We start from the raw sequence: 144,179 nt of genomic DNA, 5'->3' as shown, positions 1-144,179 counted from the left end.
AGAGTAAAGAAACGAAATCTGTTTATAACGTGCGCCTATACCAAGACGCGCGGCCAGCGTTTAAAAGGTACTTTTAAACACTGCGACTCGCTGGTCGCAGATAATTAAAATTATTGCCGCAGCACTTGATAGCAAGAAGCTGCGAAACAGAAGAAAGAACAATTTATCATTTGTTAGGAAAATTCTAGAGTCTTTATAGTTAGTTGTACTTCTGGTCGCCGATATGTTAACATGTACTTCATTACCTTTGATGTTTGGTTGCCGACTTGTTAAGACATGTTGTGTAGCACCGCTACAAGTTATATTTCATTTAGTGTGAAAGACCACGTTATCACCAAGAAAAAAAACGCTTTTGTAAACCTTGTGACGATAAAAAATACTTACGCGCACGCCAGGACATTAAATTTTTACAAAATATCACACATACAAAAGCAGCGATTGTTGGACTGTTCCATGTATGAGAAAAACATAAAAATGTAAGTTTCGTATTCATTGTAAATTTGTTAACATTTATAGTTTCATGCCTTTGTTCTTTGAGAATATAGTGATGCTTCACTGTACAGAAAATCTATGCTTATTCTTTTCTTTAAATTAACCACAAATAATGTTTATGTTTAAATGAACTTTGTTACAGGTTCGCTCTTTATCGCGGTGTCTCGATTGTATTTGGGAGACCATTAATGTGTTCAATTTCCGATCTGACAACTTTTTTTACAAAATTTCACTGTTTTGCATTCATTTCCAATTTTTTTATTATTCAAATAGGTCCCTTAGGTAATTTCATTAAATAGTCTGATTGCGTGAAAGCAATCCGGGTTAAGAGGTCATTTGAGAAACAATTTTCGCGCAATCAATCTGTACGTCTCCTGAACGCAAATGAGAACCGACGCATCGGCGATCATTCATTAATTTTTCTCTCTTTCCAAGTCGTACCAAAAAACGGCCAAGGAGAACTGCCGTGAGTACGCAATCTAGTGTTAAAGGTTGCATTCTTTATCTTGTCGGCAAACATTGCCATAAATTATCATCATCAATGTTATATTTGGTTAAATGTGAAAAGCAAAACCTTTTAACGCTATGAACCAAATGCATTAGTCACAGAGGTTAACCTAGCAAGGGCAAGGAAAATCGTAGTGGCTTTCCAGTTAACAAAAAACCAGCATAACAAGAAATCTATTTCCATAAATGTAAAACTATCATTAAACCAGAATGTCTTTCGTTGGACCAGCACAACGATCAGGTGAAACTGAAAAGAAGGAAAGGAATATTTTCAGGAAAATCCTGGGACCAAAATGTAAGAATGGAAAATGGAAATTAAGAAGTAAGAAAGAATTTTACGGAAAAATATAGTGAATATCAGACACGATGAAGAAGAGAAGAGTTGCAATCTGTGGACACCTAAAAAGGCTTGATGAAAACAGGATAACAAAATGAATTATGAACTCCTTTGACATAAACCCCAAAATATCAATAGCCTGGATAAAAGAAGTTACAGCAGACCAGAGGGAAATGGAAATACCGGAGGAAGGAACAGGAGAAAGAGAAAAGTTCAGAGAAAAAGTAAAAGATTTCAAGAGCTTCCAGGAGGAAACAGAGAAAAACTCAGGTGCAATATGGTCAATAGAAAGAAGACAAAAACTTACTGAAAGAATGAAAAATTACTAGAGAGACAGAAAGGAGAAAAGAAAGAATACATGAATTATTTCATGTGGTCCTTAGTGGGCTAAACCAATAAAAAAAAGCAATGGAGGTAGTAAAAGCATGCATTTTTTCAGGTATATCACTTGTGTTGATATCGTTTTGTTTCTTTATTACATTCTCGTCGAATAGTGGTAATGTATCGCAGCATAAGGAAGAAATCTAGGAATAAGCTGACCAGCTCGAAGAAGAGTAAAAAATAACTAGGTAAGGTTACCAGATGAGATGCAAGAAGGGAAACAGAAAAACCAAGGCAAGAGGAAAGCGTGGATAGTATGAAAAAAAGTGGTTCGCTGTTGAATAGAAGGGACACAGCTGTGAGGGAAACTATGCTGCTGCCGACAGTAGTTAAAAAAAATCCTAAAGTGTGCATAGGGAGAACTCATAATACGAAAGTACGCGTGAAAGATGTATACCAAATGCTACGAGGCGGCGTTTGCGGTATTGCTCCAATGCTGTACACGATTTTGTGATCTTGATGGGCGGAAATTGGAATTTTTTATAGTTACGCTAGTGCACTTTGGTGCTCCGTTAGTGACTGACAGAAATTTAAATGGCTAACAGATGACACTTGTGAAGCGAAATACGCTTGCATGCACTTCTTGAAAAAGTAACACATTTTAAACGCGGTAGTACCTTTCGTCCTTCAGAGGTCTCTTTTGAGACAAAGAAGTTTTGTGCCTGCCTAAAGGTCAGTGGAACCTTGCCTCTTGTAATAAATGCCACATACCGCTCTCTTCCACTCTACAGTGAATCATAAGAGACACCCTTACATTTTTCATCACGGTGTTCTTGCTACTCTTTACCAGAATTGCAAAACAAGGCACACGATAATCCTGAGTGCAAAGCAAATGGAAGTTGACAGAAGTCTCAGATATCGCGAAATGCTTTCACGGAATTAAAAGCTCAGTTACGGTCGATATTCGCTGCAGAATAAATCAGTGACGAATGTTGAATACTACTGAGTTTAGGGAACGATACCGGTATAAAAAGTTTGTTCTTTACAACCCAGTTACGACTGCTGTCCTTCAGGAAGGATATTTGCAGGGAAGCGTAAAACGGCTTATACTACATCTTTATTCCACTTTCCAGCAGATGACATTAGTTCCAAATGGCCTACAAATTTTTTGAAAACCACATTTAACTTTTATTGTTGACTCGCTATTATTCTGTGTGCGTGAGAAAACTTGGTCTGCCGAAAATGAAGGTCTTCTAGTTGATGAGTAAGTATAATTTCTCTGGGCACGTATGTATTTGAGAAAAAACCGTTCACATAATTTCTCTGAATGTAATATTAATACAGTAATGCATAATACGTGTATTTGCATGCCCAGTATAGCCTCAGTGATTATTTGAGTACATAATTTTAGAAGGACATTAACTTTATGCATTTTTTTTTTTTTTTGGTCATCAGTCTACTGACTGGTTTGATGCGGTCCGCCACGAATTCCTTTCCTGTGCTAACCTCTTCATCTCAGAGTAGCACTTGCAACCTACGTCTTCAATAATTTGTTTGACGTATTCCAATCTCTGTCTTCCTCTGCAGTTTTTGCCCTCTACAGCTCCTTCTAGTACCATGGAAGTCATTCCCTCATGTCTTAGCAGATGTCCTATTATCCTGTCCCTTCTCCTTATCAGTGTTTTCCACATATTCCTTTCCTCTCCGATTCTGCGTAGAACCTCCTCATTCCTTACCTTATCAATCCACCTAATTTTCAACATTCGTCTATAGCACCACATCTCAAATGCTTCGATTCTCTTCTGTTCCGGTTTTCCCACAGTCCATGTTTCACTACCATACAATGCTGTACTCCAGACGTACATCCTCAGAAATTTCTTCCTCAAATGAAGGCCGGTATTTGATATTAGTAGACTTCTCTTGGCCAGAAATGCCTTTTTTGCAATAGCGAGTCTGCTTTTGATGTCCTCCTTGCTCCGTCCGTCACTGGTTATTTTACTGCCTAGGTAGCAGAATTCCTTAACTTCATTGACTTCGTCACCATCAATCCTGATGTTAAGTTTCTCGCTGTTCTCATTTCTACTACTTCTCATTACCTTCGTCTTTCTCCGATTTACTCTCAAACCATACTGTGTACTCATTAGACTGTTCATTCCGTTCAGCAGATCATTTAATTCTTCTTCACTTTCACTCAGGATGGCAATGTCATCAGTGAATCGTACCATTCATATCCTTTCACCTTGTATTTTAATTCCTCTCCTGAACCTTTCTTTTATTTCCATCATTGCTTCCTCGATGTACAGATTGAAGAGTAGGGTCGAAAGGCTACAGCCTTGTCTTACACTCTTCTTAATACGAGCACTTCGTTCTTGATCGTCCACTCTTATTATTCCCTCTTGGTTGTTGTACATATTGTAGATGACCCGTCTCTCCCTATAGCTAACCCCTACTTTTTTCAGAATCTCGAACAGCTTGCACCATTTTATATCGTCGAACGCTTTTTCCAGGTCGACAAATCCTATGAAAGTGTCTTGATTTTTCTTTAGCCGTGCTTCCATTATTAGCCGTAACGTCAGAATTGCCTCTCTCGTCCCTTTATTTTTCCAAAATTCAAACTGATCGTCACCTAGCGCATTCTCAATTTTCTTTTCCATTCTTCTGCATATTATTCTTGTAAGCAGCTTTGATGCATGACGTGAATAGTCGTTTTGTTGCCACTTCCCCCAATGATTCTGATGGAATGTTATCTATCCCTTCTGCCTTATTTGACCGTAAGTCCTCCAAAGCTCTTTTAAATTCCGATTCTAATACTGGATCCCCTATCTCTTCTAAATCGACTCCTGTTTCTTCATCTATCACATCAGACAAATCTTCACTCTCATAGAGGCTTTCAATATATTCTTTCCACCTATCTGCTCTCTCCTCTGCATTTAACAGTGGAATTCCCGTTGCACTCTTAATGTTACCACCGTTGCTTTTAATGTCACCAAAGGTTGTTTTGACTTTCCTGTGTGCTGAGTCTGTCCTTCCGAAAATCGTATCTTTTTCGATGTCTTCACATTTTTCCTGCAGCCGTCTTACCTTCCCCACACTTCCTATTTATTTCATTCCTCAGCGACTTGTATTTCTGTATTCCTGATTTTCCCGGAACATGTTTGTACTTCCTCCTTTCATCAATCAACTGAAGTATTTTTTCTGTTACCCATGGTTTCTTCGCAGCTACCTTCTTTGTACCTACGTTTTCCTTCCCAACTTCTGTGATGGCCCTTTTTAGAGATGTCCATTCCTCTTCAACTGTACTGCCTACTGCGCTACTCCTTATTGCTGTATCTATAGCGTTAGAGATCTTCAAACGTATCTCGTCATTTCTTAGTACTTCCGTATCCCACTTCTTTGCGTACTGATTCTTCCTGACTAATGTCTTGAACTTCAGCCTACTCTTCATCATTACTATATTGTGATCTGAGTCTATATCTGCTCCTGGGTACGCCTTACAATCCAGTATCTGATTTCGGAATCTCTGTCTGACCATGATGTAATCTAATTGAAATCTTCCCGTATCTCCCGGCCTTTTCCAAGTATACCTCCTCCTCTTGTGATTCTTGAACAGGGTATTCGCTATTACTAGCTGAAACTTGTTACAGAACTCAATTAGTCTTTCTCCTCTTTCATTTCTTGTCCAAAGCCCATATTCTCCTGTAACCTTTTCTTCTACTCCTTCCCCTACAACTGCATTCCAGTCGCCCATGACTATTAGATTTTCGTCCCCCTTTACATACTGCATTACCCTTTCAATATCCTCATACACTTTCTCTATCTGTTCATCTTCAGCTTGCGACGTCGGCATATATACCTGAACTATCGTCGTCGGTGTTGGTCTGCTGTCGATTCTGATTAGAACAAGCCGGTCGCTGAACTGTTCACAGTAATACACCCTCTGCCCTACCTTCCTATTCATAACGAATCCTACACCTGTTATACCATTTTCTGCTGCTGTTGATATTACCCGATACTCTTCTGACCAGAAATCCTTGTCATCCTTCCACTTCACTTCATTGACCCCTACTATATCTAGATTGAGCCTTTGCATTTCCCTTTTCAGATTTTCTAGTTTCCCTACTACGTTCAAGCTTCTGACAACTTTATGCATAGATGCATAGAAAAATCAGATGGGTCTTCTGCTACTTACCTTTTGCTGTAATATTTTTGTACTATATTTTAGCAACATAAGCATACTATTTTGATATAAGTCACTAAAATGCATATAACATGCTCTTAAGCACATTTATCATCATTCAGGACATATGAATTTACAGTGTACAGTTTGTTATATTCGGTGTCATGGGGCAAAGCAGTTTATTCGAGGCAAACCTATAAGATATACGTTATGTTTCTTATGTGGAAGGCCAAGTAATGGATATTTCCCAGGGTGCTGTTACATTGCTAGAAAAGTATGTTAACAATTGTCTTTGTTGCGGAGAAGACACTACATACGGCGACCACGTGTATGGATTGTATTCTGATAATCTGATTACTGCTTTTACCTTCTCTGTCTCTTGGATCTAAGAAATATTCCGGCCACAAGTACAGTAGCACCAAACCGAACTGATAAAGATTGTAATCTACAGAAGAGAGATGAACCGATAAAGGAACGTAGAGCAAGACCTGACTTCAGATCTGACAGTTCAGCCAGTATGTTAATGGCTCTGTGGAATGACAGTACCCATAAACTTTGATCTCTTAAATCCAACTCATCCAGAAACGTGATATTCACACCATCAGACAAGATGGAGAGTAATTCAAGAAGCAACAGTCATTTACTACTTCAAGTTTATGGGTAGAATTGACTGAGCTGAGCAAAATATTTCGCTATATAAACTATCTGTCTGGAGTAAGAAATGGCAGTTCCGCTTTATTGTACATTTTGTCGATTCAGCCAAGCACAACAAATTACAGCTCTAGAAAGAGGATGGTGGTATGTTAAACCATATAGCATTTCATCGAAGGATCGTCATGCAGTTCTGGAATCAAGCTGCCGTGTTGCTACGCAAAGAGAAAGGCTCTCTAAAATTTCAAGAAATTGTTCTAGATGAGACAAGCTAGAACATTATGTCACAAATTTACCACTAGATCCTGTTTTGAGAAAGAAAAAACATCACTGTCGCCATTATCAGAAAAACTATAAAACACAGTGCATTAAATGTAGTATACCACATCATGTTTCTTGTCTCATATTGTTCCATACAATATTGTTAGATAATATTGATTTGATGCTTACACTGTCACATTGTGTTAAGTGCATGTACTCATATATACAGCTGAAGATCTTCCTTATAGCGTAATTTTGAGGAACTGTGCAAACAAATAGTATAACTTTTGTTATAATTAAGCGATTAATTTCAATTTTCAGGAAGCTGCAGGTTAAAAATTCATCCATTTCTGAGATAATTTAGCAATATACATAATTGAAGACGGTAATGTTGTAACTTACAAGACTGAATATGTAAGAGATTCCATAAAACGCTCGCACTGGTGAACATGATTCTGATATAAATACTCCATTAAACATTCGACCCAACACAAATATTACACACATGTTTGAACTCATTGTAGATCCATGCGTATGTATGCATTTGTAACGACAGATCTACTACTAAAAGAGAGTGAAGAGAGCTGAACACTGGTGATTAACCTATCTATTCTAAGCAGACTATCTGCAACTGCGTCTATATGTGGCAAGTTAAAACCCTGCATTAGGAAGGAGGACAGAGGCATACTTCCAACATCTTACAGCCTGTATTTTCAGCTCATTGGGTTTCTTCCAAACCCGAAGTAGTTTTAAATCGACAAAACAAACGTACATTCTTATATACTGGCCTTTGGCCAGTAAAAGATAGGCGACAAAGTAGTATTACTGTAGGAATTTTCTACTATTTTACAGATTAAAGATACATTTCTTAAACATTTTCATTATTGCTTTTAAATTAATATATCTTTCGGAAGAGGGATATTTCCATATGTTTGGGAAATAACGAATCATACCTAATTGAATATCGTATGAAACCAATGTGCTAGATCGTATGTATCTTACATGTAACGAAAATGACATTTATATGTCTCCCAATATTATTCCATCACACACGCTGTAACGATTATTTCGTTCAAGCATTCACTGAAAATTACTAAGGAACCATTCATTATTAAATCTCATTCGTCTTAGAACTTGTAACATTATTGTTCAATTTAACTGTGTGGGAACGGGTTCTAGAGGGAATGTAGTCCTGTATTGTATTTGTCCATAATATTTCTCTTTACCGCATTTCGATACTTAATACTCGTCTTCTCTTCGGTTTTTTGCTCCTCTATAGAATTTAATCTTCATATCTGACGGTGGTAGTTTGATGTTTTTAAATGTATTCTTTTGATCTGTGAACTACTTCGTTGTATTTAATGTTAGCGTGTACTTTGCGCGTACAAATTACACGTTCTGGCACGTATTATCGTTTTCCATGGTGGCTTTCATAAAATCCATTACCATTCATTACTTTTATTGACTGTGGGCCTTATTTGCCTACCTTTGGCCAAGCTATTGAAAATACAGCTGCGAGTTCCTCATGAAAACCAGAAGTGCCACTGGGAAGCTAAATCAGTTGTTACACAACAATGCGGAACCTACTCTGCCATTAAAAGTGGTCTTCAAAACGTCAGTGAATATCCCGAAACACCTTGTGAAATTGCATTAACTGCTCCGCTCCAGCGAACGATTTGTAGGACAGTATAAAAAATAGGATGCTGTACATATCGTTGCGTTGATAACTTGGTGTATTACAATCAATTTAGCCAATGGTGCGGACCGCATAGCTCGTAGAGCAATCCTGAAACATCTAAACTGGATTTTCCAGTGTCGAAACAGCTCTCCTGTTGTCTCTAAAGATCTGATACGAGCGCCTCTCAGGGTGCAAACTTCGCATAAGGAACCGCCCTAAAACCCTGAAGCTAAACATTCGAGCAGCTGAGAGCACTAACTTTTCAGAAAATGAGAGCACATTCGGTCATCAGTGTGGGAGTATCACCTCATTGCCTGCTATAAAACCTCTGGCCTTCTAAATTCAGAGTGAATCCATTCCATCTGCTTCCTGGATACCGACGGAGGATCAGCATTATAAAGGTTCAGAGTGCTCTGTTGAATTGAACAAGTGTCTACATAATGCCACCAACTTGGAGTCCACTGCCACAAGTACTCGGCCAATCGGCTGTGGAGGGAACTTGTGATTAGCAAGCCACAGTCCTGACAACGGTGACTGACTGAGGATGCGGCCTGGGCTGATCTTCCATCGATGAAGAACTGATCTGCCTATCTGCGAGCTATACGCCTGGGGCACCAGGCGCCTGTGTCGCCGTATTAGGGCAGTACAGGAACTACTTTACCGGCTGTATGCTGGGACTGCCACTCGGGATGTCCTTCGCGTTGATGTTGGGTTTTCCGCCTTCACGCCATCTCGACAAAGGACCACAAGGGTAATCTGGGAATCAGCCTAAGCGTAGCTACATTCCTCGAGAGTCCTGAGGCTGCGACAGAGCGCCACAGCCACAATGATTGGACTGCGGAAACGCGTGGCAGCTGCCACCCCCCCCCCCCTCCCAACGCAACCCCCTCCCCTCTTTTACGGACCGTGGAACTGATCACAGACTACGCCGGGATCCGCGCACGGCAGGTACCTCGCCAAGCACTGAAGTGTCACCTCGCCCTTCCGAACGAGACGAGTCAATTCTAGACAGCGCCGGGAAGAACACGCACTGATTGTAAAACTCTCGCCAATAAATGATTGTTACTTGAATGGTGTTTATTTGGCGCCCCGGCGCTCCACAGGATCACTCGCCATAGATTTTCAACCGACTTCCAAATAACAACAAGCCTGGCTCTCGTCGTGACATTGGTATCAAGAGGTGGAGCTAACACGTAACATCAGTGTCGGCAGCGGACGTGGCACAATACATTCACGTCAGGAAGTGGCTCTCACTCTTTTCGTGGTGCCAACGAACTTGCAGCCCTACAAGTTGTGTGTCTGAGATACTACATCTACATCTACATTTATACTCCGCAAGCCACCCAACGGTGTGTGGCTGTCGCCGTCGACTAGCCACATCTGCAGATCAGCAGCCATCGGTATCTGCCATAATGCGGTGCGTTGGACACCGATTACTGCTGGCCTGTTTTCTTTCCCTTTTATTTTGCAGCCATGTTGAGTCGTAAGGACGTGCTTAGTAACATGAAAGTGACACTGTATAGGGCACAAGAGCCTGGTGACATATCATAGTTGAGAGGCAACTAGTTCTGTGAGTTATCAGGGCACGAGTTACTGTGCACTGAGGCAGTTTCAGTAACGTGTGAAGCTTGTAGATGATTAGACCAGGAAGCACGGCAGTGAACTGAGCCTCGCTGGGCTATGGCACGGAGGAAAGATTAGTATAATTACACTGCTCAGCAAAAGTTTGGAATACAATCGAAAAATGGAGTCTACAGTACTGTACCTCTCATTGACCTAGGCACTTCATGCATTATTCAGTTAGAGCCCATATACCGGACGGTGTTTACAAACGGCTTGCTTTGTGGCCGTTTCCCAGGTATGTAAACTTACCGCCGCCGCAGCGACACACTGCGAGCAGTCCAGTATCAACAATCGTTTCATTGAGTTTGTGTTCCGCACTGCAGTAACATGCCACGTAGACGCACACAGCACTTTGGTAGAGTAAGAATAGTGGCTTTAGTTACAGCAAGTCTTACGCTGCCTGTCGGTTACATGTCATTCAATGTGGTGTGGAGAAAGTACAGAGAGGTGGGAAATGTGGTCGATAAACACCGCAGTGGTCTTCCTCGTATGACAACACTAATGCTGAATCGTTTCCACCAACTGTTGGCTCGAAGGCGCCCAACGTGAACTGCCAGAAATATTTGAAATGATTTCTCCCAGACAACAGGGATTCGTATCTCAGACCAAATAGTGCGTAGAAGACTGCATCAGGGTCATCTTCATTCCAGAAGACCAATGAGAAGTTTTGCACTGAACCGGTAGAACCTCCGCAGTTAAGGAACCTGGGTCCTTGCACATAAGCACTGGACTATTGCAGAGTGTAGTAATGTCATTTTTGCTGACGAGTCCAGGATTAGTTTGCGACCGGACACTATATGTGTTAGGGTTTGGAGAAGAGCTAGACGGTACCGGGAAGACCGACACTTATAGGAAGTGGATCGGTTTGCGGGTGGAACTGTAATACTCTGGGCGGCAATAATGGTGGGACGGTGTACCCCTCGGATTTTCATGTAAGGCAATTTGACTGGTCCCCGATATCTGCAAGAGGTTCTACAGAATGTTTTAAGGCCCTACAGATTTGAAGTCGGTGACAACTTGATCCCATACCACACCCTACCCTAGCAGTGTCTTGGTATCTTCAAAGATGCAACATCAACCGAATGCACTGGCTAGCACAGCCCCAGACATGAATGCAGCGGGACTGTTGAATTCCTATTCCATCGTCCGAATTCACCTGACGATCTTCAGAATCTCTCAGAAACCACCATTGTGAAGTAGGACCTCACTGCCCAAGATAAGCTTGATGGTCTCATCCAGAGCATGCCTCGCACAGTGGAAGAACTCATCCGTGTGCGGGGAGGACAAACTCACTACTAAAGCATGCTAACCATCGTCATGAGATAGATTTTCACTCGTTTTGTTCCTAGATATGCACTTAGGAGAGAGCTTACTTTCTTCTGTAATGATTTTTTGTAACTAACGAAAATATTTATTGTTTTCAGAAGGTAATGTATTCATATTGTTAATAAGGTATTGAATAAATCACAAAGGGTGTACTATAAGAAGTCATAGTAGCTAACTCTGTGATATTCTTATCTTTTGTTGAGGTATGTGTGTTTGCTTCTCGATATTGTGTGGGTACGAAGGCATCCCACTTGTTCTGAAGTATTGTTCAAAATGGTGATTACACGACGCCCAGAAGCTCCTTCAGTAAATTTGAAATAAACCGTGGGAGTCTTAAAAAATCGTGTAGCTGCGTTACTCCACGGTGAAACAGAACGGGGACGGGCTAGCGAATAAAGGCAAGGATAACTAGAACTATTACGAGGAGCAACTGGGCTGATGCAAACGCAAGGAAGGGATACCAAGTTAATGTACCTATTCCATCTGCTGATCCTACGGCAACTAGTTTCATTCCACCTTTTTCTGGGAAAATATCTGAGGATGTGTCATCTTTCCTCGATAACGTTAAGAAAGCAGCTCGGTTAGGGAATTGGCCATGCGCAAGATGTCTTTCTATAGCTAAGTTACTGTCAAAAGGTGACGTTAGAACATATGTCTAAATCTAAATCGACACGGGAACTCAGAAAATCACACTTAAGTACCTGACAGAGGGTTTATCAAACCATCTACATAGTAATTATCTATTGTTCCACTCCCGACCATCTCGAGGAGAAAACGAACACCCGTATCTTTCCGTGTTAGCTCTGATTTCCCTTATTTTATTATGATGATCATTCTATCCTATGAAGGTCGGCGTCAACAAAATATTTTCGCATTCGGAGGAGAAAGTTGGTGATTGAAGATACGCCGCAACGAGAAACGCCTTTGTTTTAATGATATCGACCCCAAATTTTGTATCATGTCCGTGACACTGTCACCGCTATATCTCGATAATACAAAATGTGCTGCCCTTCTTTCTCACATACCATAAAACCATTGGTTAGGCGCAAACATTTAAGCAGCTGGCTGAAGAACTAACATAAAACTATCGTAGGAAAAATACTACTAGGTTTTTCATGTAAGAGTTCATGGAGTAAATGCAGAAACATAGCGAATGAGTAGAAGGATTCTATTACGGAATTCTTAAGCTGAATTCACAAACTTACGAATAGGCGCACAGTGCAGAGGAGGATAGAGTCGTCTTGCTGGTAGCAGAGAATAATGCCTTTTGACTATTTGTCAGGCGTGTTTCAGCGAATTTGTCGCGAAGGGTAAGACTGGAGAAGCCTAAGGATTTGTTCTCTAATATCAGAATTGCCACACAGTTGGATGAAATAGATTTTGCGATTCGGAAACAAAGTGATCGAGGTGGTTTCCCCTCAGATGTGAACAAACGGGCCACCTGAAGAAACATTGTCTCCAACCATAGTGCTTTGAATAACTGTCCTCATGTGGCCTCGAAAGCGGTCTTTGGTCTATCTTCTGGGACGCTGTCTAATTGGTAATATCCGCGGCTTAGATTCTTTGTAATGAAGTACTGACACTGTCCTAGATTGTCTACTGTTTGTGTAATAGTGGGGTTGGGATGCATATCCCTCACTATTATTGCCTACAAGTAGCCGTAATTGCAACAGAATCTGTAATGCATTTTTGTGTAACTCTTCCGTTATGGGTAGGAGACGTTTCGATAAGCGGTACGACTTTCTTTAAACCGGTGGGTTATTACCTGCATGTGTATTGTGCTGGATAAATGGTGTTGCTGGTGAAATACTATTCATGTTAAGTAAATCCATAAAGCATAGTAGCCTGCTAATTACTACCTTGCAAGTGACCCACTGTCTTGCGTAGCACTTCTGCATCGATGGTTTACTTCTGGCTCTGGTCATCGTATTACCTATCAATATCTTCTTCATCTAGTGCTTCTAATGTGGTAATCATTAAGCCGTTATCCAAGCTTACTGGAACCATAAGTTCACAGTTAATATTACTTATTCCCACTATGCTTCTGTACACGAAACAGTTGATTTTGTCGAATTCTTCCTTTCTCTCAGTGGCTGGAAATCAAAAACTAACTTCTCCTGTACCTGCTGGTATTTTATCGTGGGAACCAATCTTTACTGTAAGTGTTCGCAGTTCAGTAGTCAAAACTTTCATTGAGGAGTGTGATTTGCGGTATTACCTCGTTTGCAGTTACACCTCCCAGTAGAAACAAAGTCCGACTGAGTTTCATTGTATACTGCGATAGATTGAGTTCGTCGTGAGGTCAGTCGCGAAAATGTAGCCCAATAATTACCGACTAGCCTTCAGTCATACATGGAAGAATCCTGGAGATATTACGAGGTTTCGGATAGATTATATAATGGTAAGACAGAGATTTAGGAACCAGATTTTAAATTGTAAGACATTTCCATGGGCAAATGTGGACTCTGACCACAATATATTGGTTATGAACTGTAGATTAAAACTGAAGAAACTGCAAAATGGTGGGAATTTAAGGAGATGGGACCTGGATAAACTGAAAGAACCAGAGGTTGTACAGAGTTTCAAGGAGAGAATAAGGGAACAATTGACAGGAATGGGGGGAAAGAAATACAGTAGAAGAAGAATGGGTAGCTTTGATGAATGAAATAGTGAAGGCAGCAGAGGATCAAGTAGGTAAAGAGACGAGGGCTAGTAGATATCCTTGAGTAACAGCAGAAGTGATACTGAACTTAATTGATGAATGGAGAAAATACAAAAATGCAGTAAGTGCAGCAGGCAAAAACGAATACAAACGTCTCAAAAATGAGAACGACAGGAAGGGCAAAATGGCTAAGCAGGGATGGCTAGAGGACAAATGTAAGGATGTAGAGGCTTATCTCACGAGGGGAAAGATAGATACTGCCTACATGAAAATTACAGAGACCTTTGGAGAGAAGAGAACCACTTGTATCAATATCAAGAGCTCAGATGGAAACCCAGTTCTAAGCAAAGAAGGGAAAGCAGAAAGGTGGGAGGAGTATATAGAGGGTGTATACAGGGGCGATGTTCTTGAGGACAATATTATGAAAATGGAAGAGGAGGTAGATGAAGATGAAATGGGAGATATGACATTGCGTGAAGAGTTTGACAGAACACTGAGAGACCTAAGTCGAAACAAGGCCCCGGCAGTAGACAACATTCCATTAGAACTACTGACGGCCTTGGGAGAGCCAGTCCTGACAAAACTTTACCATCTGGTGAGCAAGATGTATGAGACAGGCGTAATTCCCTCAGACTCCCAGAAGAATACAATAATTCCAATTCCAAAGAAATCAGGTGTTAACAGATGTGAAAATTGCCGAACTATCAGCTTAATAAGTCATAGATGCAAAATACTAACGCGAATTCGTTACAGACGAATGGAAAAACTGGTAGAAGCCGACCTCGGGGAAGATCGGTTTGGATTCCGTAGAAATGTTGGAACACGTGAGGTAATACGGACCCTACGACTTATCTCAAAAGAAAGATTAAGGAAAGGCAAACCGACGTTTCTAGCATTTGAAAATGTTGACTGAAATACTCTGTTTCAAATTCTGAAGGTGGCAGGGGTAAAACACAGGGAGCGAAAGGCTGTTTACAATTTGTACAGAAACCAGATGGTAGTTAAATGAGAGGGCATGAAAGGGACGTAGTGGTAGGGAAGTGAGTGAGACAGGGTTGTAGCCTATCCCCGATGTTATTCAATCTGTACATTGAGAAGGCAGTAAAGGAAGCAAAAGAAAAGTTCGGAGTAGGTATTAAAATCCATGGAGAAGAAACAAAAACTTTGAGGTTCGCCGATGACATTGTAATTCTGTCAGAGACAGCAAAGGACTTGGAAGAGCAGTTGAACGTAATGGACAGTGTCTTGAAAGGAGGGTATAAGATGAACATCAACAAAAGCAAAACTACGATAATGGAATGTAGTCGAATTAAGTCGGGTGATGCTGAGGGAATTAGATTAGGAAATGAGACACTTAAAGTAGTAAAGGAGTTTTGCTACTGGGGAGCAAAATAACTGATGATGGTTGAAGTAGAGAGGATGTAAAATGTAGACTGGCAATGGCAAGGAATGCGTTTCTGAAGAAGAGAAATTTGTTAACATCGAGTATAGACTTAAGTGTCAGGAAATCGTTCATGAAAGTATTTGTATGGAGTTTAGTCATGTATGGAAGCGAAACGTGGACGATAAATGGTTTGGACAAGAAGAGAATAGAAGCTTTCGAAATGTGGTGCTACAGAAGAATGCTGAAGATTAGATGGGTAGATCATATAACTAATTGAGGAGGAATTGGGGCGAAGAGGAGCTTGTGGCACAGCTTGACTAGAAGAAAAGATCGGTTGGTAGGACGTGTTCTGAGGCATCAAGGGATCACAAATTTAGCATCGGAGGGCAGCGTGGAGGGTAAAAATCGTAGAAGGAGACCAAGAGATGAATACCCTAAGCAGATTCAGAAGGATGTAGGCTGCAGTAGGTACTGGGAGATGAAGAAGCTTGCACAGGATACAGTAGCATGGAGAGCTGCGTCAAACTAGTGTCAGAACTGAAGACCACAACAACAACAACAACAACCCTTCAGTCACGTACGGTAACACTTGCTCATGCTCAAGAAATTTGTCTAGTTCCGATCCTAAAACTGAGCAACGTTATACCTTACGACTCTATTTGTAACGCCGAGGCTCCATTCTCCTCCTGCCTAAGAGGTCTAGACTGACGTATGATATGTGTGGACCTGTATCCATCAGAAAAGTCTGTTCCTTGCCTCTCATAAAGCCTGACAAGCATAATTCCGTCTCTGCATCGACTTGTGCCGTGTTGCGTCCTATTGAGAATGCCTTCCGATAAGCTGAACCATTCCCGTTTGCGTTTAACGGTTGCTTCTGTTGACGTTGTTTTTCCTGATTTTGCTTTCGACATTCCTGTGTTTGGTGTTACTGCAGTTGTTCATAGTAGAGTATCTGTCAGACTGTGTGTGTCAACCGTCCTCACTTGTTTTGGCTACATTCGTTGGTTACGTCGTTGGTGATTCGTAGTCGTTACACGGACCGGATAATTCCACAAAATCGTATCCACTCGGTCCATACACCTTTCGATATTTTTCTGTATCACTCTCACATCGCCTCGCGTTATAGCATAAAAGCCTTCAAACCTTCGGCACAATAGCGTCTATCTTTGCTCGGGAAATTTTAGCACTGCGGATCTTATTTCTTTATTTAACGGATCGGGGCCACAAACAATCAAATGCACAAATCAATCTAATATCATAATTTAGGAATGTTCTTTTAGTTCATTATGTGACTTTTACGTGATATAACTTCGATATTATCGGTTGCTGGGCTGTTCATAGGACCTATAAAAATCTCAAAATCGGTCATGCAGGTTCAGAAAGAAGATTTCATTACGTCCAAAACTTGAAGCTGACGTCCGCCATCTTACAGAACCCCAAAACTTTAAGTTAACCGCATTTGTACTACTATGGTTCGCCCCGCTGTGATACCCGTGAAGTCACTGTGACGCGCCCGTGCGCTGTTTCGACTGTTGGGGATATCTATCGCCTTTAGTTCAAATGGTTCCAATGGCTCTGAGCACTATGGGACGGAGGTCATCAGTCCCCTAGACTTAGAACTACTTAAACCTAACTAACCCAAGGACATCACACACATCCATTCCCGAGGCAGGATTCGAACCTGCGACCGTAGCTGTCGCGCGGTTCCAGACTGTAGCGCCTAGAACCGCTTGGCCACCTCGGCCGGCTATTGACTTCAGTGGTCGTATCCCAAATAGTAAGTGGTGCTTTAATTGTGCGGAGACGTAGCTGTTTCATCAAAACTGCCAGCTCGTCTTGCTTACGGATGTACCAATTGATCTGATCGTAACCTAAAGGATTCGCATTTAATTCGTAAGTGGAGCCGTTCAAGCAAGATTTTCCTTTTTAAACATACACTATGGTTCAGCTGCTTACTTTTCCTGTAGTGATTTCATTTCTGTTATTTTAGTTAAGATTTCCTGTCAGTCATACTCGCAAAGCTCTCGGGGTAAACCCTGCGGGAAGGAAAGAATGGGAACGAACCAGCATTTTGGGAAAGAGGACATATTGCGAACATGAGTTTCGTCAGTGAGTGTAAGGGAAAATGCTATGCCGTTCATCTTTCCTACGACTCCTCCTTCCACCTCACTTGAAAAAGTTTGAGTCTTGCTGCTCAGCTTTCTTAGTATACCCGGCGTCTATTTGACCTCTCCTTTTTTCTTTTTCTTCTTTTGCTCGTGAAACGTTCTGCCTCGCGGCTGCAGCTAGATTTCTGCGACGGTGGCCGCGAGAGGGCGCGATCGGCAGTACGGCGGTCAGAGCGATCGATGCAGGGTAATCGGTTGGAGCAGCTGTGGCCGGACCGAGGCGGCAAGGGGAGTTACGACGCGACCGCCAGTACACAGAGGAGACGGCTCCATCGTTTTTCACAACCAAAGGGCTCAGGTGTTGGCGTCCGGTGCAAATGTATCGTACCCCCTGTACCCTCCCACCCTACTCGTGTTTCCACTACCTAGTGACCTTTAATTTTCGTTATTCGGTGAAGTGGTCGTCATGCTGTGATCCTGGACGTGAATTTTGATCCTGATTACAAAGTTAGTTAACGGCTTAGCTGATATTCCTGGATGAATACGCCTGTATAGCGTCGCCTTGCTGGCAGTTGTTACATCTATCAAATTAATCTGGAGGACCACTCGGTTCTATTGTGGACACTTCCCTGAGTCTTCGGGGTAATGCGTGTGTATCATCAACTCCACCTGTGGAATGTAGAAGTTGCTGCCCCCACTGAGTTGGCCTAAGTTGCGGGACCGTTTGGCTTAACCTTTGCGTCTGTTGGCCACCTCTTGAGTCGTTCTGGATTTCGGTTACAGCTCCATGGTGTTTTGATTCGACTCGGCCGCGTCCAGTTGCGGGCCTTGGTTTCGGCGCGTTGCCTTCGAGACCCTGGTAGCCTGGCATCTCCATATTGACTGTGATTTTACAGCGGCACCGTGCTGTTTTGCACCAGGCTTGAAGGCTTGTATTCCTCTCTCGTGCGTGTTTATCGAAACTACTTCTCAAACAGTGGTATGAAACCGGCCGTTAACAAACGCCTCAGTGTGTTCTAGTCTCGCCGGCGTGAGGCCAACGCCTTGTAGAAGACGACGCCGGTCTGACGGGTCGCAATGACGCCAGTACCTGCGGCAACCAAGGGACGGCGGAACAGCAGACAGCTCACCGAATAAAGAGTTAAGATTGTACCTTGACTGGGGCTCACAAAATTGTTTTTCTGTTTTTCTCAAATCAATAACGATTTAACATTTTTCCTGTTGATTAACTGAAAGAAGCTGTAAGATTTTATTAAGTATGGTGGCAATCGTACATAATTTAAGCTTGCTTTCAATATATATGTAGATGGTCCCTAAATTGGTTGTGTTCACTGAAATAATAGGAGCCCCTTTTTTTAAAGAAAAATGTTGTTGCTTTTAAATTGCAGAAAGGTGTAAATTTCATGGTTAACATTTCTCTTGAGAATTGGGTAATTGTCGACCCCTTCAAGACGCTCAGTTATAATGTGAGCTAGGTTGCTTGTTTTTATTTAAACAATATTTCTCAGAACCCAGGGAAATTTTTAATTCAAAAATATTGTATATCTGAAGATAGTGACTCTTCTCGAAAGAACAGATACAATTGATGACCGTGCAGCTTCTCTAGAATAAATAATAATTAATTGAAATCCCCAGCTGCCGACAGGTTTTGTTGATATACCTCAATGGGAACAGCTGAAAATGTGTGCGTGACCGGGACTCGAACAGTGGATCTCTTGCTTACCTGGCAGACGCTTTATCCAACTGAGCCACCTAGGACAGAAATATATGGCGCGACAGCAGAGACTTACCCATTGCACGCTTCCCGTGAGACCCACATTCCCAACTGTTCTCAATCTACGTACGTAATGTACCTACAAGATATTTGCCCACCCACTCATTACTAGCGCACACTAAAGTGACGATTCTCGTATGAGTTCGGGCAACCTGTGCGCATTCGCACAGACGAAGGTCAATGACTGGGTTGCCTCTAACTTTGTATTTGAAGATAGTAACTGTTCTCTAAAGAACAGATACAATTGATGACCGTGCAGCTTCTTTTATTTAGATAGAAACGAAGATACCACCACCACCACAGCAACAGCAGAAGGCTGCTGTAAGTATCGTCGATGTATCTGTTGCTATTCCAACTGACAATGAAGTGTCGTAAGTTTTCCGAGTGAGAAGATGTGTAAATTACAGTGGGACTAATGCACTGACAATCTAACAAAACAAGAACTCAATTCTGCATGGAGGTATTCTACTACGCAGTTCGATTTCTTTGACATTGCAATAATCACCCACTTTGTTGACGTGCACAGGATACGGTAGCATGCCTTGCTCGTTCCTCAATACACACGTTTAAGGGGTAGTAAAGAACACGAAAGTAAACTGTTTGCAAACGTGAACATTAAAATTAAAAATGTTGTGCATACGACTTGAAAGCTGAAAATGTAACGATGAAGCTCCAGTCTCATTTGCTATCGACACAAATACCGTTAAAGTGGAATTAAATGTATTACGAAACCACACTTTTCACATAACATCCTTCTCTTCTTAGTAATTCGAAATACATCAGCAAAACACAAGTTGCATTAACGAGGTCAAACATATAGCACTAAAACAAATACGCATTCAAGAACAGATAAACGTTCCAAATTGCCTTCCTAGCACTATGTTATTCATTTCCTGTTGTTTTGGTCTTCAGTCCGATGTGCAAGTCTCCTCATCTCCGAATAACTAATGCAACCTGCATCCTTCTGAATCTGTTTAGTGTATTCATCTCTTGGTCTCCTTCTGCGATTTTTAACCCCCAATGTCCTCCATTGATGTCTCAGAATGTGTCCTATCAACCTATATCTTCTTCTAGTCAGGTTGTGCCGCACATGACTTTTCTCGCCAATTATGCTCAGCACCTCCTCATCAGTTACCTGATTTACCCAGCACCACATTTCAAAACTTTCTATTCTCTGCTTGTCTAATCTGTTTATCGTCCATGATTCACTTCCATATGACTACACTCCAGTCAAATACTTTCAGAAAAGACTTCCACAAACTTAAATCTATATTCCATATTAATAAATTTTTCTTCAGAAACGCTGTTCTTGCCATTGCCTGGCTACACTTTATTTCCTCGTTACTTCATCCATCATCATTTATATTGCTGCCTAAATAGCTACACTCATCTACTACTTTAAGTCTCCCGTTTCATAATGTAATCCCTCAGTATCAAATGCTTTACTTCGATTACATTCTACTATCGTTATTTTGCTTTTGTTGATGATCATTTTACACCCACCTTTCAAGACAATATCCCATCCTATCCCATCCGTTCAGATTCTCTTACCAGTTTTTTCTGTCTCTGACTGAATTACAATGTCAGCGGCAAACCTCAGTTTTCATTTCTTCCCCCTAAATTTCAATTCCTACTCCTCATTTTTCTTTGGTTTCTTTTACTGTACAGAGCGAACAATATGGGGGATAAACTACAACCATGTGTCACTCTCCATTTCACGCCCCTTGACTAGTTTAACTGCCGTCTGGTTTTTGTACAAGTTGTAGTAAGCCTTTCCATCTCTGTATTTTACCCCTGACACCTTCAGAATTTCAATCAAGCGTATTCCAGTCAACATTGTCAAAACTTTCTCTAAGTCAATAAATGCTACACTGTGTGATCAGAGGTATCCGGACACCCCCAAAAACATACTTTTTTCATATTAGGTGCACTGTGCTGCCGCCTACTGCCAGGTACTCCATATCAGTGACCTCAGTAGTCATTGGGCATCGTGAGATAGCAGAATGGGGCGCTCCGCGGGACACAGGTACTTCTAACGTGGTCAGGCGACTGGATGTCACTTGTGTCATACGTCCGTACGCGAGATTTCCACACTCCTAAACAAACCGTAGGTCTACTGTTTCCAATGTGATAGTAAAGTGGAAACGTGAAGGGACACGTACAGCACAAAGCGTTCAGACCGACCTCGTCTGTTGACTGACAGAGACAGCCTACAGTTGAAGAAGGTCGTAATGTGTAATAGGTTGACATCTATCCAGACCATCACACAGGAATTCCAAACTGCATCAGGACCCACTGAAAGCACTATAACAGTTTGGCGGGAGGTGAGAAAACTTGGAGTTCATAGTCGAGCTGGTCCTCATAAGCCACACATAACGCCTGTAAATGCCAAACGAGCCTCGCTTGGTGTAAGAAGCGTAAACGTTGGACGATTGCTCAGTGGAAAAACGTTGTGTGAAGTGACAAATCCCGGTACACAATGTGGCGACCCGATGGTAGGGTGTGGGTATGCCAAATGCCCGGTGAACGTCATCTACTAGCGTGCGTAGTGCCAACAGAAAAATTCGGAAGCGGTGGTGTTATGGTGTAGTCATGTTTTTCATGGAGGGGGCTTGCAGCCCATGTTGTTTTGTGTGACGCTATCACATCACAGGCCTACATTAATGTTTTAAGCATCTCCTTGCTTTCCACTGTTGAAGAGCAATTCGGAGATGGCAATTGCATCTTTCAACACGACCGAGTACCTGTTCATAATGCGCGGCCTGTGGCGGAGTAGTTACACGACAGTAACACCCGTGTAATGGAGGGGCCTGCAGAGAATCCTGACCTGAATCCTGTAGAACACCTTTGGGATCTTTTGGAACGCCGACTTCGTGCCAGGCCTCACCGACCGACATCGATACCTCTCCTCAGTGCGGCACTCCGTGAAGAATGGGCTGCCATTTAGTTTTCCTGTAGGCGGTATGTACTTGCATCTTTCTCCTAGTGAAATATGCTTCTATATCCTTATATTTTTCCTCTAGGCATTTGTGAACAACTTCTTGTTTCTTCAGCTTATACAGATCATATTTGCTTAAGTTCCTACCTTCTTTTACATTTTCTTTGATTTTAATTTACAGTTCGTAACCAATAAATTGTGATCAGATTCGATATCTGCCCCTGGAAATGTCTTATAGTTTATAATCTAGTTCTGAAGTCTCTGTCTTAGCAATTCATAATCAGTCTGAAACCTTCTGAGGTCTCCAGATCTCCTCCACGAATACAACCTTATTTCATGATTCTGAAACCAATTGTTAGCGATGATTAAATTACACTCTGTGCAAAATTCTACCAGGCAACTTCCTCTTTCATTCCTTTCCCCCATTCCATATCCACGTACTATTTTTCCTTCTCTTCCTTTTCCAACTATAGAATTCCAGTCCCCCAACACAATTAGATTTTCGTCCCCGTTAATTATCTGAATAATTTCTTTTCTCTCATCATACATTTCTTCAATCTTTCCATCATCTGCGGAGCTAGTTGGCATATAAACTCGTACTTCTATGGGTGGTTCGGGTTTTGTGTCTATCTTGACTACGATAATGCGTTCACTATGAGAGCAGCTTACTATTTGATATTTTCTTATTCATTACTAAAACTACACCTGCATTATCCCTGTTTGATTTTGTATAGCATTTTTAACCCTGAATTCACTTGATCAAAAGTAATGTTTCCGCCCGCATCTCGTGGTCGTGCGGTAGCGTTCTCGCTTCCCACACCCGGGTTCCCGGGTTCGATTCCCGGCGGGGTCAGGGATTTTCTCTGCCTCGTGATGGCTGGGTGTTGTGTGCTGTCCTTAGGTTAGTTAGGTTTATGTAGTTCTAAGTTCTAGGGGACTAATGACCATGGATGTTAAGTCCCATAGTGCTCAGAGCCATTTGAGCCTAGTAATGTTTCCGCTGTCATCTAACCTCACTAATTCCCACTATATCTAACTTCAGCCTATCCATTTCGCTTTTAAAATTTTCTAACCTACGTGACCAGTTTAGAGGCCTAACATTCAAAGCTTCGATACGTAGAAACCTACTTTTGTTTTTCCTACCTGCGAAGTCCCCGTGTACAGATCCGAAGGGAAGACCATTTTACCTCCAGTTTATTTTACGCAAAAGGATGCCATCATCATTTAACCATACAGTAAAACTACATACCACGGAAAATGTTACAGCTGTAGTTTCCCTTTGCTTTCAGCCCTTCGCAGTACAAGCACATGAAGGCCGTTATAGTTCAAGTTACTAGACCAGATAAGTAAATTATACAGACTGTTGCCCTTGCAACTCCTGGAGAGGCTGCAGCCTCTCTTCAGGAACCACACGTTTGTCTGGCATCTCAACGGATACCCCTCCGATGTGGTTGCACCTGCAGTACGGCTATCTGTATTGCTGAGGCACGCAAGACATCCCACGAACGGCAAGGTCCATGGTTCATGTCTCATGTAAACACTGTAATTTTTAGTATTCAAAACAGCCGATGTTTGTACTCGACAGAGTCGTAAACGGTAGTCTGATAATGTTTTGGGCTATTGGAGATGGCGTCAGACCTCCCCCAATTCTGGCTTCAAAACAACGTTGAGTGTAAGACTGTAGTGTTATTTCTGTTCTTATCTCCAAGAAATCGGTAAAGATCACAACTGCTATTGTCAACTCTCTGACTAACACGTAACTTTAGAACATATTTCAAACGCATTTCACATGAAGGGGAAGGGTTTTTGTAACTAATATTTTTCATTAAGTAGTTGAAAGTTTACGTGTGAAACATCTTCATTTCACATTATGTATTTAGGGTATGGCTAATACAGACATATTATGAAATTAAATTACTATACATATCTACATATTGAGGTAGCGTTGCTCACGTCCGTAGGTTTAATCTTAAAATACCCTACACATGCCTCCTGGGTGGTGCTAATTTAGCAACAGTGATTACAGACAGCTAGATTATCCATAGGATCTCCTGCCAATGACATATCAACTAAATAGCAGAAATAGTTCATTTCACAAACGGCATAATACTGCACAAGAAGTTTCATTTCGTGTAGCTACCATTCTTAAAGATACTACATTGTTCGTTATAGTTCATCTCCTTGTAAGTATCATTTAAGCTTACAATTCAACTAAAATGCTTCCTTAGATCAATTCAGTACTTTCTTTACGTACACGCTTGTAAGTAATTCTCAACACAGTTCTGTACTTTCTCAATAACAACTCTCCGACAACATTTAATTGCACATCAGCCATATCTTACTACATATGAATACTGCTGTATGTAACTGCTGTATCCATGTCAAAGTGCAAGCATGAACTGGCTTCAATAAAACATATATAACATTTTCTCGTTAGATAAACAGAACATAAATTCGTATTTGAATAATAGTTGCAGCAGACGGCCACAATGCCGACTGTCTCTTCTCCTGGTGTGTGGCTGTCGTTTGAGTGACCATGATGCTCATCGTCTCAGCCTCCAACACTTGTGCTGGTAATTCCATCACCCAGCTAAAAACAAACACAGTATTTCGTAGCAGACAGTGTCTTATTACTACCATCACTTATGATGCACCATAGTGCGCTGCACCTGAGTAAATATCAGCACAGTATCCACCTTGGCTACATTTATAGCATTCATTTTGTTTTTTCGAATGATGCTGCCACTCTTTCACTGTAATTATTTTTATTTTCTTGGTTTACGATTTAGATTTCGGCCTTAGGCCATTTTCTTGTACAAAAACTAGAATAAACAATAGAAGTACAAATCACAAGAACAAGAGAAAGGGCAACCATGAGAAATGGTATATAAATAGCACGATTCTTTACATGTCGAAAGACATCAGAGTTCTATAAAATACATGTCCCTGACAGAGAAGCGTATCTAGTCGTGTAGCCCAGATCTGTCACTAGGAAAAGTGACAACATCTCAAAACGCCCACGTAAGTTACAAACTTTCATTTCTGGACTTTTGTAGCACAGCTGCTATACGAACTTGCTAACCAATAGAAAAGTATGCGACACACTATTGTCTCTGAACAATAACTGGAATGAACGTAGTTTCATCTATCTTCCAAAATTCGCCCGAGAGACCTCAAAGTCTGCACAACGTAATCTGTGGTGTATTATTGAGCAAGATAGCTGAAATATTTATTTTGCGCACACTAGTACATAACAGTGTTTACAGATATGACGTGGAGGCGCCACTATTAAGGTTCACTTGCAAACATCGTGAAGTGTATAATCGTAATACATTTGTAACAAACATGGAGTTTCTACCTTGTAATACAGTTAATTATGTAAAACATGGTGCGCTACACGGCAAGTAGTAATATAGTAATAAAGTATTTCCTCAAGCATAAAACAATAGTTGTTTGGTGATTAACAGTATTCATAGGTTCACTGGTTAAATCAGTAGCTTATTCTTTAAACTGGTAACATATGAAACAAACTGAATGATGAAGTAATTATAAACACTTTCTATGGATTTTCATTGTATGTATAAAGTCAGAGCTTAAGGCATCTAGTAATTGAACGATTTGTATTTTTTTTGGGGGGGGGGTGGAGTGGAGACAGATAATAAACTAATTAATATTGTACAATAATTTTATTTATTTTCTTATTGAGTTTTACCTTTTCTTAACGCACATGCAACTTGTGGCGTACATCTTAACGCAGCGCATGTTCAAGAAGTATCACAGTGGATGTTATAGAAAGGGGTAAACATATTTAATAGCACTGCAATAATTTTTGTAACATGGACTCTATACAGGAAGAAGTTTTATCAATATTTCTCAGATAGTGTGGATCTGAATCCAGTAACCTTATGAACTTTGGTTTCCCCCCCCCCCCCCCTTCCCTCTCGGACACCCATTTCTTCTGACTGCCCCTCCCCCTCAACTCCCCCCTTTTCCATGCCATCCACACCGCTCTCCAGCCCCATCCGGCTTGAAGAATGTGTCTTGTTCTCATGGTTCCACAGTTGCATCCGTATTCCTTCCCCATAACCACTGTTTCGTCGCCATTGGGATGTCGCTTCCAGAAATCCAGAAATGAAAGTGTGCAACTTATTTTGCGTTTTAGAGATGTTCTCACTTTTAGTAATGACGGATCTGGACTATATGAGCAGATACGCTTTTTTGACAAGGACTTATTTTTCGTAGCAGTCTTATGTGTTTTGACATGTAAATAAGGTAAATAATCATGGTTTTAATACACTATTTTTCATGGTTGCCATGTTCCTTGCTTACTCCAGTTTTTGTACTTGAAAATGGTGTAAGGCAGAATTCTAGATTGTATAACAATAAATAAAAATAATTGCAGTAAAATAGCGGCAGAATCATACAAAATAATTTACCACGTTTGTTGTTTCAGCTTGATACGTCCCCTTAGAAAACATTATCAATTGCTGTGCTGATAAACCTCTTACGTTACTTGATTTTCAAACAGCTGAGTAAAACTGAACGTACTCAGACATTTCTATCTTTACTTATTCTGATTATCACTAAACTGACACACAATATTTTTAGCCAAACGCAATCTGACTTTCAATAATCCCCACAAAAGTATGGTCCTGACTAACAATAACCTATACCTTTCAAGCTAAACAAAAAAATATTTATTGCATTCATTTTGCTCGCACTCTTTCCATATAACACCTTTACGCCAAGGTCTATAACACTTTACTTCTACAGAAAAACGTGATGGTCTGCACGTATTCTTGCAGCAATGTCGATCTCCTCTAACAGAGCAGCTGCCCCAAGAGCTGGAGCCAAATCCCCAAGACTTTCCATTCGTATCCTACGTGACGTCTTGACGGGGATTCCGAGCAGAAAATCATCTAAAGCCCTATGTACGGCTTCCCACAGCACTTCGACATTTCGTGTCAGCTAGCACGTCTGCGCATTGATCCTCCGGATCCTGTCTTTAAAGGTTACCACTAGGTTCTTATGCTTCTGCGTCAAGGTACTCAATTTTTCCCGGATAACATTGTGCTGTTTTATTTCTGATAACGTCGTCGTAAGCCGTCAGCTAGCTGCTGGAATGCTTTTGCCTTACTGAGAACTTCGTGGTACAACAGGTATATGTTTCCTTCTCCTGTCAATCGTAAATTAGCCAACCACTCATTGCGATGGTAGCCTTAACATTGTTAGTGAACGCTATTACGTCGTGTCTTGATATGACGGAAAAAGGCGCTATTAAGGTAGCTGCCAATGGATCGAGAGGACAATGGAAGGGTACACATACTGCTACCTAGGCTGCCTCAGACTCTGATTGCAATTGCTGAATCATAGCTCACAAACTCATAACAAATTTATTTGCCATACAAACAGATATGTATATTCTTGAACTCAATGTGCTAGAGTCGATGGATGTTCGTTCTTCTTTTATGTGATGCAAAAGAAGTATCTTAGAGTCTTACTACACACTCTTCCTTCTGTCCAGATGCACGTTGGATCGCCATGTTTGTAGCTGTAGGTCAGTTATGAATAACAATATTGCTGTTGCTTTAAAATGACTTACTATTGATTGAATATGAGCCCTAAATACCACTAACGGCATGTACAAGCCAATTACTTGTTTCAGCGGTTTAATTCTCGAGTAAAGCGAAAGTTTGGTGTCGTGACGATTACGCACCATTAGCGTGCTATCAAATCCATATTTGCGTTATTTCTCTTAGAACTTACAGTCTAAATTGTTTGTTATACGATTCTGATTATTCCTGCTGTGCACTGCGACATTTCATCGCACTGTACTGCATTTTAACTTGGTCAACCATCACCCAAATTATCGCTCTCCTATATCGGTCTCTGCCCCTGGTTTCATTATAAAACTCAGAATCAATTTCAGCGAGAACTTTGTTCAAATCCCACCTTTACTGCAAAACAACCTGTTCATTTCCACTCCCCCCTCCAGATTTTGTTGTTTACACCAACTCAGAACAATTGGTATTCTGAGGCACAGCGCCATCTAGCATTATATCCTTTTCATGAGCTTTACGGGACAAAAGATCACAAGCTGCTTAACATGCACCTCTTTTCCTGTTGTTGCTGGGGATTCAACATTGACAGTACCTGTGCCTGCTACGTCAAATCGTCATAATATCGCTCGTAGTATCAGAACGCGTATCTGTCACTTTGTGTATCTTATCACTGACGTTTATAACAACAACAGGTAAAAATAGAGAAACTGCATTCTCAACACATAAACAAGAGGTAGACACTAATTCATCTGGGGTATCAGTGCCCATTGGATCTCTGAAGAATCATGTGGCAAATACCTAAATCTTCTGCAAGTACTACAACAGAATGACATGATGTTGGTAGATGGAAACTTGTGCCCTGACAGGTTACAACATTCACACCAGAATTGGTGTTAAATACGAATTGCGTTCAATAAGTTATGCAACACACTTTTTTCTGATAGCACGTTGCTTTTGTTCAGAATTCTAATACACCATATTATGCCCCACTGTTGTGACTACAAAATCCTATTTTTCAACATAGTCTCCGATCAATGCGACAACCTTACGCCATCTTTCTGGCAGAGCCTGTATGCTTGCATGGTACCATTGCAGGGTTCTACATCGGTGCCAACGTTTTGCTGTGTCATTAACCTTTCCACTTTCCACGTACTTCTTCCCGCGGAGTGCATGCTTCAGTGGGCCTAAAAGATGGAAGCCTGAAGGTGCGATATGTGGGTTGTAGTGTCGATGAAGAACAGCAGTGCGGTGAGGTTTTCGGAAGCTCCTCTCGTTGGTGAGACCTTGCGTTGTCACGGAAGAGAAGTTCGTTTGCATCTTTGTGGCGACGTAAGACTGAAGTCTTTTCTTCGGTTTTCTGAGGGTAGCACAATACGCTTTATAGTTGATCGTTGCACCATGATACAGAACATCAAACGGAATAACAATTCCAGAGTCCCAGAAGAACTTCGCCATGATTATACCACCTGAGAGTGCGGAGGTGAACTACTTGTTTTGAGGAGAGATGGTGTGGCGCCTTCCGGTTCGAAGTGATGTGACGATGTTCGACAAAAAGATGTGATGGTAAGCTTCGTAAAGTGCAAGAAATTCCGCACACGAGGTATTTGTGCTCTTGTGTTAGGCGGCGAGGCATATAGAGAGAACACAATTTTAATTATCCCAACTGATGGCGAGTGCGTCATCACTCCATACAAAGATGTCCAGTCGTACAGCATAGTGTTCGTGATCCATCGATGATCCCGAATGAGAGGGTCCGCAAGTTCCAACATTGCAGGAGTCACAACTGTGTGCGGCCGGCCAGAGTGACGGAGATCGGACAGGTTTGCAGGACCTTGTCTCTATGATGACAATCGCCTCGCCCAAGGACTCACCGTGCTCTTTTTCACTGCCAGCCTCCGGCAGTGAACATCTGCTGCGCTCTGGTTTTCCGCCAAAAGTACCTCAATACCAGCTCTCCGCTTGGAACGACTCTCCGTAAAAGACATTATTTGAAAGGCTGAGTACAGCGCCGTCACCTATAGTAACTTCATGAAGCTATAGGAACTGAAGCGGCATTATTCCACTATGTCTCACAACAAACCCCACATCTTTTCAACCAAAATCTGCCGAGAAAAAAAAGTGTTGCAACACTTACTGAATGCCCCTTATAATTTTCCGTAACATTCCCTCAAAAACATAACAAATTGGCAGGCTCTTGTGGTTTGATGGCCCATACAGATACACATACACTCTAGAAATGCCATTTAGCAAGAAAAATTTAACTCATCACACAATATTATGCAAGTACTGCTCGACAATCGTCGATGTTCTAGACATAGCTCCACTGCCATCAAAACCCTGAGCTGACAGAAAATTATATGACTAATATTGTGATCTAGAGAGCGAGGGTCATATTGTGAACAGATTCTAAGCGTGGAGTGTGGGTTAGGGGTGACTGGTCCAGTTTCTGCAAGGAGGCGTCAGTGACTTCGTGCCCTGCAATAACATTTGTTCTGTAAGGTGCCAGGACATGGGCATTTACACGTTAGCTTACCAACATTAGTATTAATAATAAGCAGACTGGCAAGGGCATCAGACCATGACTCTATTGAATTATGATAAATATGAGGCACTCTCGAGCAGTACTCCCTGCATGTCCGCAGGACTGAGCCACTAACTTAAAGCGTTGATGAAAAGTGTCGGAAGTTGAGAATTGTGGAATGTAATGTCTGCAGCTGGCCGTAGTTCGCCGGGCCACTGTGGGCGCCAGGTAGCGGTCACCGGAAACGTGGGACAATACGGTGCTTTTGGGGTGTAGCCCGGCATCCGGAGCCACCTGTGCTGGGCAACACGTGGCAAAGACGGGAGTTTCGTTTGCCTAGGGGCGTTATGACCTACTCGATCATTGGGTAGATCTCAGTGGTGGGATTTCGGCGATGATAGAGCGTTCGACATTGGCCGAAACTATTCTTCCGCCGCGTTTTCGTACGCGTGGGAGGCGAGAGAATTGTGGAAGCACTTCGCCTTCAGCTATCGAGCGGTAAGGACCTGGAGACGGCGTCTTGGCCATCGTCTTCGAAGGGAGATATACGGTCTGTATCGTAGCATTGCACCAACACGTGTTCCGTGCAGAGTTCTGCGGTTAGAGATCTTTGTGTGCTCAGAAGCGAGATTTTCACCGACGCCTAACCACTTCCAACAACTTACCTAATATTCTCGATCTAGAAGTTATCCTTGCGAGGTGCCGAGTATTTACCAACGCAGCTGCCGGTAATAGGGGCGCATAATTGCAAATTGTTAATGTGCCATTCTCAGGAGTGTGTGGGTGGAGAAAGAGATTCACATTTTTTTTTTTTTGTAAATTTTGTCAGTTGTGGGGAATACCAAATTAAAATGCCAATATTACGATCGAATTATCGACTTCATTGTAGCTAGCATTTACCCTGTCCCAGTAAGCTTTACATGTACTCTAGTCACTGCACTGCTTTCCCAGACGGGAAGGAAAGAGGATTTGCAGTCTTCTATGTCAGCGACGGACTGATAAGCTTACAATTTCTCATGCTGAGTTAACACAGCTGTAACATGCCTTCAGAGCAGACATCGGATGCCAGGCGTGAGCGCATGCCGTGAAGTGTTGACGCTTCGCCAGCGAGCTGTGATTTTGCCTCACAGGTCAGTAAGTCAGGAACCCTGTGTTGTGTTGCCGACAGCGGGGGGATGAGAAGGCGTCACCCACCCAGACAATCTGCTGTAAAGTGCAGCTCCCACCGTAGTTCTCTTGAAGATGGCCACCTCACGCTCAGGTAAGGACAGAATGTTGGTTGTTATGAAGACCAGGCCCTGATAATCCATCATGGTTTGACCAAGGCTGCAGCAGAAGTTCACGAGTCAGCCATGGGGATACACGAATAACGTCGTTTAGTGGATTAGGGCTAGCGCCTTGCTGTTCTTCTCCCCGTCCGAAGTGTCCCAGTATATGCCAGTGGCAGACCACAGCTGTGGTATGCATCAGCTTGGCTGCATCTCGGTGTGGAAGACAGCATGCAGGTAGCAGGCAGACCACCGTCGATCAGCTTCGCCTCACTTACCTTATTCAAGCTTAGTAGACTCTCATCCTCTCTGCATCTATTGCCACAGACGGAATGGCAGCACAAGAAAATGAGTCTTTTGACCCCTAAAGTCTCGTTATTTAACGGCAAAGTCGTCCTTATGACATTTCGCTCTGGATGTATGAAGGCATTTTCCGCCGTGTATTGGCCCTGTCAGCTCCCATTGGCTCGCTGTGCCAAATCATAATTTATTCTCGATCGCCGAACTAGGGTATTTCCACCTACTTTTGACTACGCAGTAGCTTTCTGCCACTGAAACCACAAAATGTTACTTCACTCACTGTCATGTCCTAACGTCCGTTATATCACGGATATGTGTCATTGACATTCCAAATGGCATACAGGCCCAGAGCTAGTATCTGTGTTCTGAGCTCGCCTAGTAAAGCTTTAGAAAAATTTAAAAATGTACAAGAAAATTATTCTGCAGTTGAGCATTTCTTTGGTGTGTAGACTGAACATCCTTATATTACACCCTTCTTATGTGGAGCACTTCGTTCTTGGACTTCGTATCTTACAATTCCCTTTTAGTTCTTTGAAATATTGTATATTAGCCTTGTTCCCTATAGCTTAGTTCTGTTTTTCTCAGATTTCGAACATCTTGCATCAGTTTACATTGTCGAACGGTTTCTGCTGATTGACAAACCTTAAGAGCGTGTCTTGATATTTCTTCGGTATTTTCATCCATTATCAAGTGCAATGTCAGGACTGACTCTATTCCGCCTTTAGCTTTCCTAAAGTCAAACTGGCTGTCATGTGACAGATCCTCAACGTTCTTTCTCATTCTTCTGGATACTACTCTCGACAGCAGCTTCGATGTATGAGATGTTAACCCGACTGTGTAATATTTCTCGCACGTACCTGCATTGCTTTCTTCGGCATTGTGTGGATGTTTTTCCGAACGTCTGATGGCACGTTGCCAGCGTCAGACACCACCATACCGAATAGTCTTTTGGATGCAATTTCCACCAATGATTTTAGAAATTCTGGTGGTATGTTATCTATCCCTTCTGTCTTACTTGATGTAAAGTCTTCCAGACCTCTTTCAAATTCTGACTCTAATAATGGATCCTCTTTGTCTTTCGTTTAAGCTCCAGTTTCATTCTCTATCATGTAATCAGACAGGTCTTCCCCATCGTAGAAACCTTCATTGAATTCTTTCCAAATATTCGCTGTCTCGTCTGTGCTTAACAATCGAATTCTCTATGCACTCTTAAAGTTACCTACCTTGTTTTTAACTACGCCGAAGACTGTTTTCTACATGCTAAGTCCATCCTCCCGGCGATCATTTTTCTTTTGATTTCTTCACTTATTTTCCGCAATCATTTCGCCTTGTCTGCCTTATCCTTCCTATTTACTTCATTCGCAAGTCATTTATGTTGCTGTATTCCTCTCTTTCTCCGAAACTTTTTGTGCTTTCTTTTATTGTCGATCAATTTCTTAAGCAAAGTTTCTTCGCAGATACTTTTCTTATATCTATGTTTGTCTTTTAAGAGATGTCCACTCCTCTTCAAATCTAATGTCTACTCTGGTATTCCTTATCGCAGTAACCACATCCCTAGCGAACATCGGAAGCGTCCCACTATTCCTCAGTACTTCAGTACCCCACTTCCTTCCACACTCATTCTTGCCGATGATTTTGTTAACCTTCAATTTATTTTTCGTCGTTACTAAGCTGTGATAAGGGTCTGTAGCTTAACTTCGGTGCGCCACGGTATGACGAAGATGTAATGCAGCTAGAATGTCCCGGATTCTCCGGATCTTTTACGAGCATACCTCGTACTCCTATGATTCTTGGACGGAGCGTTTATTATTATCTTCTGAAATTTATTACATATCTTAGTTAGGATTTCTCCTCTCTCATTTCTACTGCCGAGCCCATATTTTACAGCTACCCTTTCTTCTATTACTTTCCTTTCAGCTATGTTTCAATTCCCCAAGACTATTACACAGTAGCTTACGCTCTACCCTACTTTCCTATTCGTAATGAATCCTGGTCCCATCACACCATTTTCTGCCGCTGTTGATATTCCTGATATTCGTCCGACCAGAAACCCTTATCTTCTTTCCATTTCACTTCACTGATATCCACTGCATTTACACTGAGCTTCAGGATTCCCCTATTCGGATTTTCTAACTCTCCTACTACGTTCAAACTTCTCACATTCAGTGCTCCGATTCGTAGTGCTATCCTGTTGTTGGCTATTCCATTCTAGTACCGATCTGAAAATTCACGGGAACAAAAAATTTTTCTTGGCCATCCAGTTTGAATGATGTGTTTTGTCAATTAAGAAGCATAAACTAGACTCAAAGATAGTGCTAAATATGTCCTGTAACTTTGAAGATAATGAGAATGAAATATGTAATAGCCAAGAGAATAAAGTTTTCAATGTGATAAGACTTAAAAATGATATATAAAATAGTGACACAGCGCCCGCTGTCATAAATTCACCACAACGGAGCGAACTGACGCCCTAAATATTTTAATATTGCGTATAGTACATGCATGAACTACTTCATATGTGATACTGAATACTCCAAACTTGTGTTCGTCTTTCAATTCCATCACCCAGTAGTGCAACGGGGTATTCTCCCCAGTTCTGTGCACATAAATACGAAACGCATAAAATAGCTAACTAATAGAATGATCATCTACCACAACAATAACTTCTTGTCGTGCAGATGACTGCAAACTTCTAGGAAGTAGCGTAACTACAGGTATCATGACAGCATCCAGTGCCCCAGCATTTGTAGTGCTACCTTATTCAGTTCCTGTATGCCAACCAGCATGCACAGACCTTCTGTCTGTTACCAATGTGCGTTAATCATGGCTCCGTAGCTGAAGTTTATGTTATCTGCGTGACCATGACTCCAGCAGAACAAGATGACAGCCAACCAGTCTATCAAGTTGAAATCGACTGTCAAAAAAAAAAAGGATGGGTTTTTCAGTAAAACAAAATCCTGAGACCTGAGTTCAACCAACATTACATTACAAAGGACCGAGGGGATACACCGTTGTGTGACGTCAGGATGGCTGTTGGGGACCTGTGAAGCGTCAACGGCGCTAATAACACATTATTAGGGTTCAGCTATTCATTCAAAATGTTCGCAAGTCGTCGTTCATCAGCACCAGCCCCGGCTCTTGTTCATTAAGCTGCGTCTTGGCTACTGACTGACGTCCGTCTAGTCAGCTCAGCGCTTGCGCGTCCAGGTGAAGAAGTCAGCGACCCTGGCGATGCGGCGAACTTGCCAGTGAAGAGGCATGGCTGTTTCGGGCTGTGAGTGTCCTAGGTTCCACTCCGAATTCTACGATGATCCTTGATGCCCCCTGCTGTGTACGTCGAGTCGGTATTCGTGTGATCGATTGATTTCGTCCCTACCCCTAGGTTTCAGCACCCTAAGACTACTGAATGTTGAACAGGAACGTGGAGGCCCTGTTGCTGTCATTCGAGTTGTACTCCAATACTGGTAGATCACTGTCATGTAGTACCGTGGGAAGAGAGTCAGTTTCTGCATCAGTAGGTGGTAGGTGGCGAGCAGCATGAGGTTCGTCCCTTTTAAGGCCCCTGTCTTGAGTACATCTTCGGCTAGTTCAAAGACTCTGCTAGAGCACCCAGGACATAGATTCACTGCAATATCGTAATCATAGAATAGAGCGCTATTACTGTCAATGCCGTCGATCCCATTAATGAAATTATGACGAGAGCTGGAGTGCTGGGGTATTTAGAGAGATTCGATTCGTAATGACCGAATATGTCCTCGTTATTCTGCTACGTTCACTTAACAACTGTTAAATGCTGCGTCGGTCTCTCGCAATGTTCTCTTAATGAAGAGAGGGAGTCTGTTAAGCATATCGCACGAGCTAATGTATATACTTGTCTCTCTTCCTCTGATTTCATCTAGCAGTCTCTTTTCTGCTGAATGTGTATCCTCACTCAGCAGATGATGTCGTAATGTATTGTCGACTTGTCCCCCTTACTGCGTGCTGGCTTTCGTCCTGCTTCCGCCTCGGTCTCTCACACAACTGAAATTTGACTGCAGCAATTTTTTTCTTAATCCCTATCTCTCATTATTCCGTGCCCTAACAATATTTTCAAATACATACCAAAACAAACTTTACGAATCCGTAAGGATATTTCCACTTGCAACGTCTAGTATTGGTTTCACAAGCATACGCAACGTCATTCTCACTATATACACTCCTGGAAATTGAAATAAGAACACCGTGAATTCATTGTCCCAGGAAGGGGAAACTTTATTGACACATTCCTGGGGTCAGATACATCACATGATCACACTGACAGAACCACAGGCACATAGACACAGGCAACAGAGCATGCACAATGTCGGCACTAGTACAGTGTATATCCACCTTTCGCAGCAACGCAGGCTGCTATTCTCCCATGGAGACGATCGTAGAGATGCTGGATGTAGTCCTGTGGAACGGCTTGCCATGCCATTTCCACCTGGCGCCTCAGTTGGACCAGCGTTCGTGCTGGACGTGCAGACCGCGTGAGACGACGCTTCATCCAGTTCCAAACATGCTCAATGGGGGACAGATCCGGAGATCTTGCTGGCCAGGGTAGTTGACTTACACCTTCTAGAGCACGTTGGGTGGCACGGGATACATGCGGACGTGCATTGTCCTGTTGGAACAGCAAGTTCCCTTGCCGGTCTAGGAATGGTAGAACGATGGGTTCGATGACGGTTTCGATGTACCGTGCACTATTTAGTGTCCCCTCGACGATCACCAGTGGTGTACGGCCAGTGTAGGAGATCGCTCCCCACACCATGATGCCGGGTGTTGGCCCTGTGTGCCTCGGTCGTATGCAGTCCTGATTGTGGCGCTCACCTGCACGGCGCCAAACACGCATACGACCATAATTGGCAGCAAGGCAGAAGCGACTCTCATCGCTGAAGACGACACGTCTCCATTCGTCCCTCCATTCACGCCTGTCGCGACACCACTGGAGGCGGGCTGCACGATGTTGGGGCGTGAGCGGAAGACGGCCTAACGGTGTGCGGGACCGTAGCCCAGCTTCATGGAGACGGTTGCGAATGGTCCTCGCCGATACCCCAGGAGCAACAGTGTCCCTAATTTGCTGGGAAGTGGCGGTGCGGTCCCCTACGGCACTGCGTAGGATCCTACGGTCTTGGCGTGCATCCGTGCGTCGCTGCGGTCCGGTCCCAGGTCGACGGGCACGTGCACCTTCCGCCGACCACTGGCGACAACATCGATGTACTGTGGAGACCTCACGCCCCACGTGTTGAGCAATTCGGCGGTACGTCCACCCGGCCTCCCGCATGCCCACTATACGCCCTCGCTCAAAGTCCGTCAACTGCACATACGGTTCACGTCCACGCTGTCGCGGCATGCTACCAGTGTTAAAGACTGCGATGGAGCTCCGTATGCCACGGCAAACTGGCTGACACTGACGGCGGCGGTGCACAAATGCTGCGCAGCTAGCGCCATTCGACGGCCAACACCGCGGTTCCTGGTGTGTCCGCTGTGCCGTGCGTGTGATCATTGCTTGTACAGCCCTCTCGCAGTGTCCGGAGCAAGTATGGTGGGTCTGACACACCGGTGTCAATGAGTTCTTTTTTCCATTTCCAGGAGTGTATAATAACAAATCAGTTACAACATTAATCTATATACTCCAGGAGAGGTAACGTGTGTCAGTTCATCATAGCGAGATGTGAATAAAGTAATATGTGATGCTATAAAAAGCTTCCAAGAAATTCCGAATTAGCAACTAACCTGCAGCAGTTGCAGTGCGTGGAAACATGCTATGAAATACTCACACACGGAATCATACTAGCAAACATTGCCAATTAACTTCATATGCAAAACTAATTTTCGTCAATGAATATAGATTGATGTATGTTTGCAGGTGGGGATTCTCTGCCGCTAAATAATTGTTAAAATTCATGGTGCAACCTTCAGCTGTCATTTATTGTTAATGGTCATTGATCGAAACTAGTAGCGAATCGTGCAAAATAAATGGCAGCTTAATATTTCACAATGAATTTTAACGAATATAAATTGGATTTATATCTCCAGATGTGTTGCGCATTAGTCTGTTCAACCCGTTGAATCACCGCCAGAGGAAAGCTAATTCCTTCTCAACACAGCATAGCCTCTCTCGAATGTAATTCTGCAACTCAGAACCGGAAACAGACTAGACTAAACTAGTAATAGTAATGGATAGCTTTCTTCAAACAAAAAAACCACATGGTTTCCAATCCGCGAACGGCTGCGGACGAAAGCAAACCCACAAGCCAAAAATTTGATACTGACTTAGTCCCTGTGCAAAAAGGTCGCGAAAGAGCTTGTACCGATACGTAAAAACTTGTTCCAGCAGGATCTCCTAGATTATAGAAAAAACTACAGCGATTCGCAGAAAAGGTAAAACACACTACAAGAAAATGGAAATACTGAAAAATAAGCAGATTTCAAGGGGTCATATTTCGGAGAGTGATATAAATCTTGTGAAAAGTTCGGAACGGTAAAGATTTATAGATGATGACTGTACAACCCATAAATCTCACTAGCAACAAAGACATCCGGCGGCGAAAGACTTCAGTGTATGAACATTTAACTTATACAATTGTTTTTTTTTTTTGTTTTTTTTTTTTTTTGGTCATCAGTCTACTGACTGGTTTGATGCGGCCCGCCACGAATTACTTTCCTGTGCTAACCTCTTCATCTCAGAGTAATACTTGCAACCTACGTCTTCAATAATTTGTTTGACGTATTCCAATCGCTGCCTTCCTCTGCAGTTTTTGCCCTCTACAGCTCCTTCTAGTACCATGGAAGTCATTCCCTCATGTCTTAGCAGATGTCCTATCATCCTGTCCCTTCTCCTTATCAGTGTTTTCCACATATTCCTTTCCTCTCCGATTCTGCGTAGAACCTCCTCATTCCTTACCTTATCAGTCCACCTAATTTTCAATATTCGTCTATAGCACCACATCTCAAATGCTTCGATTCTCTTCTGCTCCGGTTTTCCCACAGTCCATGTTTCACTACCATACAATGCTGTACTCCAGACGTACATCCTCAGAAATTTCTTCCTCATATTAAGGCCGGTATTTGATATATAATTACTTCTTTATTAATCCAGGAATTATTTCACAGTGATATAGAACTTTTCATTACAACATAGCGAAACTAAATAAAAGGGCTTGTGCGGTCATCAGTCCCCTAGAACGTAGAACTACTTAAATCTACTAACCTAAGGACATCACAAACATCCATTCCCGAGGCAGGATTCGAACCTGCGACCGTAGTGGTTGCGCGGTTCCAGACTGTAGCGCCTAGAACCGCTCGGTCACCCCGTCGGCGAAAGTAAATAGCTCCAGTATTCATATACACAGAATACAGTAATATGATTATGAAGATAGGACAAGTGGTTGACTGTATCTTTGCAGAAAGAATCATCCTGGTATGTGCATGAAATTATTTAGGAAAATCACGGAAAACATAAATTAGTTTAGACACATAGGGCGAACCAGAGCCTCCCAGATTTGAAGTTTAAACCAAATCTGTATGTACTAAAAACCGATCTACGTATGTATGTATGTATGTATGCATGTGTATAGGGTGTGCCAAACAAAACCGACAAGATTTAGAAGAAGAAAAAAACTAATGAATATGGGCTCTAAAATGCATAACTTAAAAGCGAAGGACACTTGTGCACCTTCGCTAGTGAGAAACACATCTCTTTTACTGAGCAAGTGATCATAGCTATTAAAGTATGCGCTTGAGAAGCCATGTTTGCTGGACAGTTTTTCTTTTTCTGGTTCATACTGCCTCCTCCAAAAATATGGATAGCAAAGAGTTTGATGTAGATGAAATATATTTAATAGTGTCGAAGACGAACAAACGCTCATAGCTCTCAAGGTATGAATTTTAGAGCCTCTGTTTCGTAAACAATTTTTACTTGTTTTCGTATAAAGAACCTGTGCCTAAAATTAGTTTGTGGTTTTTTCGGACATCCTGTATACGTATGTCTCACACCTTGTAAACCACAGGGCCAATTTCAACCAGACTTGGTACATATATCACTTACTGTCTGGAAACTATCAATACGTCGGTAAGAATCACCTACCTATCATAGGGATGGGGATGAAAAGCATTGTAGACCACGACGCTCGCATAGCCATATTTTAGCCAGCCAGTATTTGAGAACGAGAACACTTATTGACTTGCAACAAACTTAACACATAATTTCAAACTTTTTATGGCTTACAGCCCCCACAAAATAATGGAAAGAAAGAGGTTATCACTTACTACATTTCGGTGTTCATGTAGTAAAACTGCATTATGAAGCACGACATTTAAATTTATTACCTCTTTTCTACAAAGTCTACTCGTGGCTTACTTTTCTACAGTATTCACATATCCTACTGCATGTAGCAGCAAAATGTTATCGTTGTACGACACACAGTTCAGAAGATATGACGTAATAAAAACCGTAATGCGAGAGATACTGCAGCTCCATGTATGAAGTTTTGGTTTATTACTTCTTCACTACTACCTGTATTCGCAACACATATCACAGAAAGTATCCAGTTATGTCAGTAAATGTACCTACAAAAATTACCATTTTACGGCACATAATTCAGAAGATATTATGTGAAATACAGAAACGTGTGAAAAGCTGCCGCATCATGCATGTGTTTTAATTTTTACTTCTTTACTACTAACTCTATTCGCAACACATCTTGCATCCAATAGCCACATGTACCGTTGGATGTACCAGCGAAGTGATATCATTGTAAAGTACGTGGTTCATCTACATCTACATCTACATTGATACTCCGCAAGCCACCCAACGGTGTAGATACGAGGTCATAAACATTGAACTGCGTGAAAATGAAACAGCAGCGCGAAATTTGCTAGAGATACAGGTGAAATGTGTGTACAGACACGTGTGAAATATATTAAAAATATGTGACAGGTGCGTACGTGAGCAAAACCAGGGGCAGAAAGCTGATTTTAAACCCCTAAAATGATTCCAACCAAATTTGATTCACTCGTTGATTCCGATCTGGAAGGAAATACTTTGGTGCTAAGAACCACCAGCGTCCTCCAGCATGATAACGCGGACAGAGAAAGGGGATGGAGGAGAGAGTCAAAGGGGGTTGGAGCAAATAGACAGACGGGAGGAGAAAATGGAGAGAGAGTGTGGAAAGCAGGAGATGGTCAGAGAGCAGGGGAGGAGGAGAATTGACATTTTGGGGGGATGGAGCTGGTGAATGAGAGACGGGATGTAGGAGATAACCATAAAGGATAGAGGGAGTGAAGAAGGAAATGGAAAGATAGAGTGGAGAAGGTGTACTAATACAAGATTAGAATCAATACCGAGCAATGGCGGCTACTTCTCTAGTATCTTATAATAAAAACATAGTTTCACATTGCAACACTGCCCGCTGAAGCCTCCAGATCCACGAAGACGCGCTTCTCCAAGTCCTCTCTTCAGTACGTCCGGAAAAGTGAGTCAGCATTTCAGCATTCCGCCACCCTTCCCCCCCCCCCCCCCCATACCTCCACTCCCCTCCCACGATGAGTGAGACTTAGTGAAGTGTTGTGCTCAGGAGAATGACTAGACATTACTATTATGCACAAACGTTAATGACCCATTTGCTTCTGCAGGCAATTTAATGACTGCTTCAAGGCGATCCAAATGCTTTTTGTTTTGAGTAGTGGAAAAATTTTGCGTTTTTGGCAATAACTCTGAATCGGAAAAATAACCATCTTGTTCTTGGTGACCTCTTGTCTTATGTTGACGGGATTGCTCATAAAAGGTTCTTTCCTCTCGGTCCATCGGTAATCATTGTATAGCGATGTTCTAAGACGTTTGAGAAAGGGCAAGAAGGGAAAACGTCCACAGAAGTCGATACTCCGCCATAAATGAGCACGACTGCGTACAGTCTAGTATCTTATACTAGAAATACGACAGATTACAGACATTCCCCACCTGACGCAATCATCATACATAGCATAGTTTGCCTTCTTCCCCTTCTCCTATATGAAACTCGAGTTGAGGGCGCGAAGGTTCGATACAGTGATAAAGATTCAAGCGGAATCCCGCAGTGTACTAAACACACTAGCAAACAAAGTTCTCCAGGACGTATTTAAAAATTAACATAATCATTGGAATCATTGTGTCACTCCCAACGAAACTGTTTTGTAGGTAATGGCGCAGGATAAGATACCAGTTGGTAGTTAATGTTGTTGCTGTGATCTTCAATCTGAAGACTGGTTTGATGCTATTATATCCTGTGGAAACCTCTTCATCTCCAACTACTGCAACTTACATCCTTCTGAATCTGTTTAATGTATTCATCTCTTGTTTCCTCTCTGCAGTACAGTACAGTTGAAGAGGAATGGACATCTCCAGAAAGGGCATTCACAGAGGTTGGAAAGATGAAGATAGCTACAAAGAAGGTAACTGCGAAGAAACCATAGGTAACAGAAGAAATACATTAGTTGATCGATGAAAGAAGGAAGTCCAATAATGTGCAGGGAAATTCAGGAATACTGAACTACAAGTCGCTGAAGAATGAAATAACAGGAAGTGCAGGGATGCTAATATGAAATGGCTGTATGAAAAATGTGAAGAAATCGAAAAAGAAACGATTGTCAGAAGAACTGACTTAGCGTATAGGAAACTCAAAACGACCTTTGGTGTTAAAAGCAAGGGTGGTAACATTTAGTGTGCAACGGGAATTCCACTGTTAAATTTAGAGAATAGAGCGGATAGTCGGAAAGAGTTCACTGAAGGCCTGTGTGAGGGGGAAGATCTGTCTGATGTGACAGAAAAAGAAGCAGAAGTCGACTTAGGAGAAATAGGGAATCCCGTATTAGAATCAGAATTTAAGAGAGCTTTGGAAGACTTAAGAGCAAATACCTCAAAACGGATAGAATTTCTAATATCATTAGGGAAAGCGGCAACAAACAACTATTCACATTGGTGTGTATCTTTCAATAAGTGATCCCCCACATTTCTTTTCTCAGAGCATATTTGATGTTAAGAGTCAGAAATTGGTGACAATATACATCAACATGCCTTGTCCATGTCCTATATTCCTACGTAGTCTCCATCACGTTCTATGGCCGTACGACAACGTTTTGGAAGAGCATGTATTTCATGCTCCTAAACGCTTTTGGCCTGTAGGCATAGCCATGTTTCTCACTGCATGAATGAAACTCTCGTCATCTTCAAAATGTGTTCCCCGTAGAGAATATTTCAGCGGCACAAAGAAATGGTAGTCGAGAGTGCCTTATCTGCACTGTAGGGTGGATGAGGCAATGATATCCAACCCAATTTCTCCATGTGTTCCCGCGTTCGCAGACTTGTGTGTGGGCGTGCTTTATCGTGTTGGAGCAAGATTTCTGATGGAATCTTGTCCGATTGAACACGTCGGAAACGGTTCTAGGATTTATTCAGAGTCTTCACGTATGCCTCTATATTGACGGTTGACCCTCTTGGCAACACGTGCACGAGACTGACGCCATCACAATCCCAAAAGATTGACGCCATGACTTTTCCGGCAGAGGGGGTAGCCTTGAATTTCTTCTTTTGTCTTTTGTGCTGAATGAGGATGATGCCACTCTGTGGACTGCCTTTTCGTCCTCCCCCCTCCCCCCTTTTCGCCCCCCCCCCCCCCCGTAACGATCCGTGACAGAAAGACCTCTCCCTCAGTCTCAAAACGATCAATTAATTCAGATGAAATGACCGTTCTTTGAATCTTGTGGTCCACTGTGAGCATTCGTGGAACCCATCGTGAGCACCTCTTTGAATATCCGGCGGTTTCGATCATTGCAGACCCACATCCAATGCTGACCGACAACTATAAAGCTAGTTGTCGAGCGGCACGAATAATGGTATCCGCACATTCAGCATGTCTGGAGCAATGTCTGTGATAGGACGTCCCGAACCTGACTTACCAAGGCGCTCTGTTTCTGCATTTCCTGAGCCTATAGATCTCTTTAACCATCGCCCAACTGTACTCCTATTAACTGCAGATATTCCTCATTGACGTATCTACATGCCTAGACAACTTCAAATGTGTCTCCTCATTCCTTAATACTTCCGTATTCGACTTCTTTGCAAATTGATTCCTCTTGACTAATCTCTTAAACTTCACCCTACTCTTCATCGCTACTAAATAGCGATCTGAGTTTGTATCTGCTCCTGGGTAAGCTTTACATCCCAATATCTGATTTCGGAATCTCTGCCTGACCATGATGGAAACTAACTGAAATTTTCCTGTATTACCAGGCCTTTTCCAAGTATACTTCCCACTCTTGTGACTCTTGAATAAAGTATTTTCTATTACTTGCTCATATTTATTACAGAACTCTGCTAATCTCTCTTATCTCTCATTCCTTGCCTCAAACCCATATTCTCCTGTATCCTTTTCCTCTATAACTTCCCGTACGACTGCATTCCTGTTACCCATGACCATTATATTTTCATTTCCTTTTACGTACTGTATCAACCTTTCAGTATCCCCATATACTTTCTCTATCCCTTCATCTTCAGCTTGCGGCGTCAACATGTATACGTGAACTATCGTTGCGGTGTTGGTTTGCTGTCGATTCTGATCAGAACAACCCTATCACTGAGCTGTTCACAGTAACTCACTCTCTGCCCTACCTTCCTGTTCAAAACGAATCCTACTTCAGCAATTTTCTGCTGCTGTTGATATAACCCTATACTCTTCTGAGCAGATATCCTTGTCTTCTTTCCATTTCACTTAATTGACTCCTGGTATATTTAGATTTGGTCTTAACCTTTACTCTTTCAGATTTTCTAACTTCCCTACCATGATCAAGCTTCTGACATTCCACGACCCGACTCGTACAATGTTAACCTTTCGTTGATTATTGAATCTTTTTCTCAAGGTAACCTCCCCCTTGGCAGTCTCCTCCCAGAGATCCGAATGGGGGACTACTGAGGAATCTTTTGCAAATGAGGAGATCATCATGACACTTTTTCAGTTACAGGCTACATGTCCTGTAGATACACGTCATGTATCTTTAATGCAGTTGTTTCCGTTGCCATTTGCAACCTCAGGCCGTTGATGATTGCCTTCCTTCCGTCCTTAGGGGCAGTTTCCCAACTCTGTCTGCTCCTCTGCCCCCTTTCACAAGGCCGTTGGCAGAATGAAGGTGACTTGTTATGCCAGAAGTCTTCGGCCGCCAATGACGTGTATGGTGCAATAATGGTGTCACACTCTCGCTAAATTGCACATCGCCACCACTGTCGTGTCATCTACATATTACCCCTTGTTTTGACACTTCTACAATGGGGTGGGGGGGGAGGGTTACAGTGGCAACAACAGCGTTAAAATCACGATGTTTTCTTATGGGAGCCCAGAGGAAAGATTTCAAACACACCACCTCTCAGAATCGCAATGAAGAAGCCTCAGAGGGCTTCATAAACGGCGTCAATGAAACTACACTTTTTGGGGAGGGGGAGGGGGGGGGCGTTGATACCCGGACATTTCGACAGTTGTCAGTGAGAGCAACAGGACGACGTTCGTGACAGCTATTGACACTTTGACGCTGATAACACCGCCGGACGTTTCAATCTCTCTCTGAGGACATTATGGGGCTGCATCTGTATGCCATGGTATTCATGCATGTGTCAACGTCGCACCTCTCTGTGACTGCAACACAGAAGGGCGTGAAACACGGGCGCTGAAAAACCGTAATCACCATGTGCTGCTTCATATCACGTTCGCATTTCGTTGAATAGTTTTAACGGCCTTTAGTGGTTCCAACCTAAACACGAGAGCAAAATTTGTGGTCGCGCTGCACTAAAGCCTTTTCGTGTCGATTCTGATCGGCGATGTGTCTGAAATCCTTTCCTTGGCCACCCATATGAAAATCGCGTCGTTTCAACGCTGTTTGATGCCACCTGACCTTAATGTGAAATGTGGGTAAAAGAGGGGTTTGATGACCCTTCCAGCTTATGAAACTTCTATCGTGGCGCTGGGCAGGATAGTGGTGCAATGTAGTGACAACCTGATACGAATAATCCCCTTACACGTCACATGAACTTCTGAGCTGTACCCTTTCTTTCACAGGTGGCGACACTTTTCTGTCTGAAGCGTCCCTGAGCCCGATGGCGTCTTCGCAAGGCGCCTCGTTTTTGCGCCATTGCAGCGAAATTTCTGGGTATCTTTGAACCGAATTTCAAATTTAAATATTCCCATGGGAGACAATTACGGAGCGTCGAAAAAGTGATCCTTTAGTCTGTTGTGCAGTGTATGTTTAAAATGTGTGGACACCCCGAATAATGCGGGATTGCCCATTAGATGACAAGTGTATTCGCCGGAATAAAAGCAAGCAGGGAGTATTGTGTTGTCAGAAGATAAGCACTGACTGCAAAATAGGTCGGTCCAGAGAGCTCATTGACTCCCATGTGGACTGGTCATTGGATGTCACCTGAGTAAGAAATCCCTTCAAGAGTTGTCCATGTCGACTGCTGGTGGTGCAGGTGTCAGGTGGAAACGTGAAGAAACAACTACAGATAAACCAGTACGAGGCGGACCTCATGTTCTGGTGGACATGGAGCAACGAGCATTGTGGATGGTGGTTGCAAAAGATCACATGAACGCGGGGGGGGGGGGGGGGGGGGGGGGAATGAATCACCCGTGAGTCAGAAAGTGTTACCGGCAATCCACCTAGCACACTGCGTAGGGAGTAAAGTGGAACGACGGCCGAGCAGTTCCTCATGAGCCACACACAATTGATGACGCCTGAGATGGTGTGAAGAACTACGCCTGTGGGACAGTTGTCGCACAAGGAGAGCATTAATGTCCCCTTTGGTGGGCAGTAAAGGCGAAATCATGAGGTGATACTAATGCAATGTGCAGAAAATATTATCTCAAAAGAACAATATTCTATTTAGATGCAGAAATCCAGCTGAATGTCACTGTGCTGTATGTATATTTGGTAGCTTGGTGTTTATTTTTCTTCCGTTCTTCAGAGTACTTCTTCATTTTCTCGCCAACTGCTCGTCTCTGCTCGTCTCTGCTCATCTGTCCACACTCTCTTGGGTCGAGGTTTTGGCTCATCTTCTTCATAGTTTGCGTTTTCTATCAGTAGCCTGAAGTGATTCCTGTCACGTATTATCTCTTCTGTAACACATATTTTGTTGGCGTCTTTCTTTACTCCTTCTATTCATCCTACAGTTTTTTCAGCTTACAAACGTAATTAAAAATTTTCTTTGTAATCCATGTTTCTTCCATAATTTTTAAAAGTCCACAAAATTTTAGCCGTCTCTTCCTCATTGTATCTGTCACCTTTTCTGTATTTTTTTATAAGTCTTTATTTCTCCTTTTAATCCACCTATTTTCCTTGTTTTTCTCAGGACCTAGAATTTTTGTTAGTATTTTTCTCTCTCTTTTTTCTAGTTCTCTTAATTCGCCTTTCTTATTGAATGTTAGGCACTCTGTTCCATGCGTTTCTTGTGTCCTAATAACTGAATTATAATGTTTAATCTTCGCTTGTGTGGATACTGATTTCATATTGTAGTAGTTTGTGTTAATTTATATGCATATTCTAACTTTTTATTCTTTCTTTATTTGTTGTGTTATCCAACCCATTGGCTTGCATCCACTCCCCCAGTATTTTAACCTATCAACCATCTTAATTTTTCCATAGTTCGTTGTCATAAACTTTTCTGTATTATGTTTGTGTTCTATATACTCGGTTTTTTCATAGGATATTTTTAGGCCAGTCTTCTCAGCAATCTCGTGTAACAGATCAAGCATAACTGTTGCGTCTGTTCGGTTTTCAGTTATCAGTGCCATATCATCTGCAAAGGCTAAACATTTCACTTCAAATTTGTTCTTTCCTTGGCCCATGCTTATAGGCTTTGTGCCTCTGTTTTTAATGTGCTTTCCCATGTTTTTACTATTTCATCTAAAACCAAGTTAAAGAGAATTGGGGACAGTCCGTCTCCTTGTCAAAGTCCTGTTTTGATTTTGAATGGTTATACAGTAGCAGTTCAGGCGCAAATGTTTCACCTATGTTACGCTAAACAGTCATCACAGTGTAATATAGCAAAACAGTACAACTTATTAAGAACAGATCGTTTCCAGGTCATCCTCTATTTGGTTGTCGATGATTTAAACTCACAATATCAATGTAAAAAGAATAACTAGAATGTAATGACTCAACTCACTGAGTAAATCTCAGTCATTTCAGGCAGATATTGTACTGTAAATGTCGTCAGGTTAATCTGATTGAAAACGAACAGCCAGACTGTAGTTTTTCAGAACAGCATAGAAAAAAGAAATAGTAATAGGTATTTGATAAATATTTGCTCTAGTATTGTCGAAAACATGTTAGCACTGAGAGTTATTCAGTAATGAAATGTAATTAACATATAATCCGATGCAACAGAAGACAATTCATAAAGTTTTGACGTAAAAATATATTTATATCAAATTACTGATTATCTTAAACATGTTGCTACAATTCACCAACAATTCATCACCCTCAATAAAATTCATAAAATCATATTCAACGTATAATTATGTACAGTTCTAATAATATGGAGAAAATACTTGTAATTGTTGTATGTTTTATAGACATCAGTGGCTGTACCCACGATACGTCAATCCAGATCGAATTTTTTGATGTGCAGTCTCCTTGTATGTCATACTGCCAATAAATCTGGGAACAAACAGAAAATGATGTGTATGTTGTAGCGGTTACTGTGGGAGTCAGCACTGAATCTAACACGGAAGGAGAGAAGTTGCGATGGCCGATAGCAGGAATCCAAAATCATGTGTTGATATTATTTGGACCACATTGTGTTTTTTATTTATTTATTTATTTATTGTTCCGTGGGACCAAATTAAGGAGAAGTCTCCATGGTCATGGAACGAGTCAATACATGAAATTATAACACGATTGTAGAAACAGATAAAATGAAATATAAGAAACCATTCAGGCGACAGGTCGTAAGTTGAAATAAAGAAAATCAACAATGTAACACTGGAATTTGCTTAATTTTTTAGCTCTTCCAAGACCTCCTCGACAGAATAGAAGGAGTGAGCCAAGAGGAAACTCTATTCAGTTTGGACTTAAAGGAGTTTGGGCTACTGCTAAGATTTTTAAGTTCTTGTGGCAGCTTATTGCCAGGCCGTACACTGGAGGAACATATCGGTAACCTCCGTGCGATTTTTCAAGTGCTTCCGGTTGCAGGTTTGAGGTGTCACCGGGACAAATGTGACTTTTTCAGACTGAAATTCAGTACTTAGGCCATGTTCTTAACAGCCAAGGTGTTCATCCTCTTCAATCAGACTTGCTGGCCACCTGTTGCGGTCAGTTCGAGGGAAGTTGACATACTATATCCGGTTTATACCCAACGCAACCCAGATCGCGGCTCCGTCGTTACATCGTTTGCGCCGGAAGATTGCGCCTTTTCTTTTTCTTTTTTTTTTACCGAAGAGTGTCGAGATGCATCCAAGGTAAAAAAATGCCTTGTCGAGTAACAGATGCCCTGTTTGTTAGGTTCCCGCTAAGACAGTGGTTTTAGCAGTGGAATAGGAGCTGTGCTCTCGCACAGATTTGGTTCACAGGACGAGCCGATTGATTTCGCTTCCAAGTTATTGACAATACTCAATGTAACTATTCCCCAGACGAGAAGGAAGCGCTCTCTATGGCGTGACAAAGTTGCACCTTTATCTAATACGTCGGAAGTTGGGTAAACGGTAGCGTCCGATTCCACCCGGCTGCTTTGACCCATGACGTAAGGGTGTTGAGGTGTGTGACGGCGCAAAGTTTATGAGTTCATTGTGTCTGTAGATGTCGTCTTGTTTTGTTTGATGGTGGCCCGTGTGTGTGTAAGTGCTCAGTGTAATGTGTTGTATTGGGTTCATTTGAGCTTTGGTGTTGGATACGTGAAGTTGTTGGTAATCTTTGTAGTTCTGGACGTTAAGATTGAAAGTCTTTTACAGTGAGTTATCAATTAATTTTTTTTTTTTTGTTTATGAGTTTGGCGTTTTCGTTATTGGTTTGCTTTTCATGGTGCGGTAAAACATTTAAATTATTGTGTGGCTTCTGTTGTTAGATATGAATATGACGATGAAATATAACAGGTCTGTGTTGCGGTCGGAGATGGGAGAGGACATGTTGTCTGTTATTAAATTCCTCCAGTTATTTGGACTAATCGCTGAGATTGTGAAGTGTAGTATTTGCTGTAATAACATGAGGCCAACCACAGTTCCGACGTCTCGGATCAGGGACGGGTACATGTGGCTACGTAAGCGTGTTAACATCTAGCGCTCCATTAGGCGTGCTATCTGGTTCGAGAAATCTAGGTTGACCATGAGAGAGATTGTTTTGTTGACGTGCTGTTTCTGTTATAGGTCCTCGATTAGTTTTTGTGCACATGAGGCTGGAGTGAGTGAGAGAAAGGTGTTAGACTGTTTTTCTTCTTGTACGAAGTGTGCTCTGAGTATGTTTTGGGGTAAGATGAGTGGACCAGGGATGGTGGCTGAGATCGACAAGTCGCAGTCTGGGAACAGAAAGTATGCGAGGGGTAGTTCTCGGGTTGGTTTGTGGGTGTGGGGGGCTGTTATTTCGGGGGGTGGGTACGCTTGGCTGTGTTTTCAGGGTTTTGGAGGGCCATAGTAAGAGGGTGGTAGTGGTTGATTGAAGAGCACATTGAGGAGGAGAGTACTGTTGTTTCAGATGATTTATCGTCTTATAGGAGTTTGGCGAAGAGGGGTTTTGCTCATTTCGTTGTGAACCACAGTTTGGAGTTTAAAAATTATGAAACAGGGGCGTGTGCTAGTACAATAGACAGGTTTTGGGGGGCGGTTAACCCAGACATAGGGAGGGGGAAAAGGCGCTCTTCTAACCTGCAATATGATTTAGATGAGTACTGCTGGCGTCCTAAATTTGTGGTAAGTTCCTGTGGGGACTTAAATGCTGAGGTGATCGGTCCCCAGGCTTACACACTACTTAATGTAACTTAGACCCATGCCCGAGGGAGGATTCGAACCTCCGACGGGGGCAGCCGCAGCCGCAGCCGCAGCCGCAGCCGCAGCCGCAAAGCTGCTACGATCATCGGCGGAAGAGTGTCGTTGGGGATTATTGTATTATTAGTGTTTTTCTGAGAGCTGTGGTAAGATGTACAGCATGAGGGTAGTTAGTTGAGGAGGTTTGGTATGTGCGAGTGGAGGGAGGGGCGGGTTGTCGGTAATGGTTGTGAATTTAGGTGGGTGAGTTGTGGGTGGGAAGGACTGTTTCATGATTATATTTTTTCTTGCAATTGTTATGGATTTGTAAGGTGTGATTGAGTTTCGTTTATTTTGTGGTTGTAATTTGTTGGCGGTTTTTTGTTTAGGGGGGATGACATAGGTGGTTTGGGGTTCGTAGGTTGTGGGTAGTTTGCGAGGTTTTACTGCTTGTATTTCCCTGTGTGTGGTGTGGACGGGGGTGGGGGAGGGGGTAAGGTTGCTGACCTAGTTTGCAACTCCGGAATTTGTTGGTGGAAATTAATAGTTCTTTGGCTCTATTTTTCTCGAGTTGTGATGCTTTGTGTATTCATGGTGTATTGATTGTGTTTTATTCATGTAGGGATGCTTGATTTTTTGGGTTTTTGAGCTGTTGAGGTTTTGGTTTCATTTTTCGTAGCTGTATGGATTGTTGTGGTCAAGGGAAATGTACGATTCCAGTTTTCGTAGTTTTAGTTGTAAGTATTAGTGTTTTGGTATCGTCGGCTGTGATTGACCTGTACAGGTCAAAGGAAATGTCCGGTTCCCATCTTCGTAGTTTTGGTTGTATCCACAGTTTCGGTTGCGGTGCACAGGTCAAGAGAAGTTTCCGATGCCTGTGGATTTTGTTGATGTAGCGGAATGTTATTTCATTTTTTGTTGGTGATTTTGTGTGCTTGGGTTCCCGGTGTGTTTGTTTTACTGTTTAGTTAGGTTGTCGCCACCCTAAAACTCCAATACCCGCGGTTATACTGTTAGTTTGATTGTATTTTTCGAAGTACATGTTATTCAAATGGTTCAAATGGCTCTGAGTACTATGACATCTGAGGTCATCAGTCCCCTAGAACTTCAATCCCGCGTCCGGCCATCCTGATTTAGGTTTTCCGTGATTTCCCTAAATCTTTCCAGGCAAATGCCGGGATGGTTCCTCTGAAAGGGCACGGCCGACTTCCTTCCCCATCCTTCCCTAATCCGATGAGACCGATGACCACGCTGTCTGGTCTCCTTCCCCAAAACAACCAACCAACCAACCTAGAACTTAGAACTGCTTAAACCTAACTAACCTAAGTACATCACACACATCCATGCTCGAGGCAAGATTCGAACCTGCGACCGTAGCGGTCGCGCGATTCCAGACTGAAGCGCCTATAAGCGCTCGGCCACATCGGCCGGCTAGATGTTACTGTCTTATTTATTTGTATTTTTGTGTTTGTTGCCGTTTGTACGTAGTGACCTCATAGGCGTAATATTGGAGACTCTGAGAATAGCCATTTTGGTCATATTAGTGACGTCATGTGTCGAAGCAGATGGATGGAATGGGACACTTCTGTAATATGGATGGAATGGGATACTTCTGTAATCCTGTTCCATTGTGCACGTCTCAGAAGGTGCGAAGTTGGACTTCGTTATTGTCACACTGTTAGTACGAAATATTGTATAGGCCACAGCGAAGCATGCAAAATGCAAATACTGACGCCCTTTCTCGCCTTCCTATTGGTCCTGTTTCTGAATTAAAACGTAATGCCGCATCTTGTTGTCAGATCGATGTGCAGGACACGGACACTCAACTCTTACAGGCTTTTCCACCGAACTGTAGCAAACGTGTACAGGCCACAGGAGAAGCCCCTGACTTGAAGCTTTTCTTGCACTACATCATTACTGCTTGGCCTCGTTCAGTGAAAAATATTCAAAATTCTTTTCTTCGCTGATATTTTGCTCATGGGCACATCCTTTTCATCCACCATGATGAGGTTTCATTGCAAAGCGATTCTGCACAATCGTGTGTGCTTGTTCCTAAAGTGTTGCAAAAAGATGTGTTGGGATTGCTCCACAAAGGACATTGGCGAAATGTACGCACAAAACAGTTAGTGCGTCGGCACTGTACTTGGCCCGATATAGACGCCCACATTGAACAGGTGATGTCACAGCGTCACGCTTGCGCTGAGACTCTATCGGCCCTGTCGAAAACGTTTTCGGTTTTGCCAAAGTCTCAGTCACCGTGGCAACGCGTGCGTATTGACTTTGTTGGCCCTTCTGGATCACTCGCCGGTTTTATTTATTTATTTATTGTTCCGTGGGACCAAATTAAGGTGAAGTCTCCATGGTCATGGAACGAGTCAATACATGAAATTATAACACGATATAAAGAAACTCAACAATGTAACACTGGAATTTGCTTAATTTTTTAGCTCTTCCAGGAGCTCCTCGACAGAATCGAAGGAGTGAGCCATAAGGAAACTCTTCAGTTTAGACTTAAAAGAGTTTGGGCTACTGCTAATATTTTTGTGTTCTTGTGGTAGCTTATTGAAAATGGATGCAGCAGAATACTGCACTCCTTTCTGCACAAGAGTCAAGGGAGTGCATTCCACATGCAGATTGGATTTCTGCCTAGTATTAACTGAGTGAAAGCTGCTAACTCTTGGAAATAGGCTAATATTGCTAACAACAAACGACATTAAAGAAAATATATACTGTGAGGGCAATGTCAGAATTCCCAGACTATTGAATAGTGGTCGACAAGAGGTTCTCGAACTTACACCACATATAGCTCGAACAGCCCGTTTTTGAGCCAAATATACCCTTTTTGAGTCAGAAGAATTACCCCAAAAAATAATACCATACGACATAAGCGTATGAAAATATGCGAAGTAGACTACTTTTCGTGTTGAAGTGTCACTTATTTCAGATACTGTTCTAATGGTAAATAAAGCAGCATTTAGTTTCTGAGCAGGATCCTGGACATGAGCTTTCCACAACAGCTTACTACCTATCCGAATGCCTAGGAACTTGAACTGTTCCGTCTCGCTTATGATATGCCCATTCTGTGTGATCAAAATATCGGTTCTTGTTCAATTGTGAGTTAGAAACTGTAAAAACTGAGTCTTACTGTGATTTAACATCAAATTATTTTCCACAAGCCACGAACTTATTTCATGAACTACATTATTTGATACTGTTTCAATATTACACACAAGATCCTTCACTACCAAGCTGGTGTCATCAGCAAACAGAAATATTTTTGAATCATCTGTAATGCTAGAAGGAATATCATTTATATAAATAAGAATCGGCAGTGGCCCCAGCAACGACCCTTGGGGAATGTCCCACTTAACAGTGCCTCATTGGGACTGAACATCATTACCACTCTCAATATTGCAGAGAATTACCTTCTGCTTTCTGTTCTTAAAGTAAGAGGCGAACCAATTGTAAGCTACTCCCCTTACTCCATAATGATCCAACTTCTGCAGTGATATTTTGTGGTCAACACAGTCAAAAGCCTTCGTTAAATCAAAGAAAACACCTAGCGTTCGCAGCCTTTTATTTAATCCGTCCAAAACCTCACAGAGAAGAGAGAACATAGCATTTTCAGTTTTTAAGCCATTTCTAAAACCAAACTGAACATTTGACAGCAAATTATGTGAATTTAAAAGCTCCAGTAACATTGTATATACAACCTTCTCGATAACTTTAGCAAACACCGATGGCATAGAAATAGGTCTATAATTGTCAATATTATCCCTGTCTCCCTTTTTATAAAGTGGCTTCACTACCGAGTACTTTAATCGGTCTGGAAACCGACCACTCCTAAAGGAAAAGTTACAGATATGGCTCAGTACTGCAGATTGTTTTAGCAAATATCCGTTTGCAGTGCCCATGAACTCGACTACGTTCCGTAGTACCATTCAGGCTTTGTCGTCTAATTTTTAGCTTGGATGGCTTGCCTGAAGTGTTGGTTACGGAAAGCGGACCACAGTTTACGTCTCAGGACTTTGAACACTTTTGCACAGCCAATGGTATTATTCATCTAACCAGTGCTCCCGTTTCATCCTCAGTCGCAGTCGAACGGAGAAGCTAAACGATTTGTGCGTACGTTCAGGCAACAGGTGACCGAACTACGCGCCTCCCACACACGGGAGCAGGAGCTGCAGGTCTTCCTCACGACGTACCGCTCCCAGTCCCACAGCGGTCCGTCGCCTGCCGAGCTCCTACACGGCCGACGCCACCGCAGGCTGCTCCAGCTGCTGCACCCGCCGCCGCAAACGGTACCTCCCGCAAGTATCGCTTTCGGCCTAATGATTCAAACCTTTTCAGAGTTTTTTGTCGCACCAGACGCTGGAAGGGGAACGGCTTTTCGAAATTTGGCCGCTTGCATGTATTTCATTCAAGGTCTTGCTGGGCTGCTGCGCCGCCATCAGAACCAGATTCGTGGTTGTCGCTTACGTGATTCTTCGACAGATGGAGCAGGAGTCATCGCCTTCGCCACTACAGCAGCTCAACTTCTCACCGATTGTTCCAGCGCCCGCCGTGGACATGGCGCCGACGTTGTCGTCGTCATCGCCGCCACTGTTATCAGCCCCCACCCCCACCCCCCACCCCCACCCCTGTAACGCCGGAAATGCACATCCTCGTATTTCCATCTATTGTAATATACATTTTTTCCCTTATTTTGTTACCTGAAGATATGACATTTCTGTGTCTTTATATATTGTAATTGTTTTACTGTCTTATGCATTTATGTCGATGTATAATTGGTTTGTTTTGTAAATACTACTCGTATTTTTACGCTGGGTCTTGCCTAGGGAAAACTATGCTATCGAACGGATTACATCGATAGGTCATGTGGAGAACCAAAGCGTTTAGGATCTTTGGTAGTGTTAACTCTGCCGCGTGGAGCGCGGGCAGAGCAGAGTCGGGCTGGAGTAGGGCGGTGGAGCAAGCGTGTTGTGCGACGCTCCCGCGAGTTGCCGCGCTTTTGGGGTTTGGCAGCATGTAATTGCGCTCGACTTGCTATGATTGTTTCTGACACAGTGTCGCGGACGGGAAGCATTAGCTGGCGCACATCAAGAGCCCGTTTCGCCTGGTGACCGTGTCGAGAAGAAGGCGCGCCAACATCCAGCTTCCCCAACAGAGACGGCCGACAATGAGTGACTGTCGCCACCTCCTCGATCGGCGACTTCAAACCTTCAATCAACCGACAAGGAAGACTAAAAGCACGTAAAGTTTTAGAACTGTATGGCCGACCTCAGCTTTTCAAACTGTTGCATCCCAAATATACAGCAACTTAGAATGAAACTTTGTTGTTCATTGTCCCAATTGCGTTACCAAGCAGGGTCCCTTCCATTTCCAGAATGATCCCAAGTGTCGTTGAAATTCATACGTCAGCATTAAGGTAATATCATTCCATTTCACTGCTTTAATTTCAAAGTTCAGTTAAAGTATCCATAGCTGGCTACAATATTTAGATTACACAACCACAAATTAAGAGTATGAGTTTTGTTACGATATTTTAGCTTACATGTGACTGCAGCTCAGCTTGGTACGTACTAAATTTTACTATTGTTAATTCTTAAAAATCATTTAATTCAAGTTCAAAGTTAAATCTCTTATTTCTAAATTGCGTAGATCAAGTAGCTTTTGAAATGATTGTTGAGGTAGCCCAAGACTAACCTTATTTTAATGAATTTCGTAGTGCTTCAGAAACAAAGTTCACTATTAAATTCAGTCACTTAATTAACTTCCAATTTTCCGGTTTTATTAGTTCTTTTACTAAATTAAGTCAGAGTGTAGCGAAATTTATTACTTCTGACAAATATTCAGTTTTCACACAACACGTGTCAACCTTCAGTTGCCACGTGTTTAGTGCTAATTATATGTGCAACAACCTTTCTTTTTCAGTTATTATAGTAGTTGTCCATAGGACTGGCGACCGTAATTTTCCCCAAATCTCAAAAATCTAATTAACGCCAATTAATTGTTGACGTAACGACCGCACATTTAGTTTCTTTATTAACTTTACACTTTTTCAAAATTAATTTTCACCGCCGGCCGGAGTGGCCGAGCGGTTAAAGGCGCTACAGTCTGGAACAGCACGACCGCTACGGTCGCAGGTTCGAATCCTGCCTCGGGCATGGATGTGTGTGGTGTCCTTAGGTTAGTTAGGTTTAAGTAGTTCTAAGTTCTAGGGGACTTATGACCACAGCAGTTGAGTCCCATAGTGCTCAGAGCCATTTGAACCATTTTTTTTTAATTTTCACCGATTTCATTTGCATTTTTCCTTTCATTTAGATGTAACCCTTTCCTCCCTCTTTACCGACAAATTAACTTCGTTGACGATTGCTTTTCCCAAATTTCCATTAGGAGCACGCGGTTTAATTTTTCACTGCCATTAAGGTCCATAAGTGAGGGGGAGGTTACGCCCCCCCCCCCCCCCCCCACATCTCCGTTTTTCGTCGAGCCCGCTCAGGAAGAGGGTGGGCGCCTTTCCGGGTTTCTCCGATCGACGTTCAACCCGGAGGGCAAGACGGATGGCGGGACGCGGCCGGGGGCTCGGCGTCTGTCCCAGTAGCGGCTCTCAGCTTTCGCCGTCACCCAGCTTCCTGCCTTCCCCTTGTCTTAAGATCGCTTCGTACATGACAAAGGTGTACCATTTTGTGGCGGGGTGTAGTTGGAGGGAAGGGGACAAATTTGTAGTCCTAAAGTACCGACAGCACACTGACCATCGGAGTGTCGCTAAACGGCATCAATAAGGCGCTGACAAGCGCGCCAATGAAAAGAGCGGGCAACACCGCACCGCCAGGAAGACAGAGTTCAGCGCCTACAATCAACGCTGATTTAACCATCCACCCATCGCTGGTCGGCCCATTTCGGTCGCAGTCTTCAACAGCATCAGTACTGAGTAATGGGAAGACTTTACATAGCCTGTGTTATGTGAGTACTAATAGACTGTCAATGTACTTGCACGCAGGAGGCACAAAAAGTTAAGTAGTATTTCTCCCACAACTCAGACTCATCTTTTCATTTAAAACACAAAGTCAAGACTGTTCATATTTAACACAAAAACTTGACTACTCTGTACGCTTCCGCGCCAAAAGTCACAAAAAAGAATCAAAGATAACAAAAAGTACAAAGATATTCACAGTAGATATTATATCGATTTCAACATCTCAAAATATCGACGTACATACATATAAAAATGAAACCAAATTTGAATAGAGTGAAAAATATGAGACATTACGTAGAAAAATATCCATTAATGTACGGTATCGAAAACTAGGGTTGGTGTAAATAAAAGACCATTACAGTGAAGAAAATGGAGAGATCGGATATGTGAGAGGAGGGGAGAGATTGTATTGTTATGAGGCGCCTTACGGTATATAGTAAATCTTCAAATAGTTTTTTGCTCAAAATAAAATCGAATAACTAACATCAAGTATTTAGGTGTGTATGTCTATATCTCCATACTGAAATTAGTTAATTATCACGGTACAGATAATACGAGAAGTGGGTCGCTCGGAGATGAAGTTCGCAACAATAGTGCGAACTTGCATTTTCTATGGTCATAATTCGTCGAGAGATTATCTCCCAATTAATAAAATTTGACTTCCTAAATGGACCTATCATCCAGACTAATCAAACAACATAGCACACAGTTGTGCCGAACGATCTGCGTAGCGAGTAAACGTTTCAGAGATATGAGGAGGAGCAGATAGTGGCGAGGAATTTCCACGAGATCGCCGCTGCGCAATACATCTCTTGCTCTCCTGTGGTATTTAAAACGAAATATTTATATTTTCCAAGTTTTCAGGAGAGTAAACATAAAAGGAACTAAGCTACACCAACTAAAACCAATAACTAAACCAATAATTAAAATGAAAGTACCGGTACACATAAAGAATATTTATTATTAATTATAAATAAATAATAAGTTTTATAAGAACAACATAAGAATAATACTAACTAAACTTTCTGAAAGCTGCTTATGCACTCTCCGTTTCGGATGTGCAAGCATGCTTCTTGACAGTTGTACTAGAAGATTTCTCACAGGCTGTATAATTCTAAATAGTTTTTCGATAACGCTGTAGCGTCTGAGTCTTGCACATTGTTGCACATTCTCACTACTTGTTGTAACACAGTTCATATGTATGCATCTGTTGCACATACACGACAAAAATGGGAATAAATATTAAATACTCTGAAAGCTGCTAATGCATCCTCCTTTTAGGAGCGCAAGCAGGTCGTCTTTATCTAAACGGCACGATTTTCACAGATTGCGAACTTCACAAATAATTAACGAAGAACGCTGTGGCGTCTGAGCACTATTATTGCAGCACTTCCTCAACAGGTGAGCTAGTGTTTCTTCGATTTTAACAGAATGATAGTTTCTTTAAGCAGTAAGATAATACCTGAAGGAAATCGTAGACAGTCGTTCCTGGAAAAGAAAAGATCCTTCTGTTTATTGAATATTAGGTTGGCAAGCAATCTAAGTAACGGAAACGATAATAAACAATATGAGTAACGAAACAGTAAATTTTCAAAACAAATTTCTTTTATAGACAAACATTCCAACGAATTTTTAAACTTTTCCTTACCCGTAAAACTCAGTGACACAAAGACAGACTTAAAATTGCAATGTCGACAGAGCTGAGCGTCTATAAGACATGAGCCATGAAATGCAGGGCATGAAAAAGTGAGTAATCATAGTCCTAGTAAAAAAGAGAAAAAGAGATGAACTGAAAGGATAACAATGGCGTCGCCAATTAGACAAGTGAACACAAAAAGGAATATAATTAAATATCTAAACAACTGAATGAAGCCACAGGGAAAGGCTGGAGGGTATTGTCTCACTAGGGTAAAGGGCTCGATACTGTGCACTCCGTTTTGAGGCCACAAGTGGCCCATCGGGACCATCCGACCGCCGTGTCATCCTCAGCTGAGGATGCGGATAGGAGGGGCGTGTGGTCAACACAAAGCTCTCCCTGTCGTTAAGATGGTTGTCTTTGACCGGAGCCGCTACTATTCGGTTGAGTAGCTCCTCAATTGGCATCACGAGGCTAACTGCGCCCCGAAAAACGGCAACAGCGTATGGCGGCCCGGATGGTCACCCATCCAAGCGTGGGACACATCCGACAGCACTTACCTTCGATGATCTGACGGGAAATGGTGTATCCACTGCGGCAGGGCCTTTGCCGGTCGAATACTATGCCTCATTATTAATTCTGCATACGTCTAACAACCAACGTCGCTAATACGCAGTGGTATATTTCACTACCTCTCTGCTACAGTTGCCCGCCACAGTTTCTCTCTGCCTTACTAGTTTCCTCTATCTCACGGCAATAGTATCATCATCCACTGAGCCCCCTGACATAAAACTGCCACAGACTTATTCCTCTGAAAATCCTATGTAAGGTTTACTTATTTTCTGCTTCAGTCGTTAATGATTGTATAAGTCGCTTCTGTCAAATCCAGTGTCACCAACTGCCAGTAAAATATTGTCCTCTGTTTCTTCTGTATGTATTAACGACCCTACAGAATTACACTATGCGATCAAAAATATCCGGACACCTGGTTGAAAATGACTTACCAGTTCGTAGCGCGCTCCATCGGTAATGCTGGAATTAAATATGGCGTTTGTCCATCTTTATCCTTGATGACAGCTTCCTCTCTCGCACGCATACGTTCAGTCAGGTGCCGGAAGGTTTCTTGGGGAATGGCAGCCCATTCTTCAAGGAGTGCTGCACTGAGGAGAGGTATCGATGTCGGTCAGTGACGCTCGGCACGAAGTCGGCGCTCCAAAACTTCCCAAAGGTGTTCTGTAGGATTCAGGTCAGGACTCTGTGCAGGCTAGTCCATTACACGGATGTTATTGTCGTGTAATCACTCCGCCACAAGCCGTGCATTTTGAACAGGTGTTCGATCATGCTGAGAGATGCAATCGCCATCTCCGAATTGCTCTTCAACAGTGGGAAGCAAGAATGTGCTTAACACATCAATGTGGGGTTGTGCTTTGATAGTGCCAGGCAAAACAACAAGGGGTGCAAGCCCCCTCCATGAAACACACGACCACACCACAACAACATCGCCTCCGAATTTTACTGTTGGCAGTACACACGATCGCCGGGCATTCGCCATACGCACACCGTGACATCGGATCGCCACATTGTGTACAGTCATTCGTCACACCACACAACCTCTTTCCACTGTTGAATCGTCCAATGTTTACGCTCCTTACACCAAGCGAGGCGTCATTTGGCATTTACCGGCGGGATGTGTGGCGTATGAGCACCTGCTCGACCATGAGATCCAAGTTTTCTTACCTCCCTCCCAACTTTCAGAGTACTTGCAGTGTATCCTGATGCAGTTTGGAATTCCTGTGTGATGGTCTGGATAGATGTCTGCCTATTGCACATTACGACCCTCTTCAACAGACGAAGGTCTTTGTGAGTCAACACACAAGGTCGGCCTGTACGCTTTTGTGCTGTACGTGTCCTTTCACGTTTCCACTTCACTATCACATCGGATCACATTGTGTATATGCGCCCTTAAGTAGCAAAAATGGAAATGAGCGTATTGGATCGTTGGCCAGGAGGCCCTTATTCGGGAAAGTTCGGCCACCAAGTGCAAGTCTTTTTGTATTCGACGCCACATTGGGCGACTGGCGCGCCGGTAATGAGGATGAAACGATGATGAGAACAACACAACACCCAGTCCGACAAAATCTCCAACCCGGCCGGGAATCGAACCCGGGTCCACTTGCATGGGAGGCGAGCACGTTACCACCCAGGCGGATTTAAGTAGCGAAGAACTAGCACTAGCGAAGGCTTTCAAAATTACTAAGTGATCATATCCTCTACCACCACCATACATTCGACAGTAAGGCTTTGGGACGCCTCACGTGTACCCGATGGAGGCGTTTCTCCAATGTGTATAATTGTAGAAGTGTCAGTGTCGATGCGTTGGATAACACTAACCAGTAGTTTAGTCACATAACGGTTCAAAACAAGCTGCTGAACGGAAAAATTAGAACGTCATAAAGATTGGACACAACAAAAGTCTAATTGGCGCACACTGTACTACAAACTTTGAAATGCGAATGATAAGCATTTCAGTGCAGTCGCACATTTCAGTAGGAGTAATGCCATGCATGTTCAACACCTACTGGGTCCTTCATGCAAAAATCCCATCTCAATGTTGTTTGCTTGTGTAAGAGGTTTCGTTATGCGTCGTGTAAGACGCACTAGACATCTGCTATCCCATATCGAAATTCGGTGGCATCAGGATCGAATGGAATCGAGACTGCTGTTTGCTGTTCCTCATTATCGCTATTCGCCTTGTTCCTGATCCCATTGCTGTGTCCAGGGGCGGTGGCAATGGGATGCGAGGAGGGGGGGGGGGAGTCTAGGGGGGCTATACCCTGTCAACCCATGGACTATTATCTTAAACTGGATAAAATGACTTTACAGAAATCAGCGAATTTATTACCTCAAGAGATTCAATCATTCTTTTATAGTTATGTAACAACATAGGTTGCAATGTTTTCCAAACACATTTTAACAAAAGAGTAAGAGCGGAAAATACGAGTAGCTTACTACCTAAACCAACAAATAAAATTGGCGTCTCATTATTTGTTAATACACTTTTTTAACCTTAACTCCGAAAGAGTTACCAAAAACTACTATAAGCAACACCAAATTTTACCAATTTGTCGGCAGAGGACCCCAACTATCCTTTTTTTAAGCCATAATCCATTCCCCAAAACCCACTCCACCCCCAACCCCCACCCCTATTAGCCCCTCCCCCCCCCCCCCCCCCATTCTTGATCGACTTCTAGAATCGTTCCTGGCTGTGTCCCTGCTACAAGACAATAAATCTACAACACTCTCGGGTCTCGAAGGGGCCAATGCTAAGAATACCGTCTATCATAACGGATACAAGCGTCCGCAAACCAAGCATCGATCCGCGCTCGTCTTGTATGTTGATAAACATTCCGAAAAAAAAACAACACACCCAGTTATGGTCCACGGAGTCTCTGGCAGCAGCCAGCAGAGGCGTCAGATCAGCTGTCAAGACAGCGCACCTCCACGACCACGGCACAATGGTCGTCCGCTTTACTATCGCACGTGATCTCGCGTGCCCGCTAGCGGTACGTGTCGTACCCGTAAGCAGCGTCAGTGCTTAAGCCGTCAGCACACAGGCCGTGCTGTCGAACGTTAACGTTGAGCGTGCCAAGTTCGACGTGCTGCTGAACGCTCAGGAACGATGCGACTTGTGCATAAGGTACGTGGGCCCCAACGTGGTATACGCGATCGCAACGCACTCCAGCGGCAGTTTGAGGGATGTTTCTAGTTCGTAAATCACACTCTTTACTCAACGGGCGAGCGTAAAATTACCACGGTATCTCTATTAAAATACATTTCCTCCATCGTCCACGAAAAGTAAAGTACCACGTCCAATCAATAAGGACACAGGCTTATAAAAGTTCCATTACAAACAGTGCGGTACAAATCTGGAATACTTCTCCGCATAAGATAAACATTATTTCATCATTCCCATATTTTAGTAAAACCCCAAGGTCAGTCTTACTTGATCACTGTTCCGACCCAGTAGCAGAATCTTTGCAACATGTGAATTACGAAGCGTAAAATAAACAGAAGCAAAATGTCTTTACACAAGTAGCGCAAGCTGTCCTGTAGATTAAGCCAATCGAACAAAGTCACCCCTCAAAAAAGGTGAACTAATATTTACATAACATAAAATATTGTAGCATACACTTATATTAAACTAATAATAAAGTGTCAGAACCTAATAAAAACGTGAATGTTAGGAAAAAAATTTGGAAGTGTTAAGACGCGAACTACTGCCTCATTTTCGGACAGGGACGCTACCCATATTGCTAAATCAGCAACATGCTTGTTGTAGTTAATCATATTATGTTACCCCTTCCTGAAAACGTTAATCGTAGATAATTATGTTACTAATTGAAATTTAATTATAACAAACTGTGCCAAGAACAATAGGTTTTGGGTGGATCTTCAGTGTGTCACTGCCTTCAAATAGCCTGCTCTCATAATACGCAATTTACAGTAATTCTTTTGCCACGAATATCATGTTTCTTATTATTTTATTGGAACGAATCACACAACTAACAACATCTTTTCCAGTGATTCTCAATTTGCTGGTGCTCAGAAACGGCATATATACATATAGACTTGAAATGAATGCCAATATGGCGCCTATCAACTCTGTACTGAAGGGAGACGGCGTGCGTGTGAAGTTGGTGGCGTTGTGCCATCTCATTGGTCAACGCTCAGACGCACGCTCAGAACATCTGACATGCCAGATATTGCTCTGCACGTTCGGAAAGACTCCCGAGGTTGCTGTTCCACGCCATGACGTCAGAAAATCGGCACGCTCAACGCTCAACGTTCGGATTCACGGTCCGTGTGCCGACGGCTTTACGCTGGAGCACAGCCACGGACTGGCGCTTTGGTCTCGGCTATCGAACCAGTCATTCCTTCAAGTCCTCCGGGCCAGGCGACGGCTGAATCCACAGCCCATCTATCAGGGCTCTCACTAGGAAGCATCATCGGATAGTCGCCGTTCAGTTCTTATATTATAATGTCCACCGAGCTTTGGGCAGTTTCTTAAATTTTTTTTAAGGCTTTTGCTACGCGTTAACAACGCATGAACATTCCAAGTGAATCTCCGCTCTAACCTTTTTTCAACTCTTTTTGGCCTTTGGCCACATGGTCATTATTTGTGTTCCATTGTTGGGACTTAAAAGTACCAAACAAACATTCATTTGGATGGACTTAAAACTCCATGAAGGGGGCTTGTGTTTTTGCACATTCAGTAAACTTGTTCTACATTGTTTACCTAGGCAGTGTTCTCATTGCGCGTTCACTAGTGCATAAAATATCACAAGCAAGTTTGGAACTGGTGGGTTCAGGAAGGCCATACTCAACGCCATGGGGAATCTCACCCAACCCACGAAACTATCACCTGAAAGGACAGCCATACTGTTAACCTTGACACTGTGGAGCATCGTACAGCCACGTCATGTACCTTGACTAAGAAATGGGCTTCTTTTCAGCAAGGTAGGTATCGAAATTTAGAGTGAGCGTCGTCTGGACCATTTGGAACTGTATGTATCGCGATCATTGATAAGGCTTCCGTTGACGTAGCAGCAGAGAGAGAGGCACACGCCAACAGTGGAACACTCAGTGACAACACGGTAATAGCATTACATCGACTATACTGACGAATCACCGTCCTGCGAAGGCCATTACAATGGCTTATCGGTATGAGGAGGCTCATAGGCGAACACTCGTTGCCCGATTGCATCCGTCATCAACATACGAACCTCGCACCTATCATGATGGTGTGCGGCACCATAGGGTACACAAAAAGATCAAACTGTGATTCACGCAGCCGGTTTGTGCCTTGTTAAGGCCTGTGGCTGTGCCCTGTTTTCGAGCTTTCTGTGACGTAATTTTACATCAAGACAGCGCAGTATCTCATGTTGCCGGTGTCTTCCTGATCTGACTCGCGCAGAGAGTGTTTTGTGTTGCCCTGGCCAGCACACTCTCCAGATCTCTCATTTGTCGCCAACACCTGCCCATATCGACCGACAGGCCTACATTCCATCGCTCTGCAGACCCAGCGATTCATGAACTCTGGCGTAGAGTTGAAATGGCATGTAGTGGAGTACTTGTGTGTAGCTCAGGTCTAGCCGAAAACCAGTAATGTTAGAGACATCGTCACGGCTAGAGTTTGAAGTTCCCTATACTACAATTCGTATCCAGTACACTCCCAAAATCACCTACGGATTCACTCACATATTCTCAGCAATGTACGGTCTACACATAATTATGCTGTTCCTAATTTAATGGCTAGTAGTGTACTTTTTTGCCAACAAAACGGAACTCAAACTCCAGTCGTCTGGCAGACCGATCGAGGAGTGTGGTTCCTACCTGTGACCATCAACCGCATGAAGCTGGCCCGTAAGTCTTGCGTGATCTTGAAATGGCTGAACATCCAAAGTAACTCCACCAGCGACTGCATACCATGTAGTATCAGCCACGGCACTACCAGCGGCGGACTCTGCGGCAACCAAAGCAACAAGGTTACGTCATATAAAGCGTCAGCGTCATATTCACCAGCCATTTGGCCTCCACTCTCTGCTAATGGCCTTCTTCGCGTTTTCTCACGCATTCAAATGATTCAAATGGTTCTGAGCACAATGGGACTTAACTACTGAGGTCATCAGTCCCCTAGAACTACTTAAACCTAACTAACCTACGGACCGTAGTGGTCGCGCGGTTCCAGACTGTAGCGCCTAGAACCGCTCGGCTACCCCAGCCGGCTCTCACGCATTCATTCAGAAATACACATTGATGCTGGCCCTCCCCTGTTTTTCTGTATCACCCGCCCAATATCCAACAGACTGTCGATTCATCTTTTCCTATCTCTTGGAACCGAACAAAAATTTTCCTTCCTCAAGGTGCCATTCACCTACATGGCTAAAGCTCAAATTACGTATTACACTTCAGTCTGTTTCCAAATCGATATTTTATCTTATCTGTCCTAAAAAATGCCTAAACGTATGTCTCCATTGTTCACTAAACATCCCTCTTACTCTAAATATACACATCAAAAAAAGTTTCGCGTCACCTCGGTTCCGAGATTTTCGGAACTTGTACAGAAAATTGGAATAGGGATAACACAAGCATTATTTTCGCCCTTTTTATTGCTAATGAAACCCACACTTTGCATGTTGTACCACCATACACCAAGACCTTCAGATATGGAGGTGCAGACTGCTGTACACAACGGTACCTCTAATACCCAGTAGCACGTCCTCTTGCATTGATGCACGCCTGTTTTCGTCGTGGCGAACTGTCCACAAGTTCATCAAGGCACTGTTGGTCGGGTTGTCCTCAACAGCGATTCGGCGTGGATCCCTAAAAGTGGTTGGTGGGTCACGTCGTCCATAAACAGCCCTTTTCAATCTATTACAGGCGTGTTCGATAGGGTTCATGTCTGGAGAACACACTGGCCACTCTGTTCGAACGACGTCGTTATCCTAAAGGAAGTTGGTTGGTTGGTTGTTTCGGGGAAGGAGACCAGACAGCGAGGTCATCGGTCTCATCGGATTAGGGAAGGACGGGGAAGGAAATCGGCCATGCCCTTTGAAAGGAACCATCCCGGCATTTGCCTGGAGCGATTTAGGGAAATCACGGAAAACCTAAATCAGGATGGCCGGACGCGGGATTGAACCGTCGTCCTCCCGAATCCGAGTCCAGTGTCTCACCACTGCGCCACCTCGCTCGGTCCGGAAGGAAGTCATTCACAAGATGTGCACGACGGGGGCGTGAATTGTCGTCACTAAACATCCCTCTTACTCTAAATATACACATCAAAAAAAGTTTCGCGTCACCTCGGTTCCGAGATTTTCGGAACTTGTACAGAAAATTGGAATAGGGATAACACAAGCATTATTTTCGCCCTTTTTATTGCTAATGAAACCCACACTTTGCATGTTGTACCACCATACACCAAGACCTTCAGATATGGAGGTGCAGACTGCTGTACACAACGGTACCTCTAATACCCAGTAGCACGTCCTCTTGCATTGATGTACGCCTGTTTTCGTCGTGGCGAACTGTCCACAAGTTCATCAAGGCACTGTTGGTCGGGTTGTCCTCAACAGCGATTCGGCGTGGATCCCTAAAAGTGGTTGGTGGGTCACGTCGTCCATAAACAGATCTTTTCAATCTATTACAGGCGTGTTCGATAGGGTTCATGTCTGGAGAACACACTGGCCACTCTGTTCGAACGACGTCGTTATCATAAAGGAAGTTTGTTGGTTGGTTGTTTCGGGGAAGGAGACCAGACAGCGAGGTCATCGGTCTCATCGGATTAGGGAAGGACGGGGAAGGAAATCGGCCATGCCCTTTGAAAGGAACCATCCCGGCATTTGCCTGGAGCGATTTAGGGAAATCACGGAAAACCTAAATCAGGATGGCCGGACGCGGGATTGAACCGTCGTCCTCCCGAATCCGAGTCCAGTGTCTCACCACTGCGCCACCTCGCTCGGTCCGGAAGGAAGTCATTCACAAGATGTGCACGACGGGGGCGTGAATTGTCGTCACTGAAAACGAATGCCTCGCCAGTATGATGCCCATATGGTTGCACTGTCGGTCGGAGGATGGCATTCACGTATCGTACAGCCGTTACGGCGCCTTCCATAACCACCAGCGGCGTACGCCGGCCCCACATAATGCCACCGCAAAACAGCAGGGAAGCTACACCTTGCTGAACTCGCTGGACAGTGTGTGCAAGGCGTTCAGCCTGACCGGGTTGCCTCCAGAAACGTCTCCTATGATTGTCTGGTTGAAGGCATATGCGACACTCGTCGGTGAAGAGAACGTAATGCCAATCCTGAGCTGTCCATTCGGCATGTTGTTGGGCCCATGTGTACAGCGCTGCATGGTATCGTGGTTGCTAAGACTGACCGCGCCATGGACGTTGGGAGTGACGTTTCGCATCATACAGCCTACTGCGCAGAGTTTGAGTGGTAACACGTCCTGTGGCTGGAAGGAAAGCTTTACTCAACATGATGGCGTTGCTGTCAGTGTTCCACCGAATCATAATCCGTAGGTAGTGGTCAACCACTGCTGTCGTAGCCCTTTTGCCTCCTGAGCGAGGCATGTCATCGACAGTTCCTCTCGCTCTGTATCTCACACATGTCCGAACAACATCGCTTTGGTTCACTCCAAGACGCCTGGACACTTCCCTTGTTGAGAGCCTTTCCTCGCACAAAATAACAATGCGGACTCTATGGGACCGCGGTATTGACCGTCTAGGCATAGATGAACTACAGACAACACAAGCTGTGTACCTCCTTCCTGGTGGAATGACTGGAACTGATCGGTTGTCGGACCCCCTCGATCTAATGCACTGCTCTTGTATGACTGTTTACATCTGTGGGCGCGCTTAGTGACATCTGTGAACAGCCAAAGGGACTGTTTCTGTGATACAATATCAACAGTCAACGTCTATCTTCAGGAGGTCTGGGAACCGGGCTGATGCCAAACTTTTTTGAGTGTAGTTTTCGTATTAATGACCTATGTCTCGCTGCCGTAAATTAAAGAGTAATGTATTACTCACTAATTGCACACTTTCATTTTCAGACATATTGCAATCTTCGGTTTGAAATCTCTAATCAACTTAGCAAAACCTATCCAGACATTTTACTACTCTTCTCTTCAATTGTTTTGCTGATCACCCATTCGCTGTCATCAGCTACCATCAGCACAAGAACTCTTCAGTTGGTTCTATGTGTTTACTCTTAATTTATGGTATTTACATGTTGTTAATGTACTTAATTTCTTAGTTTCCTAGTACTCCATTTCCAGACTCCTGTTCAAAGTTGCTACTCGATTCGTCAATGTAATGCTAGCTCAGCCTCCGCTGCTTCTCTCGCGTAGACTGTATAGCTTGCTGGGAGTTTTCTGTCTTTTTTTTTCCTTTGATCGAATTTTTATGTTGTTCAATAACTGAAACAGCTTCTAAGCTTTTCACGCTAATTATGGCCTAGAAGCATCGTCTTTTCCGAATGTTTTTCCGACCAAAAAGCTATTCTGGTAGCTGCCAAAGTTTTTGTTAATCAACCATTTTTCGTTCTTGTGGAGATATTTCCACAGCAACCTTCATCCCCTAACAAATATTTCTTTACATCTAACTGAGAAGTGAAACACCATTTTTTAAAATTAGGTATATAATTTTTTAATATAGCTAAATATCTTCTTAAAACATGTTTCTTTTTTCTAAACAAGAAGTCAAATACCAGTTTTCATAGATCTAGCCTTAGAAATCCTTCAGTAGTTTTTAGTAATCACTTATTTTCAAAACATTTTCACCCACTATTTAATCCTCTTTGTGGCTAAATTTCCAAAAATGCCGAAACACGTAGGGCTAATTCGTTATTTCTGACCGAGAAACCAAACACTAATGTTCGTAGGTCAAGCCTCAAAATCCCTTAATAGCGACATTTTAAAGAAAAGAAAATGACCTTCATCTCCTATTTCACCACGTTTGGGTTGGAATTTCGAAAAATCACTTCTTATACGACGCGTATGCTGTAAGATCCACACCTCCAAATTCCAAGTTTCAATCCTTAGCGGTATGGGCTGGGAGAGATCAGTCAGTTAGTCAGGACATTGCCTGCAACGGAGACAAGAACTACAACGAAGTCTGAAAGATGATGTTTATTTGATATGTCTAATCAAAACATGTTTCTTCTTCGTTTCCCCAGTTTCTATATTTGGTTACGTTGCGCAGTATTACTTACTACGAAAATTTTTCTGAGTAGCATCTAATACCTCATCCGCAAAGAAATCTTAAATACAAAGTTGTCAATAGCAGATGAAGTCAGTAGTCGTGGCTCCGTTTTAGTAAACTCGAAGTTGCTCATCAGCTACGAGTCAGGGACACCATAGCACCTGTACGGCTGAATTCACTTAACTTGACCCGAAACAGTCATACCTTGTTAGATAACACTAGGTTACAACTTCTGCAGTGGTACATTTTCGATTCCTCACGATGTATAGAATAGTGTGCTACGGTTATCTTACATCCCATATTATTTAGTCAACCAGCTATATCTGATTCTCTTACTCTGGGTATGTACTTACACATAACATAATCTATTACGTAATGTACCGTAACCGTCGGACACTTTTACAGAATTTTGTGCTCCAAGAGCGAAATGTTTCCGTGTCATAAACTGTGGCCGTTTGTCCAATGAAGAAAAAACGAATGAAACAGAGCTGCCATTAGTACTGCAACTCTTAAACACACGCCCACACCCTGGTAATGATGACAGAATTGGTTCAAATGGCTCTGAGCACTATGGGACTTAACATCTATGGTCATCAGTCCCCTATAACTTAGAACTACTTAAACCTAACTAACCTAAAGACATCACACAACACTCAGCCATCACGAGGCAGAGAAAATCCCTCACCCCGCCGGGAATCGAACCCGGGAACCCGGGCGTGGGAAGCGAGAACGCTACCGCACGACCACGAGATGCGGGCTGATGACAGAATTAATATAAAAGTTTTTCGGATGCTGTCTCCATTTACCAGGAACTCTGCCCGTATTACGCTGTATTTCCTTATCCTATGACAATCTTAGCAACTTCTTCGATAGCGAAATTTCTATTATAAACTTGCACTCAGAACTGTTTTAACTTTTCACCAGGAGCTAGCTTGTGAAACAAAATAGAGAACTCATCGAAAACTGTTAGGAGGGAGCTTTGGCACTAACTACATAACCCTTGTACGCTGTATTAATGACCCAGGAAGCCACGCGGATAGTTGGTAACCAGTTCCAGCTAAATTATACTAGACCTACACTGAAGCGTCAAAAAACTGGTATAGGCATGCGTATTCAAATACAGAGATATGTACACATGTAGAATACAACGCTGCCGTCGACAACGCCTATATGAGACACAAAGTGTCTGGCGCAGTTCTTAGATCCGTTACTGCTGCTACAATGGCAGGTTATCAAGATTTAAGTGAGTCTGAACGTGGTGTTATAGTCAGGGCAAGAGCGATGGGACACAGCATCTCCGAGGTAGCAATGAAGTGCTAATCTTCTCGTACGTCCATTTCACGAGTGTACCGTGGATATCAGGAATTCGGTAAAACATCAAATCTCCGACCTTTCTGCGGCCGCAAAAAGATCCTGCAAGAATTTGAGCAACGACAACTGAAGAGAATCGTTCAACGTGACAGAAGTGGAACCTTTTCGCAACTTGTTGCAGTTTTCAGTGCTGGACCATTCAGCGGAACTTCAGCGATATGGGCTTTCAGAGCCGAAGACCCATTCATGTACCCTGGATGATGGCACAAAACAAAGATTTACGCCTCGCCTGGGCCCATCAGCACCGATAATGGACTATTGATTACTGGAAACGTGTTGCCTAGACGACGAATCTGGTGTCAAATTGTATCGGGCGGATGGACGTGTACGGGTATGGAGACAACCTCGCGAATCCATGGGTCCTACGTGTCAGCACGGAACTATTCAAACTGGTGGAGGCACTGTAATGGTGGGAGGCGCTTGCAGTTGAAGTGATATTGAATACATCTAGATATGACTGTCACAGGTGACACGTACGTAAGCACCTTGTCTGATCACCAGCATCCATTCATGTCCATTGTGCATTCCGACGGAGTTGGTAATTCCAGCAGAACAAAGCGACACCCCAAACGTCCAGAATTGTTAGCCTAGAAGCGTAATAGAAGTGGGCAGTACATGACGATACTGTTTGCTAATAATGCTGCCGCCAGTTATTACAGTGCGTTCTTCCTGTCCGTTTATTTACTTTTTTTTTTTTTTGTGTAACCAGTTATACACTGAAGAGTCAAAGAAACTGGTACACCTGCCTAATATCATGTAGGACCCCCGAGAGCACGGCGAAGTGCCGCAACAAGACGTGGCATGCATTCGCCTAATGGTTCAAATGGCTCTGAGCACTATGCGACTCAACTGCTGAGGTCATCAGTCGCCTAGAACTTAGAACTAATTAAACCTAACTAACCTAAGGACATCACACACATCCATGCCCGAGGCTCATTCGCCTAATGTCTGAAGTAGTGGTGGAGGGAACTGAAACCATGAATCCTGCAGGGCTGTCCATAAATCCGCGATAGTACGTGGGGGTCTGAGCAGCACGTTCAAGACATCCCAGATAAGCTCGATAATGTTCATGTCTGGGGAGCCTTATATAGGTGTTGCCGACTACAGCGCCGTATTTTGCCTGTTTGAATCGCATACTTATACCAGTTTCTTTGGCACTTCAGTATAATAATAATAATAATAATAACTGTTTTTTAAACTAAAATAATATGATATTTGCTAGTTTAATACATTCTTGAATCACAAATTTCACTTGCCTGACTGGAAGAGAAATTTTATCGTTGTAAACTATTGTATATTTCTCTAGTTTGTCACGTGGTCCGTAAACGTACGACCGTGAACATCTTTACATATTGGAAGACGAAGTACTCACCTCAAAGATGGCCGCGACAAGAAGAAGGACGTGGTTCTCGAGGTCCAACATCGCCAACCACAGTCGCAGGTCACGTTTGATCTCAGGGCTAACTGTAGCAACAGGAATTACCTTTTATAAGGCAGGTGTACGCACCATTCTGAAGATGTACAATCATTCAAGTCTCTTTAAATGAGATACGGTACATTTTTCGACCACAGACTAATAACATTTCCCACAACATACACACAAAACAAATTCATGTACGCAATAAACCTGTAAAATGCCACACACATTTATTAAAATATTCCGTGTTATGATGTCGTCGTCGAGTTAATTTCATAGATCAAAACCAAACATTTCTTCTTAATTTACGGAGGAAACCTTCAAGTGCTACGATTCTAGCTACGATTTCCATTAAAGATGCGTTTCACAGATGGAGATGAAACGTTGGTTTCTCAAAAGAAATTTATCTTTCTCGGATTCATACCAGTAAAATTTTAATACGTGATTCAATTTAATCTTCTACTGGCCTTATGAATTAAAGGAGATACTAATCTGGTTGAATAATAGGTCACTGATGCAAGATCAACTAACATAAAAGTTAACCATACATTGCAGCAAGCACTGGCGACGGTACACTTGTGCATGTTCACAGTCCGTTCAGTGAATCCCGCAAGACGTTTGATATGCCTTTGGACTGTCGTTTGATGAACAAAATCTGAGTTTATGGAGTATCCGCCTTGTTATTGGGTAGGTAAATAGCATATAAAATTTTTTCTTCTTTGGTTGCAGCATTCATAGTCCACTTACACGTCTGTTCTCCAGATGCGTGGTATGTGTGCAGGCATTAAATACTACACAAGTATTGTAATTTTTAGAGCCGCTATCTGTTCTGTATCTGCGCAATACGTGAGCCCCGGTCACAGTGTACTGCCTGTTCAAATGGTTCAAATGGCTCTGAGCACTATGGGACTTTACATCTGAGGTCATCAGTCCTCATGAACTTACAACCACTTAAACCTAACTAACCTAAGGACATCACACACATCCATGCCCGAGGAAGGATTCGAACCTGCGACCGTATCGGTCGCGCGGTTCCAGACTGAAGCGCCTAGAACCGCTCGGTCACACCGGCCGGCTATTGCCTGTTATGATACGACGTAGTTAACTACACGGCTACAGTGGAGCGTCGAGTAGTCCCCCGTTCAATATACTGGAGGAATACCACGTGCCGAATGGGCTTTCCAATTAGAAGCTATGAAATACTGGCCTGTCCTACTATCGCAGCATGGAGGTGAGGGTCTCACGTGGCATTTGATATTCAAGGGACATTAAACAGCATGTCGCAAATTACGACTGTGTACCCATTTCTATTTCTTGAATGCATCGCCATCTTTGGTAAAACGAAGAAAATGTTTCAGGCAAAACGTTTGTAGATTATGCCGAAGAATCGTAATCTGCAATGAAAACAGGAGTTCCCTTCGAAGATTTCAAAGTTAACCCCCGCCGCTAACACACGGTGTGGGGTGGAGGCTCGAGTGTGGTATTGTTGGATGTCAAATAAATCGAAATTATAACTTTTGTGCCGGCCGCGGTGGTCTCGCGGTTCTAGGCGCGCCGTCCGGAACCGTGCGACTGCTACGGTCGCAGGTTCGAATCCTGCCTCGGGCATGGATGTGTGTGATGTCCTTAGGTTAGTTAGGTTTAAGTAGTTCTAAGTTCTAGGGGACTGATAACCACAGCAGTTGAGTCCCATAGTGCTCAGAGCCATTTGAACCATATAACTTTTGTTATCTGATGTGTAGTTCTCAAGGTATTTCAATGTCTTCAGTTAAAATGAAAACCCTGTGTAAAAAGGCGCATTTGATAAGTTCAGTAGATGTTCTGAGAAAATAAAGTGAAAAAGCGTTACCAACAAAATACCTTTATTGGCCCTGGAAGTAATCACCATTAGCTACATCATATCTCTGACGTCGGTTGTGAAGCTGTTGGAAACTGTCAGCAAACACTTTCGAGGAACCGCGAAACACAGTGGTCACTCACTGTTGGTTATCCGCTTCATTACAGAAGACGAGACCGGGTGCTACTAATATGATGCGGAGAACAAGCAACAGTCAATGGCGTAATGTTCATCGTCTTCTCCGCCTCCCTCAGACAGAAATTCATGATGTCGAGAAAAGCGATCGACATCGTCTCAAACCTGTATTTTTTTGCCGACTTTTCTTGAGAGTCGGGGAAGACGATGAATACGATGCCAACGACTGTCGCTTTGTTGCCGGATTGTATTGGTAGCAGCAGGTCTCCTCTCCTATGTTGACGCTGATATCCAGCAACGGGTGACAAAGGTGCTTAGAGCTATTGTACAAGAAGCGCTGGCTGACAGTTTGTAACAGATTTGCAACTGAAGTCACAAATGCATTGTAGCCACTGACTAATGCTGATTACTTTTGGGATCAGTAAAGCTATTCTGTTAGTAACTCTTATTTTCTTTATTACACTCTTGGAAATGGAAAAAAGAACACATTGACACCGGTGTGTCAGACCCACCATATTTGCTCCGGACACTGCGAGAGGGCTGTACAAGCAATGATCACACGCACGGCACAGCGGACACACCAGGAACCGCGGTGTTGGCCGTCGAATGGCGCTAGCTGCGCAGCATTTGTGCACCGCCGCCGTCAGTGTCAGCCAGTTTGCCGTGGCATACGGAGCTCCATCGCAGTCTTTAACACTGGTAGCATGCCGCGACAGCGTGGACGTGAACCGTATGTGCAGTTGACGGACTTTGAGCGAGGGCGTATAGTGGGCATGCGGGAGGCCGGGTGGACGTACCGTGGGGCGTGAGGTCTCCACAGTACATCGATGTTGTCGCCAGTGGTCGGCGGAAGGTGCACGTGCCCGTCGACCTGGGACCGGACCGCAGCGACGCACGGATGCACGCCAAGACCGTAGGATCCTACGCAGTGCCGTAGGGGACCGCACCGCCACTTCCCAGCAAATTAGGGACACTGTTGCTCCTGGGGTATCGGCGAGGACCATTCGCAACCGTCTCCATGAAGCTGGGCTACGGTCCCGCACACCGTTAGGCCGTCTTCCGCTCACGCCCCAACATCGTGCAGCCCGCCTCCAGTGGTGTCGCGACAGGCGTGAATGGAGGGACGAATGGAGACGTGTCGTCTTCAGCGATGAGAGTCGCTTCTGCCTTGGTGCCAATGATGGTCGTATGCGTGTTTGGCGCCGTGCAGGTGAGCGCCACAATCAGGACTGCATACGACCGAGGCACACAGGGCCAACACCCGGCATCATGGTGTGGGGAGCGATCTCCTACACTGGCCGTACACCACTGGTGATCGTCGAGGGGACACTGAATAGTGCACGGTACATCCAAACCGTCATCGAACCCATCGTTCTACCATTCCTAGACCGGCAAGGGAACTTGCTGTTCCAACAGGACAATGCACGTCCGCATGTATCCCGTGCCACCCAACGTGCTCTAGAAGGTGTCAACTACCCTGGCCAGCAAGATCTCCGGATCTGTCCCCCATTGAGCATGTTTGGGACTGGATGAAGCGTCGTCTCACGCGGTCTGCACGTCCAGCACGAACGCTGGTCCAACTGAGGCGCCAGGTGGAAATGGCATGGCAAGCCGTTCCACAGGACTACATCCAGCATCTCTACGATCGTCTCCATGGGAGAATAGCAGCCTGCAATGCTGCGAAAGGTGGATATACACTGTACTAGTGCCGACATTGTGCATGCTCTGTTGCCTGTGTCTATGTGCCTGTGGTTCTGTCAGTGTGATCATGTGATGTATCTGACCCCAGGAATGTGTCAATAAAGTTTCCCCTTCCTGGGACAATGAATTCACGGTGTTCTTATTTCAATTTCCAGGAGTGTATTACAGACGATTCACAGAACTTTTCGTATATATACACTGGTGTCAAAAATGAAAGTCACTATTTCCCCTTCCTGTGTCTAATGCAAGATATAACCATACAAATCGTCAACAGATGTCCGTACGATCGTGTCCTGCAAGGAAGATGGCATTCCGGTCAACGGACAACCACACCAACGATGAATTCAGGGCAGATATCAAAGGGTTAGGTGTTCACCACAATCACTGGATACACAGTTACTTACGGTGCAGTATGGCACACAGGAGACGCCTCCCTGGCTACGTATCTGCGGTGGACGGCTACGGGAAGAATGGAAGCAGGACAGTCGCAAGCTGAGGTGGCCCGATGGCTTAATGTGAGTCGTTCTGTTGTTTTCCGAATGGTACCGACAGTGTCTAGGGATGGAAACTGTATCCCAACGACCCAAGGACGAGGCCGACCACATGTAACATCAGAAAGAGAGAACTGTTATTTGGCTGTAAGAGTACTATGGTACCGACTTAGTATGGCACAATAACGGGCATCTGAGCTTGTAGCATCCGCAGGACATATCGTAGCGATGCAGACGGTGTACAGAAGGCTTCGGCAGAGGGGGCATTATTGTCAGACACCTGCTGTATGTGAACCTCTGACGGATCTTCACAGGAGGGACGTCTAGAGTGGAGCCTTCAACATGCCACCTGGATGGTCTAAGTTCTTCCACAGATGAGTCCCGATTTGATCTGGACAGTGATTCTCGGCGGATTCGCATCAAGAGGGAACGTGGAACACAATTTCGAGACCCAACTATGTGCAAAGAGAGTGATATCGAGGACGATCCCTAATGGTGCGCGCAGCGATCATGTTGATCAATGAAACACCTCTTCGTGAAATTTTACCGTTAAATCGGCGAGGCTTCATTGCTGTCAGGTATCTTCACGATATCTTGGGACGTCATGTGCTGTTGTTGCAGGGCGCTGCGGGCCCAGACTTCGTATTGCTGGATGACAATGCTCGACCTCATAGAGAACGCGTGGTTAATGTTTTCTTGGAAACGGAAGACACTGCACGCATGGCCTCCTCACTGTACCGATTTGAATACCATACAGGACGTCTGCCATGCTCTATGGACATGGGTTGTATCACGTCAGCATCCACCAACCACGCTCCAAGACTTGCGAGCAGCGCTGCAGGAAGAATGGGCGTTATTGTTTTAGCGTAAGATTCATGATATAATTCACAGCATGCCCCTCCGTTTGTAAGGCCTGTACTGCTGCGAGAGCTGGTCACAACCCATACTGAGCCCATTAACCAACTTTCGGAATGTGTGTTTAAAACTGTTACGTTGGAGAAAAAACGAAGGACACCTTTGGGTACCGTTATGCATGTTACAATTGGTTACGTTCTGTATTCTTTATATTGTTTCTTCTTCACTATCACCTGATTGTATTGTTTTGTGGCAAAATAAACGCAACCTTGTAAAATGTCGGTTAGTTGCTTTACGTTTGAACATCATTGTATAACCAGGGTGTTTCCGTAGGTTCCCAGAGGTCAACTTAGCAAGTAAACTCGTCTACCGCTCTGTCGAGCATTGCTATTTTCCACGTTATTTACGGCTAACACGGTACAAGTTTACACGTACTGCGCTGTTTGTTTGCACGTACATTCTTTATTTCCTGCAAGGAAACAAAGAGGACGAGCTGATTACTGGGAAGTCGTGATGCAGGTTTTGTTTACTTTACTCGTCCATAAGGTGACTCCGTTGTATATACACATATCAAAAAGAGTTTCGCACCACCCAGGTTCCCAAAAGCTACTGAAGTTAGAGGTAGACTGTGGATATTGTATCACACACACAGTTCCTTTGACTGTTCAAAGATTTCAATAAACCCGCCCGAAGATGTAAACAACCATGCATGAGCAGCGCCCATTAGACGGAGGGGGACCGACATCCGATCAGTTCCAGCCATTCCACCAGAAAGGAGCTACACGGCTCGTGTTGTCTGTAATTCAGCCATGCCTAGACAGTCAATACCGCGGTTCGATCGCGTCCACTTTGTTACTTTATGCCAGGAAGGGTTCTCAACAAGGGAACTCTCCCGGCGTCTCGGAGTGAACCAAATAGGTGTTGATCGGACATGGAGGAGGTACAGAGAGACAGGAACTGCCGATGACATGCCTCGCTCTGGCCGTCCAAGGGTTACTGCTGAAGTGGATGACCGCTATCTGCGGATTATGGCTCGGAGGAACACTGGCATCAATGCCACTCTGTTGAATAATGTTTTTCGTGCAGCAACAGGACGTCGTGTTACGACTCAAACTGTGCGCAATAGGCTGCATGATGCACAACGCCACTCCCGATGTCCATGGAGAGGTCCATCTTTGCAGCCACGATAGCATACACCGCGGTACAGGTGGGCCCAACAACATGCCGAATGGACCGCTTAGGATTGGCATTACGTTCTCTTCACCGATGAGTGTCGCATATGCCTTCAACCAGACAATCGTCGGAGACGTGACTGCAGGCAACCAGTTCAGGCTGAATGCCTTAGACGCCCTGTCCAGCGAGTGCAGCACGGAGGTGGTTACCTGATGTTGTGGGGTGTCATGTGGGGCCGACGTACACGGCTGGTGGTTATGGAAGGCGCGGTAACGGCTGTACGATACGAGAATGCCATCCTCCTTCTACAGTGCAACCACTTCGGCAGCATATTGGCGGGGTTCTCTTCTTCACGGACGACAATTCGCACCCCCATCGTGCACATCTTGTGAATGGCTTCCTTCAATATTACAACATCGCTCTACTAGAGTGGCCAGAGAGTTCTCCAGACATTAACTCTATCGAACTTGCCTGTAATACACTGAAAAGTGCTGTTTACGGTCGATGTGACCCACCAACCACTCTGAGGGAGCTACGCTGAATCGCCGTTGAGGAGTAGGACAATCTGGACCTACAGTGCCTTGATGAACTTGTGGATAGTACGCCAGGACGAATACAGGCACGCAACAATGCAAGAGGACGTGCTACTGGATATTAGAGGTACAGGTGTGTACAGGAATCTGGTTCGCCACCTCTGAAGGTCTCGCTGCGTGGTGGTACAACATGCAACGAGTGGTTTTTCTGAGCAGTAATGGTGTTTATGTTGATCTCTATTCCAATTTCCTGTGGTGGTTCCAAAACTATCGGAACAAAGATGATGCAAAATATTTTGGTGTGTGTATTTACATTGTTCCATGACAGAACGTTCTATGAATCAACGACAGACCCATTCATTTCTCAGAGCAATTCAGACACTTACAGTACAATATGTTGGAGCGGTATTGATGCAGCTTCGCAGAACTCGCTGACATCCACCGTGAGTACGGGAAAGTACTTTACAATACTCTCACTGCTGAAACGATGTACAGGGAACGATTTCTTAACAAGCATCATCACTCATGACGATTGTTTATTTCTCTCGTTCGACGAATGTGGGGGAACGGTTCATCATCAAGAAGAAACGAGGAAGCTGGAAAGGTGAGTATCACTCGCACATCCAGTTTCGAAGAGGAGGTCCTGGAACGTGTTGCAGCAGACCCCAGTCCAAGTACTCTCGTCCTGCACGTGAAATGGTCGTTGCACATAGTAGCTTGTGGCGAGTATTCCACGAACAGTAGTTACACCCATATGACCCACAACGCGTCCACGCTGTGCTTGTGACTGAATTTGCACCAAGGGTCGCGTTCTGTCAGTGGTTGCTCCAACAATGGATTGATCGACTAGATTTTCTCCAAATCGGGCTGTTTACCGATGAGGCCTCATTTGATCTTGGTGGTATTTCTACGAGGGTAATCCCAAAAGTACGGTCTCCTATTTTTTATAGGTACATAGACCTGTTGAGATGTACAGTGGTTTACATCAGTTTACAGCTTGAAAATTTAGCTATTTTTCGACATAATCACTATTTCTGTCGCTGCATTTTTGTAGCCGCTGTGGCAGTTTTTGTGTGCTTATGTCATACCAGCTCGCCGTCATGCTGTTCAGATAGTTATGAACATTCCTGTCGATGCATTTTTGTAGAAGCTGTGGCAGTTTTTGTATGCCTATGTCATACCAGCTCGCCGCCATGCTGTTCAGAAAGTTATGAACCTCTTCTTTCACCCTACGTCGGAGCTGAATCGCTTTCCGGCCAAATGCTTTTTTAACTTAGGGAACAGGTGATAGTCACTGGGCGCCAAGTCAGGAGTATAGGGTGGGTGAGTGATTGTGTTCCACTGAAACTGTTGCAGGAGATCAATGGTTTGCCGAGCGATGCGTTGTCATGGAGAATGTGTGCGTCCTTGATCAACATACCTCTTCTCCGGTTTTGAATTGCCCGTTTGAGTTTTTTTCAGAGTCTCACAGTACCTGCAGCGTTAATTGTGGTCCCAGTGGGAATAAACTCGACCAACAATACCCCTTTCTGATCCCAAAAAACGGTTGTCATGACTTTACCGGCAGACTGCGTTTGAATTTCCGCGGCTTTGGCGAAGAAGGATGGCGCCACTGGCGTGATTGTTGCTTGCTCTCAGGTGTAAAATGTTATGCCCAGGTTTCGTCACCCGTCACAATTGAGTCCAGAAAGTTGTCCTGATCGGGTGCTAGGCGGTGAAGAAATGTGAGGGAAGCATCAACTCGTTGATGCATGTGGTCCTCAGTCAGCATGCGTGGCACCAATCTTGCGCACGCCTTCCGGTAGATCAATGTTTCCGTTAAAATTCTCAGGAACCAACGTGCAGAGATCATCCAGGGTGATCTTTCCATCTTCACGCATGCTTTGCTCAACCTTCAACCGTCCTCTGAAATTGACGGTCACCCGCTCCTTTGTTCGTCGTGAATTTCGGTCCGACCAGCTGAAAACTCTCTACACCACCTACGAACATTTATGACATCCATGCACGAGTCACCATACACTTCCATCAATTGGTGATGGATTTCAATCGGCGCAGTGCCGTTTGCGTTCAAAAACCGAATAACTGCAAACTTGGCGGGAACATCCAATTGGAGTTCCATTCTCAACGGCTGCCGAGCCAAGACTGAAAGCCTTAGCGCGGCGTGCGCATGTTTACACACAGCGCGTGAAGCACTCTTCATAACAGTGTGACCAGCTGCCACACAAACAGAGTTCTGTACTTATAAAAAATTAGGAGATCTTACTTTTGGTATCACCGTCGTAACAGCAGGTGTGGAATGAAAACTCAGAAGCTGCACTAGAGTCACACCATGAAGTACATTTTGCTGTCATTATCTGGGCAGGCATTGTAGGTGACAATCTAATTGGTCCATATCTTCTACTTGGCCGTCTGAATGGCCATCTATACTTGAGATTCGTGCAAAGAGTTCTGCCGGAGTTGTTGGAGAACGTACCCTTGGCTGTTCGTCAGAGGATGTGGATACAGCATGACGGTGCACCGCCTCTCTTCAGTGTGGAAGTCCGAAACCATCTCAGTGCTGTATATCCTGGTAACTGGATTGGAAGAGGAAGTCCTATTCCATGACCTGCGAAGTCACCTAGACCTCAATTCCTATGATTATTTCTTCTGAGATACCTAAAGTCACTTGTGTATGAGAACCTAGTGAATAGGGAGGTGGAGTTAGTTGCCAGAATAGCAGCTGCGTGTGACGATATTTTCAATTTTGTTTCAGCATTGTATAGCTTGTCGTAGCCCTGACACACATCGCTCATCACGTCCTTCATCCGACGGCCAGTGGCGCCGGAAAGCGTCGGTTAGTTTCCCATTACGAAAAAAACTAATTTCTAAAGCGGAATTTTACGCGCCCATTCGACAGAGCAGTACCAAATGAGTCTAGTGCGACATTTGTTTTATCGATATATATTAACACGTACAGGAAAACAAGGGGAATAACCAATATTTTAGGAGCGACAGCGCCATCTTGTTCCACGCTTGCACCTACGGCCATTAAACAGCGATACTCAGCCGCTGCTGGTGTTCTGGTTAATCTTTTTGTTTTGCTGGCTCTGTTAATGCACAGCAATAAAATAAATATTACGCTGGACTAACATGGGACCGCTCTCTCGAGTGAGCCTTTAAAATTCCTCTTTAAAAACTTTTTAGCTTGATGATGCCTGATCTGCTGCATTGCCTTCAGGATCGTGTACAGTTCAGCACTAAAACCTGTAACTGATCGGAGATCGTTACGTGAAAATAGCGGGGTAAAAAGCTACTGAGAAGCCAAGAACATTGCCTGGTTTCGAACCGTCTGTATACACAGGGTGTCAACAAATGTTTACACTGATTTCAACATTAAATGTTAATTGTATCATTTGTGGTAATGTTTGTCTTTCTTTTGTCCACTAGAGAACCCACGGCGTTTCTGTACAGCTGTGTTTCATTCAACATTTTCACCACAAGAAATATTGTGTGAGCTATATCGAAAAAATGGATTTCCCCAGGGGAGTTCATTGTGTGTTGTAAGGTTAATTCAAACCAAATCATCGATTACTGTGCAGCGAAAGTTTGTGTCTCATTATTGAAACAAAGCACCTGATGTCAGGTTAATCAGATTATGGATGGAAACATTTTTAGCAACGTGGCCGGTACAGAAACGGACAAGCAGCGGCAGAACATTTGTTTCAGCAGTTCAAACCGCATTCAAGATATCGCCACAGAAATCGGTTGGACAAGCTTCGCCGGAGCTTCAAGTTCCAAAGAGTACAGTGCATAAAGTGGTTCGCAAATAGTATGTATAAAAGGTCTAAATTGTTCAGGCATTACAACCACATGATCGTCTAAAACGCAGAAAATTCGTAATGAACATGTTGAACCGAATGGATAAGAACAATGACATCTTGAAGGGTGTGTGGTTTTCCAACGAGGAGACACTTCATGTTTTAATTTCAGTTAACCGCCATAATGTCCGGATCTGGGGATCAGAAACACTCATGTCGTAAGAGAACACATTTGGGATATTTCAAAGGTGAATGTCTGTTGTGGGTTAATGTGTGATCGAGTGGCTGCATCATTTTTCTTCTCGTAAACAGTGTATGTGGATATGTTTACCCAGACATATTGGTGATTTATGCCTTTTCCCAGCTACAGGATATGCAAGGCACTATCATCTTTCAACAAGATTGAGTTCCCCTGACTAGGCTCTAGAAGACAGTGATTTTCCTAATGAAACCTTTCCCAAGAGGTAAGTGGCAAAGACGACCCAACTCTGTAGCCACCGAGATCACCTGACATTACCCTCTCAGATTTCTTTCGCTATGGGTATGCGAATCATGTGGTTTATGAGACAGCAGTTCCTGATATTCTAAAATTGCAACAACGTATCACAGATGCCAATGGCACAATCGCAACAGACATGTTGCAGAATGTGTGGCAAAAGATTGAATACCTGCTTGATATTTTGCATATTGCCAGGGGTGCACATGTTGAAGTGATTCAAATTTTGAGGTGTATTACCTGTATTAAACTTCTGTGCAAGTTTCGAAACTTAATGAGTAGAGACATATGTGGTATAACGCATGTTTCATTTTTCTATCCAGTAAGAAGCAGGCTTAAAAATTACATTCGGAGTGCGTTCATTCTCGAACAAGGTCAATTCTAAAATAATACTTGGCCAGGCCAAGGGAGATCTTTAAGTGTCGTTCGAAAGGCAGACAAGCAACGGAGTGATGTGCTGTTGAGAGAGGAGACGAATACAATTTGTGTGTCTGAAGATTTGCCGCCTGACGTGGGGTGGCCACCCACCAGCCTCGACTCAGATGCTTGTGAATGGCGTTGGTCCTAAAGTTCCTGCTGGCCAGCCTAATTCCCTCGTGGTGCAGGGAATTCAGTATTTGTAAATATTGTTCTCTGGTTGACCCAAACACCATACACCTAGAGGCGAGTCGGTTTCGTACAAAGGTTCGATAAAAATTGGTCGACTGGCTACCCACAGGCTGAAATCGAGATGTACCTCCCATAGAGCACTCAAAAGATGTACCTCGCTTAGAGCACACAAACAAAAACGACAAACAATCTCGGCGTAAAGTGGAGGTATGGTCAACTTAAGAAGACGTCACTGGATGCAACCATCTAAGTAGGTCGTCGTCATTTCGAAAACGGGAATGTCTGGATACCGCTCAACCGACTGTGGAGAGTAACGAAAAGATTGAAAGCAAAGCTTCTAATATATCTACACCAACGTCTGCATCTACATCCATACTCCGCAAGCCAACTGACGGTCTGTGGTGGAGGGTACTTTGAGTACCTCTATCGGTTCTCCCTTCTATTCCAGTCTCGTACTGTACGTGGAAAGAAAGATTGTCGGTATGCCTCTGTGTGGGCTCTAATCTCTCTGATTTTATCCTCATGGTCTCTTCGCGAGATATTCATAGGAGGGAACAATATACTGCTTGACTCCTCAGTGAAGGTATGTTCTCGAAACTTCAACAAAAGCCCGCATCGAGCTCCTGAGCGTCTCGCTTACAGAGTCTTCCACTGGAGTTTATCTATCATCTCCGTAACGCTTTCGCGATTACTAAATCATCCTGTAACGAAGCGCGTTGCTTTTCGTTGGGTCTTCTCTATCAACCCTATCTGGTATGGATTCTACACCGGTGAGCAGGATTCAAGCAGTGGGCGAACAAGTGTACTGTAACCTACTTCCTTTGTTTTCGGATTGCATTTCCTTAGGATTCTTCCAACGAATCTCTGTTTGGCATTTGCTTTACTGACGATTAATTTTATATGATCATTCCATTATAAATCACTCCTAATGCCTACTCCCAGATAATTTATGGAATTAACAGCTCAGACGGAAACCCAGTTCTAAGCAGGGAAGGGAAAGCAGAAAGGTGGAAGGAGTATATAGAGGGTCTATACAAGGGCGATGTACTTGAGGACAATATTATGGAAATGGAAGAGGATGTAGATGAAGATGAAATGGGAGATACGATACTGCGTGAAGAGTTTGACAGAGCACTGAAAGACCTGAGTCGAAACAAGGCCCTGGGAGTAGACAACATTCGATTAGAACTACTGACAGCCTTGGGAGAGCCAGTCCTGACAAAACTCTACCATCTGGTGAGCAAGATGTATGAGACAGGAGAAATACCCTTCGACTTCAAGAAGAAGATAATAATTCCAATCCCAAAGAAAGCAGGTGTTGACAGATGTGAAAATTATCGAACTATCAGTTTAATAAGTCACAGCTGCAAAATACTAACGCGAATACAGGGAGCGAAAGGCTATTTACAATTTGTACAGAAACCAGATGGCAGTTATAAGAGTTGAGGGGCATGAAAGGGAAGCAGTGGTTGGAAAGGGAGTAAGACAGGGTTGTAGCCTCTCCCCGATGTTATTCAATCTGTATATTGAGCAAGCAGTAAAGGAAACAAAAGAAATATTCGGAGTAGGTATTAAAATCTATGGAGAAGAAATAAAAACTTTGAGGTTCGCCGATGACATAGTAATTCTGTCAAAGACGTCAAAGGACTTGGAAGAGCAGTTGAACGGAATGAACAGTGTCTTGAAATGAGGATATAAGATGAACATCAACAAAAGCAAAACGAGGATAGTGGAATGTAGTCGAATTAAGTCGGGTGATGCTGAGGGAATTTGATTAGGAAATGAGACACTTAAAGTAGTAAATGAGTTTTGCTATTGGGAGAAAAAAATAACTGATGATGGTCGAAGTAGAGAGGATATAAAATGTAGACTGGCAATGGCAAGGAAAGCGTTTCTGAAGAAGAGAAATTTGTTGACATCGAGTATTTATTTAAATGTCAAGAAGTCGTTTCTGAAAATATTTGTATGGAGTGTAGCCGTGTATGGAAGTGAAACATGGACGATAAATAGTTTGCACAAGAAGAGAATAGAAACTTTCGAAATGTGGTGCTACAGAAGAATGCTGAAGATTAGATGAGTAGATTACATAACTAATTAGGAGGTATTGAATAAAATTAGGGAGAAGAGGAGTTTGCGGCACAAATTGTCAAGACGAAGGGACAGGTTGGTAGGACGTGTTCTGAGGCATCAAGGGATCACAAATTTAGCATTGGAGGGAAGCGTGGAGGGTAAAAATTGTAGAGGGAGACCATGAGATGAATACACTAAACAGATTCAGAAGGTTGTAGGTTGCAGTAGGTACTGGGAGATGAAGAAGCTTGCACAGGATAGAGTAGCATGGAGAGCTGCATCAAACCAGTCTCAGGACTGAAGACCACAAAACAACAACAACAATAAATTGCTTGCAGTTGCTGGTTTGCTATATTGTAGCTAAATGATAATGGATCTTTCTTTCTATGTATTCGCAGCACATTACACTTGCCTACATTGAGATTCAATAGCCATTCCCTGAACCATGCGTCAATTCGTTGCAGGTACTCCTGCATTTCAGTACAATTTTCCATTGTTACAACCTCAAGATATACCACAGCATCATCCGAAAAAAGCCTAATTGAACTTCCGGTGTTATCCACAAGGTCATTTATGTATATTGTGAATAGCAACGGTCCTACGACACTCCACTGCGTCACATCTGAAATTAATCTTACTTCGGAAGACTTCTCTCCATTGAGAATGACACACTGCGTTCAGTTATCTAGGAACTCTTCAATGCAATCACACAATTGGTCTGATAGTCCATATGCTCTTACTTTGTTCATTAAACGACTGTGGGGAACTGTATCAAACGCCTTGCGGAAGTCAATAAACATGGCATCTATCTGGGAACGCGTTTCTATGGCCCTCTTAGTCTCGTGGACGCGCTTCAGTCCGGGACCGCGTGACTGCTACGGTCGCAGGTTCGAAACCTGCCTCGGGCATGGATGTGTGTGATGTCCTTAGGTTAGTTAGGTTTACGTAGTTCTAAGTTCTAGGGGACTGATGACCTCAGAGGTTAAGTCCCATAGTGCTCAGAGCCATTCGAACCATTCTCGTGGACGAATAGCGCGAGCTGGGTTTCACACGATCGTCTGTTTCGAAACCCACGCTGATTCCTACAGAGTAGATTTCTAGTCTCCAGAAAAGTCATTATACTCGAACATAATACGTGTTCCGAAATTCCACAACTCATCAACGTTAAGAGATATAGGTCTATAGTTCTGTAAATCTGTTCGACGTCCCTTCTTGAAAACTGGGATGACCTGTGCCCTTTTCCAATCCTACGCTCTTCTAGAGACCTACGGTACACCGCTGCAAGAAGGGGGGCAAGTTCCTTCGCGTACTCTGTGTAAAATCGAACTGGTATACTATCAGGTCCAGCGGCTCTTCCTCTTTTGAGCCATTTTAATTGTACACAGTGCAGTCTAACCTGTGTGATTGAGGTGAAGTACAGACAACTCAATACATTTTCCTCTGCCGTTATTTCACTAACTAGTACGTCATTCGGTAACTGAAATAAATTAATTCTAATGCAATTTATGCCGCTCGCTTCTGATCTGAAGTACCATGGCCAAACTGTCCTGTTTCCTGAGACATAAATTCTGCTGTATACTCTGACACTGCTGACACAAAAATTCCATCAAACGACTTTAGAGACACGCTGTTATATATCCCATAGAAAACTGCAACGATATATCTCGGGAAACTGGAATGGGAATATTTTACTGAAAAGTGTAATTCGTCTCACGAAATCCTTTTGGTTAAATTTCAAGAACCGATAATCGAGGAAAACTATGACGCAATTCTTACAGCGCCTATCATATATCATGTGTAGGGACCACAAGATGGTTCAAATGGCTCTGAGCACTATTGGACTTAACTTCTGAGGTCATCAGTCCCCTAGAACTTAGAACTACTTAAACCTAACTAACCTAGGGACATCACATACATCCATGCGCGGAACAGGATTCGAACCTGCGACCGTAGCAGTCGCGCGGTTCTAGACTGTAGCGCCAGAAAGATAAGCTTCATTTGGCGCTGTGCCGAGGTACGTTCATCATGTGATCAAAAGAATTCGAACACCTATTAGAGGCCATTAATATGGGGAGCGTCAACTCTTCCCTTTATGATGGTTTGAAATCTGCTGGAGATAGTTTCAACGATATAGAGAAGTCGAAATTCGAATTCGTCTATAATGTGTTCCCTTGGGTTCAATTAGAACGCAGAGTAGGCCAGTTCATTTAATGAGTGTTATTGTCCACAAAACATTGCCCCACGTTTGTTACTTTATGAGAGGGTGCATTTTAATGCTGGAAAATACGATCTTCGTCTCTGAACTTTCCCTCTACTGTACGTTGCTGTACTGTATACATTGCTGTAAGACATTTGGTATTTTTCCGTAGTTAGCGTTTCCTTAAACGCAATAACGGGGTCACACAACAACCACGTGAAACATCTCTCTCCTTTCCGGTAACATCATTTCCTTTATACTTTACAGCTGACCCTACATATAATGGCGGGCAACGTCCTACGCGCATTCGCCAAAACCAAATCCCTCCACGATGTGTAGCAAGACTTATCACTTCGAATCTCTCGTTTCTACTCATCATCTGTCTTGTGCCGTCGCATTTTACACCACCTCACTCGCGGCTTAGCGGTGCCTGCAGAAATACTCTGAAGAGCAAAAGTAACTGGTACACCTTCCTAACATTGTGTAGGGCCCCTCGAGCACGCAGAAATGCTGCAGCACGACGTAGTATGGACATGAAGTAGTGCTGGTGGACATTGACACCATCAATTCTGCAGAGCTGTCCATAAATCCGTAAGAGTACGGAGGGATGGAGATGCCTTCTGAACAGCACGTAGCAAGGCATCCCAGATATGCTCAATAATGTTCACGTCTGAGGAGTCTGGTGGCCAGCGGAAGTGTTTATACTCGGAAGAGTGTTCCTCGAGCCACTCTGTAGCAATTGTGGACGTGTGGGGTGTCGCATTGTCCTCCTGGAATTGACCAACTCCGTTGGAATGCACAGTGGACAAGAATGGATGCAGGGTTTCAGACAGGATACTTACGTACGTGTCACCTGTCAGAGTCGTATCTAGACGTCTTCAGTATCACTTCAACTGCTCGCGCCTCACACCATTACAGTGCCTCCACGAGCTTGCACCGTTCCCTCCTGACATATAGGACCCATGGATTCATGAGGTTGTCTCGATACCCGTACTCGACCATCCGCGCGATACTATTTGAAACGAGACTCGCCGTCTAGACAACATAATTTCCAGTCATCAACAGTCCAATGTCGGTGCTGATGGGCCCAGGTGAGACGTTAATCTTTGTGTCGTGCAATCATCAAGGGTACACGAATGTGCCTTCGGCTCTGAAAGCCCATATCGATGACGTTACGTGGAATGGTTCACACACTAGCACTTGTTGAGGGCCCGGCACTGAAATCTGCAACAAGTTGTGGAAAGGTTCCATTTCTGTCACGTTGAACGATTCTCTTCAGTCTTCGTTGTTCAGATTCTTGCAGGATCTTTTTCCGGCAGCAGCAAGGTCGGAGATTTGATGTCTCACCGAATTCCTGATATTCACAGTACAGTCGTGCAATCGACGTGCGTGACACCTGTCAGAGTCGTATCTAGACGTATTCGCATGCTGACACTTGTTGGCGACCCAGCACTGAAATCTGCAGCAATTTGCGGAAGGCTTGGTCTTCTGTCACGTTGAACGATTCTCTTCAGTCGTCGTTGGTCCCATTCTTGCAGGATCCTTTTCCGGTCGTAGCGATGTCGGAGATTTGAGAATTAACCGGATTGGTGATAATCACGGTACACTCGTGAAATGTTCGTTCGGGAAAATACCCACTTCATCATCACCTTGGAGGTCCTGTGTCTCATCGTTCGTGCGCCGACTATAACACCGCGTTCAAACCCACTCAAATCTTGATAACCTGTCATTATAGCAGCAGCAACTGATATAACAACTGCGCTAGATACTTGTTGTCTTATATAGTTGTTGTCGACCGTTGCCCCGTATTCTGCATGTTCACATATTCTGTATTTGAATACGCATGCCTTTTGGCACTTCAGTGTATATGGCTTTCAAGTAGTAGCTTGACTATTTTACACCATTGTTTTACCTTCGTACCTACAGTCAACTTGCTAGCTGAACTAATGGAGCACTTTGGAACTCGCGAATGATTCCTTCCACTGATTTCAAGCGCTTTTTTTGCAGCCGCCACGAGCAATACTCGTCATTCCTTATCGATTAGTATATGAGGTCCACATAGTCTTGATATACCAAAGGTTGTTCATTTGCATTCCCACTTCATAGTCTCATCAGCAGCAGTCGAATTAGGCAGATTTAGAAAAGGTCAGAGGTCACTGACCGACTTTCTACTCAGGTGACAAACTAGGCCTAGTCCCCATTCTAAGTCATTGAGCCCTCCAGATAGAGATATTCTGCTGTTAATGCTACTCTAGTGACAACACAAGATTCTGCGCATCCTTGTATTTTACAGAATCGGCTCTTATGACATGTAGTGGTTCAATAATGGCTCTGAGCACCATGGGACTTAACTTCTGAGGTCATCAGTCCCTTAGAACTTAGAACTACTTAAACCTAACTAACCTAAGGACATCACACACATCCATGCCCGAGGCAGGATTCGAACCTACGACCGTAGCGGTCGCGCGGTTCCAGACTGTAGCGCCTAGAACCGCTCGGCCACCCCCGCCGGCATCTAGTGGTCAGTTACGCGTTACAAAGTCCGGATACTTATGATCATAAAATGTAGACTCTTTTCCTCGTCCCACACACGCTAGTATCTAAAGCTGGCATGAAGTGCCTTCACCATGCAGTGTGTCTTGCGTTGCCTTGTCTAATACGTACGAGTGTGGTTATGTAAACCAGGCAGACCCAAAATTTTATGGTGCCACACATATCAGAACAGTGTATGCTACTCTGAGCACTGGATACACTTCGTCCTCATTGCAGCCTATTGTAGCATAACAGGATGTGATGGAGTGATGTCAAGCGTGCGAACTAGTGAAGCACCTCACCTGCAATATACGAATGACTGCTGTCCGACCCCTCTGATGTCTCCGATGTGCGTCCCGGATCTTCTTCTATAGCTGACAGCTGCGTCACCTCTTCGAAGGCTTTTGTCTGTAACAAGCATACAGCACAATAAGGCTCTCCCTCTACACCCCTAGGTATGTCTGTACTGCGAGTCGATAAACCTATCTCTGACTTAAATGATTTGAAACGCCCAAAACTACAGATATTTCATCTCTGTGATTTAAAGAAGATAATAACGTCCACAATATTCGTTATGCCTCGGGTGGTAAATTTATTTAATGTGCACTCGTAATTTACCAGTTTAAAGTTGATTTATCATTCTGTGCCGATTATTCTCTCAGTTTGGCGGCTGGCTTAATAGTCGCCTTTTCTGAGTTCGTCAACTTCAGATGACACTAAAAGGAAAACACTGCACGAACTGATCAAGACAGGTATTCAGGCGTGTCAGTTCTTCACAAAAATATTTCAGTATTTAAAATTGATTTCTTTACTCTATCTTGTAAAAACTATCTTTAGCTCTACAGTTTATTACGAGACCATATTTTCTCAGTTTTACTAAAGATAATACATTCTGTGAACTTGGCTCAGCTTTCTCCAAACATGCCGAGGCTAAATACAATAGTAATTTGATTTCTATAAATAAAGGGTCAACTACTTTAGTGTTTATTGATTTCACCAGCTGAAAAACCCGGCCTTGACCCCTCTCTTTGTCCATTCTTCCTGCTCATTACTTCTGCGCATCTCTCTTCCCCCCCCCCCCTTTCTGTCTACCCGTCTCCTCATGCTCTTCCTCTCTTCAGCACTTGGTCCTCCCTCTCTCAGTCAATTACCCTGTGATCACACCCAGCTCCATCCCAATGGGAGGCTGGTACTTTTCACACCCATAGTCTTTGTTTCCACATAGTAAGTAATGTGTGTACCAGGTCTGGTCGAAATCGAATAAGCGGTTTGAGGGGGGAGGGGGTGAATTTGAACGCACGCGTATTTGATGTACGTTGCACACATGTATGTTTGATTCTCTGCTTGTTTATACGATACGACTGCAGTTTTGCGAATCGGGATTGACGTCGGCTGTTTGTGACATGTGAAAATTTGCGTTCGCCGTAACCCCCCTCTTTTTGCAGGTAACATGGCAAAACAAAAAAATTCCTTTTGTTTGAAAATAAAACACAACGTTCTTCATTAAATAAAATATTTCTTGGGAATGTCAAGAAGTTAACATTTTGAACATTCCATCTCTTATATAAATTTTGTAACAAATAACAGACAAAAACTTCTTCTTTTAGTACAAAACAATCTCGGACCGTTTCGCTCTCCTTGGGCGCGTTCCTCACAGATTGTGTTGTAATTCGTGTTTGATACGGGCACAGCTTCACGTGTTACGGTGCATCCCCTCAATTGACCTCGTCCTTTCTTGTTCAAAATCATCACATGCGGTAATTACATTCTCCAACCTTGTACACCGTAACTGGGTGGGGGGGCCAAGGACCAAGCTAACGCTGCCTAAAAAAATTACGTAATATGTTCGATCTCTCGGATTTTGCTAAATCAATGAGTGACGTCCTTGCATTAAGGCCGAAAAGTCTGTCACTTTCTTACCGCCCCCTCGGAAAAGGTAAAGTGCAGTCACATTCCCAATCCAAGTCACGGCGTTGGTCTTCGTTCCGGGAAAATAAATTGTTTCCGGGAGAAGCAGTATCCGTGGTTGAATTGCTTTCGGCACCGCCCGAAGAAGGAAGATCATTTTGGAAATAACCATCAAGTTGCCCCCGAGGGCTCGCATATCAGGCGATGTTCATCCTTCACTACAGCAATGCACTATTGGCACAGTGGCGTATCGGTCATATGCGTTGTATGTAACTTAGAACGTATCACGTATTTCCCATTTACAACCTGATGCAACAGTGCGCGAGTCTCCGTATCAAGTTGATTGTGGTGCACTGGACGCACCGAAGTGCTGCAGTACGACGTCCCATGGAGTACGATGGAGTGGAGATCTCTTTTAAACACGTTGCAAGGCATCCCAGATATGGTCAATAATGTTCATGTCTAGGGAGTTTGGTGACCAGCGGAAGTGTTTAGGCACAGAAGAGTGTTCCTCGAGCCACTCTGTAGGAATTCTGGACGTGTGGAATGTCGCATTGCCATGCTGCAATTGCCAAAGTCCGTCGGAATGCACAATGGACGTGAATGGATGCAGGGTATCGGACAGGAAACTTACGTAAGTGTCACCTGTCAGAGTCGTATCTAGGCTTATCAGGGGTCCCATATCACTCCAACTGCATACGCACCACACATTTACAGAGCCTCCATCAGCTTAAACGGTCCCCTACTGACATGCAGGGTCCATAGGTTCCTGAGATTGTCTCCATACCTCTACATGACCACCCGCTCGATAAAATTTTAAGGGATTCTCGTCTGACAGACAACATGTTTCCAGTCATCAACACTCCGAAGTAGGTGTTGACGGGCTCAGGCAAGGCGTAAATCTTTGTGTCGTGCAGTCGTCAAGGGTACACGAGTTGGCCTTCGGCTCGAAAACACCATATGGATGTTGTTTCGTTGAGTAGTTTGCACGCTGACTCTTGTTGATGGCCCAGCATTGACATCTGTAGTAATTTGCAGAAGGGTTGCACTTTCTGTCCCGTTGAACGATTCTCTTCAGTCGTCGTTGGTCTCGTTCCTGCAGGATCTTTTTGCCGCCCCCGGCGATGTCGGAGATTTGATGTTTTACCAGATTACTGATATTCACGGTATACTCGTGAAATGGTCGTAGAAGAAAATCTCCACTTCATCGCCACCTTGGAGATACTGTGTCTCATCGCTCGTGCGCCGACTATAACACCACATACAGACTCTCTTAAATGTTGATAACATGCCTTCCTGTCAGCAGTAACTGATCTAACAACTGCGCCGGACCTTGTCGTGTATAAGCGTTGTCGATCACAGGCCTTATTGCACAACTCTGTATTTGTACACGCATGCCTGCACCAGTTTCTTTGGCGCTTCCGGGTATATCTCGTGTCGTTTCCATCCTGGTAGTCGGAAGGGAGACGGGAGGTACTGCTACCGGCGCCAGACCAGAAAACGATGCCAGTTTCTCTGTCAGGTACCAGTCAGACTTGTCAGGTGTCGTGTCCGCAATATGGTCATCGTGCCGACATAGATAGCCAGTGCTCGTTCGCGGACTTGAACTAGCCTAATGCTCCCACGACTACTAGTTTTCGAGGAGGGAGGGTTTATTATCTAACTTTCAGTATTCAATAGCAGCCCTGTGCTCACAAAATTTCGAAATGCAGCCAGGATTCGGCGCACCAACAGCACCGGCATTGGAAGGAGCAGGGCCAGGATGTGGATGCGAGAAGCTAGGTAAGCGTTGGTGAAGGTGACCCGTTGTATCATGTCCACTGCCTTTAACCTATGACTTCGAACACTCGTACGAATCGACTGGAGAGGACGTGTGTAGCTGAGTGCCGCAGTGTCTCTAACGTCGGTAGTGAAGACAATTCCAAAGTTTTGTATTTGTCTATCGTCTGTAAAAGTGCCACACTTCCCATTGGGAATCCTCTCCCAACGTTCATCGCTTCCGATTTCGTCATGCTCATGCGACTACCCGTAGCCACACCATATATATTAATCCAATTCAAAGTCGCTCTTGCCTCGTCGTCAGACCTTGCCAACAACAGTAGATCGTCCACGTAGGTTCCGCGTGTAAGCTTGTGTTGCATTCTCGTCATTCCTTGGAGTCGGTTCCCGAGCCCGAATAGCAGCGGCTCGAGAGCCATGGCATAAATTATCGTCGACCGATCGTGGAATGGTGATGTATCGACGAGCACTCTGGAGGGAGCGCAGTGGATCAGCCACACCAGGACGGTGATAAAACACAGAGCGAACTTCATGTGCATAAGTCATACTGTCAAAGGCGCGATCGAAGTATATTGACACCAATACCCCCAGCATATTACACGTTGTTGCCATTGCGATCATATCGTGGTAGTTGGAGAGTGCTGTTTGTATATTACTATGCCCTCCTAGCTGGGTCTGGTCGAGTAATATCACTTGGCGGATCATCCATCTGAAACTTGCACCAAGTATCCTGCTGTTGATGTTGTAGTCGCAGTTAAGAAGTGGCATTGTCTAGTAGCCTCATTCCTTCCACAAAGGTGGGTGGCAGTAGCACATTGGAGGGGGAGGGGGGTAGGGGACATCAATTCCTGGATGTGGTAGTCCATCGTGGATTCATGAGATCTTTAAATGTTCGATAACACTCTAAAGAAAACCCGTCGCGCCCCCGGATTATTTCGATGGTCCCTTATCGAGCGCTTACCTTACGTCGTCCTCTGTGACTTTTCCCGTTAGCTCTCGCTCGGACATAGCGCTGAGGTACGCGGATAGCGTTCGTCGATCATCATGGAAGGCTGCCCCGTCGTGTTCGTCATTGAGGAGGCCGTGTTGTTCCACAGACAATTCCTTTTTGCGATGTCATACGGCGACCATTAGTCAGTCTGACCCCCTGCGGCTATTTCGTCTTCCTCTGATAATCTGATACATTGAAGATGATTCTCCACGGTCTCGTTCAAAGGCCCTTGCGCGTCCTGCGACCCCCTCCAGACAGCTTCATGTTACAGAAATTATTTGGGACTGCGCTCGTTTCATGGAGGCACTCCAAGATCGCGGAGGTGCTTGTACACTTGAACTGTTACAGTATGCACCACGTGCTTGTATGGAATAAGTGCAATAACATGGTTCAGCAGAGGTATGTGACTCAATGGTAGAAAGAGCTACCAGGTTTTGACGTGCCCACAGCATCAGCGTGAATGAAGCTGCCCAAGCTGACTGTCTATACAAGCAGCCTGTACGACGTGTCGAAAAGCAACGGTGTAACAATCGCTGTAATCTAACACAACATACGAACTGTGGGGAAAATATCCCTGTCCGATAGCGACTGTAGACGAGTGTTATGCCTGGCCAATGACAACAAGTTTCAGAACCGACAGGAATTATCGCTATCAGTTACTGTATGTCCAAATGGTTCAAATGGCTCTAAACACTATGTGACTTATCATCTGAGGTTATCAGTCCCCTAGACTTAGAGCTACTCAAACCTACCTAACCTAAGGACAGCACACACATTCATGCCCGAGGCAGGATTCGAACCTGCGACTGCAGCACCAGCGCCGTTAGGAACTGAAGCGCCTAGAACCGCTCGTCCACAGCGGACGGCTGCATAAATATTCTTCCCTACAGTTGCGACACCTAACGCTTCAACTCATTAGTGTGCCAAACAGGTGTACAGTGTGCTCGACGAGTCGGTGTTTTGCTTCATTTCAAATGATACAACGTTTCGAGTGAACCAAGAGGACAATGAGGCGTTTAACCCGTTGGTTGTGTAGGGTATAGTTCAAGCAGGACATGGTCCTGTGATCTTTTGGGGGTGCTTTTGCCACCATAAAGTGGGACCACCGTTTCATGTTACTGTGGATATGAAACAGGATGTTTAACTAGGCATTCTCGCATGAATGTGTGGTGCCCTTTCTTCTACATCGTGAGCGCTATGGTGTGGACACGTCTGTCTTTCAAGATGACAACAACTCGAGCACGTTCCACACTTTAGCGAACTGTTTGGCATTTACGTGACAACTCTGCAATTCACACCTAAGTGCCAGGCAGAGGGTTCATCGCATCATCTTTGGAATAATTCTCTGTTATTCCACTTTCGAACAGCGTGCGGAAAAAACAAACACCTACATATTTACATGAGAGCTCTGATTTCTCTTATTTTACTACGATGGTTGTTCCTCCTCTATGTAGGTCGGCGTCAACAAAACATTTTCGCATTCGGAGGAGACAGTTGGTGGCTGAAATTTCGTGCCAACACCTAGCCGCAACGAAAACCGCCTTTGTTTTATTGATGTCCACCTCAAATCCTCTATCACGTCCGTGAAACTCTGTCCACTATTTCTCGATAATACAAAATGTGCAACCCTTCTTTCAGTTTTCTCGATGTACTCCTTGAATCCATCTGGTAAGGATTCCACACCTCGCAGCAGTACTCCTAAAGAGCACGAACAGACGTAGTGTAGGCAGTCTCTTTAGTAGATCAGTTGCATCTTTTAACTGTTCTGAAAAAAAAAAACGCAGTCTTCGGTTCACCTTTCCCACGACGTTTCCTGTGTGTTCTTTCCAATTTAAATTGTTCGTAATTGTAATCCATAGCCATTCAGCTGAATTTATGGTAGACGATCTGACTTACATTGGCCCACCCAATTACCTGATCTTATTTCCAACTGAAAATTCTACAACCCGTTTGGAATGCAGTAATCAAAATCTGCCATCTTCGTAGGTGTACATGACCTAATTGCCAATGAGAGGATTCAACTGAATTTAGTGTAACTGAAGGAAGTTGTAGACTATCTTCCTGGCCGAACTGTGACCATTATGAACGGTTACACTGTTACACAGGTGTTACACAATATTAGTGTGAAAAGAATGGTGAAGGGGAATAGGGGAGGGGAAGTAAATTTTTGTCCAGTGTTCCTACATTTTATATATAACAACTGTAATGCATAGTCACTTACCATACCATTTATAGCTAGCGTTAGGACGCCGAAAGTGGTCCCGATGTATTCTTCAAAGAGCACCTTCCAATACGCTGTGACCTCGCTCTGCAACATTCGTTTCACAATGAGAAACAGTCAGTGGTGAGTGAAATTCGTATGCGACTGACGAAAACACTGTATCGACCTATTTAATTTCATCATTCGTCCTCACGTCTTCTATTATTGGTTTGCGCTTAGTTTAGGGGAAGAACATACCTTTTCCATAGTGCAATGAACAAGTAGTACAACATCTTCACAGCAACTGAATTGGTGAAGGAATTTCGAGATCTGACATCAAATAATACGGAAGAACGTTTTGAATATAACACTTGCCGATAAAACACATAAATCTCAGCGTCACCTCTTAAACTGATATCGTCATTGTGACAAAGGAGATGTGAATGGAGACGATATAATTATTTTGATCGAATGCAACAGGTGAGTACAGGAATTTGTCTAAATAGTTGTAACCCATTTCCATGGCTATCCCCGATAAATCCCGAAATAGTTTAATGACTAACGTCTTCCTCTATCTTCCTATGTCTGAATATAGCCTGTGCGCTTTCAACAACAGCAATGAACCTGTCGAGCTTAACTAACACGACCACCATAGGGATCGCTGTCAATAGTGTCGCACAGTATCATACCGAGAGACATAGCGGAAACATTCTGAGCATAACTCACGGCATTCCCAAACTCTCTTGTTGTCAGGCCCTGCTCGTCAACCCCACTCTCCACCAATATAACTCAATATTGACGATAAAATCTTACTGTGCTGCTGGCAGGGACTGATTTCAGGGTACGAAAAGTTGTCCACTGGTTGAACAGAAACCAGCTTGTAGCTGTAAGCGTTGAGGAACACGAATGGAAAGCTACAGTTGGTAAGGAAGTGAAACAGGATGATAGCAGATTCCAGTTATTATTCAAGATGTACGTAGAACTACGTGTAAAAGACATAAAGAAGAAACTATGGAGGGGGATTACAATACAGCGAGGGAAAAAATCTTTTGCTTTCACCGATAAGTTTGGAATTCCATCAGAAACGCCAAACGACTTGGAAGATCTGGTGAAACTTTCACCATGCTCTGTATAGAGAACCGAATAGTATTGATGTTGATGTTATGTAGATAAAGACAGTGCTGTGCAGACAGGTTATAAGATGAACATCAACAATCCTAAATCAAAGGTAATGGAATGTAGTCAAATTAAACCACGTGATGTTGGGGGATTATCTTTTTCAAATTAGGAAATGAGACACTACAATCTGTAGATGGTTTTTGTATGAAACAGGTGGGCTGGATGAAACAGGTAGGCTGTAAAATGTGGACTGACAATAGCGAGAATAGTATTTGTGACAATGTGAAATTTGTTAACACTGATCATAAATTTAAATGTTAGAAAATTTTCACTGAAGGTATATATCAGCGGGAGTGTAGCTCTGTACGGATGTGAAACGAGGACTATATACAGTCCAGACAAGAAGAGAATCGAAACTTTTGAAATGTGGTGTTACAAAAGAATATTGAAGAAAACATGGTTAGGTCAGATTACCAACGACAGGTAATGAATCGAACTGGGGAGAAATTTATACCATTCACTGAATACAAGAAGAACACGTCTGAGACATCAGCGATCCATGAATTTGGTAATAATATAGGGAATATTGTGTGGAGGAAGGGAGGGGGAGATAAAAATTGTGGTGGGACAGAGGCTTGTCTGGGGTAAGGAGATTCAAATGGGTGTAAGATGCAACAGAAATTCAGAGACGAAGTTCTATGCACTAGCATGAACAGCTGCGTGAGTCCTACGACCACAATGAAGACTAAGACAAACACAATTTCGAATTCGAGTGTTAGCATGTTATAAATATTTTAATTGGGTAGCTGAGTGCTCGTTTTTCTACCGTACAGTAACTCTGGTCCCGAAATTGCAAGGAATGAACTACATATATACGTTAACTCCTTTAGCTTCCCTCAAGATGGCCAAAGAATACAGTCCCTGCGTGAAATTGCTTGTTCTCCTCTTACGTCACATCCACCTTGATCTTCAGCACGCTCGGACAAAAAATTGCTTTGCTGTCATGAACGAATAGAGGTCTTCCCAGTTAGCGAGAAGACTTGGTCACCTTTGACTCTGTTTTGTCCACTACCCTGTGCGTTGTACTATGTCGCGAATAGTAGAGATCTATACACGGTATGTCATATGGGTGATGAAGAGGACCCTATTCTGCGACAGGAAACTAAGGGTCGGAAATGCAAACTCAGCTTAACACTTAGTATAAACAACCTAAAGTATACGCGAGTACAAAAGTTTCTCTAACTGTCGACTGCAATTCTAACTGCGTGTATTGCCTCATAATTCATCGACAGAACCGAATTAAAAATTATTTACCAGGTGTAGAAGTATGAAACCGGAATTTGATTGCCATAATTACATGCCTGTGGTTTGAAACTGATAAACAAATTTCATTCACACTAATCTCCTTTGCAATTTATACATTTCTCCTACATCCCCGGCTGACTATGAATGCAAAAAAAGTTTACTTTTGAAGTGAACCATTCAGCATGGCATTTTCGTACATTTTCATGCAAATTGCCTGGAGAATAAGCCGCATGCGATAGCATTTCCCAACTCAACATATCTATCATTCCCTGGGTCGTTTTGCTGGGTAATTCGGAGTTATTATGAAACAATATGACTAAGGGATGCCTTAGCCAGCCGCTGTGGTCGAGCGGTTCCACGCACTTCAGTCTGGAACTGCGCTACTGCTACGGTCGCAGGTTCGAATCCTGCCTCGGGCATGGATGAGTGTGATGTCCTTAGGTTAGTTTAGATGTTAAGTCCCATACTGCTTAGAGCCATTTGAACAAGTGATGCCTTTTTCCGTATTCCGGTCGTTTTTCACGTAATGCTCGATTTCAATCGATCATTAGCTGTTGGTATCAGTGTTAACAGACATGTTAACAGAAGAATGGAAAAACTGGTAGAAGCCGACCTCGGGAAAGATCACTTTCGATTCTGTAGAAATGTTGGAACACGTGAAGCAATACTTACCCTACGACTTATCTTAGAAGAAAGATTAAGGAAAGGCAAACCTACGTTTCTAGCATTTGTAGACTTAGAGAAAGCTTTTGACAATGTTGACTGGAATACTCTATTTCACATTCTGAAGGTGGCAGTGGTAAAATACAGGGAGCGAAAGGCTATTTACAATTTGTACAGAAACCAGATGCAGTTATAAGAGTCGAGAGACAGGAAAGGGAAGCAGTGATTGGGAAGGGAGTGAGACAGGGTTGTAGCCTCTCCCCGATGCTATTCAATCTGTATATTGAGCAAGCAGTAAAGGAAACAAAAGAAAAATTCGGAGTCGGTATTAAAATCCATGGAGAAGAAATAAAAACTTTGAGGTTCGCCGATGACATTGTAATTCTGTCAGTGACAGCTTAGGACTTGGAAGAGCAGTTGGATGGAATGGACAGTGTATTGAATGGAGGGTATAAGATCAACATCAACAAAAACAAAACAAGGATAATGGAATGCAGTCGAATTAAGTCGGGTGATGCTGAGGGCATTAGATTAGGAAATGAGACACTTAAAGTAGTAAATGAGTTTTGCTGTTTGGGGAGCAAAGTAACTGATGATGGTCGAAGTAGAGAGGATATAAAATGTAGACTGGCAATGGCAAGGAAAGTGTTTCTCAAGAAGAGAAATTTGTTAACATCGAGTACAGATTTAAGTGTCAGGAAGTCGTTTCTGAAAGCATTTGTATGGAGTGTAGCCATCCATGGAAGTGAAAAATGGACGATAAATAGTTTAGACAAGGAGAGAATAGAAGGTTTCGAAATGTGGTACCACAGAAGAATGCTGAAGATTAGATGGGTAGATCACATAACTAATGAGGTGGTATTCAACAGAATTGGGGAGAAGAAGAGTTTGTGGCACAACTTGACCAGAAGAAGGGATCGGTTGGTAGGACATGTTCTGAGGCATCAAGGGATCAACAATTTAGTACTGGAGGGCAGCGTGAGGGGTAAAAATCGTAGAGGGAGACCAAGAGATGAATACACTAAGCAGATTCAGAAGGATGTAGGCTGCAGTAGGTACTGGGAGATGAAGAAGCTTGCACAGGATAGAGTAGCATGGAGAGCTGCATCAAACCAGTCTCAAGATTGAAGACCACAACAACAACAACATCAGTGTTAACGGTTTCAACAAGTTTTAGCAGCTCATAATAGATGACACCCTTCTGAACCCACCAAACACAGAGCACTGTCTTCTTTCCAAAGCGATTTCTTCCTGCAGTGGATGTCGATGGTTAGCCTGGATTCACCTATGTTCTACGACGCTTATATTCTTAAAACATATCCATTTTTCATCACCTGTCACTATTCGATGAAGAAACTACTTTCTTTTCTATCTGGCTAGTAGCACTTCGCAAGCGATCTTTCGATTTGCTAGCTGTCTTTCATTCAGTTCATGCGAAACCCATTGTCCCTCTTTCTGCACCTTTCCCCTAGTTTTCAACCGAAGAGAAACGGCTTTCTGCACCACATTCAATTGTTCCACGAGTTCCTGTTGAGACTGAGTATCATCTTCATCCAATAAGGCCTGCAGTTCGTAGTCTTCGAACTTTTTCGGTGGTTTCCCGAGCTCGTCGTTTCTCGCGTCAAAATCATCACTTTTGAATTTTTCGAACTACTCGAAACACTGTTGCTTCGACATGCACTCGATGTGATACTGCACCACTTTTCTTCAGATGATAACAGAAAACCAATACTGCCTGCAAATCATAGTTCGTAGGCACAAAACCCGATATGTTTACGCATTTGAAACAGATACCGAAGTATGAATCTTGGCTTAATCTCTGCTGACATTTCTCGTCAACCGTTACAGGAAGCAGACGGCGCTGCAGACGCGGTCTCACGGGTCCTACACTTAAGGCTACCAGCATCTATAGGGATATTCCGATTTCGTACTTCTAGACCTTGTAGTGCCACTGTTTTCACGCTGTGTACGACAAGCGTGTAATTTCTATTCGAACATATCCTTCGAAGGATGCCTCTCAAAGGTAAGATTTTTGAAACTTTTGATAACATAGTTAGCGACCTTAAAAGTAGTTAAAATTAAAATTTAAAACAGTCTTGATCGCAATCAAAACTGTTTTAAATTTTAGCTTTTCCTCACAGGTAACTTGACAGGTGCCTATTCATGAATCCTATCCAGCACTATCCATCTCCATCTCCTCAGATTCTGTCGCGCGAATTATTCTTTGTCGAGAACTTCGGTCTGGGCGATCCAGTTGCTCGCGCGTTTGTGTCGGCCCTAATGAATTTCATCCGCTCAGTGAGACGTCTTTTCCATAGGTTTTCTCTGTACAATAATGTTGCTTTTCGGGCAGTGTGTTTTGTTGAATCACACATTAAATGCATGGCTGAAAGTAGGGCGTAAGCCCCATATTCAACAAGCAGCCATGAACTATATATAAACAGGGTGAACTTTGCGCAGAACACATCTCGAGCGATTTTGTTTTGTTATTTTATTTTCCAACTCTAGTTCCGTAGGACCAAATTTTCAATGACAGGGGATGAGTCAGTGCATGAAATTAACGCCATGAAAGTTAGTAACGGAGAAATTAAAATTTACGCATGCAGATGACAAGCTACTCAGTGTATCTTAGTATACTGAGGAACACAACATAAAAGTCTGTTTAGTTATCGTCTAGAAAATCGCAGAGAGAAGGCAAGAAGTGGTCCTGGAGGAAATCCTTCAGTTTAAACATGAAGGTGTGAGAATTAATTCTCATTATTTAAACAAAAAAGAGTCGTAGCTTATTGAAATTGGAGCAATAGAATACTGCGCGCCTTTCGGCTCAAGGATCACAAAGCCGTAAACCAGATACAGATATTATTTCTGCATAGAGAAGTGAAATCTGCTAATTCCTGGTAATCAGTTCGTATTGTTAAAGACAAACTACTTAAAACTAAATATTTGTTGACAGACCACTGCCAGAATTCCTGAACTGCTGAGCATGGGCCTACGAGAAATTGGGAAATTTAAACCACTTACTGCTCTAACTCCACGTTCCTGAGCCAAACATACCCTTTGCGAATGATAAGCGTTACCCCACGTCATAAGCGAATAAACAGAAGCAAACTAGACTAACTACTTATTGCAGATACTATCCTATGGTAAACGCAGCAGCATTCAGTTTGAAGAAGATCCTGACCATTGGCTTTCCATGACAGCTATTCATCTATCTGTAAACCAGGGAATTTGGAATATTCAAACTCACTAATCATATGCTCATTTCGTGTCAGTTTCAGTTAAAACTCTGCATTGGAAAATGTAAAAACTGAGTCTGACTGTGATTTATCATCAATTTATTTCCGACAAGCCATGAAGTTACGCCTTGAACTTCTCTATTTGATACATTTCTCTATGGTGTATTCAGCATCCTTCACTACCAAGCTAGTGTCAAAAGCAAACAGAAATAGTTTAGAATCACAATAACGTTTTGTTTAATCCGTCCATTGTCTCATAGAGAAAAGAGAATACAACACTTTAAGTTGTTAAACCATTTATAAAACCAGTCTGTAAGTTCGACAGCAAATTATGTGAGCTGAAATGATCAATTACTGCTATAAAATGATGTGAACTGAAATCATCAATTAGTATTATCCATATACAACCTTTTCAATCACTTTTACATAGGCTAGTGGCATAGAAACAGGTATAAAATGTCTACAGTATTCTTCTCCCATTTTTATAAAGTGATTACACTAGTGAGTATATTAACCGTTCAGAAAACTGACCATTCCTGAAGGAAAAATTACAAATGTAACTATCTGCTGTGCCAACGTATACAGCACAGTACTTCAGTATCGTGCTAGGTATTTCACTACATTCATGAAAAATCTTTAGCCTTCAGTGATTTAATTATTACCTTAATCTCCTTGTCAGTATCACGGAGGCGTATTTTCAGACAACGGTCTAAGAAAGACATTTTCTAAGATTGTTATATATTTCCCTGTAGAATGTAAGTTTTTATCCAATTCAGAAATGGCTCTGAGCACTATGCGACTTAACTTCTGAGGTCATCAGTCGTCTAGAACTTAGAACTAATTAAACCTAACTAACCTAAGGACATCACACACATCCATGCCCGAGGTAGGATTCTAACTTGCGACCGTAGCGGTCGCTCGGTTCCAGACTGTAGCGCCTAGAACCGCACGGCCACTCCGGCTGGCCCATCCAATTCACTTGCTAATGATTATTAATTAGTGTACATACGAGGTGCAACAATAAAGTAATGAGACAGGTTTTCTTTGCAAGATGTCGCAACCCTTCAGGCTTGCACAGGCACAATACCTACGACCCTAGTCTATAAGCTGCTTCTAGTCCAAGCAGCACATCGATGCAAGCGCTCAGTCGTGAGTTGTGTTGTAATGAGTTAACATGTGTTTGTGTCTCTCGTCACGAAAATGGAACCGCATAATATTGCGCAACGGTATGACATTTCTTTTTGCGTTAAATTAGGTGAAAAAGTGACGACAACTTACGGTAAGCTCCAGTAGGCTTTTGGAGAGGAGGTTATGTAATGAGCTCAAGTTCTTCGTTGGCATAAAAAGTTTATTGAACGCAGAACGAATGTCATAGTCAAAAGTGAAATGCATGCTTGTGTACTTCTTTGATCCCAAGGGAATTGTTCTTAAAGAGTGGGTACCTCCTGGAGAAACAGTTAACCAACATTACTACAATGAAATTTTAGAAAGACATCGTAAAAGAGTTCGTCGTGTCTGTGCCAACGTTGGTGAGAATTGGATACTGCATCGCGATAATGTGTCATCCCATACTGCTTTGTCACTACAGCAGTTTTTAACTTCAAAATAAATTTCAGTACTACCACAGCCACCTTATTTACCAGATACCGCTCTGTGCGACTCTCTTCTACTTCCAATAGTCAAAACGGTGGTCAAGGGACACCATTTTCATACAACACAAGATGTCCAAAATGCTATGACGAGGGTCTTCGAGGATATTACAGAAGATGAGTTCCAGAAATGTTACTATCAATGGCAGAAGCGCTGGAGAAAGTGTGTACAATCAAAAGGGAACTACTTTGAAGGAGACAACACTAAACCTGACTACAATGGTAAGCAACATTTTTTTTTCAATCAGGCTCATTACTTTATTTTCGCACCTCGTATATTATACTGATCAATAAAAATGTTTTACTAATATTGGCTTAATGGCGTCGACCTTGGGCTGTTGGCCACACACTTCCTTTACAACCGACGATGTGGTTTTAATGTCATACTGTGAATTAGCTATCCGCTTTCTTAGCATCCTAATGGAAAGCAACATTCAAATGGTGTGAGAAATATAATTGACGGAAGCAATTTATTCTTCTCTATGATAACAGCACTGTAAACGTCCTGCCAATGCTCCTCGTTAATGAGGTCAATAATGTCTCTGCAGCCCCTGCAATAATGTTTCTAAATATTTTGTAATTGTATTCATCATTTTGGTATGCACAGCTTCTGTTTGGTGTTAAAATGTGTACATCATGGCCTGAAAGGCCATTTACGCTTTTACTAATGATGTTATCTAGTTGTGCTACTGTTCGTCTGCACTCTGGTTCAAAAGAATGCTGTAAGCATCAGATTATAGGAATGTAAGAGAACTTCCTAGGTTTTTTGCTTTGCACAAACACTTATAAAACTAATATTGAAGTCGCCAGATATAAATGATTTTTCGTTCTTTCCATGAAGCAAAGAACTGCCTATATCTTGAACAGAAATGTCCTGAAATCAGAGGTAGGGGGCCTAGAAATAACTATAATTAAAAATTCTATTTCACTGAATCCAACTTCACGTGCTCAACATTTTGTGATATGTTCATTGCAATGCTTCGATAAGTCAATAGATTCAAATGGAATATCGTTTTTCACGTATGTGGTCAATCACTTTCTACACAAAACGGTCCCTGAGAAATGTCCACGTAATCAGTAGCCTGGTGTAGGAAGCGTCTGAACAGTCACACTGTTCAAATGACGCTCTGATACAGCAACATTGGCAGACTTAACACCAATAAGCTGTTCAATAACTTCATCTCTAAATACTTCTTATATTTTGATGGAGTAGGCTATTTCCTTCATTACTTACACGCCTGCCATTTTTTATAGATTTTGTTTTGTTACAGAGCTTCCCTTAAGCAGGATAGCCATTACCTGACTTTCATCTTAAAAATGTGCAACTCTACCACCAATTACCACAGAAATTTTGCCATAAGCGATCCTAACGCGCCCCACTACACTGTCAATCAAATGATGTGCAAGCCAATTCTAGTGGTAAGCGATCTGTCTCCAGACTCAATTGGCTCTACTGTGCTGTGAGTCACACACTCATGAGTGTGTTCTCAAGCCCCGTGTTAATATGACTAACAGCTGTATTAAGACGAGACCGATTACGACGCTTAAATAGCTGCACAAGGTACACATCTGTGTCACCAATCTTTTTCGAGTTCACCGCCTATACCTTACTCCCAGTTGACGCCACTATTATTTACAGTTTCACACACAATCGCTATGTTATCCCCTATGTTGTCAGTCATTTGACACAACACTGATCTAGGCTTCACAAAGATGATGACCTTGTACTCACTACACAACACCCCGTCCAGCCGTTCGCCTACACCACTGCATTGAGAACTGTCCAACAGCGGAACCCTCTTCGTTCTCTCTGACATTACAGCTGACGTAGACTTCTTAATTGTTGAGGCCTGCCGGCCGGCGTGGCCGTGCGGTTATAGGCGCTACAGTCTGGAACCGAGTGACCGCTACGGTTGCAGGTTCGAATCCTGCCTCGGGCATGGATGTGTGTGATGTCCTCAGGTTAGTTAGGTTTAAGTAGTTCTAAGTTCTAGGGGACTGATGACCACAGTAGTTAAGTCCCATAGTGCTCAGAGCAATTTGAACCATTTTTGTTGAGGCCTGCTGCATGTTTCCTACACCTACAACTACAAGGGACTCCTCTCCACTAAACTTGACAGTTGGTCAAATCTATTGGTGAGAAACGATGTGAATCTGTCCCATCGTATCCTTCTCCTAGCATCCTCATTAGCAAATGCCAGTTCCCATTCCCTAGATACCTTCCCCATCCTCATCCTATAGAATTCTTCCCTTCCATTTCCTAACTGCGTCTGGAGGGCACAGATCTTACTCTAGTAACTTATTTTTGCTACATGTCCTTCAATTCCGAGCGAAGATTTCATAGAATGCCCGCTGGCTCCCCCACTGCTTTCGCCCCAAATGAGAATATGTTGTTCAAATCTCGATAAAAGTGCAAGTACGGTGTCGGCGGCTTTTTCTTTGGTAACTGTTAGTGCGGTGAATGATGAGAAGTTATCATGATGAATGATGAGCGGATGATTTGACAGTTTGACCAAACCAACTAGTATATAGCATTCGATAAAAGTCTTCATGATGTCGAGCGTAAGAAATTACGGGCGGCGTCATGGAATATATTGTGGAGTTGAATGACAGATAAAAAATTATTCCTAAAAGTGTAAACTGTACTCATTTTCTGGGCGTACTGCCTACTCACAACCAAAGTAATACGAGATGATATCTCAGTCAGATCAATAATCGTCAATATCGTGTAGAAAACAAAATTAATCATGTGGCGTCGGTAGTTGCTATGTCACAACGTAGGTGCACGCTCTCTTAAGTTGGCACTACGAGAGAAGACTAACTACGCCGAGCACAGCACCCTCTGGCCGACGCCGTGGAGCTGAGGGAGTGCCGTCCTGATTTCGGCCCTTTCCATCAAGAGCAGACGGCCTGGAAATATCGCTTCTGCTACCGAGTGGGCTAGCTTACTATTGAGAATTTGTATTAGTTACGTCCAGTCGAAATTTTGGAGAGCAACGAGTATTTGTTGGTTTTGAGATTAGACAGAACAGTCATCCTAATTTCACAGGATTAGATGTGGACTACGGCTTCACACCTACGTTCTCGTCCTAGCCAAAGTTATGTGTGCATTCGATATTTACTTGTGTTTTGACTCTATTAAACGTGTTAAAGTTACATGCAGTACCGAAGTGCTTCACTCTCGGCCTGTATTACAGAAGCAGTTCACAGGAGCAGACCCACGCACCGCCTATCCAGGCGAGATACAAAACATCAGTTTGTATCTTTAACAAAAGCAAGTCATTAGATTCTGCGACTCTCGTTGGCTACAGTACACTTCCACCAGACCGGCTATGAAAAACGTATACGAATTGCCAGTAACAGTCAGTAGCATCAACCAGCCTGTAAATTTATTTTTATCGATAGTACGCTAACATTAACGGAAGCGTTTCGTACAGTTATGTAACAAGAAACAGCAAGAAGTACTGGTGCAAAATTACCGAAATTAATAACTGACTACAGTGCGCAGATAAATTTATGAGAACTTAGCTTTCAAATTCATTCCAACCACTAACTGGCCCCCACGAAATGTAAATGCAGTAAGCATTTGTCTAATATATAACTTAAGCACTTTATAAACAGGTGACTCGAATGAACTGGTCAGTTAAGACCTTTTGCGACTGAAATATTTATTTATGTAAGTGGGCGAAAAAAAGTTTTCTCTCAAATGCCGTATAGTCTGGGATGAGTACGCCAATCGGACAAAACCACTGTGAGAGTTAAGGGAAACAACCCACCGGCGTACCAGGTTTGTTAGAACAGCGTGTCCTGCTACGCGCAGAAGATTGTTACTGCCTGCTGCACATCCTCGTTCGACAGGAATCTTGGACTCTTACAGGTCTTCTTAAAGGACCGGAAACTTGATAATCACATGGTGAGAGATCAGGACTATAGGGCGGATGATCCAGTGTCTCTGACTTCAGTTGGCATTACTTACGCTTTACGACATTTGCTGTACGGTGACGTCCGTTATCGTGAAGTGCAGCACCTCTTGGTGCACCATTTTACAACGGTGGTTTTCGACAGATACGCTGCCCCATCAACACTCTTCATCCACCGGTGGATGTCTACAGTTTTTTGTCCATCGACAGCCAAGAAAAGAATGAGAATCTGTTAGTCCTGTCCGGCAACATTTGGTAATAAAGTCGCCGCACTGACTCCTTCTCTACGTGTCAGTGCTCCGACGCAAGGTACCTTTATTCCACTGCCATTCATTTCCTCTCTTGCTCCACAACCAAATAAAGCGAGGTGAAAACAACGGTCTATTGGCTTCCATACGAAGTCTGATTTCTCTTATCACAGATCGTACGCTATGTGTCCGTTGGAGGCAGTAGAGATGCTATGCGGTGTGTCACAACTGCTGGTTCCATCAACTTTCTCAACAGCATATTATTCCACCATCTTTCGGGCGTGCTCTGTAATAGCACTGTTTATTCCTCCGATATTTCGGCTGATAAACTTACAGCAGTCTTCAGCTCGAATCTCTGGCAGAATTGATACACCTTGATAAAATGCTGTGGACTAAACGAGCGTGCGTCAGAGATAACAATGTCAGCAACAAGAGCGTCAGTCACAGATAAAATTTTTGAGTCCAAGATTAAAATAAAACAAGAGCTTTTTCATAAGAGACTTTGTGTGGTGGTCAAACGACGGTAAGTTGAAATGGTTCAAATGGCTCTGAGCACTATGGGACTTAACTTCTGAGGTCATCAGTCCCCTAGAATTTAGAACTACTTAATCCTAACTAACCTAAGGACATCACATACATCCATGCCCGAGGCAGGATTCGAACCTGCGACCGTAGTGGTCGCGCGGTTCCAGACTGTAGCGCCTAGAACCGCTCGGTCACTCCGGCCGGCAAATGACGTTAAGTCTGTACTGCCCTCATACGTGAGTGATTTTCGAAACGCGAAATTCTAATCTTCATTTTTTCTTTTGCTCTTTCTACTGTAGTACAAGTACTGTAGTAGTACAAGTTTATATGCCAACTAGCTCTGCAGATGACGAAGAAATTGAAGAAATGTATGATGAAATAAAAGAAATTATTCAGATTGTGAAGGGAGACGAAAATTTAATAGTCATAGGTGAGTGGAATTCGAGTGTAGGAAAAGGGAGAGAAGGAAACATAGTAGGTGAATATGGATTGGGGCTAAGAAATGAAAGAGGAAGCCGCCTGGTAGAATTTTGCACAGAGCACAACATAATCATAACTAACACTTGGTTTAAGAATCATGAAAGAAGGTTGTATACATGGAAGAACCCTGGAGATACTAAAAGGTATCAGATAGATTATATAATGGTAAGACAGAGATTTAGGAACCAGGTTTTAAATTGTAAGACATTTCCAGGGGCAGATGTGGACTCTGACCACAATCTATTGGTTATGATCTGTAGATTAAAACTGAAGAAACTGCAAAAAGGTGGGAATTTAAGGAGATGGGACCTGGATAAACTAAAAGAACCAGAGGTTGTACAGAGATTCAGGGAGAGCATAAGGGAGCAATTGACAGGAATGGGGGAAATAAATACAGTAGAAAAAGAATGGGTAGCTTTGAGGGATGAAGTAGTGAAGGCAGCAGAGGATCAAGTAGGTAAAAAGACGAGGGCTAGTAGAAATCCTTGGGTAACAGAAGAAATATTGGATTTAATTGATGAAAGGAGAAAATATAAAAATGCAGTAAGTGAAGCAGCCAAAAAGGAATACAAATGTCTCAAAAATGAGATCGACAGAAAGTGCAAAATGGCTAAGCAGGGATGGCTAGAGGACAAATGTAAGGATGTAGAGGCCTATCTCACTAGGGGTAAGATAGATACCGCCTACAGGAAAATTAAAGAGACCTTTGGAGATAAGAGAACGACTTGTATGAATATCAAGAGCTCAGATGGAAACCCAGTTCTAAGCAAAGAAGGGAAAGCAGAAAGGTGGAAGGAGTATATAGAGGGTCTATACAAGGGCGATGTACTTAAGGACAATATTATGGAAATGGAAGACGATGTAGATGAAGATGAGATGGGAGATATGATACTGCGTGAAGAGTTTGACAGAGCACTGAAAGACCTGAGTCGAAACAAGGCCCCCGGAGTAGACAATATTCCATTGGAACTACTGACGGCCGTGGGAGAGCCAGTCCTGATAAAACTCTATCATCTGGTGAGCAAGATGTATGAAACAGGCGAAATACCCTCAGACTTCAAGAAGAATATAATAATTCCAATCCCAAAGAAAGCAGGTGTTGACAGATGTGAAAAATACCGAACTATCAGTTTAATAAGTCACAGCTGCAAAATACTAACACGAATTCTTTACAGACGAATGGAAAAACTAGTAGAAGCCAACCTCAGGGAAGATCAGTTTGGATTCCATAGAAACACTGGAACACGTGAGGCAATACTGACCTTACGACTTATCTTAGAAGAAAGATTAAGGAAAGGCAAACCTACGTTTCTAGCATTTGCAGACTTAGAGAAAGCTTTTGACAATGTTGACTGGAATACTCTCTTTCAAATTCTAAAGGTGGCAGGGGTAAAATACACGGAGCGAAAGGCTGTTTACAATTTGTACAGAAACCAGATGGAAGTTATAGGAGTCGAGGGACATGAAAGGGAAGCAGTGGTTGTTAAGGCAGTGAGACAGTGTTGTAGCCTCTCCCCGATGTTGTTCAATCTGTATATTGAGCAAGCAGTAAAGGAAACAAAAGAAAAATTCGGAGTAGTTATTAAAATTCATGGAGAAGAAATAAAAACTTTGAGGTTCGCCGATGACATTGTAATTCTGTCAGAGACAGCAAAGGACTTGGAAGAGCAGTTGAATGAATGGACAGTGTCTTGAAAGGAGGATATAAGATGAACATCAACAAAAGCAAAACAAAGATAATGGAATGTAGTCTAATTAAGTCGGGTGATGCTGAGGGATTTAGATTAGGAAATGAGGCACTTAAAGTAGTAAAGGAGTTTTGCTATTTGGGGAGCAAAATAACTGATGATGGTCGAAGTAGAGAGGATATAAAATGTAGGCTGGCAATGGCAAAGAAAGCGTTTCTGAAGAAGAGAAATTTGTTAACATCCAGTATTGATTTAAGTGTCAGGAAGTCGTTTCTGAAAGTATTCGTATGGAGTGTAGCCATGTATGGAAGTGAAACATGGACGATAAATAGTTTGGACAAGAAGAGAATAGAAGCTTTCGAAATGTGGTGCTACAGAAGAATGCTGAAGATTAGATGGGTAGATCACATAACTAATGAGGAAGTATTGAATAGGATTGGGGAGAAGAGAAGTTTGTGGCACAACTTGACCAGAAGAAGGGATCGGTTGGTAGGACATGTTCTGAGGCATCAAGGGATCACCAATTTAGTATTGGAGGGCAGCGTGGAGGGTAAAAATCGTAGAGGGAGACCAAGAGATGAATACACTAAGCAGATTCCGAAGGATGTAGGTTGCAGTAGGTACTGGGAGATGAGAAAGCTTGCACAGGATAGAGTAGCATGGAGAGCTGCATCAAACCAGTCTCAGGACTGAAGACCACAACAACAACAACTTTCTACAGCCACACCTGACTGGTCGACGGATCACTAAACGGAAGCCTAAAACTGGCTTTGGGATTTCATGTACAATTAAAATTCTGCGCCCAATGGATCCTGATTTCAAAACACGCAGTTTAAGATCCTCTACCTCCTCTATAAGTTAACCCCACAGTTTTGGACTACCAGTATAGGTTGCTAGAAAAATATGTTTCTTGTGCGACGGAAAGACAAACGTCTGCTTAAGAATATGATCTTAACCTCCCAGTTAAGAACAACGGCCTTTCAGATAATAGAAATATTCTACTGCTAATTTTTTTCAAGTTAATCAGTTTAAATTAGCTGTTTAATACACATTTCACTGATTTAATGGGGCACACTTCGTAACAGCGCTATTTTTCCTTCCCAACTCCTAATGTTACAAGACTCTGGTCAAACAAAAGAATAACCCAGTGTGACATATCATCCACACTGTGCGCTATGGCACGTCAAATCAGTTAACTGGTTTGTCCAAATGAGAACTAGCACAGTGGCATGAGGTTAAATATTTTTAAAAGAGTGTGCAAACTATGAAGGGATTCAAAAAATAAGTTACATGTTGTCTTGAAAGCTGATGGTTGCACACAGCTGTAACTTCGAAATATCGTGATGAAGCACTAGACAATACTCAGTCATATCACGAAATTACTGCACGCGATATTTGTCTTTGTATTTGAGTTTAATGGAGAGGTTGGCTTGTGTGTGTGATGATTTATGATTATTATGAGTGGTGTCACATGTGATTACGATTTCAAAGTACAATAGAAATTGATCTGGTAACGATTGAATCGGGTTGTGTCATACATTTTGGCGTAATACAGCTGTCATGAATGTTCAGCATTTTCTACTAGGTATGAATCATCGCCTCATTACAATAAACACACTACTATGGCAGGCCAAGAAAGTTTCATTGAATGCCGCACCACACTTCAAAGTGACACAGATGGATGACACTGTTTTTGAACGCAGTCATCAAGTCTCTGTAAACATCGGTCGGAACGTTCTACAAATATTTCCGTTCCTCTCAAGTGTCTACGTATTTGTGTACATCACATCGGTTGCATCCCAATCGACAAAATTACTGCCTGGCCGATTTCATATAAGGCTGCCACAGCAGGTATGGCGAAGTTGAGTGGTGCGGTACGAGATGTGGTTCATGTTTGCTGGAACACATCTCAGAAACAATTATGGCGTGATGCCACGACCGACAGCAAAGTCAAGCTGAAAATATACCATACTATTTCGAAATATTACTTCTTGGCCTAAAACTTGCATGCACTCTCTTAATGCATTTTAGAGGTATTCAAAGTCTTGGACAAAAACTATTTTACATCATATCTTTACGTCCTCTCTCAGGGGCCACAAGAACACCCTGTCGAAGTTTTTACTGTTATTTGCGTGACGTCATCAATTCAGGAAATTGAGATGTCTCTAATCAAATTGTCTTGCTGATGTCTAGAGATGACAACCTGATGACGATCAAAGATTGTATTGTGACACTTCCACCCAGATACGCGTGTAGATACGGTCTCTGTGCGTAAAAGAATACAGTGCTAACTAGCTTTATTCCAAGTACAAATGCAGCTCAGTGGCATCTACAAGAACACAATTTGCTAACGATAAAGATATCTGAGTTATGTAGCTCCACTATAAATGTAACTTTCATACATTTACTAGTTAGATAAGGATCCCCGACTATGGAAACCTAAACTCTTATCAACAATTTCTTAATATTTTCAGCCACCAGCGTACCTAATAAAATTTCTGCGTTTTGTATGTAACGAAATCACAATGAAAATATGACACTTTGCTTTAGCTCGTTCCATCGATATGAAGAAAAACAAAAGTAAAGCAACAAGCACCATGCAATATGGCGAAGTTCACGTGGTGCAATGCTGAATCGAAGCCGTATCTACAGGGTGTCCAGAAAAGGACTCTCTGAAAGCTTTAAGAAGTTTATACAGCAGTGTGAAATAATAGTTACAGAAGCTGCTAACAGATGGCGCTGTAATAGCCATATAATGCTAGTATAAATAGTGATCCGAAGCCCAGAGCGATCAGTTCCACTATTGAAGCGTGAAAGGAGGTTAGCGTACCGAAGGAAGAGATTAAAACCATGAACTCCATTGAACAACGCGTTTTTCTGGTGCTAGAGTACCACAGGTTAGAAGAGAGTCCTACGCCAACAAGGCGAAGTTTTCAAGCACGATTTAATGTTCCAAAAGGACCCGATGTGAAAACTATTCGTACACTCTTCGCAAAATTTCAACGAACAGGCAGCGTAACTGATGATCTAGTGGGGCATGTTGGCCGCAAGCTAACCGCAGTTAGCCTGAAAATATCGACACAGTTTCTGGAATTATTCAGAGGAATCCAATGTCATACGTCCGTAGAATTGCATCTGAGATTGGTTTGAAGCGTTCCAGCACGCAGAAAATATTGAGAAAGAGCCTACACATGTTTCCATTCAAAATTCAAACGCACCAGGCCATACCCGTACGAGCTGTGCAACAAAGGGTTGCCCTTGCTAATCAGATGCTCACAATGATTTATAGTGAAGGATTTGATGTAGGCTGCATCTGGGTTACAGATGAAGCACACTTCCACCTGAGTGGATACGTGAATAAGCAGAACTGGGCATTTTGGGGTTCCGAAAAGCCATATTTGTGTGAAGCGAAACCCCTGTATTCTCCTAAAGTTACTGTGTGGGCTGCAGAATGCAGCAGAGGCATTATTGGCCCTTTTTTCATTCGAGAAACGGTCACTGGTGCACGTTACGTTGCAATTTTGGAACAATTTGTCGCCACACAGCAAGCGTTAGAGGATCGACCAGGTACTGAATGGTTTATGCAAGATGGAGCCCGACCACATCGGACCGAACAAGTGTTTCGCTTTCTTGAGGAATACTTCGGGAATCGAGTCATTGCTTTGGAATATCCCTAATTTACTGGTGCAGGCATGGATTGGCCTCCATATTCTTCCGTATTTGACTCCCTGTGACTTCTTTTGTAGGGCACAGTGAAAGACATGGTCTACCCGAAGCATCCCGCCACGCTGGACGAGCTTGAATCGTCGCCACATCTGTAGTGCCAATGGTGAACATTTTGTAAACATTGTGATGTGATTGTTTGCAAAGATTGTTTTCATACGATTATTTCAGTTATGTATGCTGATATGAGCTGTACAGCGTACAGCGCCATCTGTTAGCAGCTTTTGTAACTATTATTTCAAATTGCTGTATAAACTTCTTACAGCTTTCACAATAAACATACCGTTTACTGCATTCCTCTATCGATCTTTGTTTTCGAGATATTTAATTTTGAAATCAGGAAGCCCTTTTCTGGACACCCTGTAAAACTTTAATCTCTATCAACACATAGCAGTATAATAAATACTAAAAGTTAAATCGTAAGTTACTTCACGGATTCTGAAGAATAAGGTTAAATTGCTCACATCAGAACATATTGTGACCTAATTTCTTGCTCGAGAGGGAGTGTAATAGATATCTGTGTCATACATTACCATTGTAAGCGACACCGGCGAACATAAGTCGACTACCACTGAGAACATAGCGGTAAAAAGCGAAGTTAACATCTTTACTGGAGCGCGTTACCTCTGGTCGACTCTGACGAAGATGCGGAACTAAAGGAGGACGTTACCAAGCAACTGTAACAATGCCGCTTCAGCTCCTTCATTGTAGGATGGCTTCTCAATTGGTTCTGTCGGAAGAAGAACTAACCTTTTTTTTAACTTTTTACAGGAACTTATTTTCATGAAACTTTAAGTAATATACAACAACAGACATCTGCACATACGGTCCAGATGCAGAACATTTAAGAAGCATAAGCGTACATTGAATATTAAACATTTGAGGAGGAAACATCGACAAAGAAGGCACGACCGTGACGCATGATCTGTCTACTCTCCATTGGCGTTTTGCCTTTAGCATTTGTAGCTGAGAAATAAAGCGAGCCTCGTGTTTATATGAGGCTCTCCAAAGGATTTATTTTGCTCCTCTTTTGTATTCTACAGTTATTTTTCCACTCTTGAGTTACTTGTGACGACCATATTACTTTACAAGTTTTGATGTAAATTCCTCACCTCTTTTTTGTTCCCGTTTTAGTGTGCAATACCAGTGCTCGAGCCAGACTCAACTGGATACAGGTGTACAGACTTGGTGGTAGGTATATGTGCACAGTACGCATATTTTGTGGGCCACACATCCATGCACGAGGCAGGATTCGAACCTGCGACGGTAGCAGTCGCGTGGTTCCGGACTGAAGCGCCTAGAACCGCTCGGCCACCGAGCCCGGACAACCAACGACATTTGGAGCAGTGACGCACAGAGTGCTGTTGAATGGAATCCCATTATGTCAGCAATGAATCGCAATCTGCACTACCTGAGATGCCATAGTTAGCGAGTATCGCAGCGAGCTGGGGAGTGGTCTCATCCATCCAATGTTGCGGTGTTGCTGTTAACGTCATAGTGCCGGGGGATGGATCTGGTATGACATCAGGTCACTACTGGTAGTGTTTGAGTGAGCTCTGATTGCACAACGCTATGTCGTGGACATCCACAGTCCTCAAGTGTTACTTCTTCTATGAATGTGTTGCAGTGTCATTTTACAATAGGACAGTACTCGTCGACTTGGCACGTCTCTCTACGTGCTGTCTGCGTGATTTTGATGTCGTCTCTTGGCCAGAAAAATTTCCAGATCTGACGTCGACCTCTTACCGGTACTCAGGATATCAAGAACCAGTTGACACAATTGTGGGCCAGCTTGGCTCAGCAGAGGATAGAGTAGTTATGTGGCACACTTCCCAGTCGTACCGGTGAATGTATTGAGGTCAGAAGCGGTGCAGCGTCATTGTTGTGTACATAGTTCCGCGTAGTCAGCGCGTACACAACTTTCCCACTAGAGCGCGCCCCGCTAAGCACAACACCGCAGGCGCAGCGCTCGTCCGCCTCCGCACTACGAGATGGCGCTGCCATAAAGACGGACCAAATTCTGCTTCCGCCGATCCGCGTATTAATATGTAACGGAACCAATGAGATTGCTGCTAACGTAGAACCTTTTCTCCTCGCGGATCACACTCGCGCAGTGATACCTGAACGCTCGAGGTATTATAACGAGTGTACAGACCTCTGAGTAGTCAGTCTGCATTTGTCTGCACCAGTCTGCTCCAGTCTGTACCAGTCTGCATTAGTCTGCATTTGTCTGCACCAGTCTGCACCAGTCTGTACCAGTCTGCTATAGTCTGCATTAGTCTGTAGTCAAGTTTCAGTCTGCGCCTAATAAGATTGTCATATTCCTCTACATAGCCATAAAGAGAAATGTATAGGCACTTTGTCAAGTATCAGAGATATGTGAGAATAAGATTAACGTACCAAGACCAAAGGAACTTCAGATTGTCAGTTGTAAACAGCATCCAGAATCATGTTACATAATATCTATGCTTTTTATTATTTTAATAAATGAGTGTGAAAATTAATCAAGTTCTGTTTAAAGTTGGTCACCGTCAATCTTCTACTCTAAGCGTTCAAGTGGCATTTCTGTCGTCTGACCTAACGGCAGAAGATAAACACGCCACGGTAAGACCACGAGACATATTGCTGACACTCGCCTACTTCGTTAGAGCGACAAGTCAAATAATCTGAAGGTGTATGTACCGAAGGTCTTACAGTACGCACACCACAATCATACTGTCAAGTAAGTTCGTATTGTCATGTTCTTTGTAACTTTGATTTGACTTTGCTATCTCTCCCATAACATCTCGCACCCTCTCAAACCTTAACGCTTCACTACAATTTCCCCTTCCTTTCTGGGTGACTCGTCGTTCTTTCAGCCAGTTTATTTCGAATCACAAAATTGTAACTTAGTTTCTTAATAAATCCTGATGATGTCCTCGTTTTCCTGAAACTAAGCAAATGGAATTTGGTTACGCCATTTCAAAATGAAAATAACTATTTCAGTCTAAAATAGGGGGACGGATGGTGTAGGCACAGATAACTGATGTACGTTTATGATCTCCACACTATATGCTTACTTCATCCATTTCTTAGTTACTGGTGCCCCCAATACTTATCTTCTCACATTAAACACCTATCATCATTCCACAACCGCAATACCAGATCGGATACGTCTAGTATCTTGGCTGTACCTTTACATAACATAAAATCTTTCTCCGTGTCATTCTCCATCTCAGCCATACGACTATGGAATGCGCTCCCCTGTGATCTGCGTCTTATCCAGAACCACTCAACATTCAAGAGGGAGCTCAAAACTTACATATTAGGGACGGTATAGCCACCATTGTTGTGCCCCTCTCATCTCTTTCTTTGTCCTCTCCATCATAGCTTCGCATTTTACCATTCTATTTCTCTTCCTCTAACCTAGCTACCTCTTCTATATCTCTTTCACCCCATTCTATCGTCTTACGTCTCTGCTCAATGAGAATAACTCACAAGCTGCAAGAACATAACGAGAAAATTCCCAACTAGCAATAGGACTGACATTCATAAAAGAAAAATATGTTTACTTTCATATAAGTAGTCATTACTATTGTTATTATTCTTGATTGTTATAATTATTTTTTTATTATAATTTTTTTTATAATTATGATTGTACTACTGTTATAATCTCTATTTTTTCTTCTTTAACATTAATACTGTACAACAGGTTATATGTCCTTAATGTTCTGTACAAACCGAAATTCGTTCAATCTGAGTATGCCTGGTTAGGCGTCAGAGAGAGCCTGAAGGCCCTAATCTTGCCACGTAAAATAAATGCATACATAAATAAAACAAATAAATATTCTAGTTTAATAGTTAGTAATCAGTGATTATACACCGGGTGACAAAAACGTAACTTTATCATCATAAGCGTCACCCAGTTGTAATAGCGTCGTGCAGAGGGTGACTTAACGCGTATCAGTATTGTCAATACAGTAAATATATGTCCACACTTACAATTATATTCTGCGTGCCACGTTACGGTTCGTGGCGGACGGTACACCGTCATTTCCATCTTTCCCCTACCGAGTGAGACATCTCAGTGGTTAACACACTGGACTCGCATTCGGGAGGACAACGGTTCAAACCAAAGTCCGGCCAAGCTGACTCAGGTTTCCCGTGATTTCCCTCAATCTCTATGTTAGGTGATTCTTCAGGTTCATTTACGAGACATTCTTTGCAGGTCGACATTCATGCAAGCAAGGGTAACCCATTTTTCAGTTTGCTCTTTGAGTTTTCGACAGTTAATATTTATTTTTTACTGAGTCATCTGCAAATATGGATCTGCTTTAGAGCTACGTTCCCACTGTCTAAATATATGGTCCAGTCTCGTTAAGGTAACAGATGTTCGATGTCAACGTGCAGTAACTACTCACAGACGACAGGTGGCAGTACTAGCATGTCATGTGACGTGGATAACGGTACAGTTGTTATCGTGCTGCAGGAACGGGGCGATTTACCTAACATCCAACAGGGTATGACCATTGGCCCTTGGGTCAAGGGTGGAAGCAATTCTGAATTACCTAAGTCTGTTAACTGTTAATGTGCGGTCATCATTAAAATACATTGTGCATGGCGAAATGGTGCTAGCCAAAATCAACGCCGAGGAAACTGTGGTGCACCATGGGCCATAGATGATAGGGGTGAATGACGGCTGCAGAAATGTGTATAGGGAATAAATGTGCCACTGTTCAGCATTTGATATCACAGATGAACCAATGGACTGCCCAACAGTGTCTCCTCAACGACCATTCAGCGAACATTGCTGCGTATGGGCCGCCACAACCGACGCCTGCTTCATGCGTTCATGCTGACTACTGTTCAGCAGCAGTGAAGGCTGGAATTTGCATCCCAGTGTTGCAACTGGATGTCCAATGAGTGGCGACAGGTGGCCTTCTTAGATGAATCACTTTCTATGCTCCATCGATGCGAAACGTCTGAAAGCAAAACCTTACAACAATCATCAGAATCGTCAAAAACGGAGGAGGCAGCGTTGTTGTCTGGGAAATTTTGTTTGTTTGCCATTCGCTGTGTGATCTCAAAAACGTTCAAATGTGTGTGATATCTTATGGGACTTAAGTGGTAAGGTCATCAGTCCCTAACCTTACACACCACTTAACCTAAATTATCCTAAGGACAAACACACACACCCATGCCCGAGGGAGGACTCGAACCTCCGCCGGGACCAGCCGCACAGTCCATGACTGCAGCGCCTTAGAGCGCTCGGTGTTTGATCTCGTCATTGTGGAAGGAACAATGAATCAACCTAACTATGCATATATCTTCTTGTGTATTTCCAGATTTATCAAAGCAATTCACTATTCCAAACTGTTTAGACCAATTCATGGGAAATGATTCACACTTATAACAACGATCTTTTTGCAGTTGTGGTGTATGACCACATCTAAGCCTCAAATGACACAATGATGTAGAACCTCCTTCTTTTTGTGTTGTCATTCGGAGAAACATGGGACAGAAATGTCCATAGATATATGTATCACCCGCAAGGTAGCATCATAAAATTCAGAATATATACTTGTTGTTGGTAAAGTGTTGGCGAAATTCTTACCATAGGTGTAAATCACTGAATGAGTCAAAGCTTAGTTGTCATTACTGATTTTCACGTCGTATGGTACCAAGCGGGTTCCAGATTCTCCTGCAACATCCACATTTACAGTTCTCCATTCTTTACACTTCCACATTGTATGTGGTACTGTATTCTGCTTGAAATGTAGATATGTGGAGTTTTTTGACGAATTTAAGCAGAAGTGTATTTGTAAGCGATCCGTTTCGTAGTACAGCTACGAGCATCTTTTTCTTGGACAGCCCAAGCCTTTCGCTGTATAGCTTCGCATTAGCGACAGAATCCAACATCCCTTTTTGCGTTTTGGCCTCCTGCATTTGTTCTTTTATGCTTGGTGCACTCTTCCCCTGTGAGGGCTGTGGCTTCCATGCCTCCAACTAAAGAGCCGGTTCAAAAATGGCTCTGAGCACTATGGGACTTAACATCTATGGTCATCAGTCCCCTAGAACTTAGAACTACTTAAACCTAACTAACCTAAGGACATCACACAACACCCAGCCATCACGAGGCAGAGAAAATCCCTGACCCCGCCGGGAATCGAACCCGGGAACCCGGGCGTGGGAAGCGAGAACGCTACCGCACGACCACGAGATGCGGGCAAAGAGCCGGTAACTGATAATATAGCCAGTGTTAGAAACACGAGTGGGATAATTTCGAGTGATGTCTTTAGGTAGTGGTGGAATTAGGCATTTCAACCCATCGTCTTCATACTCCTTTCTGCTTCAGGACAGTATCAGTTGTTTGACTGTGGAAGCAGTTTTTTCAACATTATACAGATTCCTTCTTCTCCCACTTAAGTGGGAGAAAATTAGCGCTCGTAACTAATCGGAAATTTATCCTAGCACCCATATTAAAACTGATGCACATTACTTTATGAGCTGCGAATGTGGCTGTACGTTGGTGTATACTGACGCCTCTTCTTCCACATATTTTCTTGGTTTTATCTGCAGCTTGACACTCTGCTAACCCTATATTTGCAGCATGCACTAAATCATGTTCCTTGCAGGCCAATCCCATCAGGTTACCACCATATGGCTACACACAAATCACTTTTCCAGCTTTGCTCCACGTCCACAACAGTTGTACCCAATAATGCGTAATTCAATTGGTGCTTGTCAAGAGCACTACCTTATCATGTGCGTCGCACAGCCTGCAAGACATGTAATGCTACTGCATGCTTGGAAGGTTTGTGCATCTTATTACACACCATGTCCTCAGTACCCACGATGCTGTTTCGCGATGATGGAAAACCAAGCCCTTTAACTGAAGTTTTGTCCGTTTGCGGTCCTACAACATGCTGTTTGAGGAACATGTCAGGTTTGGAGATTCTCTGTAATTCTTATGTGTAAAGACTCCCAACAATTTCTTCATCTTCACCAACTTCAAGATCTAAGTTCGTGGGTAGTACATTCCACTTTGCACATAGTTAATATCTCTGAATATCTATGTCGACCAGTTTGGTATTTTGAAACATGTTCTAAATCGCCTAAAAAATTTTAGTGGCATAGATCCATCATTTTAACACAATTGTATAGTGTATTTGGATGCTCATTATCATGGACATCTTTAGTTTCATCTGTAACCGCGCGGGAATAGACGAGCGGTCTCAGGCGCTGCAGTCATGGACTGTGCGGCTGGTCCTGGTGGAGGTTCGAGTCCTCCCTCGGGCATCGGTGTGTGTGTTTGTCCTTAGGATAATTTAGGTTAAGTAGTGTGTAAGCTTAGGGACTGATTACCTTAGCAGTTAGGTCCCATAATATTTCACACACATTTGAACTTTTTTTTTTTCATTTGTATCACATGATGTTTAAATTTGTCATAGTGTACAATATTTCGCAGGAGATCTGCACCCACACGGTGTTGTATGTTTCTGTCGAAATGCTCCACATTACTCACTTTCATATGGGAGAAGGTCTAGTACCAGCCCACTCCAGGTTTGAAACACCAACTGTAGAATTCGCCTCCACGATCTTTCTGAAGGCTGCCTGGGAAACGATTCGCCCCTCTCTGCGGCATTTGTTCAAAGATCCATGCAACTTCCTTGCTAATCTTTGCTTTCCCAGTAGGCCCAAGAAAATTTGTATTGCCCATATCTGTAACTATTAACCTTTGTTCAGTGATGAATATTGCCTCATAACTACAAGATCTGGTGTCATAAATTTTCCAAACTGCATGTAATAACAAGTCTACATGGTGAAGATGTGGGTACTGGTCTGTCGAGTTTTTCTTCTACTGCCCTCATAATCATTATTATTTAATAATGAATCTTTTTTGAAGCTCTGAAATTATTGATTTCATTCACGACAGCAGTACTCTTTGTGGTAAATTATGCCACCAGTCCTCGTAACCATTCTATTATTTCGTTGGGGCCATCGTAGTACAACATTTACTCCACAGTCTGATTTTTCATTTTTGTTGATTCTTCGAAAAAAAAATTTTTTATATGGCTTTAAGCACTAAGAACCGCTCGTCCATAGCGGACGGCTTGATTCTTCACCTGTGCTACTTACAGTCATCGACAAAATTTGCGAAACACCTCACCTGCTCATAATATCGTACTGTATAGCTTTACTGTCTGTTATACAACATAATAGGCTAGCAGACACAATGCTACCATGAGTAGCCCTTGGAATCAGAGTAGGTTTGGAAACGAAAATAACTACACTCATAACGTACCTAAGAATGCGTTTAGCCCAGATCAGGATAATAATGAATGGTTTAGTACACAGAAAGGGACAGTTATCGCTGAGTTGACATCTCAGGATCCACATAGTAAGCAGAAAGGAACGGTGCTAAATGGCAATGACATACAATTCAGGCGACAAACAATGTGTCTGGCCAGATGGAGGACACTGAAGTTAATATTGTAAGTGTTGCGAATTGAAAGGACATGAGAGATGTGTTATTAGACCGAAATGAGAGCAGTCAAAATTCTATAAAATATTTTGTTGTTATTATTTCAGTTGCCAAGTTCAGTTTATTTGGTGTCCTGCATTCTGGAATCTTTGTTTCTATCAACAGCAGCATTGCATTTTGTACATGTGAGAAGGTGGCAGCCTGGTCACTATGGCTATTATAGCAGACAAAAGTGAAAGGATAGATTATAGGAAAGAGGTTTGAAGATCACAATCAAACTTGAGTAATTTTGGAGTAGATTTTATAAATGAGCATGAGGCTGTATTGAATTTTAGCGCTTTGGAGGTATAGTTGAAGCTGAACAATATATCTGTATACTTAAAATTCGAAGATGGCATTTCAAAGAAAGCGGATGAAGCAAGTTGTCTCTCTTCATTCAAGTCGTAACCTACACTAAAGTCTTTTAGTGATTGTATGGATGGTGTCTTAGGATGCAATACTGTAAGTGCAAACAATCTATTGATGCACTGAAAACAGAACCAGATAAGGCTGAAAAAATGAGGGTGTTACTGTTGCAAACAGACAAGATTTTTTCAAAATTCTGGACTTACTAAGTTTTCGCTGACATACCAAGGACAATCAAAAATTTCCTACACGAATTTAGATTGCAGGAATAAAATTTTTCGTTAAATTGTAGTCCATCTCTTTTGTACACCAGGAGAAGATAGAACAGGAGATTCAGTCTATGTTAAACCAAGGAACGCCTTCACCAGCAGCAGATTCATATAACAGTCCTTTAGACGTTGTAACAAAGAAAGATGATGAATAAGATTGGAGCTTGGTTGCAGGCAACACCACATGACAGAGACATATCGTCCCTCAGACGTTGAATGAACTGTAACAGAAATTTCCTCTAGTGAAAATCACATGTTATATCGATTTGTGCGACAGTTACTGGCAAACTGATCTCCACCCTGTCCGCTTAAAATGTACACATTTTCTTTGTTTGTGAACAGGTTATCAGTTTTGAAAACTTGAATTCAGAAGCTTCCATGGATTTTCTCCATGTTTCGTCTGCTGTCTTCATTCACTGACGTCATGCTATTCTTCCTAATAATTTAAAGAAACGAATGGCACTTTGTGTCACTATTAATCACTGAAGAAACATGGTCTGCTCATAATCAAGTTCTGAATTCGCTGCTGCAAGTGTTTTCTGGTTCTGGCGTCGCAGTTAACTTGGAAAAGACAGGGTTTGGTAAACATAACATTAAATTTCTTGAAAACTAATTTCCACTGAAGGCATTCGACCTAATCCTAAAATTTAGTAGCTATAGAGGATTTTCCTGCCACCTTGGCCAAGTATCTAATTGAAGCTTCTGTTCAGTTTTTGATGGGCTGTCCACTGGGCCATTATACCATAAAATCTAAGGTGAATGAGAGGGGGGAGGGTTCCCTTGTTGATATATAACGGGCCATCTCATGTTTGACGAAGTGAACGTTGGACCGCCGTTTAATGGAGACATTAAGGATGTACAAATCACATGATCTCCACCATGTGTCGACTGTAAAATTGTTCATTGAAAGAAATTTTGTCAATGATGATGCATATATATTTATGTTGGAATGGACTCCAATGAGAATGTCAGTAGTTTTTAGTGCACATACAAGCTATGATGCACATATTCATTGTAAAGGGGCAACCGTGAGAAGATTACAACGTGTTAGCATAGGAACACAGTGAATTTCAGATTTGTCAGTGACAGTTTTGTACTATAAAGCATAGCCAAAGTGAATGTGCAGAACTGGGAGTATAGAGAAAATGGAAGCATGTGTGAGTCGGTAACAGATTTAAAATTCTTAGCACAGAGGTCATCCTAACCCTGAGTAGAGAAAGGCTTGAACAGAGGTCAGTACCCTACAGTTAGTTTTCTTTGCACTTTTCTTTTGCTAGTATTGGAGTAATGTGTCTTTTTGTTCTCATACTTCTTGCTGTATTTGATCCTTTTGGCAAATACCGTGGTTTTCTTTTCTAATGCTGCTGACTGCTGAGCTGGGTATTCTTGTTAAAATTGTTCTACACTGCTCCAGAAAATTGAATGCCACATAATATTATTTAAATTGTCTCAGGAAGTTTGGATTATTCACGTTTATATGCACATGGTACAATAAACAAGCAGATTATTCAGTGAGTATAGTCTGAGAAATCAAAGATAGGAACAAGTGAAAAAGGGTATACAGGTTCCATTTCATTCTTTCATTTTATGTGGACACCAGGTTTACTGACTAGAGCGTAAAAATTGTTTCAGCGTCTCATTTCAGTGAATATTTTGGATACCTGTGGAGCTTAACTATGATTCAACAGGATCAATGTCTTTTTGTTTCAAGTGGTTTATTTGGAAACTCTTACAGTGATGACAAAGTTTTTACTTTGGCTGACGTGATAAGATTTCAAGCTGATGTATGGTGGAAATGTATTAAGATAAAGGTGCCTTTTAGTGCTCAGTCTGAGGTTTCTTGTGGTCAAAGAGATGCATTCATATGTCAAGGACCAGGGAGGCATTGTGGGGTAATTAGGTACTATGTGGAGATTTATTGGTAAAAGAGGGAGAACCCTTGCCAATATGCAATGAAGAATGACTGTCTGTTGCTCCAGAAGAATTGTGGTAATCGTAGAAGAGAAATTAATGTGAGATCTTTACTTTATACTGATGATATTTTCCTGCTGGAACACTGTTTATGATGTCTGCTATTACATGGATGTACTATTACTATTCTGGTGAAATCTGTAAATTAATGGAAGTATTGAGGAAACTGAATGATGGTAGGTGCAAATCTGAATAAGGCTTTTGCCTAATGACAGATAACTTTATATTTATTCTAGACTTGTCTCCGTTGTTATGACATACCAGTGTTTCCATTGTTAATTAATACTGCAGTAACAACTATTTCCTGTGATGTGAGTAGTTATGTCTTGTGCAGACAAATCGGTTTGTAGATGTGAATGCAATAGTAATACCTCTCCTGTTTCTTCGAGGTCGAGCTGCAGATGTGAAGCAGAATTCCACATATCACGTACCTGTTTTTGGTGTAGAGTAGAGTAATTATGAATAGTCATAACAGAGTAAATATCCACTATATGTGGAACGTAATTTGACTCTCATAATTTTTAACACTGAACCAAAACTTTCAAGTGCAGCTGGAACAAGCACAGTATTTATACTTGAAATGCTGCTCCAACAGTACTTCTCTTTCATTAAGAAGTTATCGTAATTTATTATTAAATTAAGAGGTTTCATTAAAGGTACTAGATTAATATTCATTCCATTAATGACTTTTACCATTGGATTTTCTGAACAAAATTCGTTCATTTGTTTAATATTCTTTGGTTTGCCTTCGTAAAACATGATCCATTCATGTTTGAAATATTTTTATTCGTACAACGTATAATTACTGTTCATGTTTCGTCTAAATATGCTGGGATGAACAAGAGAGAACGCACTTCCACTGATACGTGAGCATGCACTGCACAGAGCGAGGTAGGCAAAACTATGAAGACAACAATACAGTCAGACATCTATGCTAGTATCGACCAGCTTGCTAACTCAGGCAGTTGTAATTAACCAAAACTGTTCATCTTCTGGGTATACAACATTCTTCAGTTGACAAGGCGCTGTCTAGCTGTGGAAATTTTTCGACTGGCAGCTGGAGTGTGGCACAGCCGGACCACGGCGACAGTTGTCATCTGTCGGATGCATTACATCTACATTTACGAACGAGGTGGCAATTATTTAAACCGATAACCTCCGGGAGATTACACGAGACACCAAAACAAACATTTTTCTCCAGTGTGATAATTACCTGTGAGCGTTTTTAAATCTGGCAGAGGGCGTGGTCGCTCTTAGCCCTCGTGGAGTTCGGCATAACATGGGGACGAATCAGGCAACTTTAAGAAACGTCATCAGCAGTAGTTACATCCGATTTCACTTACAGCGTATTCGGAAACTGGAACCAGACTATTATTCACTCATAGTACAATTTTTGCAGTGTCAATGGCATCCTACATTTCCGTCTCATTTACAAATGAAGTAACGTTCGGGTGTAATGGGTGTTCAACATCCACAGTTCGCGTGTTTTGAGTAAGGTTAATTCACATGCCACCCGTCCGGTCGCAGGTTCGCAGGTCGCAGGTTCGAATCCTGCCTCGGGCATGGATGTGTGTGATGTCCTTAGGTTAGTTAGGTTTAAGTAGTTCTAAGTTCTAGGGGACTGATGACCACAGATGTTAAGTCCCATAGTGCTCAGAGCCATTTGAACCATTTTCACATGCCTCTTTTAGTCGTGCTCACCAATTGAGGTTCTACGTCAATGTGTGAGCAGATGTTCTTCCTGACTGTTTAACTGGGCCTTATCTCCTAACTACGCCGTTAAACGACTGCCATTATTACAATTTCGTCGCCAGAGCACTGCCAGAGTTGTCGGACGACATGCCACTCCCTACAAGACAGCACCTTTTGTTACATCGTGACAGGGCGACGACACATTTCTGTGGTCCTGTACGTCGATTCTTGAACCGGCAATTCCCAGAAACGTGGACTGGCTATGGTGGTCCTGTACCACGCCTACTGAGTCCCTGATTTGACACTTCTGGACTTTTTTGTATGACAAGCGATGTGCAGCCTTGTTTATAAAACCCCTGTTGAATCGTAAGAGGATCTGTTTACTCGGATATTAGCGGCAGCAGTGGGAGTAGAGGGTACACCTGCAGTACGTGACCATGTTATACAGAACATGACCCACCGGCGTAACCTCTGTTTACAAGTCAAAGCAGGCGTTTCTGAACGTCTCATATAATTGAAGTAATGTGCTGTGTTAATGTTTTCGTCTCTTTGTAATAAAGAATTAAAATATGTTTCCGTTACTACTCGTTCTCACAGGAGAACACAGTAGAAAAAGTGTTTCCATTGTCCCAGGGTTTGTTAGTTTAATGAATTTGCATCCAGAGAAAACTATTGGTTTAAAAAATGCTCACAGGAGAATACGGCATTTGAGAAAAGCATTTGTCTCGGTGTCACGTGCTGCTTCCGGAGTTCGTCAGTTTGAATAATTTTCACTCAGAAAGCAATCTTACTATGCATGGTGGAGCCGCGCGGGGTAGCAGAGCGCTTTCAGACGCTTTATCATGGTCTGCGCGGTTCCCTCCGTCGGAGGTTCGAGTTCTCCCTCGGGCATGGGTGTGTGTATTGCCTTTAGCGTAAGTTGCTTTAAGTTAGATTAAGTAGCTTGCAAGCTTAGGGACCGATGACCTCAGCAGTTTGGTCCCATAGGACCTTATCTCAAATTTCCAAATTTTCCATGGCGGAGGGTATCCTGCACCGCTACTAGTCATTTCCATTCCTCTTCCGCTAGCAAAAAGGGCGAAGGAAAACGACTGTCTACATGCCTCAGTACAAGCCCTGATTTCTCGAATCTTATCTTCGTTGTCCTTAAGCGAAGTGTTTGTTAATGGCAGTGGAATCGTTCTTCAGTCAGCTTGAAATGTCGGTTCTCCAAATTTTATCAGCACTGTTCCACGAAAAGAACGTCACTTTCTCCGGAGATTCCCATTTGCGTTCCTTAAGAATCTCCGTTGTACTTGCGAGTTGTTAGAACGCACCAGTAACAAATTTAGCGGTCCGCCTCTAATTGATTCGACTTCTTCCTTTAACTCGAAATGGTGCGATTCCAAAGTCCTGACAATTTCTCAAGGATGGGTCGCACTCGTGTCCTCTACGCGATCTCCTTAACAGGTAAACCACACCTTCGTAAACTTCTCCCAGTAAACCGAAGTCGATCATTCGCCTACCCTACCACAATTCTCATATGTTCTTTCCATTTCATATCGTTTTGCAACGTTGCGCCCAGATATTTAAACAACGTGACTGGTTCATAAGGACACTGCTAATGATGTATCTGAACATTACGGGTTTGTTTTACCTATTCATCCACTTTAGCTTACTTTTTTTTTTTTACATTTGTAGCTAGCTGCCATTCATCACACCAGCTAAACATTTTTCTAAGTCATCTTGTATCCTCCCACAGACACTTCAGCACCTTCCCGTACAACTCATCATCTTGAGGAAACAATCATAAATTGCTGCTCACCCTATCAGCGAGATCATTTATGTATACAGAAATTACGGTCAGTACTGCCACATTTCCCCGGGGCAGTCCTGACGATACCCTTGTGTCTGATTCACACTCGCCATGGAGGCCAATATACGGGGTTCTATTAATTAAGAAGTAATCCAGCCGCTCCTATATCTGGGAGCCCGTTCCATATGCTTGCACCTTTGTTAACAGTCTGCGAGGGGCATCGTGTCAAATGTTTTTCGGAAATCTAGAAATACGGTATCTGCAAGTTGCTCTTCATCCACAGTTCGCATTGTACGATGTGAGAGAAAGACAAGCTGCGTTTCGAACGAACGCTGCTTTCTAAAAACGCGCTAATTCGTGGACACAAGCTTTTCGATCTCTACGAAAAGTAATATATTCAGACTCAAAATATGTTCAAGAATTCAGCAGCAATCCGATGTTAAGGATATTGGTTAGTAATTTTGCTGGTCCTTCCTCTTATCCTTCTTATATACAGGAGTAAACCGCAATTTTGGCAATTGGTTGGGATTCTGCATTTGGCGAAAGATTCGTGATAAATGCAAGCTAGGCAACGGACCAGTACTATGGAGTACTCTTCGTTAAGCCGAATAATTGAGATATCGTCCGAACCTGGCTACTTATTTGTTTTCAAATTTTTCAGTTGTTTCTCTACTCCAAGGATGCCTGCTACTATGTCGTCCATACGGGAATCTGTGCCATGGTTAAAGACGGTATGTTTGCAAGATGCTCCTGCGTGAACGTTTTCTGAGACGCAAAATTTTAAACGTCAGTTTTCGTTTTGCTAATTTATACTGTCACACCAGACTGGTCAACGAACTGAATGGAAACCTTACACCCATTTAGTCTTTTAACAAGGGACCAGAATTTTGCCGGATTCTCAGCCAGAGCTTTTGATAAAGTACGCTGTATATTTCGTTCATGGATCTTTTCACAGTCGCACGAATCTCTGCTAACCTTTGCATGTCGTGCTTTGTGCGTTCTCTTTTGAACCGAGAGTGCTATGGACTTTTCTTCCTAAGCATTTTCCGAATGTCACTGTTAATTCACGGTGAGTGTTTTCCGTCGTAAATCCACCTCCTAGGCACATACTCCTCCAAAGCACGGTTTGCAATCTGTTAATATTTTGTCCGTAATTCCTCTACATCCATCTCAGCAGAACTAAATTATTTCAGCTCATGTCCAAGTGAAATACGAAGAACTGCTTATCTGCTCTTTCTAACACTAGCACTCTCCTAGCCTTCTCGACTGATTTCCTAACTTTCATAACCATAGTCACTATGATGACATCCTGATCACTAAACTCAGTCTCTACACTGACGCCGTCTATAAGGTTCAACTCTTTGTAGCTAGAAGGTCTAAGATATTTCCATTGCATGTGGGCTAACAAACTAGCTGAACAACACAGTTTACGGAATATGTGTTCAGAAGTACATCGCAAGAGTGTGTGAACCCCGTGCAATAAATCCACAGATGTCCCAGTCTATACTCGGTAGTTTAAGGTCGTCTCCAGCCAATATTGCATGATCTGCGTATTTACGCGCTACTGACAGTAGACTTCCTCACTACAGAACTGTCACAGTGGAATCATGTGGGCGATAAAAACATCCAGCAATTAACTTGGTTTCACCTAGACCTGTTACAGGCAAGCAGATATCTTCTCGCTGCACTCACTTTCGAATTCAACAGGCACTATGTTCGTCAACTGCAATGGACACACCCGTCCTGTGGCATCTAATCTGTCTTTCTAAGATACGTTCTACGACTTGCTAAATATTTCAGAGCTTTCTACTTCGGGTTTCAGCCTGCTCTCGGCCCCAAGGCTAATATGAGCACAAGAACTTTAATGGAATGTAAATTCGAAAAGTTCGTCACGAATACTGCGACAATTTACTGACAAAATTTTGACAATAGTAGTATCTTTTCTCTGATCAGGGTCTGACTTCACTACCTGCGTATCGAGTTGCGAGTGTTCATCAGAGTACCTCAAACTACTGTCTAACCTAAAAAAATTCACGTGCACCATATACGTACGCTACTAACAGAGTAGCTGGTTACTTTGTGTAGAGAAACCCTGATCTATCAGTTTTTCACCCAATGATAAAAGTCCAGAAATCTGCAGACAAGACCATCACAGAGTCGACGAAGCCTTTGCTTGAGACTCTTTACTCGGCTGCAAACCAAAAGACCCCGATGAACACTGACAGCAGTGCTGCAAACTGCGAGCTATTCCTGCACCTCAGGTGCGATGTTAGCGTCCTTCACCACCTCCGCCAACCACCTTTGTGAACTGAGGTTGGCCTTAGCAAGCATGTGACAGGCGTGGTTAGTGTCGACATGAGCCACAACATGCAGACGACTTAACCCTAGACACTCGACAGTCGGAGGTAAAGCCACCTCCAGTCTCCAGTCATACCGAGTGGACTTTGGTTTCTTTCCAGCTCTGAACGCTGTCTTTCCAAGGGGCACCGTAACGTGCCTAATGTTGAACCTCTTCATAACTAGCAAACCCCTGCCCATGTATACCTGCTCGGAACCTGCTGAAGAAATGATCAGCTGTATCCTCATAGGGCAAATAGGAGAGGAAAGAAGTCTAGTCTCGACGCTGGCCCTCTTCCTCGAGCGACGCAATTGTATTACCACCAGCCAATCACCCTGCTGTGAGAGCGGATCCGCCGCGTAGGGTACTCTAGAAGGTGCATCGGCAGCAGATGCTATGGACGGTACAAGTGATACCTGATTTGTCTCATGCGATGTGCCAGATTCTCCGCCACCGCTACACCTCTAGGCAGTAGCCCGAAGGCGGCTGACGATAGCCAAAAGCGTATTCAGCTGTTCGCGAACTGCCGCCAGCACCTCCTGCATCGGCACACAGAATGCACACGTTTACCTATCCTAGCATCGCAACTAAATGACTGAACTGTAAAAGCAGACAGATACAACTTGCCACCCTCCTGACCTGACGTCATGGTCGCTGATGCCTCAATAAAGAGGTAAAGAAATAAAAACTGCGCCACAAACTGGGAAATTCAAGAAATATACTACTAGGAAAACACAGAAGAAGCTAAATACCCCACTTTCCGCTGTGGAGATGAAACAGGCGAGACGATTATTACACTGTGGCTCACAATTTTGCCACAGTACCTGTGCTTTCATCAAAATGGATCAGATCTGAGATAGTTACCTCATGTCACTAAGAGCATAGATCTCAACGTATTGATGTTAGTTGTTCTGTTACGGGGCCTTTAGATTGTCAGCGGACGATATATCTGAGTAACTTCCCCATCTCTTTGAGTCTGCCCATCGCCACCAAGCCCCTCTCGCCACTTGTGGCAAACCTACACCACTGAAAACTTCACCACTTCTGCCTACAACTGTGCCTATGATGCAATACTTTGTCCTTAAATCTGATTGTGGTTCAGGGATTACTGAATCTTCGACAGAAATATAACTGTAATATAATAACGTTCCACTGTCGATTGATATGTTTGCGCTGCACATGTCGGTTCTCTGTAAGTTACATATCATTACCTCGCCTGTGGTTTTTCTTTGAAAATGGCCTCTTAAAGTTCATCGTATGCGTTCAGTCCATAGAAATAATATTCATAACACTTCAAATCATTTGATGTCAGTTCACTAAAACTTATGAGACTATTTTTTTATTATTTTTCATTAGTAATATTGGTTCTTCTTATGCTGCCTGCAATTCGAGTCCAAACACATTCATGGTAACTGATGTACGTTTTACTAGACACACAATGCCTCTTCATTTCTTTTTACTATTTGTGAACGAATATATTTCAGTTCAACCGTCATCTATCACATCACAACCTTTTTATATGTGAATGTATAAGGATTTATAGAATATTCTCTGCTATGGCTTTCACTTATAAACATTCTCCGAAAGTCTTTCTCAGTGGTGGTGTGGAGTTTTTCTTTCAGGATGTAGTTTTCTCCATCTTAGTGTGAGATGAGTGGGATAATATCCTCCAATGCATTTGAATTTGCTGCGATCAAAACTATTTGAGCGATGTATCTGGGGAAGATCTTTATTTCACGAGTAATAATGTAAAAACATCATTCTTACGTAACAGAAGATTGTCTCGGTAGCTATTTCATAATTACTATAAACGAACTTAAGATAGAACAGTTAAATTGAAACAGGGGTTTTGATTTAATTAATCCCAGACTTTCACATCTGGTAGTTGTAAACTTACTCAGTACTGACATGCTGATACACGTTGCACTGTTGCATAATTTTTAACATGGTCACACGTGTTTCACATTGTGTGAGGTTTTTTATGCTTTCAGGAAAAGTCGCGTGATTTATTTCAGAATATACCAGAGTGTTCCACTACAGATAGAATGTCAGAACAGAGCCAACAGGATACACAGGTTAAAGCTTACACATCAGTCACGATTACAACCTCCCATTGTATCTTCGGAATATTATGTAACAACATTATAAAACTGGTAGGCTATATAAACACTGATATACGAAATGTATGCAATAGCAGTTCAGACGCAAATGCTCCCTATTTTAATGTTAAAAAGTGATTACAGTGTAGCGCAGCAAAATGGGAGAACTGATTTATGACAGACTCATAGCATGTCAACCTTAGTGTGTCGATGTTTTAATTTACAATATTAAATGAATAATAGGTATGTAATGAGTCAACTCACTGTGCAAATCTCAATCGATTGACGCATATGTTGTAGTGTAAACGTCGTCAGATTAATCTGATTACAAATAAACACCCAAACTGAAAATATTCAAAACAGCACGCAAAAATCCAATAGTAATAAGTATTAAATAGATATTTATTGTAATACTGCCGCAAACATGTCAACACTGAAAGCTATTCAGTAATTGAATGTAACTAACAAATAACCCCATATAACTGTTTACAGAAGTCTGGATGTAGAAATGCATTTTTGTCACGCTACTGGTTATTTGTAATATGTTGTACAATCCATCAGCCTTGAGAAAACTCATAAATTTCTATTGTTTGTTTTATTATGTATAATTTTAACAATGCGGAGACAGTATTTGTTATTGCTTTATGTCACATACACACCCGTGGCTGTAGCCACCAAAGGTCACCACTGATCGACTTTTGTGATGCATGGCCTTTTTGTATGTCACTGTGCCAATAAATTTGTGAAGCAACGGAAAGTGATGTAGTAAACATTTGTTAAATATTATTATCCACCAAAAACGTCTTCACCATGCGGAAAGAAACACCAAAGTTTAAGTGAAGTCATTTCTATATATATTTCGACATACTGAGCTATAATCTTTCAACGAACACCAACTTAAGAAACGAGTATTTATTAAATGTTAACTGCGTGATGGCATCGTTCGTGAACGTTCTCGCCTTGCACTTGCTTAGGTCGTCAGATTTCTGAAGAATGCTGTAGCATTTGAATCTTGCTATTAGAGAACATTTTGAATACAAGAGCTATAAATGCTTCAGAGACAACATTATTATAACTCAGTTCATAGACACATACACCTGTTGCACACGCACTGATCATTACACCAAAACAAAATGGAAAAAGTAACCATCTGGTTACAAGGTTCAGGTAAGAATAACCATTTGATAATCATTGCTCAAGAAGAATATGAATTACACTTTCTGAAAGCTGCTCAAGCATCTTCGTGTTCCGGTGTACATGCAAGCCCCTTCGTAAATGTATTGGACAACTTTTCACATGTTGTGCAGTTACCTAATAGTTGATAGGCTACGCGGTAGTGTCTCACTCATTATTGCCGCACATTTGAATAAACGAGCTGCGATTCCTTCGATATTAACAATGCGACAGCTTCTTCAGTACGAAGCATAAGACTTGTAGGAAGTTGTAAATAGTCGTTCCTGTGAAAAAAGATGCTTCTGTTTATTTAATATTAGGCTGGCAAGTATTATAAATAATATAAATGATAATAGACAATTTCTAGAATTTTTAACTTCTCCTTAACAGCAATACTTAATGACACAAGTATAGGCTTAAAATTACAAATTAAAATAACGAAAGATCTAAACTTTTGTAAGACACGGAACGATGGAAATGAATAAGAGAATAATATTACTCCTGGAAATGAAGAGAGGAAGAGATGAACTGATAGGCTGAAAGTGCCGTCTACAGTTAGGTTAGTGAACACAAAGAGGGACATATTTAATTATCTGGGCAACTGAATGTAGCCACAGGGAAAGGCTGGAGGGTATTTTAATATCGTATTATTACGGTAGAAGATCGAATACTGTGGATGATTCTTAATTTTGTATACCTCTTGTAACCAATGCCGCCAGTACTCATTGATTTACTTCACTGCTCCTCTGCTACAATTACACCCAGGAGTTCTCCCATGCGTTACTAGGTTCTTCTGCGTCACGACACAATTATCATCATTCACCAAGCCTCTTAACATGAGACTGCCATAGACTTACTCCTCTCGAAAGCCTGTTCAAATTCTCTTCGTTTACTACTTCAGTCGTTAGTGACTGTATGAGTTGCTTCTGTGAAATCAAATGTCACCAACTTCCAGTAAATTATTGTCTTCTATTATTTCTGCATGCATTTAACGGCCGTAGAGACTTACGTTCGAAAGGAACTGCATTAGAAACTTTTTTAAATTATAGGGACTTTTTTGTGTTAACGTAGCTCATTTGTTGAGAATCTGACCTTAGTAGTCGCTCTCATCTTTATGCTGAAAGAAACAAGAATACGGCTGGCATAGGGAGAAAAAGCGTTGGGCACTAGTCCTTTTGCTTCCAGTATCTGTCAATGAGCGGATAAAGTCCCAGCTTTGACCACAATATGTCAAGAAGCATGTTAGCCTTATGGAAACATGAAGTTCGGAGCCTTACACTTCCAACCGCAACCTGACTGCCTTATTTTCACTCGACAAGTATAGCGTCTATGGCTGTAGTAGGTGAAATCAATATTTGCGTTATAAACAGCACGCATGTGACACTGCACTCTATAGTCCGACTAAGATGGGAATCGTCATACCTCTTTCTAATGGATTTCAATCAGCCACAGGTATGTTGTAAATTGACCTGTCCTAAATATCTATCTAGCGGCTTCTCATGTAATAGCACCTGGTGTCCGAGAAATTTGTGATGAAGTTTTATGTCTACCATTCACATCCGTGGCGTTAGCCAGGATTCTGTTCGGGTTCAAATCGGGTCTGTAAACATTCTTTTTAACTTCATCGTAGAGAATATCATTAAATAATAGATGACATGCAAAGATATTCATAAATAGCCATTTCGTCATAATAATTTCATTAATAAGCTAATCATTTAAGCAGACGTTCTTGAAATGTGTATTCCTTTTATACAGAACAGTTCACAGAATCACTAACTCACTGTCGCTTTCACTGCTTACTGTGCTAGAAAAATGTTCTGGATGATATTCGTCGCAGAAGCAACCGAAACAAAAATTCCTAGAGCACCACACACATTTCATGAAACATACTACCATGCATGCACATGGATTTTTCAGAAGCCATAGCGTCGAACTCAGTTCCTTGAAATTCGAGAAGATTGTTCTTTCTTCGATTAACTTCGATGCGAACATGCGTATTTGGTCATTACTGTGAAAGCAGGTCCACTAAATTGATGAATAATTAAAAATATATTTTTAAGGAGTCTTCCCTCGAATCGATTGCTGTATGGACTTTAGCTAGTCGGTAGTATTTTGAATTTTCTTTCGTGAAAATTTTAACGTACCTGTAAACCTGTAGGATAACTTTTACAGAGCAACTGCTGACATTCCTTTCATCTACAAAAACTTTATCGTTAAATGACCGAGCAGTCTGCCCTACCCACGAATCAATAATGTGAAGAAGCTTTTCTTGTCCCAAGAACGAAAGAATGAAAGATTTCAAAAACTCTTCGTGGAGCACATTCGTGAACTTCCCTTAATTCACGTAGGTCACAATTGTATTTTTAATTAATGAGAGAGCTCAATAATTCCTTTCTGAACAGTCTGACCAGATTTTTCGAATGGTTCTGGCATACACAATAAAAATGTGATGGAATATCCTTCTCACGCAGTTACAATATACTACGCTATGAAGGAATGAATAATTCTGTTGAAATCATTTTTCTGCACTGGGATGGTTTTCGTTCCTTGTTCTGCAAAGAAGGTATTGTACGTCCATTGGTACTGGCAGCCGATTTGATCGGTGTTAATTATCTAATCGAGGTCAAAGTTAGCGATATTCTTTACGACGAAAGTGTAAAAACAACAAGGATTTGAATCCGTACCGCCACTGTGGCTGAATATTGAAGTAGTGTCTGCTGTCTGAAACCTCTATCAGGTGTCTGGAAGTAGTATAATGTAAATGAATAATGTAAAACGTGGACTGGACACACAATACCGCAAGAAGTTCCAAATACACCGTGGCCCTTTTATGAAGACTCTTCACTTGGTCATCTGCGGTAAACCGTTACAGTGAAGACCCAAAACGTTAAAGGTAGGTGATAATGTGTACTATGTAGAACACTTTTTCAGTTATGCGTCTGAACAACCGCTACGTTGCATCACAGGCAACAACACTGCATGACATCTTTACAAACGCGTGAAGAATACGGCTGTGGTTTGTAGTACTCAGCCATAATGCTCCTCTTTGTACATGTGTTTTGTCTTATCTTAATTTCTAGGTATCTTTTACTATTTGGGGTGAAAATGTTTCATTGAACTATTTCACATTCATAAACAAAAACAGCAACGAAGAATATTATACAGTCCTCATTTTTATTGTTTTACAGCTTTCAGTCTTCAAGATTGTAATCAGTCAGCAATGAACTCTCGTTGTCACACAGACAACATATTGCTTCACACCTTTAGAACAGACATTATAGCTGAAAGTTGTGTCGTAAGAGCACGAAATATATCACGCTAGTGAGCCAAAAATTATAACCACTGTCCATCTTGAGTTTGATTGCTACCTGGTGACACGGTATGGAAGATACACACTGTCCAGACACTGTAATGCCCGCGAGAGTGGTAGCTGTCATCAAGGATAAGGTTGGGCCAACACCATACTGAATTCCAGAATTACCAATGGAGGGCGCCACGAACTTGGAAATCATTTTCAGCCATGTGTCCGGATACTTTTCATCACTCAGTGTAGGTTCAATCGACCATACAATCATTTAAGTAAAATCAATAAATTTCAGTGTAATTGTACTTCATGTTTGGAGGAAACAACGTGCAAGGTGAAACTTTCCTGGCAGATTAAAACTGTGTGCCGGACCGAGACTCGAACTCGGGTCTCGGTCTGGCACACAGTTTTAATCTCCCACGAAAGTTTCATATCAGCGCACACTCCGCTGCAGAGCAAAAATCTGTTCCAAATAAGGTCTTTGTCACTTGTGGGTTCCAGGTTTTAGCGATCAGCGTCGAGCACCTGAGCAGTATCATGTAGATCATAAAACCATGTATTGTGTATGTTCTAAAATTTTGATTTTTTTTCTACGTCATGTCGCACGGAGTCGATCCCGACGCAGCAAATCGGCAGTGCGAGTCGGTAATACAAGACGGCGTGAAAAACAGGTCAGTATTATCAGGAATCCCTCTGTGTATTATTGCTAAGCGATATTTAAAATAAATTTATTAAGATGTATCAGCTCACAAGAAGGTATCGATCTTGCATGCCTTTTGTAAGTCATCAACTTCTTGCAAATAAAAAGAGTGTCATTTAAATGTAATTGTAAAAATGAACCACATAGGAGTTGCACTTATTTCGAGATAACCTTTAAAAGTCAGTGACTGATGCATTGATAAAACAGAGCTTCTGTTAACCCTTAGCTGATGAATGAAAGCTGCTCTGAAATTATTAGTGAGCCAGAAAATCTCGAAATATTCTGCACAGCGGAACCTCTGCTGAAAAAGTTATCGATTTGAAAGGAATAATCAGAATTAATGTTTTGGAAAATTAGGAATAGGGAAAATTTAACTTCTTTTACAGCGGCGAACTTTGAGGAATACAGAGAAATATTTCCATTTTGTTGCTTATGTGTAAATTTGATCTTGGTGGTCATCCAAAAGAAATCACCCGAATAATACAGTTAAGTTAACTTTACTTCCCGCTATAGAATCTCTGAAGCTCACATTTTAACTATTTTGTACTAGAACTGTGCTTGATAGAGAACGTGGGCATAATAATTTTAAACAGTAATAAATCTTACATTCTTATCACGGGTATTAACTGACATTTAAGAAGAACTTATTTTGAAGTGATATTTCGATGTTACGCTGCAAAGGAGTTAAAGAGTATCTATGGCCAATCGAATTTAATCGATTGCGAGGTGCGTTCTTAACGCAGATTTAATGGTGAGTAGCACATTTTTGGAAACAAATTCGAACTCTGGTTGTGTCGTCTAATAGAGTGAGTGAGGAGTGTGGTCTCACCTGTGACCATGAGCTGCACGAAGCTGGTCCGTAGGCCCTGCGAACGCTGCTGGCTGACGAGTAGGAGCACCTCAGCCAGCAGCTGCACTGTCTGAACTACCAGCCACGGCAGCGCCAGCAGCGGGCTCTGCGGCAACCAAAGCCACGAGGTTAACGTCACGTACAGCGTCATCATCATGCTCACCAGTCAGTTGACTTTCACTGCCTAATAATGCCCTCCTTCACGCTTTCCGACGTTCTAGAATATTAAGCAACACACTATTCACGTTGGCCTTAACCTATTTTCCTGTGTCATCTGCCCAAGAGCCACTAGACTGTCGTCGCATCGTTTCCCATATCTTCTTTTCTTGGCGGAGCTACCACCCGCTTACTCGGCCACAGCTAAAACTACGTTTGTTTCCAAATCGATATTTTACGTTTTTGTACCTGTCCAAGTAAATGCCTAAATGTACCTGTTCATTTTTCCCTCAACACCGCTATTATTCTGAATATCATAGATCTAGTCTTAAAAAACCCATATCTCACTGCCGTAAGTTAAAAAGTGTTTTACACACTGATTGTAAACTTTTCTTCCGATAAACTTTGCAATCGTCGATCTGAGATATATGATTGGCTTAGTAAACCTATCCAAGCAGTTTATTACTCCTCTCAAAATTTGTTTTGCTGTTCATCCAGTCGCTGTCTTTATCTACCTTAAATACAAAAATTCTCCTAATGGCTGAGTGACGTTACTCTTACTTTGCATTACTTAACTTTTGACCCGTAGATTATCTACTTTATTTCTTTGTCTTATAGAAACTGATTACCTCCCGCCAGGTTAGCCGAGGGCGCTAATGCGCTTCTGCCTGTACTCGAGTAGGCGCGCCGGCACCAGATCGAACCCGACCGGCGGGTTAATGACGTGGGCCGGTGTGTCGACCAGCCTGGATGTGATTTTTAGGCGGTTTTCCACATCCCACTATGTGAATACCGGGCTGGTCCCCACATTCCGCCTCAGGTACACGACACACAGACATTTCTAACACTTCCGTACTATTTCATGGTTTACACTAGATGCAGACACCTGGGGTAGACTGGTTCTGTCCTGGGGGCTATGGGGTGGCGGCTGGATGGGCATCTGGCCACCCCTTTACATTAACCTTGCCAGTTCCGTTGTAACCACGGCGACCCTGCGTCCATTGCGGGACAAAGGGGCAAGTGAAAGAAAGAAAGAAAGAAAGAAAGTAACTGATTACGTGTTCAAAGTTGCTATCTTAGGATCTTTGCTACGTTGTGTAAAATTCTCTCCAACTCAGGCAAGAACTACAATGAAATCTTAAAACTTACAGTTCTTTTGATACGTGTTCCATCTGCATTCCCCAGTTTGCGGATTTGGTTACTTTACGAACTGTTAACTTACTACAAACATTTTTATGGATAGCTTCTAACTGTCGTTAATGTGGGAGGTCAGTAGATGTGACTCCGTTGTAGTAAATTCATCAGCTAGAACTTAGGGACACCATAAAAAACGTAAAACTTTACGGCTGAGAAGGGAGCTCAGCTGACTTGTCTGGGTATCAGTGATACCTAATTATACACTAAAGAGGCAAAGAAACAGGTACACCTGACTATTATCGTGTAGGGCCTCATCGAGCACGCAAAAGCGCAGCAACACGGCGTGTCATGGACTCTACTAACGTCTAAGGAAGTGCTGGAGGGAACTGTCACCATGAATCCTGTAGCGCTGTCCATAAATCCGTAAGAGTACGGGAGGCTGGAGATCTGTTTTGAACACCACATTTCAAGGCATCCCAGATATGCTCAATAATGTTCATGTCTGGGGAATTTGGTGGCCAGTGGAACTTTTTAAACTCAGAAGAGTGTTCCTGAAGCCATTCTATAGAAATATTGGACGTGTGGGGTGTCGTGTTGTCCTCTTGGAATTTCCCAAGGCCTTCGGAATGCACAATGTACACGAATGGATGCAGATCAGACAGAATGCTTACGTACGTGTCAACCTGTCAGAGTCGTAGCTAGACTTTTCAAAGGTTCCATATCACTCTAACAGCGCACTCCCCACACTATTACAGAGCATCCACCAGCTTGAACAGTTCCCTGCTGGCATGCAGTGTCCAAAGAATCGTGAGGTTGTCTCCACACTCTTATACGTCCATCCACTCGAAACAATTTGAAACGAGACTTGTCCGACCAGGCAACATGTTTCCAGCCATCAACAGTCCAAAGTCGATGTT

The sequence above is a fragment of the Schistocerca americana genome, chromosome 2 (assembly GCF_021461395.2).
Source record: "Schistocerca americana isolate TAMUIC-IGC-003095 chromosome 2, iqSchAmer2.1, whole genome shotgun sequence".
Classification (NCBI taxonomy): Eukaryota; Metazoa; Arthropoda; class Insecta; order Orthoptera; family Acrididae; genus Schistocerca; species Schistocerca americana.
Note: the sequence above shows the minus strand (reverse complement) of the source record.